Raw genomic sequence first — 144,179 nt, 5'->3', positions numbered from 1 at the left:
GTGTGCGAGCCAGTTTTGCCTGAAGAACTGTTTCGAATTTGGAAGTGAGTGAGGTTGTGGTAGCTTCCAGTTTGGCATCAAAGGATCAAGTAATAGTTGCGAGGTTGCTATCGAAGCGGGTTTCCATTGCGGTGATAGCAGCTTGGATATGCGCGTCGTTAGCATCGGAATTAATGGGACGGGGGATAGGCGGTACATGCGAGGAATGCGAGGAAGGGGAAGAAGAGCCGTCGTCAAGATGGGGTTGTTTGCGAGGAGGAGGATCGTACTCGTCCACATTTTCGTTGCTGGTAGGAAGGCTGCAGGGGCTGGGTCAATCGTAAGTGTACGGGATGCATTCGAGGGATAAAGTACAATATTTTTATGAGGCCCTGACGATAATCTTGTGTGTTTTGTTTGGCTAGGGTATGGAGAGAGATAGTTGGGAGAGGGTCGGTAGGGGTGCCTTACTTGACACGGTGAGTTCTTGAAGGCTGGGAGCGGAGTTGGGGGGGACTGTTGCGGCTGCGTTTAGGAGTGTGTCCTGTTGCTTTAGAGGGGTTACGTCCACGAGGGGGTTCCGCTTATTTCTTCGTTTTGGATGGTGGGGTCGAGTCCTTAAGGGGCTGTTGAGAATGCGGAGTGGAGTTGACGTTGTCAGTGGACGGACGGTAGATTAGTCATCACGTTGGCTGAGCCGTTTGAGGTAGGCGGCTTTGCGGATGGCAAGACCAGCCTTTTGACGTACCTCGCGCCAGGTGTCATCGGCGGCGTGACCTTTGCCGCAATTCGGACAGCCGGCTTGCACTCATGCGGTATTTGGGGATCTGGGATATCAGTGCCACAAATTTTGCAGCGGGGTAAATTATGGCGTGAACAAACACCTTGTCGGTGACCGTTGGTCAGGCATGTGTGACAGAACTGTGCCTTGGGGTAGTGAGGTGCGCATCGCGGCGCCCCCCCCCCCCCCGCAGGGGCGTCTGCGTCAGCAGGCGTTTGGTGTGTTGCGACACCACGTACCCGAGCACGCGAGGGTTGGACCCTCCCGCGCGTAGCCGTGCGCGGCTTAGCCGTGTGTGGGGAAAGGGGGATCCTGGGCGTTGAGCCGATGCTGGGTGTTTGTACCTTTAAGGCCCCCGGCGGAGGCAACACACCCCTTTGGCCTCTGCTTCACATAGACGGCACCTCCAGACTGACCCACCTGGAGGAAACGGGCAGTCGCCTTTTCCTTTCTCTCTCTATCCTCATCTTCGTCTTTCTCTTCCACTTTTGATCTTTCCTGTCTTCTCATCTTTTTCATTCACTTCGACTTTTCCTGGCGGCAAGTCTTAACCCGGTGTGGCTGTCCTACCTTGGGTATACCATATGGGGTTATAGTAACGGCATACTGCTGGCGCTGTGCAGACTTGTTTACGTGTTCTGCCACGTCCCCTTGTTGGGCTCCGTGGTGGGTGGCAGACGCCGTTGCCGAACAAACCACTTTTTTATGGCATCCTCGAAACCGTTTTCACCCGATCATGCCTCGAAAAGGGTAGGCACCGACGCAACCTCTCTATTAATTCTAAAAAACTAAGAAACTTTCCCGAAATTCCACGTCCTTCACTGCGAACAATTATCTACAAAAGCTAGAATAATTTCACCATTTGTTGTGGCCAAGTGCCTAAAGAGACCATTGGAGCTGGCTATAAGGTAACAAAGATGGCAAGTGGGGATTTGCTCCTCGAGCTAAAAGACAAGGAACAGTACAACAAACTCGCACACCTCGTAGCCTTTGGTAAAATCTGTTTCTGTGAGCGCACATCGAACCATGAACACAGTAAAAGGCGTAGAATCAGGTGAAGACCTAAGGACATTGAATGAAGAATAACTCCTGGATGGATGGAAGGACCAAGGCGTAATCCATGTGCAGCGCATCAAAATCAGACGAAATGACAATGAAATCCCCAACAAAGCATTTAATACTCACTTTCAGCTCAACTACTCTACCCGAGACTCTTGAAACCAGCTATGTAAAACTTCATGTTCGACCCTACATTCCGAACCCACGACGTTGCTTCAAGTGTCAGAGATTTGGTCACGCATCCCAGAGCTGCCGAGGACAACTTATGTGCGCAAAGTGAGCCACAACCGGTCACTCTGCTGATGACTGCAATAATGAGGTACATTGTGCGATCTGCGACGGCAGTCACCCTGCATACTCCAGAGCTTGTCCAGCCTGAATGAACAAAAAGGAAGTAATTACTATAAAATTTAAGGAGAACATAACATTCCATGAAGCACTACAAGCGGTTTCCTCGTTATTTTCACTGAAAACAACTTTCGCTGCAGTGGTGCCACGGGGGCGGCACAACAGCCTCTGGCGGCAGCCCGGACCGCGCCTAGCGTGCCGAGGCTAGCGCCACTTACCCCTACGGTGGGAGCAGCCAGCGCTGCCCTGCCAGCTCTCAAACTGTCCACATCAGTGGCCTCTTCAAGCTCCGGCCGCAGCCAAGGCACCGCAGAGGCCACAGGGGTCTTGTCGACCTCCGGCCCGGAGGGGACGAAGACTTCATCGCTTGAAATGAAGTCTACGCGACGCACACATCGCTCTCTGGAGCGGGTGTCCAGTGCCTCGCAAGACGCTACGGACACCAGTGCAAGCCAAACGGCGCAGGTAGGGTTGAAGGAGCGGCGAGGTTCTCTCGACCACTCCAAGAAAGACAAAAACCAATTACAGGGCCTAACAAAGGTTCTGTAAAGTAATGTCAGTTTTGAGACACACAGCACAATTTCTTTTTAAACATCGATGACGTCATACAGTGGAATGATAGAGGACTGGTAAGAAACCTAGATGACGTCCAAGAAATGCTCTGTAAGTTTAAACCTAAAGTGATGTGTGTTCAAGAGACCCACCTACCTTCCAAGCACACTAACTTCCTCCGGCAATACATGACTTTCAGGAAAGACCGCGACGATGCTGTCGCATCATCTAGTGGTGTAGCCATCAAGGGGCTGATAGAAGTGTAGCGTGTCAGCATCTGAAGCTTCAAACGGCGCTTGAGGCCGTGGCCGTTCGAGCCGTACGTTTAAATAAACTCATTACCATCTGCTCTTTGTACATACCACCAAATTATCAGCTTCACAGACGCAAATTAGAATCATTAATAGATGAGCTCCCAGAGTCCTATCTGATCCTCGGTGATTTTAATGCACACAGTAGTTCGTGGGGCGATTCACGCTGTGATGCGCGAGGTCGCGTCATTGAACAGGTGCTTTTTTCCTCTGGAACATGTCTCTTGAACACGAAGCAGCCCACATATTTTAACCTGGTCAACAAGTCATACTCTGCCATAGATCTTAGCATTTTATCGCTGACGCTTTTACCCTATTTTAAATGGAATGGACTTAACAACCCGTATGGGAGTGACCACTTCCCAATAATCCTAACTACGCCGAAACAAGATCAACTTCCCCCGCAGGTCCCTCGGTGGAAGGTTGACTCACCCGATTGGGAACAGTACCGAACTCTTACACACATGACTTGGACTGAGATGTCCGGTATAACCATAGATAACGCTGTGGCATATTTTACAGCTTTTATACTTGATGCCGCATGTAAATGTATTACTCAAGCGAGCGGCATGGGTTCCAAACGGCGTGTTCCCTGGTGGAACGATGCATGCAGGCAAGCACGGAGGAACCAGAACAAAGCGTGGGCGATGCTTCGCGATTTTCCAACAGCTGAAAACCTGGAAAATATTAAACATGTCAAATCCCAGGCAAGGAGAACGCGCCGACAAGCACGACGAGAGATTTGGGCGAAGTTTATATCAAGCATCAACTCGTACAAAGATGAGAGAAAAGTATGGAATAGAGTGAAAAAGTTAATGGGCAACAAACATATTCCCTGCCTTTAGTAAATAGCCACGGAGAAAGCCTGGAAGATCAAGCCAACTTTCTTGGCACACACTTTGAGCACATATCCAGCTCCTAACAATACTCCGAAACATTCCTAAAGTACAACACACGAATAGAGAAGCAAAAGTTAGAAAGAAAATGTGCAAAAAGCGCAGCGTACAACGAACCATTCTGCATAGCAGAACTGCAGGCAGTACTTAACTGTTGTAATACATCCGCTCCAGGTTCAGACCGCGTAATATATGAGATGTTCCGAAACACAGAAACCCCTCCTTTCCCTTTACAACGTTATATGGTCTTCCGGCGAGATCCGCTCTGCTTGGAAGGAGGCTATTATAATTCCAATATTGAAGCATGGAAAGGATCCTTCCTCTGTATCAAGTTACAGACCTATAGCATTAACAAGTTGCCTCTGCAAAGTATTCGAAAAAATAATTAACTGTCGCCTACTAAACTTCCTCGAATCAAACAAATTGCACGACCCATATCAGTGCGGGTTTCGGGAGGGTCGATATACCACTGACCATCTCATACGTATCGAGGCACGTATCCGTGAAGCTTTTGTCCATAAGCCGTTTTTCTTATCAGTATTCTTAGATATGGAGGAAGCCTATGATACTGCGTGACGGTTTGGGATATTGACAGCCCTCTAGCAGCTAGGTATACACGGAAATATGTTCAATGCTATCGAAAGTTATCTGTCGAATCGCACATTCCGTGTTGGAGTGGGCAATGTTCTGTCACGGATATTTGTACAGGAAACTGGAGTGCCGCAGGGCGGGGTGCTTAGCTGCACGCTCTTTATAGTAAAAATGAATTCTCTTCGACTACACATACCACATAATATCTTCTATTCAACATATATTGACGGTGTGCAAATAGGTTTTCAATCAAGTTCTCTTGCAATCTGTGAGCGACAGGTCCAGCTTGGTCTTAACAGAGTCTCCAAATGATGAGAACGGGTTCAGACTGAACCCGCAAAAAAGCTCCTGTGTCATTTTCTCTGGAAAAAGAGGCCTGCACCATGATCCTGAAATTGTGTTGCATGGTGAGCATCTGCCTGTAAATAGAAAACATAAATTTTTAGGCATAATCTTAGACGCGAAATTAACCTTTATACAGCACATAAATTATCTTAAAAACAAATGTATGAAAACAATGAATATCTTAAAGGTGCTCTCACGCACAACCTAGGGCAGTGATAGAAAATGTCTCATGAACCTGTACGAAAGCCTCATACGCACACGACTAGACTATGGAGCCATAGTTTACCAATCGGCTACTCCATCTGCTCTAGAGATGCTAGACCCTGTCCACCACTTAAGAATTCGCCTGTCCACAGGCGCCTTTAGGACAAGCCCCGTGGAAAGCCTGTACGTTGAATCGGATGAATGGTCCCTTCAACTGCAGAGAAGATATTCGTCTTTCATGTATTTTTTTAGAGTGAACGGAAACAGTCAGCACCCCGCGTATTACACCATAAACAATTTGTCCAGTTGTCAACTTTATCGCAACCGGCCCACAATGGCAAAGCCTTTCTCACTGCGTGTTATAAACATAGCCAAAGAAACAAGGGTTCGACTGCTTTAATACCACCTTATGTCCCCTGCTATACGGCCCCCGCCGTGACAGTGGCAACCAATAGACTGTGATACATCTTTCGTAGCCGTTACAAAGCGCGCGCCTATCACGCATATATGAATGTATTTTCTCGAATTACAGCACAAATACTCCTCTCCTGAATTTTTTACGGACGCATTAAAGTGTAATTCTGGCGTATCTTACGCAGCGGTTGGTCCATCCTTTCCGGATGCCGGTGTTCTGCACCATAACACAAGTATTTTCACGGCAGAGGCCTACGCGATATTGGCCGCCGTTAAGCACATTAAAGAATTTAATATCCCAAAGGCATTTATATACACAGACTCTTTGAGCGTCGTAAATGCTTTGAAAACTGTCAAGAAAAATCAAAACCCTTTAATCCTGTCTCTTTACTCAGCATTACTAAACACCTATGCGTCCAAGCAGCATATCGTCGTATGCTGGGTGCCGGGGCACCGAGAGATAGAGGGAAACGTGTTGGCTGACCAGCTAGCCACATCCGTCCACGCGAACGCTTCCAACACTTCCACGACGGTCCCTGTAATGAACCTCAAGCCCTCAATAAGAAAAAAGCTAAAGGCTTTCTGGCAGCGCTTGTGGGACAAAAGAAACAGAAAATAAACTACATGTTATCAAGCCGTATCTTGGCAACTGGCCGCCGGTATCAAAGAACCGCCATGCAGAAGTAACACTTTGCAGACTCAGGGTAGGACACACATACAGCACACACGCATACCCCTTGTCCGGTGGCGATCCACCCATGTGTGATAAATGTTGTGGGCCACTTACCGTGCTTCACATCCTGCCGCAATGTACTGAATTAGACGCTAATAGGAAAAAACATTTTCTATTACCACACCGGCAACAAATTCCACTTCATCCTCTAATGATCATAGGTACAGAACCGCTCTTTAAATATCAATCGTTGTTCAAATTTTTAAAAGATGTACACAGTTTTCATGTCGTATTACCAGGAAATCCGTAGCACGACCTCTTAACTTAGGTTTCTGCTGCGGTAACTGTATTAAAAGAAAGCACCTGCCTCCCAGCCTTTGAGCTCAAAGGCCTCCCGGAGGCATAGGTGCTTATTCCATATTCTTGCATTTTAGCTCCATGATCCCTTATCACGAGTACTATATCCATAGACTATATGTATCACTATCATAATTTTATACGATATATCATTTTACGCTTCTATGATACGGATTGATTTTAGGCCACTTTATAGCCATGTTACATCCCACCATCGCAACTCACAAATCAGCGCTTAACACAACATTATCAGTCATGACGCTCTTTGGCCATACCTGGCCCTTGCGCCACTAAACAATACACATTCATTCATTCATTCATCGCTGCGCCCCGTTCTTGTAGTGCACAGTGTATGGGACATGGCATCCAAGAAATGTAACGAGGACTGTGCTGGTCTTGCCCATCATTCGAGCAGACAAGGTGACGCAGGTGTCAGCCTTGATGTGTTTAAGGAGGTCTGTTGATGAAGTGTTGGGTTCAACTTGACGTATGACGCTTTTGTAGCAGTCGTGGGGTGGCAACTCGTATACCTTAATAGGGAATAATTGGTTAAGAATATTCACTCAGTCGATGAAAGACATCTTGGGGAGGATGTTTAAGTCCGTGACACAGTGGTTGGCAAGGTTGTTTGATGCATGAATTGTTGTAGTAACTTATAGGGTTTCAGAGTCCCTGAGGCGGGCTGCTCGACTCACGGCAAAGTGGAACACATGGGACCATAATGTGGCAAGTTGCAGACCGGGAGAGGGACGCGAAATTAGGAAAGTCTCCGTTGGCTTAAATCTTGGTCGTCGAGGAGCCGCCGTAGACCAGCCTTCGTTGGCTGTCACGTAGCGGGGAGGCATGGTGAACAAGCAGGAAGCTAGCGACTGCACCTTGGTACGCTCCGTCATCGTCAGCCAACGGCCTCCAAGTCCACGCAGAAACAGAACCGTATACATGTTAGGGGCATCCACACCGTTCAACAACCCGGTGAATGTTGAAAAAAATGCGACAGAGACTAACGAAAAAGAACTTTTTGAAGGGGAGTGGGGTGGTGGATACGGTGAGAGGAGGTACGCGCATAAACGATGTCAAAAACGGAGTTGGCAGATAATTATGGACAGACGGCGGGGACCTCGTCACTTCCTGATTGCTCAACACCACATGCGCCTAGCTGAGACTCACCTACCCCATCGTAACACGAGCTGCTTACTGCGGAGAGCCCATACTAAATAAATGTCTCGGCAATATTCAGAATAGATGGGTGTCAGAAGACACGATAATTGAAGATATCTTGCAGCTACTGGCGCTTATTTTACTGCGAACTCCGGATGCCCTAATTTTTACAAAGCTTCTCAACAGGAAGCAGCCCTGCTTCGGTTGTCTGCCTCATCAATTCGTGACTGGGATAAAAAGCAATATGCGTCGCATGATGACTACAATGCCATGATCGCAAGTTCTCTCCAAACATCTCTTCAAACAAGTCGGACAACAGGCCACTGAAGGTGAGTGAGACTTACATCACATGATACTACCGAAGTTCTAGCACAACGCTTCGTTCCTGTATTTTAATATCTACAATAATATAGCATGCCCACAACGCCGAAAGCACGATTGAGTCATAGGGGACCTGCATAATAGCGCCCCCCTCTTCCATATGTAGCCGAGGCCGTACCACTCACTAGAATATCTGGCTGGCAAACAATGGTAATCTCCACTGTTACCTCGAATACAAAAAATCTAGGCTGCAAACAAGAAGACACGCGATAGTGCGCTGTCTTGTTTTTGGTTGGCACCGTTTGTTCCAGCTAGGTGAACGACGTACATTATATAAGTCCATCAATTCGTAAACGACATTTTTTTAGTACCATCATTTGAAGAAAAATAGCATAAGGATGATAGTGCAATTTGATGGAAAGTGGCTGCACGCCTTAGCAATGAAAAACGTTCTCTGCAGAAGTGAAGCAAATTGTTGTTTTGACAACGCAAAATGCGTTTTCTACAACCTCCATATATATATATATATATATATATATATATATATATATATATATATATATATATATATATATATATATATATATATATATATATTTATATATATACGTGTCGAAATGTGTCCATATATATATATATATATATATTGACACATTTCGACACGTTTCACCGACTAACAAATGTTATCGCACAGCGCAGGACGCGCTTGCATCTGTGGGAAGGTTCTGGAATGTTATCGATGGTTCCATCCACTGTCTGACACCGAAACTTGTGCAGTCTGATTGCGTGTGTGCGCGACGCGAATAATGTAGAACTTTGTGGAAGGCGTGCGGGTCCCAGTGATTACTCTGGAACATTCGATGATTGATGTATAAAAGCCGACGCGCTTGACCCGTTGATCAGATTTTCTACGATCGCCGACTGTGTTCGCCGCTCTCGCTGTGCTTTAAGTGTAGCCTGTTTTGTGGGCACAGGCTCGCTCAATAAAAGCTAGTTTTGCATTTCACAGCATTGCTACAGTGTACTTTGACGTCAAGACCACGTGACATCTGGTGGAGGTGCTTTGCGTTCATGTACCGGACGCCCCTACAAAGCCGTGACCCAAGCCCTCACGCGGAAGACAACACCAACGTCGCCAAGAAGCAGCGAGGTAGCCGCACGCTGCAAGGACTGCCCCGGAGCACGGACTTTTGCCTGAGACGACCAGGAAGATCGCCACCAAGTCCATCCCAATGGCAGCCCCAGCGTCCCCCGTCGTGCTGCAGCAGCCCAGGGAGCCTCCGACGTTCCGCGGTTCACCGTTCGAGGACCTGGAAAGCTGGCTTGAGACGTATGAGAGATTTGCTACGTTTAACAACTGGAAAAGCGACGACAAACTGAGACATGTCTTCTTCGCGTTGGAAGGCGCGGCCAGGACGTGGTTCGAGAACCGAGAAGCCACCTTAACGACCTGGGAACAGTTCCGAAGCGTCTTCCTGCAGACATTCGCAAGCGTCGTGCGCCGAGAACGAGCCCAAGCGCTATTAGAAACCCGGGTGCAGCTACCTAATGAGACAACCGCGATCTTCACGGAGGAAATGGGCCGTCTATTCCGCCACGCCGACCCTGAAATGCCCGAGGAGAAAAAAGTCCGCCTACTCATGCGCGGAGTGAAGGAGGAACTTTTTGACGGAGTGCTACGAAGCCCACAGAAGACCATCGACGAGTTTCTTTGCGAGGCCACCAGCATCGAAAAGACACTCGAGATGCGAAACCGGCAATACGACCGCAGCACGAACTCGACAAACTACGCCGTAGTTCGGTCACTGGCCACCGACAAGCTTCGCCAGACTATCCGAGCGGTCGTGAGGGAGGAGCTACAGAAGCTGTTCCCATCATCACAGCTTCAAGTGGCTTCGATTGCCGACGCCGTACGTGAGCAGTTCCAACAACAACTCGGAGTAGCCCCTGAATCGCCGCAGCCTCAGCCGGAAGCGATAACCGCCCGCCGTCAAGGTCCCCTTCCACGACCGCGCCAGGGCCCCGTAACGCCGCAATTTCGTCGACCATCACCGCTGCCGCCAGCACGCCCACCCGTCGCCCAGCGCAGCTACCCGAGGAAGACAGACGTTTGGTGCGCTCCTGACCACCGCCCGCTCTGCTACCACTGCGGAGAAGCGGATCACGTCTACCGACGATGCCCATACCGGGAGATGGGACTGCGAGGTTTCGCCGTCAACGCTCCGCGATCGTAGCAAGGTGAACGCCCTCGCGATATCGCCGACTACCTCGCCGCTACTCAGTGGAGCTCTCGACGACCGCCGCGTTCGCCACCACCAGGCCGCTATCTGTTGCCGCAGCGCCGACCATACACTGGCCCAGCCCGGGGCCGTTCAGCGAGCCCATATCCGGAAAACTAAAAGCACCAACCGATGGAGGTGCGGTTGCTGTTCGTCGAACTGACGAAGATCCTCCGCCGCCGACGAAGACACTGAGGAAACTACCTCGACGACATAATGACACGCCGCCATCCCGACGAAGTCTTGAAGCAAAGAATACGACGACGAAGGATGACCTGACGACGCGACGTCCCAGCTTCAGTTCAACACGATGCAGCCGTGATCCGACGCCAAGACCTAGCTGCAACGCCAGAAAAAGAACCACCGACCTCGACGTGCTTCTCGACGGCCACGCAGTTACCGCCTTAGTGGACACAGGGGCTGATTACCCCGCCATGAGTGGACACCTCGCCGCACAGTTGAAGAAGGTTGAGACTGCATGGGAAGACCCTCAAATTCGAACCAGTGGAGGACACCTGATTACGCCGACTGGAATCTGCACGGCAAGAATAACCATTCATGATCTTACCCTGCCACCTTCGTTATCCTCCAACAGTGTTCACGAGACGGCATTCTCGGTATGGACTTCCTGAACGAACACTGCGCAATCATCGACCTAAAGTCGCAGTCAATAACGCTGTCGGAAGATAAAGCGATACCGCCGGAGAGCCCTCGTAGTCACGACGCCTTGAGTGTGCTCGAAGATCAAGTGAGCATCCCGCCTCGCTCCAGCATTGTTATTTCGGTCGGCAGCGAAATACCCGCAGACGTAGAAGGTGTCATCGAAGGCGAGCAACGTCTACTGCTAGACCGTGAAATTTGCGTCGCAAGAGGGATAGCTCGACTGCATGGAGGGAAAACTGAAGTGTTGCTGACAAACTTCAGCCAGGAGCTCAAGCACATCAACAAGGGCACGACGATCGCGTACATCGAGGAAATTCTGGAAACCAATAATGCGTTTGCCCTCTCGGATTCCGCCGCATCTACCCTGACGACCTTGCTTCCCGAACCAGACTACGACATTAATCTAAGTCTCCCCGTGATTAAGCAACAGCAGCTCAGAAGTCTGCTCCGACGATACAAAGGCTGCTTTTCGACGTCATCGAGGATTCGACAAACACCAGTCGCAAAGCATCGCATAATAACCGAAGAGTGTGATCGACCACTCCACCAGATCCGTTACCGAGTTTCTACACGAGAACGTGAGGCTATATGGCACCAAGTCGACCAAATGTGCGCGACGACATCATTCAGCCGTCTAAAAGCCTGTGGGCATCTCCTGTAGTCTTGGTGAAGGAAAAGGACGGAACCCTACGTTTCTGCGTCGATTATCGACGTCTGAACAAGATCACGAAGAAGGACGTATCCCCCCTCCCACGAATAGACGACGCATTGGGTCGGCTCTGCAAAGCTAAATACTTCTCGTCGATGGACCTCAAGTTGGCTATAGGCAAATAGAAGTCGACGAAAGAGATCGCGAAAAGACGGCCTTCATCACCCCAGACGCCCTCTACGAGTTCAAGGTTATGCCATTCGGATTGTGCTCGGCGCCTGCAACGTTCCAGCGCGTGATGGACACGGTTTTAGCAGGATTGAAGTGGCAGACCGGTCTCGTTTAGTTGGATGACGTAGTTATCTTCGCCGGAAATTTCAACGATCACCTTCGGCGGCTTCCAATAGTACTAGAGGCCATCAAGTCATGAGGGCTCGCTCTGAAGCCAGGAAAGTACCGCTTCGCTTACGATGAGCTTCCTTTCGCAGGCCACGTCATCAGCAAGTCTGGAGTCCGCCCCGACCCACAGAAGACAGCTGCCATCGCTAAGTTCCCGCAGCCCACCGACAAGAAGGCAGTGCGTAGATTTCTTGGCATGTGTGCCTACCACAGACGCTTTGTCAAGGCCTTTTCACGCAGCGCTGAGCCGTTGACACGTCTAACTAAATGTGATGTGGAGTTCAAGTGGGAAACGCCGCAGGCCGACGCATTTCAAGAACTCAAACGATGCATGCAGTCGCCGCCGGTACTTGCGCACTTCGACGAGTACGCCGATACAAAAATCCATACTGAAGCCAGTAGCCTAGGCCTCGGTGCCGTTCTATTCCAGAGGAGAAACGGAGTCGAACAGGTGATAGCTTACGCTAGCCGGTCCCTGTCAAAAGCGGAAGGCAACTTTTCTACGACCCAAAAGGAATGCCTCACCATCGTTTGGGCTACAGCTAAATTTCGCCCTTATCTTTATCGCAGGCCATTCAAAGTCGTCAGCGACGATCGCGCGTTCTGTTGGCTAGCGAATATAAAGCAACCTTCAGGACGACTGGCGCGGCGGAGCCTCAGACTACAACAATACGACATCACGGTAACCTTCAAGTCCGGACGAAAACACTCCGATGCCGATTGCCTATCACGCGCCCCCATTGACCCGCCGCCGCAAGATGACGAGAATGACAACGCCTTCCTTGGAATGATAAGCGCGGAAGACTTCGCTGAACAGCAACGAGCGGACCCGGAGCTAAAAGGCCTCGTCGATTATTTGGAAGGGCACACCGACGTTTTCGTCAGGGCATTTAAGCGTGGATTGTCTTCGTTCAGGCTTCAAAACAACCTACTCGTGAAGAAGAACTTGTCACCAGTCCGCGCCAACTGCCTTCTTGTTGTTCCGTCGGCGCTGCGTCCAGAAGTACTGCGCGCCCTACATGACGATCCGCCTGCGGACACCTCGGCTTTTCCCGGACGCTATCGAGGATACAAGAAAGGTATTACTGGCCACGCCTAACCGCCAACGTTGCCCGTTACGTCAGGACATGCGGAGACTGTCAGCGACGCAAGACACCACCCACAAGGCCAGCCGGATTACTACTGCAGATCAAGCCCCCTTGCCGACCTTTTCAGCAGATCGGGATGGACTTGTTGGGACCATTTCCGACGTCAACATCCGGAAATAAGTGGATCATCGTGGCGACGGACTACCTCACCCGCTTCACTGAAACTAAAGCTCTGCCGAAAGGCAGCGCAGCCGAAGTGGCAAAATTTTTTGTTGAAAGTATTCTGCTGCGACATGGCGCCCCAGAAGTCCTCATTACCGACAGAGGAACGGCCTTTACAGCGGAGCTCACCCAAGCCATTCTTCAGTACAGTCAGACAAGGCACAGGATGACAACTGCCTACCACCCACAGACGAATGGTCTTACGGAGCGCCTGAATAAAACCCTCGCCGACATGCTAGCAATGTGCGTCGACGTCGAACGCAGGACCTGCGAGGCCGTCCTGCCGTATGTAACCTTCGCTTACAACACTGCGGTGCAAGAAACAACACAGATCACGCCGTTTAAGCTGGTTTACGGCAGGAATCCGACGACGACGCTCGACGCCATGCTGCCGCACGTCACTGACGAGGAGAATCTTGACGTCGCTATCTCCAGCGCGCCGAAGAAGCCCGACAGCTCGCCCTCCTACGGATCAAGAACCAGCAGCGTACCGACTGCTGACACTACAACCTCCGACTACGATTGGTCGAGTACCAGCCCGGTGACCACGTATGGGTTTGGACCCCAATACGTCGACGAGGACTCACTGAGAAACTATTGCGACGTTATTTCGGACCCTACAAGATGATCCGACTTGTTGGTGAACTGGACTATGAGGTCGTGCCAGACGGCATTTCGCAGTCACAGCGGCGCCGGGCACGATCTGAAGTGGTCCACGTAGTGCGTCTGAAGCCTTTTTACGCACGCTGACGTACTTCCTCATTTTTGTTTTCCTTGCTACGAGTGCTTTTCCTTATTACTTTCGTTTGTTTGCAGCATCGGGTCGATGCTTTGTAAGAGGGGGCTATTGACACGTGTACTTGTCTTTATCGGGCGACACGTTTAACCCACTAACAGATGTTATCGCACAGCGCAGGACGCGCTTGCATGTGTGGGAAGATTCTGGAATGTTATCGATGGTTCCATCCACTGTCTGAGACGGAAAGTCGTGTAATCTGATTGCATGTGCGCGTGACGCGAATAATGTAGAACTTTGCGGAAGGCGCGCGGGTCCCAGTGATTAGTCTGGAACATTCGACAATTGATGTATGAAGGCCGACGCGCTTGACCCGTTGATCAGATTTTCGACGATCGCTGGCTGTGTTTGCCACTCTCGTTGTGCTTTAACGGTAGCCTATATTGTGGGCACAGGTTCGCCCAATAAAAGCTAGTTTTGCATTTCGCAGTATTGTTGTTACTGTGTTCTTTGACGTCACGACCATGTGACAATATATATATATATATATATATTTATATATATATATATATATATATTAACGAAAAATGGAGACGCTAGTGGGGTCGACCGCTCTTGCTCGTCAACGGTTCTCGTGCTTGGAAGCTATCACTGTCCTGAGCGCTGACGTTGTGCTGTTCCGAGCTCTGCCAAATAAACACCTTTAGAGCTGGTGGAGTGTGTGGGGTAACTTCAGACAATAATCCTTAGACTCCGGACTCGTGCCCTACCATTTACTAAGACCCACGACGCCTCCCAGCAAACGCCTCCACCCGCACCACCTGCGTGTCCTGGGGTGCATCTTCACCGCGACCGTCCTCTCTACATTGGAGCGTAAAACACTGACGTTACGAATGGATCACGGCACACGACAGGGTAAGCGCCCATAACAAGTGGGACGAAACGGCCAAACTGAGCCATGTTCTGTTGTACCTGACTGGTGTGGCCAGCCTGTGGTATAATAACCATGAAGCAGAGTTCCAGACGGGGTCCGAATTTAAGACTTTCCTCGGCGATGTATTTTGTTGCCCCTGTTTTTGCAAGATGCGTTCCGAGCAGCGTTTGCGAGAACGAGCACAACAACCAGGTGAAACATTTACCAGTTACACTGAAGATGTCCTGGACTTATGCCGGAAAGTCAATTTGAGCATGACGGAGTGTGATCGAATCCAAAACACCCTCAAGGGCATAGAGGACGACGCCTTTAACATGTTGCTGGCCAGATATACTCGCTTCGCCGAAATGATCACACGGTGCCAGAGCTACGAAGAACTCCGCAGGCAGCGGTCGCTGATCCGTTGATCTCTACCGCGTGATGAACACTTCGCTGGTTTGGCTGCCATGTCCAACCAAACAGCTTTGCTCGCAGAAATGAAGGCGTTCGTCCGCGAGGAAGTTGCCCGGCAACTCTCATTGCTGGATTTTGCACAGCCGCAGCGGGCACTCGCGCTAACGCCGAGTTTTGCGCCTCCACTTCGCCGCACCATAGCGCAAGAAATCAACGAGGTTTTGCCTGAGCACTACCAGCACGTTCCTGTGGCTGCGCCTCACAGCTACACAGAAGTCATGGCCAGGCGCCAACAGATCCCGACGGCTGCGCCACTCAGCTACGCGAAAGTCGTCACTCAGCCCCAACAACTCCCTCAATGGGGCCCTCTCATGTACGCCGAAGCCTTAGCTATGTCCCGACAACAGCCTGCCATGCAATCACTTCACCAGCCGCCCCTTCCAACGCGTCCTCCCACATGGATGGGCCCTTTCACAGCGACTCGGTGGCGTACAGCGGACAATCGGCCGATATCTTTTGCGTGCGGCTACGCAGTCTACGTCGTACGCCACTGCAGTCACGTGCAGTCGCCTAGCGCCACACCATATGCGCGAAGTTGTATGGTGGGTTCACCGCGCCCATATTACGACGACGAACCTCGGGCTGCGTCACCACCATTCCGCCGGTCTGTCAACATCCGCCGCTCACTTTCTCCGCGCCGATGCTCCCCAACACCGATGCGGCCTCGTCCCGTAGCTCGCGAAGAGGAAAACTAATCGTCGCAGTCTATGATGCAAGGGCTGCGACGCCGTCGAAACGCGAAAGTCCTCAACGTAGCCCGAGCAACGTGAGAGAGGTGTTATTTGACGGTGTGCATACATATGCCCTCTTGGACCTCGGAGCCGTTGTATCAATTATGGACGCAAAGCTTTGTCGCTTCCTGCGAAAGGTCACAAAGCCCCTTGCTGGATTCTCCTTCCGCACAGTAGGCGCACAGCGTATTCACCCCATAGCGGCCGGCACCACTCATGTTTCCATCGAGGACGTTGTATACGCCGTCGAATTTATTGTGATTCCATCATGCTTCCACGCAGTTGTCCTGGGGTGGGACGTCCTCGCCCGCCACAATGCCCTAATTCATTGCGCACGGGCCGAACTAGAACTGTCGCCGATCCCAGATATGACACTTGCCGATAATGCTTCGTTTGGGAACAAACTACTCGTTAGACACGACACCCCCGTGCCTCCCAACTCGTCAGTGATTGTCTCTATGCATTGCAGGAGCCCCTCGGACGCCGTCACATTACTTTCTCCATCTGGCCGCTTTTACACTCGAAAAGGTCTGCTGCTGCTTTTCGCGACAGTGAACGTCAAACGGGGCTCCACTGCTATTTTCGTCCGTAATCCCTTCTCATACCCTGTGATGCTGCGTCAAGGCGAATGTCTTGGCTATGTGAAAGCGATTAACGCTATACAAATTACGTATGTTCCAGTTCCAGTTCCAGAACTGCTCCAGTTACAGCACACTTGGTTCTCTCTCTTCGTCCGACCCTTTGCCCACAGATGTGTTCGATTCATCTATTGCTGATGGACTCACCCAGCTCAGCGTTCTCCGCTTCTGCGCAGCTTAGAAGAATTTCGTTTTTCTTTTAATGTTGGGCAACCTTCTCTGGGCCGGGAGTCTGTTGTCACGCACCATATTGACACTGCCTCCCAGTCGCCATTGCGGCAACGCCCATATCGCGTCTCTGCCGCGGAACGTCGTGTGATTAATGATAAGTGGACGAAATGCTTCGACGCGAAGTGATCCCACCCTCAAACAGTCCATGGACATCTCCTGTCGTCCTTGTTACGAAAAAAGACCGCTTTGTACGGTTCTTTGTAAACTATCGACAGCTGAACAAGGTCACTCGAAAGGTGTATACCCGCTACCGCGAATCGATGGCTCCATTGATAGCCTACAAGAGCTGAATTCTTTTCATCCCTAGATTTGCTCTCCGGCTATTCGCAAGTGCCCGTGGCTGACGTCGATAGGCCCAAGACAGCCTTTGTCACGCTCGACAGCTTATTTGAAGTTAACGTCATGCCGCTTGGCCTTTGCAATTCGTCAGCAACCTTTGAGCGCATGATGTACACAGTTCTGCGCGGTTTGAAGTGCCACACGTGCTTATGTTACCTAGACGACGTTGTTGTTTTTGCCTCTGACTTCACCACGCACCTTCAACGCCTCCGGCTTGTTTTGACGGGCCTAACAAACGCTGGCCTACAACTGAACCTAAAGAAGTGCCGATTTGCAGCGCGGCAGCTCACGATATTAGGTTACGTCGTCTCGAAGGATGGAATCCTCCCCGATCCAGCCAAACTTCATGCCATCTCCGAATTCCCTAAACCGACGTCCGTCAAAGAACTGCGCAGTTTTGTAGGCTTGTGTTCCTACTTCAGACGCTTCATTCGTAATTTCGCCGCCGTTATATCGCTCCTGACGAAGCTCATTGGAAGCAACGGACCCCTCCATTCGTGGTCGTACGAGTGCGACGAAGCGTTCGCAAAGCTCCGTAGTTTGCTGACGTCTCCTGCCATTTCGCGCCACTACGACCCAACGGCGCCTATTGAGGTACACACAGATGCCAGCGGTGTTGGCCTCGGCGCTCTCTTAGTGCAGCGCAAACAAGGTTTCCTAAACATGTTGTGGCATATGCAAGCCGTACGCTTACTAAAGCCGAGACCAATCACACCGTCAGAGAGAAAGAATGCCTGGCGATCATCTGAGCGCTTACTATGTACTGGCCCTATTTGTATGGTAGTCAATTTGATATCGTCATGAGCTACCATGTACAATGCTGGCTGTCGTCGTTGAAGGATCCCTCAGGCCGTCTCGCCCGCTGGGCACTTCGCTTGCAGGATTGCGATATCCGCGTACTGTACCGCAACACACGCCAGCATGCTGACGCTGACACCCTCTCACGTTCTCCCTCGCCTGACGACAATGTCTGCTGCTCACTATCCCAGCTTGACGTTTCTTCCATCCACATAGGGATCATCGCTTTCGAGCAGCACAAGGACCCCTGAATTGCCTCATCATAGACTTCCTTATTCGTCCGTCATCGCAGCCAACCACTCGTGCGTTGCGCCTTCAAGCTCGGCATTTCGCTATTCGCGACGACCTGCTTCACCGGCGCAATTACACCTCTGACGGCCGTCAGTGATTATTAGTAGTACCTCGAAGCCAGCGTTTTGAAATCTGCGCATCATTCCTCTATGATCCACAGTGTGCACACACGGAACTTTTCAAAACCTACCAGCGCCTCCGACGACACTACTACTGGCGAGGAATGTACAACAACGTTCATAAGTTCGTTCGCTCATGCCCGGACTGCCAGCGCTGGAAATCTTCACCCCAGCTCTCGCCAGCTGGTCTGCAGCCTCTACACTACCCTAACCGGCTGTTCGGCTGCGTTGGAATCGATCTGTATGGACCACTTCCTTCGACATCAGCGGGTAACCGCTGAGCCATTGTTGCAGTCGATCACCTCACACGATACGCCGAAATGGCCACCCTCCCGGCAGCTACAGCGGGTGACGTTCCCACATTCGTGCTTCGCCGATTCATTCTGCGGCATGGTCTACCTCATGAACTGCTCAGCGATCACGGACGCGTCTTCCTGTCGAAAGTACGTGAAGCCATCCTCAAAGAGTGCCACGTTGTTCATCGTACAACTACGGCGTACCACCCTCAAACGAATGACCTCACAGAACGCTTCAACCCTACGCTCGGTGACATGCTTTCAATGGCTCCGACCACACTAACTGGGACGCCATCCTGCCCTTTGTAACCTACGCGTATAACACCGCTACGCAGACCACCACTGGATTTTCACCCTATTTCCTACTATATGGTCGGCACCCTTCCCACACCATCGACACAATTTGCCGTACCGGCCGGATGTATCCGAGTGCATGTCTATTTCTGCCACGGTCATACATGCAGAAGAGTGCCGCGACCTCGCTCGCTCGGAAGCGCCAGAGGAGCATTTGCGGTGACGACATTCTCGCGGTCACCTTGGATCCGAGAGCACTCGTGTGGCTCTCAGTCTCTTTCACTACCCCTGGCCTTTCTTTAAAACTGGTTCCGAAGTATGAAGGCCCTTATCATGTCCTCGAACGCGCATCTCATGTAAACTATGTAATAGAACCAGCTGAGCCATCCTTAGACATGCGCCGTCGTGGACGAGACATTGTCCATGTCGACCATCTAAACCCTTACTACGACCCGCTGTTCGGTCACCGGTCGGCTCCCTTATCACTCCCAGGGGTGATTATAACGAATGAGAGAGACGCTAGTGGGTTGAGCGCCATCGGATAAAAACGCTAGTGGGTCGAGCGCTCTTGCTCGGCAACGGCTTTCGTGCTTGGAAGCTGGCACTGTCCTGACCGTTGACGTGGCGGTGCTCAAACACCTTTAGAATATATATATATATATATATATATATATATATATATATATATATATATATATATATATATATATATATATATATATATATATAGAGAGAGAGAGAGAGAGAGAGACGTAATAAATTTCTGACTACGCCACTGCTGAGCCCTTCAAACCCGCCGTGCGTCGACACTGGCAGCACCGCGCGCCTTCGTCTGCTTCACATGCAAGTGCTCTGACAGCTGCCGTTCGCGGCGCTGTTCGCCAGCACATCGCTGGCGCATTACGACGGCCGACCGGTGCCTACGAGCATGCTTAGGTCGCGACTCCTGCTTGGAGCAACGGTACATTCTCGTGCCGCAGAAAAAGCGCCACCTGCGCGCAGCTTTTGTGCGAACTTTCTGAATAGCTTTATTGTCTATGTGGGTGCCTCTTACTGCATGCGCTGTTTGTTTGCAGAAGTAACATCACTGCGTATATCAAAATTGTCACCCATCACCTGGAGCGGTATTCAAGGTGGTCATTCAGGATAATATTTCCAGCTTGTCACTAAAGCTTTATCAACCCCATCGCTACATAGTGTAAGATAGTTTCAGCCCATTGTAAACGGCTTAAACGTGTTGCGAAACGCTTGTGAGGTAAACTTATCGTAGTAAATCTGGTTTCTGCTTGCCGTTACACCTTGTTCGCTGCAAGAAAAGAAGAGGCTTGCAGTTCGAATTTTTTTCGCCATCATCGTTTTTTCCTCGTTGCAATCTTATTCGAACATATTTCAGCGGTGCGGCAAGTAATGCATGCTATGCGGTGTTCTGCGGTGTCAGCGCAGAACGCTTCTTCGCAGAATGTACAAAATTAGCTTTGCCCACTACCCCTACATAGCTTTATTTCAAGCGCGTTTATTGGCTTGTGACACCGAACTCTCTCATCTCAGCATCAAGCCCCCGCTGCGATTTATGGCGCAACATTGCCCCCTCGGCGCACATGACTGCAGACTCTCGTCGTGTCCTCTTCTTTCTTCTTTTCCTCGTAAGCATGTGCGTACGTGTCCCGCCGACGCCCGAGAGTACGCATCGGCTGGCGACCAGGCAATTAAGAAAGAGCCCGCTGCTTCTCCCCGTCTATCCGGTTTCCTGGCGGCTCGCCTTCCCTCGACTTTAAAAAGGCGACCGCAAACAAAGCCGCGCTCGTACCACGGCGCCTTTATTTCGCGCTTTCAACCGCGACTTGCGAGAGGCAACCGTCAACTCCGCGGCCCCTTCCACATCAAGCCTCGCCGCACCTGTGCCGTCGTCCACGCGCCAGGGCATATCCGCGCAAATCACCACCCCTGCGTGCGGTTCCTGCGTTCGAATCATCACGGTGAGATCCAGTCGGTCGCATTGTTTTCGAAATGAGACAGGCAGCAGCTTCAAAGACAGAGATTCTACTCAATTTGTCGTTCCCAAGTGCGCACCTGGGACGGCCCGAGACGCTGCATTTGCGTCGATGCTTATTGTCAGAAGGCAGCGCTTTGGGCAGTCGTACGAGCTGTCAGGGCCGATAAATTGAAGAGACCCAGTTTATGTCGTCGGTACTTCGGAGTACTTCCGCGCGCCCCACGGCCTCATATTTGAAATGCTTAAGGCTGTTGCGCGAGAACGGTCTTGGGATAGACGTTGCATTTTTCCCCAAAGTGCGAGACAGTGACCGCAATAGCGTATTACTGAGATTACATTTTCGCACAGTACCATGCACAGTGGTGCACGGATAATCTGTTCAGAAGTAGCACGGCCACTGCTTCCTTATATTTGCTATTCCGGTGCATCACTTCGTGCTGCTTCTTTCAACAAGAACTTTTTACTTATCCAGTGCTCCCGCTTTGCTCGCGCTCGCAGTTTCAATCCCTCCTAACCACACACAAAAGGGTCCGGGCAAATAATGTGCTCGATGCTGGTAACAATGACCTTCTTCTCACAAAGAAGCAAGTTGTGTAGCAACGCGCAGTAGTTTGAATGTTGATTATACATATACTCGGCGTCATATTGGCGCTCGGCATTCGTGATTTCAACGGTACAGTAATTTGTGCACCTTTTTTTCCCTCTAAGAGACATTGCAAAAAAAAAAAATAATGGTCTACAAGAAAGTTTACTTGCAAATGGAATCCTGCGACCCACCCGTAGACTGGTCACTGGAGTTACCTGAATTATCGTCTTGATAAAGCGTTGGAACAGAGATCTATGTAGTACAGAGGGCACTATGATGATCGACGCTTAACCGTGAAACCTCATGAAAAGAAACAGATGGCTTTGTTTTGTTTGCGCGGCATTGCGTGCTCAATTTCTATATTTATCAGCCATGCTGCTCTGCTTGCAGGAATTTTCACAACAAGAAACAAAAAGTTGAACATAGGACGCCTGCTTTTACTGTCGGGTTATAGACGTGAGTATATAAGGTAGCGTTTACAAGGCAGCAGTGGTTGGCCATCGTTGAGATACACGGTGGCGGATTTCAAGATTATATCCTGTAAGAGCTCAGGCGTCTGAAGAAATTTTCGTGGCATGGCCGATTTCATGAGTGCAGACGGCATTCAGCAAAATTAGAACTCATGCTGGAAGCACTGAAACCATGGGAAGGTACATGCGTGATGTCACGTTGAAACATGCTCGCCTGTGTTTGCTAAAGTGACGTAGCGAATCGGCCAGCACACAAAGGAATGACTGTGCAAACAAGATGGCACAACACTAAGGCTACATCATTTGCTCATGCCAAGGCTACTAATGATTATTTTTAAAATAACGTAACGGCTAATACCTGTTCTCAAAAGCAAATAATTTTTTTAGCTAAAATTACTTCACGTCTGCATGTTCGATGTTACTGGACAAAGCCTCAACTGTGGCCCATTTTGATTGGACAAACATACTGCAACAGTAGTTCATACTTGACACACACCAGCGCTAATACCGCAGAAACACGAAGAAATGCGACTCACAATACGGGCCCTGCTGCATGTTAAGCATAAACAAATGTGCTGCGTCAGAAATAGGATAGGATAGCATGGGATAGAATATGTACGGTTGATGATCAAAGGCACCCCGTTCCGTACCACAAAAGTATAACGGGAAGAAAAAAAAGCGAGGTTGGAAAAGTTAAAGAAGTTAAAGTTTGTGTGTGCAGATGTAGAGAAGAAAGTTTTAGATGTGAACGATGATGACCAGGAAAAGCTTTTAACAGAAGAAATAGAAGAGTTGAAAAGAAGACGGGAGATGATACGATTCACATCTTGGCGATCCATAATGTGGTATAGAGTCCCGGTTCCACCAGAAAGAGTTCAAAAGGTGTGCGGTTTCGCTTTCTTGTTGGGGATGGGCTGTCTTGAGCTCGCGAGGTACGATTTTAATAGTGCCGCCATCTTGAAGTCTTTATCTTGAAGCTGTTTGTCTCGGAGTTTGAAATGAATGCTCATTTGTAGGATTCTCTTGATATCCTCTTGGATTGATGTGTATGATCCTTAGTGTATGACGGTGTTGGTTGCTATTTTATTGTTAGTTCTGGTGGCGAAGCAGGATTTGCTGACCATAAAGCTGCTGGGCCTACTGCGCCGGAGAAAGTACACTGGCAAGTCTTCTGTCTGTTAGCTGCATTATAATTATATGGCCAAAGAGCACTGCGTGACAGTGCTCAACTGAAGCCGCCAACAAAAGGGATCGTGGACAGGAGCATTTACCTGGACTTGTGAAACGGACAGGCGGCTTAAAGAAGCCTCGTGTAGAGAATCAGGGAGCCAAACCAGTTTAGTTTATTAAGTTCATGCAGTTTGCGGCTCATCCAAATGAAAATAAAAGTAGAAAGAAAGCCACTCACAAATAGGGCTGCCTGAAATCACGCAGGCTTTCATATGTGTGCCTCTTATTCCTGCGTGATAGTACAGAATAATTGGTATAGATATTGCGGGCATTATTTACTTTTATCATAGACGGAGCGTGTTCAGTGACTCAGTTTGACAATGCTAATGTTCTTTCAGCGTCTTTCACGAATTCTTCTGGTGTGGTGAGTCACGTGATTATGAAACAGGAGTAGCTTGAGCAGGGAGGCGAAATCGTCTAATCTTTTGGATAATCTGAAATTCTGAAAATGTTCTTTTAGGCTTTTGTAAGTGAAATTACCAATCGTGTGGAATCTTTGGACACATAAAAATTTAATTTTTTGGATATTTCAGAAAATGACTAGTAGCACGTTCGTTCTGTCGAGGATAACGCATATAGCAATCTGGGACCCTGGCCCACGCAACGTTCTTACTTATGCTACCGCCCCTGACAGCCCCGAAGAAGGCGGTGACAAGGGATGGTCATTACACATGAAAACAATGTATTCTGTACATATCTACCACAGTAACGCCAGAATAAGGATACATAATAGTTACTGTGTTATACCAAGCCGAGGTTCTGAACGCGGAAAGTTAGAGTTCACTTTGTGTCCGAGGTAGTCATAATAGGCACGGGTGTGCTTGCACTAGACATTCGTATTGATACAAACTCTCTGCACGCAGATATGGTTACACAGCTGCCCAGAAACACATAGCTAGGTACTTGCCGTTGTTTCACTGAGTAGAAATCACTGTAAAAACCTCCCAAAAATTTCCCACGTATAACCACGAAAAAATAATTTCTCTAAATGATGGCGCCAATATTTTACGGCACCGTTCTTGTCCGTTTTCTAAATGACACCAAGAAAAAACGCGTCACAGTTCACAAAATTTTTCAAATGTTCTCTATCTGCTCCTTTCTCGCCCATAAACAACAAAAAAAATACCGACCATGTATCATTTTCAAAATTTTGTGCATTTTATTTCTGCCCTCACATTACTCGATTTGAGCACTACTAAGTTTTACTAAATTAATTTTAGTCTTTCCCAGCTGCTTCGATACATACATCAAAACTTGTCTTACTTATAGATCGACTGGTAAAGGTGTAGAACGAAACGATCTCATTAGATATGTTTTTGTTATTTTTATATTCAATACTGCCAGTCTATTTCCGAGACCATAGCAGGTCGACATACAGAGTGTACATGCAGGTAGAATAATGCATCAGCACCACACAGCAAAACAGAAACAAGAATCCAATCCAGTGACATTCATCACAAAACTATAAGAGCTAAAGGCATACAAAATAAGTTTCCTTATTACAATTAGGAATGAATGCCGAGCAGAAATTCTATGAACAACACATTTGTAACGCTTATAACTTATACGCACTTATAAGTAATATAAAAAGCAGACATTTTTAACCTCAGATAACACAAAGTAGCCAACGGCAAATGATAACAAAAATTATTACATGAAATTGAGTGGTACACAGGAAAATAACAGCAAACATGAAAACTCTCTGCAGTGAGCACTCCGCCAGTAATATGCTTCTAATGATGGCGAAATGCCTCTGGGGTTGAGAGCGTTACTGCCTTAACAGATGATATTTTATACTTTTGATGCAAAGTCCGATAATTAATTTGCATTAATAATCAAAGGATCTTAACAATTCCTTTCTCTGACAGCAAGTGAAAAAAAAATGCTTGACGGTGTCATTATGGTAAGAGTACTCTTTCAGTGTGTGTGAATGTTTGGGCCGGGTTACCGTGGTTCTTATGGGCGGATGCACAATGATGTGGCAATATTATAATAGCTGTGAAGTAGCTGAAAAATAAATTTCAGCCACACTTGTTTTGCTCTTATCGCCAGTGTTTGGAGGCCAGAGCTTCTTAACATATTTTTGGGAAAATCAGTGCGCTTATATTTGTTGCAGATACATCTTGCAGTCTTCCTCTGTACATTTTCTGCTTTTTTTAATTTTAGTGACTGGATAAAGAAACCATACTGTGTTAGCGTATTTTAATACTGGTATAACATAGGTTGCATAAGCCAAACGCTTGGTAGATTGAGGGCCCAGCCGGAATCATCTGCGAAGATGAAACAGCTTGCGCAGAGCGACTGAAATCATAACAGAAATGTACGCGTCCCATCTGAGGTTTGAAGCAATCGTGACACCTAAGTATTTTTGTTCGTTAACTTTCTGAAGACTAGTGCCTTTAATCCTGTAACCATGTATTTGGTAGCTTCTTCATTTCGCGTTATCATCATAGATACTGTTTTTCTTTTTTTTGGTGTGGAAGGATTAATTGACATTTGCCATGTGTCGCACCAGCTGGAGAAATGGGACCCTTTAATGGAAAACTATTCCAATATGTGTTTATTCCGATCTCCTGACGTCAAATTTACGTAACCGCCGACGCAAGTATCGGGCGGTGACCCGCAGCGTTGCCTGAATAGCCCAGTCAAACGCTCTGCTCTTTATAGGAGGTCACTTTTGTTTGCTTTTAAAGCGAATAACATTGCCTACATTGAATGGCTTTTCTTATCTGATTGGCTGACAAGAGTCGAGGAGCACGCTCAGGTGGAGCGGATTTGGATGGGGCTGAGCCCGCGCACTGAAAAAAGATAACCGGATGAATAGGGAGGTGCCGGCGTCTGCGATTGTTCCGCTTTCCCTTACATAGCTTGCAGTGGCTTGCCTAAAATCGCGGCGGCGTGCAACGGACAGTTAAACATACCGCTAAAACGGATCCTCAGCAAAGAAGAGTTGGCAGAGCGATGCCGTATACGTGCCAAAAGGCCTAGATAACGTTACACGGTCACGCAGAAAGTTTTGTCACACGCGAATATACCCATTCTCTCCGGCAGGCGCGAGTAGCCAGTGCCTGAACGATCGGCGGCAGCCATCTTCTATTCCTTTCGGAACGGAGCATGATATCTCCGGGTAGAAAAAAAGATCCAGTTTTGTTCGGCATATTGATGCATCTTTAACGCATACACGTCATTTCCCCTCAATGAGTTTTCGCGGTTTCGTGGCGTCATGTGACAGACAAGTGAAATGGGTGGAGCCTGAAATCTTTTGACCAATAGCAGAGGGTTAATGGCGAACAGGCGTCAAATCAGAAATATTTTTTTTTATTTTGTGCGGTTGAATCATGCATAATCAGTGTGTGCACGTTGTGTAAGATTGGGAGCTATCCCAGTGTTCGCGGCGTCGCGTGACAGACAGGCGAAGGACTGGTGGTCCAAAACAGTTTTTGACTAATCGCAGAGGGCTGATAGCAAAATTGGAATAGTGGAATTTGAAGTAGCTTTACGTATAGCGCCCATGGTTTAAGAAATCAGTTAGTGCAAGGTGATATGAATGACTGGTAACTTCTTTGTAAATAATGCAGTCGTCGGCGAAGAGCCTAATGTCGCAAGGGATATTGTCTGTGATATCACTGATAAAGATAAGAAATAACCAAGGCCCAGAACGGAGCCTTGTGGTACTCCGGACGTGACAAGCAGGGTTTTTGATAGTACTTGCTCAAACAAGACATATTGGGAACGGTCAGGTAAAAATTCTTCTATCTAACGTGTTAATAATCTATCTGCAACGATATTTCAGAGCTCTTCAAGTAATTTGTTGTGACATACGGAATCAAAGGCCTCAGAAAAGTCCAATAGTATAACATCTGTTTGCGCGCAGTTGTTTTGCAGTGGACACACGCTTTCGACACGCTTTCCACAGGCTGTGGCATTTTTTTTTTTGTTCCGAGTTGTCGCAAAAGTTTAGAAATAGTTATTTCCAGGTCTTTGACAGACCTTGAGAAAACTTTCTGGATTTATTGAACATAATGACGACGAGACACGAGGTCGCGTGCTTGAGACCATCTTGGGGCCAGCATTCACTCATTTCCTTCATCGCTTAGGGCACGCGCTCTCCTTGACCTTCAAGCCGCTGGCCGTATTTACCCCTTATGCACGAGGCAGCTCATGCTTTTCTATAGTGGGGAAACAGCTTTGCACGACTCGTGTCAAGGAAGCTGCACACGTGTGTGTACACTCGCGCTAAACCCACACTTGGCCTAATGGATTGCGCCGTTAGTGAAGAAACACTGCCGATGACTCGCCGCTAGATTACCCTTGTAGAGGGCGATATGGTAATATCAGCGGCTAGAGGTCGCCAATGCGGTATCGTTCGGGGACCGGTGTTGTGGGCGCCGACTGGTCGGTTCTCTGCGTTGGCGCAACAAGGTTACATTTATGAAGGTTTACATTGCCATTTTCGCTCAACAAATGTGGACAGAGAGACCTTGGCTTCTTTACATACAGCAGAAGGATATGCTTCAGTATTTTTTTTTACTCTAGGTTAATCTCATTATATTATGTTGTCCTAGTACCATAAGAATGATGATTGTTAACTTTATGCATCGTGTCTATTATTTGCGTCATTTTGTGACTGGTGTTTATGTTTACCATTTTGCATTCGCATAGTGTACTAAATATTTCCTGAATGTATGCGTTCATTGAATAATTTTACAGGTAGAATTTGTAATAGGTAGTCTTTTCTTTTATCCGCTATTCATTTTAATTGCCTTTCTTTATTACTGTATTGCGCTAGCGTGCACTTGTACACGTGTGGCCAGTAAAACTGTTGCAATGTGCATGAGCCTTCAGGCACTTTCAGGTGGTTTGCAACATCTATTTGCCCAAGGGAGCCCCAATCGCTCTTGGAAAATAAAGAATCAATTGATTGATCGATTATCGGTGATGGTATGCCGACGTAGTGGGCGCACCTCGCCCAGGAAAATGCAACTACACTCCCTGGTCACTTCACGCTTCACTGCCGGGTCTTACTGGACTTTATCTTGACTTCATCTCTCTGGCTGGTACTTGCTGGATACTGCGTGTTATTGACGAGGACAAACTCCGGAGGTTCAAAGCAATTTTAGACTGTGTCACTCGCAGTTGGCTACGTTGACGCCTGTCTTTTATTATCTTTTGTGGTGTTTTGCTTTTATCTTTTATAAGCGATAGCGTTGCCCGTGGAGTTGCGCTTTTGACTGTTGGCTCCTTTCGTAATTACACCCTTGGCATCTGTGCCGTTAGAGCTTTTGATAGAACAATCGCGGTGGCTTAGCGGCTATGGTGTTGGGCTGCTAAGCACGGGGTCCCGGGATCCAATCCCGGCCGCGGCGGCCGCATTTCGATGTGGACGAAATGCAAAAACGTCCACGTCCCGTGCAATGGGGGCACGTTAAAGACCCCCTGGTGGTCAGAATTCGGAGCCCCCCACTACGGCGTGCCTCATAATCGACTCGTGGATTTGGCACGCAATACCCTAGAACTCATTCAGAGGTTCTGACAGTTGATTTTCTGTCTAACGCTTCATTGACGACAGTTACCGGTCGTTAGTTCCTACGATGCCGTAGCAGCTTCGTCTATAATTGCTTCCTTCGAATCAGTCGCTCTTCATTTGCCTGGTAGCCCTTGATCTTTGCTTCAGGGATAGCTTTTATGAGGGATTACTTTCTTGATTTCAGCGGTCCTATACATTGTTGATAGTCATGCTTGTACTCAGCTTCGAAGAAAGTTTTTGTCGGTGGTTATTCCTGTTGACATCAGTGTTCTATTTTTGGTAGTGACTGCTTTCATTGCAGCGAATCTCGGCTACTTTGGTAGTAATTACTAAACCTTCACAGCATTGATTGTCAGCTTATTCTGTAGTAGCTTTGTTAACCAAGGCTCTTCAGTTAATTTTCCCATGAAATTGGGGATGCGAGATAGCCATACCTAACACATTTCCGTCACTGGAATCACTTCGGCAACGACAAACACTGTGTGCTAATCGTGGTTGTCTAAACGACAAATTTTTTTCACTCTACAATGTACAATGTAGCAGCCACCTCACACGCAGAACACGCGGAGGACCACCGGTGTGCGGCTGGCGTGTTTGAAAACACCCGTGTATTGTGCTCTGAGCGCTGCGGAATCATCGAACGGCAACTGGTATTTGGTTCGAAATACTTGCCGGCGCGTTTTCTGTTGTTTTCGCAAATTCGTGTGGCCCGTTCACTGTTTTGCCAATTACAGAATTGCAAAACCGCCGTAACTCTGTTAAAGTCGCTTTCCCTACTTTCTTTGATCTTTAGTTTTAGTTTATCATTCATTTGATCTATTTTAGATTCCAGGTAAATTTTTTTGTCTAAGCTTATATTTTTTCAGTAAGTTTTTAGCGAAAATTGCCGTAAGTGAAGTTTTCGTTCACCTAATTTACATAATGTGTGAGCAAATATTTACAGAGCATAACTGCTCCTGAGTCTGCGGTGAATGCCTGCCATCTATTTGGATGTCCCCTAGGACAAAGAAAGTTCGCCAAAGTGTACTTAAATGTGTGAAATTTAACAGCGATGAAACTAAAGACTATGAAAGGTTAAAAGTAAATCATAGGGTTTTACGGGCCAAAACCACGACCTCATTATGAGGCACGCCGCAGTGGGGGACTCCGCAATAATTTGGACCACCTGAGGTTCTCTCAGGTGCACCGTTAAAACGTGATTACCCTGGATCACTCATGAAGGCGGCGCAACGTCGCACAGTTTCTGCTTAACGTTAGCTGCAAAAAAAAAAAAAGCACCGGGGATTGTGAGCTGGTCTCGAAGGCAAGAATAGCACATCGTCTAAGAGAACGACCTGTCACGAGGAAAGAACACGGGACTGCGGTACGTGACTCGCGTGCCAAGCGGCTCAAAGGCTATTGTCGGCTTTGTCACGACACGAGTTTGCGTGCGATCGTGGCCCCAATAAAAAAAAAGAAGAAAGTGCAATCATGGTAGCCTAGTGGTTAAAAGCAATGGACCGCTGTACTCGACGGCAAATGCACGATTCCGCCATTGGTCGCACGCTTCTTTCTCATTACACAGGTTCGAAGTGCGGAAAAAAAGTGGAGAAGTGTCGGAGAGATGACAGAGATAAGAATGAAGGGTGTGTTCGGAGCTGACAGCTCGGCTCGAATAAGCTGCTCTGAAAACTATAAAAGCGTTCGGTATGAACGAGGAACGCGACAAATCCGGCTGCGCCAACACCTTGGCTACGCTCGCGGCCTCGCGCACCAAATCCCCCTGCTTCGCGAATACATTAGGCACGACGTCACTCCTGAACGATCCGTGAACTTGGCCAGGTCGTACGCGGGTGGATCTCTGCTGCCAGGAGGGGCATTCCATCACGTAGACAGAAGGACCGAGTGCGCGGTGCGCGAACGTTACACAAGAAATACTGCACTGGAAAAGTATATGTTAGCCCTCCGGAAGAGTGGCAAAAAAAGAAGAAAGAAATGACACGGCACGTAATGATAATGGTAATAAAGAAAAGAATGCAAGAGAATCATGATTGCGAAGTAGCGCACTAATCTGGGCTACTTTGAAATCGCGATTCTTCTGCACACTTTAAGTGCGAAAAGAAAGATAGTTCAGTAAGTGGAAAAATCATTGACATCACTGATTTATGCATATCAAAGAAGGAAATAATGAAAATTCGTTCATTTTACTTACAGCTTGCCTTTGTTTCCCGCACTGCAGGCTTTGCGCTGCTTTGCCCCCGTTCGCAGAACTAGACCACTCACACAAATGGCCGTCCTGGTGGAAGACGCGGATAGAGAAAACAGGAAGAAAGGCGTAAATAAATAAAAAAAGAACAATAACGGCCGTTAGGTGAAGCGATAGGAATGAAAAAGTGGCTTTATTGTGACTCTGTCTGGACTCTCATCTACAGATGCCACGTTTTCTTGTCATCTGTACAGCTCACGGCGCTGTTCTGCCATTTCTTTTTTGTCGTTAAGTTAATTTTGTTTTTGTTTCTCTCTCCGTCCCGAAAGACAGCATAGTGCCGGTGTCTCGCTGTGAGGACCGGCATTAAGCGAAGTCGGGTGTAACGTACCTTCACGTTCTCTGCAGCCAGCGACTTCGCGGTTCTCCCGAAAGCCATAAGCCATGGTTTCGCCAAGTGTCGCCGTAGTGCGTGCAGTCGCGGTTCTCCTGGTCGCCGCCTTCACCTGCCAGGCCCTCGGTCCCCCGGGTTCCTGGCAGAAGAAGCAGGTGGGCGAAGACCCTGCGTTCGAGGAGATGGCGCACTTCGCCATCTCGCAGCAGGTCGGCGGCAACAGGGAAAACTTCGACACTGTGCTTGAGATCCTCGATGTCGAGACTCAGGTATGCACGTGTATGCATTGGGGCGCCGAATTTACCGGATGTAGAGCGGAAAGGATACGGGGAACCGAGGGGCTAAATTTGTTTTGGTATTTACAACCAACAGGAAGCAAAGGGAAAACGAAACCAGACAAAGCATTGTGGATACTTCACTGATAGTTTTGTTTTAAATGTATTTAGCAATAAGGAAAAGGCAAAATGAAAGTTGGAGGCGATAACCCAGGTCTTACGCATTACTCGCGCCGTGCTCTACCATTAGGCTACCTTGGCGACCGTCCATCCGTAAACTTTTTTGGCCATGTGTTACGTCCACGAAAATAGCACGGGAGTTTTAGCCCGTGCCATTCACGGCCATGTTGGCAGATGTGAAGCACACTGCAAATAAAGCGCAAAAGAAAAAAAAGAAAGAAAACGACGTTCAGAGGGAGCACACGACATATGCGACACATGTACTCCCTCTGTCCACGTTTTCTTGCGCTTTGCTTGCACTTTGTCGCGCCGGCAAGGTCGAATGGCTACCCTTTTAGTGTGATACGTGCTTTCGGCACCAGGTGTCGCGTAGTACGTGAACAAAGTAGCAGACGACTGGCAAATACGCACTCACATATTACCTGAAGGCATGAAATGCGCTCGAGTTGAGGCGCTCACTGTGCAATGAGCGGGAACAATGAGGGGATCGAAAGAGCTCAACTGTTGTTAGCCACAGAAGCAAGAAGACAAGGAAGCCAGTTCGAGAGCAAGTGGGACCTTGCCCCTTCATCCTCTTCAGTCAAAAATTATGATGAACTGTCGGGAAGTGCGTATAAAATTACATAGTTTTATTACGAGGTTCTTTATTAGGAAGTCAAGGTGCATATAGTAAGAACATCCATCGTGCATTTTTCACCGTTGAACTAAGTACAGAATAATAAAATTTTAGTTTAGCCTACCCCTGTCACGTTTCCTAGTAAAAGAAATGGGACCTCCGACTCAAAGTTATTCATTGGCTGCACGCAATTTCAGAGGATAAATGCTCGGCAGTCATCGTTGTTGAAGAAACCCCGCCGAACATCCTGTCAGACATGGTAGTGTTTCCAAGTAAAATGGCCGTATCTTGCACTACCCTTAGGAAAATGTGAGATGAGTTTCACGTAATAGTCTCATCAGTTTTGACATTACAGTCATTTTACTTTCTGATGTGTTCCTTTGGAATTTCCTAATGTATTCCTAATGTCCTTCTAAAACATATTGGCCACCGTCTGTCTGTTGAATAATTGATCGGTGTTTTTCTTGTTAGCATGAAATATCTTCCCAATGTGCACTCCAGAGCACTTTTCTTGTGGCTGTCTCATGGCTCCCTAATGAACGTCTAATGAGCTATGCATTAGATTGGTGGCGTTGATAGCATTCCCATCACAAAATTAGCCAGCACGCGTGGTAACAGTTCCTGCTGTGTCCCGATGGAAGTGAGATTTTCTTTTACGATGTTGCCTGTGCTATATATATATATATATATATATATATTTATATATACCAAGCAAAGGTGCACCCCTTTTTACAACATGTACGCGGGCCCGTACATATGCTGTTAACAAAAGCATTTATTGCTTCCTTGTAAGCAGGAAGAGGTTAAATGTAAGGAAAACAGTATCCGTCTGGTTACTGGTGTGACTTTTCCTTTCATTTAATCTCGCTTCTTATCATTGAAGAGAGGCTGTTTTTGAGGTTTAGGGTCGTCGTCTTGAAGTAAGTGCACGTGTACTCTGTATGGTAGAAAGGGCAGGAAATTAATAAAACTTGGCAATCAACTACAGAAGTACGCACTGCATCACTTGCTGCACAACGATTTGGAGATGTTATAGCTAGTTCTGCGAAAAATTTATGCGATGTCGGTTCACACAAAGCTGCTGAGGAACCACTGTGTGGCCTTTAGGTGCAGCGGTAACTACAGTACGCAGAAATCGCTCTTGGCTGTACCAACATGCAAAGTGGATCAGCTGTGGTGTGTGTACATGCTGTGAAATACTTCGGCTGCATGCTTGGTCTGCTTTCTCCTCTTGACGGCCCTACAGAAAGCCGGAATCTAAAAATATCTTCTCCACGACAACAACAGGCCTCGAAACTAGTAGATATGATATGACGCTTTGTGTGCCTATTTCCCTATGAGTAGGGATCACGAAGCACAGCTGTCACCACCGTGGAGACTTTCCACAGTTTCCACAAATTTGCTGCAAATCCGATAAGTTTAGGAGAATTTTTATGAAAATTACTTTTCACACACAGCTGTTGTTACTTAACGTGTGCCTGAAAGCCAAGTCACATGTCATACTGAGAATCCATACACCTGTCGAGCAACTCTGAAATCGCGAATGAGCTACGTACCACCGCAGGAGGTGTGGTTTTGCAGCCCATGAGCGCGAAGGAGTGGCTCCAAGCTTTTAAAGTCCGATACGAAGCACTGGCTGCGTTTCTGCGACCCTATGCTAGCGCAGTAGGTGCTGTCTTCACTGATATGCCATTACTTAAACACATCCTTTACTAGGCCTGGAGACCTTATGCCGGCTAAACGTTATTTTATATTTTACCTGCTTTCTGATATGTTTCCCTCTTTTAAGGGACAGTTGGATGCTGTTGTACAAGATTGTCATATTGAATGACATTTTTATGTATCTTCCTCGCAGAAAGTATTGCCTATATAAAATAACGTTCACCGCCGTAACCAATACATTGGTAAGGCCAGAACAGGAGTGCAATGGAAAAATACAAAGGGAGGTCTTCAGAATTCGTGCAACAATTCTCGCAGGGACTATCGTTAGTCGCGCCGATAATCCAGATTGGCGATTGTTGTGATCCAAATCACAGGGACATCATAGGGACATCGAGGGTAATGTGCTAGCTGACAAAATGGCCACATCACTCACATCACTAAGCACTTTTCCCACGGCTGCTGTCCCTGTCACAGATCTGAGGCCTTTCTTAAGAAGGAAACTGCGACAACACTGGCAGCGCATGTGGAACGCAGAAACAAATAGTAAACTGCACGTTATAAAGCCACAGTTAGGTTTTTGGCCCTCCCCAACAAAATCTCTGCGAACAAATGTCTTATTCTCTCGCCTCAGAATAGAGCACAGATTTGGTACCTACAATTTTCTGCTTACTGGAAATGAATCGCCAACCTGTGGTCGATGTGTTGAGAGGCTGACCGTCCTCCACGTCCTCTTGGAGTGTCGGAAAGGCGAATCTGAAAGAAAGAAACATTTTCCACTTGCATATCGTTATTACATCCCTCTACACCCGGCTTTGTTTCTTGGCAAGGAACCGCTCTTTAACGTCAAGGCAGTACTCAACTTCTTAAATGATGTCGTTCTGCACTTTATAAGCCCATTAAATTTGTAGAGCATCCTCGCTCCAGAGGATGCCGCTGCGATAATTGTTTTGCATAGCACATGCCTCCAGGCCCTTGTGTTTCAAGGGCTCTAAGGAGGCATAGTGCTCTAGCATATCTTATAACCTGATATATTTTTACCTGCCGTATCATTCTTTTTAAATTCATCCTAATGTTCATAGTATACGTCATACCTCATCGGCATAATCTTATTATACAGATTTTACGCACTTTAGCGCGACCATCTTTAAGGGCCCTTTACAGCCACGTCACACCATCTTCATAGAACTCAAAATTACACTGCGAACTCATTACCACGGACATGGCGCTCTTTGGCGATACTTGGCCCTTGCGGCATAAAACATCAAACATCAATCATCATCACATCACCAGAGACCATTTGAGGCCAAAAGAGAAGATGAAGAGGAAAGCACGAATTAAGAATGCGATAAACAACAGTAAACTCAAGCATTTACCTCGTTTACGCAAGATCTTAATAGTGTTGTCTGTCACAAACAAGGCTTCTGATATAACAGCACTACACAGATTCCATTTGATATATGCGATATATGTAAAGTCGGCCACAAAAGTTTACGAGGTGGAGGATCTGTGAAAAAATTCATCATCTGCATTGAAGCCTGGGCACGTAGCCTCGGGTTGAAAGTTTCAATCTGGTGTAGGTCTTTGCGCCCGATACAGTGATCCATTATATCTATAATTTAGGAGAGCCGTGCCTTAGAACAGGGCATATACACAATTGTCGCGGAACTCCATTCTCGCGAAATTTCGTGGTCGACTGTACGGCACCGTAACTCGTTACGTGCAAAGCTAGGCGAGGTGACACGAACGTTAGTATTTCAATCAAAGGAATTCTAACCTGCATTTTCATTTGCTTCTCTTTTGCAGCTGGTGGCCGGAACGAACTACCGAATCAAGTTCAAGACAGCCGAGTCAACTTGCAAGTTGACAGAAACTTACAGCAAGGAGAACTGCCGCCCGAGGACAGGAGATGTAAGCATTTTGTGACAGTGATTACTGCAACTATAAAAACTGCTGGAACTAAGCACGTGCGATGCAGCACGAAAGGCAAAAGGAAAGAAGAGAAAGAAAGAGGCAAGACGGACACGCGTTGTCAGGGACACCTTGATGGTGCCTAGGCAGGAGCGCTGGCTGTAGAGATGAAGGTGTACAACAGAAACCGTTCGTAGAATGACACTATAGCTTCTGCGCAACAAAGATAATGCGGCACTTTGTATTTGCCTTTGTTGCACTGAAGCTAGCATATGAAACTGTCGAGAAGTATTTGGAAGTACAAAGTCCAGATGCGTACTTCTGGACTTTCCTGTATCCTGGTGTTTGTTCAGCGGGCAAACCAACACTTTGATCAGAATGAAAGTGGGCAAGGATGGTTAGCGTGGTTAGTACTGAAGTCCGTCGTTTCTGTATGCATGCGTCATCGTACAGTCTAGAATTCTTGGCGCTGCTCGCGTAGATTAGTAGTAATAGAGTATTAGTAATTAGATTATTGGCCGTGAGATCGAGCGGAGTAGCCGCCTGACGGACACTGTCTGAAAGAGAAAAGCGCGTGGTGGAAAGAGGAAAGTGAATATAATAAACTCTTTAGTGTGGTGTTGATAGCTTGTCGAATGATAAGTGCCACTGTTTTCAAATGTAAAGAAAGCAACGCTATGTAGTTGCCTCCTAAAATAATTAAAAATTTACCGCTACCAGTAATTACACTGACTCCTACCATAGAAAGAGAGAAAAACACGTGTGAAGCCACATGGCGACCCTGCCATACCACACTCGCTCACAGTGGCGTGCCTTGTTGAAGTAAACTTAGTAACTGTCTCGTATTTGATAGATAATTGAATAATAAGTAAAATATAGTTATGTGTGCGAAGTCGGGAAGCAGAGTCACCCGAAATAGCCACTTTAACTTCGTTGTACAGAAATGCAGGCATTTCGATAAGCAGTGCGAGAATAGCAGACAGTTCAGTTGCGCTACAGCAGGGCCAGCAGAATGGGCAGAACGGAAGCCGAACACGAACAAAAAGTGCAGTGGATGTTGCGGAAGGGAAACGGCGCTTTGTGCTCCGTTAACGTACAGCAGGAATGTTTGGTGACTTTCGCGTAAGAGCGTGGCGTTGAGGGCAATATATTATTGCTTCACTGCCGTGAGTACGCTTTAATACGAAACGATCGGTCGAAATCGTCCACAGGGACGCGCCATCATACACTCTTCAATGCGCGCCGCCGACCGCCCATCCACACTAAGGTACCGACGGTGCTGCCACCTATTGCGAAATCTCGCGGCCAATAGGACTGCAGTATTCAGGAAGCATGTACAGTTAGGCCTATCTAGCTATCGAATAGGGCAACAACGCCCCAAGCGAATTTCCGATACGCCGAGCGCATCTTCCGCGAGGGCGGTAGCGGGTTGGGGGGGCGGTGATAATTCTGTAGAACTGATGACCGGCAAAAAGTAACAAAACGTTCGCGAGACAGTGTTAGCGACTATCGCTCATTAGGGAGACGTACGCCTAGAAGAAATTGGAGCGACGTATGCTTGCGACATAGTGCAATAATTGTAGCCGAAATGGATGCGTGCTATAAATGGCATTGTCGCGAATGTACGAGTATGGCGGACGCCTTTTTTATGCTGCTAACGTGGTTGAGGACGCTTTATGGAGATATTATTTTACTTTTGTGTATGGGTGACAGATGGTTACGGGTGCTGTAGGATAATGCACGCTGTGCAATTGTGAATGGAGGGGCAGCGTAACGTGGAGGAGAGATCCGTAAGCGCTTTGGGTAATCGCGCATAGTTAAAATCCTTGGCTGCGGTAACAGATAGCAACATAGGTAAGCGCTGGCATTCACAGCCACAGCATTGCTCTGTCAGCCACTATATATATATATATATATATATATATATATATATATATATATATATATATATGAGAAGTGAGAAACAAGGTGAAAGTTTGACGAATTTTCGATATAATAAAGACGATGCACTGCGCAAACTTATGATTAGTTATTATTGATAATCAAGAACTAAAAACGCGCTGGAAGCACCCGCTGAGTGTTTCATAAAATTTCTTTTGTACTATTTTTCTCGCCGCAGGTAAAGGACACTTGCACCGCAGTCGTGTACCACGTGCCCTGGGAAAACAAGCGCTCCGTCACGTCTTTCACCTGTGATTCAGCGTAGACAGAAACGATGACGCAGGACCTTGGCCTCATTCCAGGACTTGCTTTCTGAAGCCTCGCATTTCGGTCGCATTTCGTGTAGTGTCGTAAATAAAATAGCTGGCAGTACGCGATGAAATGTACGTATTAGAAACAAATAAAGTGCCCCTTCATAAAAATATGGACGTTTGAGTTCAAATGGGCCGCGTGTCTCACAGCACCACAACTTACAATATTTATTTATTTATTTATTTATTTATTTTAGACATCGATGTCTGTCCGACAGTCAGGTTTCCATTGCGGAACTGTTTCTCGGTTGCGATAGTGAGACAGAAACACAAGGGTGGTGGTGGCACTACGTCGCTGGAGGCGCGGGCTGTATACGCCACCCACTGGTGCCGATACTCTGCTAACTATAAACTCGATGGGAGTTACCGCGCGAAACCGGCTTGACCAACAGGTTATGATCCGTATTCGTTTTGTTTTCTTTATTTATCGCCACATCACTAACATTACCCATGCTCAGGCATCGGATCCATCTTTGTGGTTAAAATCAATTCTTTTCCTGTCTTGACATACATCAAAAGTTACAATTTGAATCATTGATCGGAGCCCTTGCGTAAATATCCGGAGTTACCTTTACTGTACACTTAAAACTGTCACAACTGAAAAGCGGGCAAACAATTCGCTATCGAGTGCTTAGCGACGAACTAAAAGAAACACAGACGACGGTGTTAGATGTAGATGTGCATAAAGAGTAACAGATGTGTGGGCATCACTTATTGAAGTTCGTGCATCCCCGTTCCCCTTTTCCCTATTTAGAGTAGCAGGCTGGAGTGCGCGCTATCTAAGTCCGACCTCTATGCCTCGTTCCAAATAAATTCCCTCTCTTTGTTCTCTTTCTATCACGGAACATCGTTCCAGCGCGCAATGAACACGGACGAGAAGAGAAGGACAACACGAACGCCTGTGTCCTCCTCCTCTCGTCCGTGTTCATAGTGTGCTGGAACGATCTTCCATAATGCCAATCACAACCAACTAGCCCAGCTTTCCATACTTACTTCTCTTTCTAGCATCTTATGTGGTGGCCGTGAATAATGTAATAGTGTTGCGGCGTAGTTGGGCGCGGCGCCGAAGAAGTGTCTGACAGTCAACTGAGGAGACGATTTGGAGCGAAAAAGCGCGCAGCTGGTTTCCGCAGCCCTCTTGTTTATGCCCCGTATAGCCCGTGGCTTGCACATAATTTGTAAATACATGTTTTGTTTACGTAATCATTTCGTTATTTCCACCCCGTCACTAAATGTGTAATAGAACAGGGCACGTATTTTCACCATACTTCTATGTGAGAAGCAGGTAACATAACACAAGAAAACTTCCAGAATATTTTAGTTCCTTGAAGGTTTCATTATTTATGTTTGTAGTTAGTCATGGGTCTCGAGGTTTCTCTGATTCTTCTGGTCAGTGGCCGTTTCTTGCTCGGTGTGCGCCTTTCTGACTATGCCACTGCAGATGTGTTGTTGAAACTAGGCACTTTTCATACAGACCTGGATATTTAAACCACTTCGCCATGAAACACTTTTTTTTCCATGATATACCAAATAAAAAAAACGTAAAGTCAGCCGCGAAAGCTTGCGGGATCTGCAACGCGTGGCGGAGTGACGCAAAACTGCGTTGCTGCGCCATCTGCCGTCACACAACGTGGTGGCGAAGTTTCCGGCACTTCAGCGTCACGCGCGCTGTGTCCATGCGTGTCCTTTCTTCCCTATTTTTTTTCCGGACCAATGGATGAAATGTGAGAGTTGTTCGTAATTCCAGGTATTTCAAGCCTCACTAATGGTGTCCGTACTGTCCAGTGAGGTGTTTCGGGGGTTGTAGGGAGCCTGGAATCTTGCCTGCATATTGCTTGCATGACATGAAGTTGTTTTAGAGAACTCGCAGTGAGAAGTTCTGTAAAGGGACTGTCTACACCTCTGAACATGTCTTTCGATTCTTCTGGGAATGAGAAGATTGAGTGTCCTATTGACGGAGAAAAGCAAGTTTGTATGCTGTAAATGAGGAATTAAAGTTGTAGTTTGGCTCCGAAAGTGGCGCAGGAATCAGCCTTCAGAACTAGCCGTTCGACAGTGAAACAGTGCGACCAATTTGTGTACCAAATAGCCATGCAGGGGGAGTTATTATCTTTTGTTAAATTACTGTATTGCCTGAAATTTTAGAATATACGCTTATGAAAACTTTTCATCTTTTTGATAGACTAACTTCCTTACTTCCAGCTAGCGCGCGTTAAAATGTGGCGCCACTTTGTGCAAACGAACACATTCACAGTTAGTGGAGTGGTGCATGGATTCATAGCTTCGTAGTTTTCCATCGCGTCGAGTGATCATTGTTGTCATACCGTATGAACTTTTGAGACAGGACTATATGCAGATCGAAAACCCCGATTTTAAATATTCAAGAATGCTTACTCGGAATTTCAAAGAAATCACCGCACTCTTGACACTTCGAATGGTAGGCGCTCTACGGCATTACAAAATAGACGGTAGATAGCCTCCTTAAATTGGAGGCAAACATGCACTTTATCAACTGTGGATACCAGTGTGATCATCCTCGATCATAAAAATACTTTGGCTGTAAAATTATTTGAATGAAATGTCATTGCGATGATACAAGGGACTGTATATTTCAATTTAAAGGCAAGTTTCCCGTAGTCTCTGCTGGCCCGTAGCAGCATGTCAAAAGGCATGTAATCGCTTCTAGATGGTACCATGAGATATTGTATAGTGTTACTATTTGTCATGATTTTTTTAAAGGTCCCTCAGAGAACATCCCAAAATAACATGGCTTCCTTGTAGCTAATAAAACAGTGTTCTATAGCTACCGGTACATCACAGAGGCGACAATTATACCAAGATAAATGGCTAATAAGGTTTTCTTAGCTATTAAGGATTCAATGGGTGCAGTTTCAGTGTGCCACTGATAGAAGAGTGCCCCGGAATGTGGAAAAATAGACGTTTTAGTTAAACGCGAAATGCGCGAAGTGGTACATTTTATTAATTAAAATTTTCTGCTTGGGCCCCGCAATGTTAGATGCAAAGTCTGAGACAAAGCGCAGCCACATTTAAGGATTCTGTTCCTCTTGCGTCACAGCGGCGCTGACCCTTTCTGAAGGATTGGGCTAGAATAGACACGCGCCTAGTTGGCACGTAACATGTGAATACATAAAGAAAAAAAAGCTCTGTACTAAATAGCCACGCTACAAGGAGATGTCTCACAGTCATCCTACTCCATCGTCGGAACCAACGCGTCGTCGGTTATACAGCATATAAGAGGACATGTCTGGCTCGTTTTCGCTTGAAGAAGTGTCATACCAAATCGCTTTTGTTGCGATAGCAATTACATGGACACTCCAAGAGAATTTTCGCCTTCGTCGTGGCCGTGAGGTTCCGTGTATATTTACTTATATGCATGCTATATGCCATATGCTGAGCTATATGACACGAGTTATACGCGGGTCATATTGTCACGCTATTCTATCACTAAAATTGCTCGTACCAGGTCTTACAATCTTTACAAAATTATTCTTGAGTATTTTGAAATTGAGAGCCCACAAGCAAACGTCAATAAACGAAACGCCGACAGCGCAAACCTTTTGTCTTAAATCTCAGGTTTAAGTGTTAAAAGTGGGAAGCAATAACAGAGCTCAAACCTAAAAGTGATGTACTTTTCTTGACGAAACAGTGATATGTTTTAGTGGAAAACCATTATGGTTATTTTTTGTTTTAAATTTACAAAAACAAGCAGCTGAATGCGCAAGCCACGAAACGAAAGGGCCCTCTCGCATCGTATACCGTTGGGGTGCTTGGTGTTAATATTCAAAGATATGGTATGTTTCCATGCCTATTTGTGACAGTCTGTGGTGGAAAAAATATCTGCTTGTTGCTTTCCTGAATAATTAAATGGATCCTTCAAAAATTGATGATTGGAAGGTTATAACTTTGATACTTAAAAATTTTCAGTTCTTTTGGAAACCAATTCTTTTCTTCCCCAATATCAGAATCTTTTATAGTGAAATTTATTTTATTTATTGTGCACCCGAGCTACCCATCTACGGGTGACCTAAGCACACCTCATTCTTTCGGCCACTAATAAACTTCTCCATCCCAATAAAAAGAACATTTCACCTCGCCAAACTTTCAAACTGGATCACTTACAGCATCGCCAATTGAAACTGAAATGATTTTATTACATCCAAATTTGCTATCGTTTTCCTAAATCACACAATTCCCTCTAAGAACCCTAAACTTATTCTGTTTTAGTATTATTTGTGAAAATCAACATTACCATGCCTTACACTCGCTACTAGTTTAATATTCTCTCATCCGTTGACAAACAGGGTTCTGGGCTGACACCCTGTAGTGGGAAAGCCGCATGTTTCGAGGACCAAGCAAGCAAGAAAGGAAGGAAGTTGCAAGGTTTCAACTGGCCGGTAAGTATCGCGCTGTGGCTTAAGCGTGGGCTTTCGTAATTTTCCTGCCGTGGCACTGCCCTTTCGGTACTCCTGCGTATCGGTTTGGTTTCCTCGCTCGGGCTTCTTTCCCCCGTTGTGTCCGCCGCCACAGCGCTCTGAAATATCGCCAGTCACGAACACAACTGGTGAAAAGCGGCTGCACCAGGGAGTTCGTTAGCTTTGTTTATTTCATATCAATGATTATTTCACGATGCTACTTGGAGCACAAAACTAGGGACAAAAAAAAACATGATATGCAAAGGCAAGGAAAGGCAGTACACTTATCTTTCCTGTATATTTTGGTGACTGATTCTATGCGTTTTAATGGAACTGCAGCGTGCATAGCATTCTCGATAAAACGATGACGCGGATTAGATGATAATGTGAAAGGGCGATCCCGTGGTGACTAACATACGTTTGCTATTTGTCACCCCACCCATACGTACTTTTGTAAGAGATGGACGTCGCGCTTATCAAGTGCGTGATTTATCACACACGTGTAACAAAGATTGCTCATTTGTAAGAGTCTGTCCACAAGAATACTACGGTAGTTGTGGGATCGTTCCCCACCCGCGGCAAGTTGTTTTTTCATCCACTCTCATTTCCATCAATTTATCGCTTCTTTATTTCATTTTTTACGCACAATAATTTCCCATATGTTGTCCTTGGTGTCAGTGTTTATTGGCGTCTTCTGATATGACGAAATCAAAGCAGTGATTCTAAAGCGTGAACGAGGAATATAATCGAATTATTCGTGTTGTTTCCCAACCGTATCGCTTACCATTTTCATTTGAACATAGAAGTATCAGGAAACCATGAAAGGCCCGCTTCATATTACGGAAAGACCATGCGAACTATGGTTACCGATGGACGAATCTGTATGTTTTTTTAGATATGAAGCCGATCGTTTGACCGAAGTAAAAGAATAGAGTTGTGCCCTGTGCATTAATTTCATGATATTCATTTAATGGACAGGGCTGGAAGCGCCAGTGTGATACATTTTGCTAAAATTTCGGTTCACGCAAGTGCGAGATTTGCCTTTAACGTACAACATGTATATTATTTTGTGCTGAATATTTTATTTCAATAGAGACTGTCATATCATGACATCTGCCCTATTATAACTTAGGCTATGCTCCAGGCGGACAGAAGCAAGAAAAACTTCGACAATTTCGCTAAATATCGAATATGTGCCAGTTTACTTTTCAAATACTCGCTTTGAGGCATATGTTGTAATTGCGAAAATGAAGCCGAGGATTATGGAAATCGTGCTTGCTCAGCAGAAATACAAAATGTACGTCCACTTCCGACGTACCTCTCCCCAAAATCTGTTAAAGAATGTTCCTGGCACTCCAGCCAAACTAATCGCGAATTGGTAGAGGTACGCGTTGGGAAACTGTAACGGAACTGTAACGGACTGAAACTCTAACGTATCTTGTAGCACATTTTTAGTTCAAATAGCTCGAAAGTGGTGCTAGGATTAGGATTTCTGCTAAGCAGACAGGACTTCACCACTCCTGGACTTCAGTTTTGCAATCAAAACATGCGCCCTGAAGTGAGTAAATGGCCAAATTAATTTCGATAATTCGATAATTAGAAAAGTTGTTCGTGAGAGCTTTGTTGCTGCTAATGTCCGCATAACCACGTAGCCAGTCTATGAATTCGTACCTGACTTACAACTCAAGGATGAGCGCTCGTCCTGTCTGGCTCAAGTATTAATTCTTACAAACGAGCCCAAATTTCAGTTATTGTAGGCAATCTGTAAAAAGAGCAGCAGGAGCCTAGACGTGGCACTTTCTTTTGATAGAAAGTGTTGCGCACAAAAAAAAAACGCCTCGTATATCCTCTCCTGATGTCTTTTTCTCAAATACCAGACGGCGTGCAATCAGTGATTAAAGCGGACGGATAGTCCTCTACAGCGTATATGCACTGTCATTGCAGAGCCTCCGTAAACAAGGCAACCAGGCGCAGGCCCATCCAGCTCTTCGCTAAATCCGGAAAGGAGACGCCACGATGTGCAGCGTTTTCGCGCAGCAGACTTCACTTCCATGCGTCGCTGAAGCCGTGGTTCCTGTCGCGGTCGTTCCAGCGCCAGTTGCGGTCAAGATGCAGTGTCGACCGCCGGTACAAAAGTCCAGGGAGTCCCGGAGAGTCCGCACCAAATCGCTGGAAAGCGTCCTGGTGCACCTGGACGATCCCTGGCAGCCCGCGTCGAGCACTGTGATGAAAACAAGGCTGCTAACAAGCGTGTCGGAAGAAAGCCTTCGAGACGTGGGCATTGGACCTTCTAAGGTACTAGGATAGGTACAAGGATAGCACACCATTACGGAGGCATAAGAACATACTTGAAATTAATGAGTAACGCTTAATTTTGCACGGACGGTACACAGATAATCGAGACAGTGTCATAAATTAATTTGGTAATACAGTAATGGCAGCGGAGGAACTCTATATTGAACTGGGATGTACCAAGATGAGCCCCGTAACTGTGATTGGGCGCAGTGATGAATAGGATACAGAAGGTCTATGTTAATTGAACTAGCAATAAGGTTAGGAGGGGGCTTTGCAAGATATTTGCACTTCGTTTAATAGTCTAGCTGTACAAAAACAAAAAGAAGAGCGAAGGTTAACGGCCACACAACGAAGCATACAAATCGAAAATGCTTACGTAAAGTTATTAGGACCCTGGAACACCATTTGAACATGGTAATTACTTCACATGGGCCGCAGTATTAACAAACGGGGTGAGTTTCCTGGCATGAGCGATATAAAAACGTTTCTTAAACTCAGAAGACAAATAATATACCAGTGCGCAGAAGAAGGAGCTTGTAATTTCGCACAAATTACCGCCTACCATTTTTCCTTGAATTCTCAAAATACCGACTTGCTTATTCTCATGCGCCAGGCCACATGCAGGCTCTTGATCGAGCTTCTTTGAGCGTGGTCAAGCAGTGCCTCCGTCAATATGCCAAGTCCCGAGAAATATCACTCCTTATAAGGCACTTGTCAATCTGGTGGCCGTCATCAACGCTAATGTGCAATGATATGGTGCTCGAAAACCGGCGCTGCGATGGGCCCGTACCAGAGCTTAATGGTCTGGTAGCGTCTGGTACCAAGTCTGGCCATTATGAGCTTACAAGCGCTGACCATACATTGCGCGAAAACGATCGGGTCTGCAAAGTGTTACATCGCTACGCGCCGCGGAAAGACCTCAAATTTCAAACCGAACGCCGTTTTTCTTTGTCATTGCGGCCGCTGCGCTCCAAGCCGGAGGATGACGTACACGTGCCAGTGCACCTACGTACACGTGTTTGCACTGTGACGTCGCTCGCAGTGACACGTGAATTGGAGAATTATTCAATTCAAGAATATAGGCAACATCTGTTATTGTGCAGTGCGTTGCTTTAACAGGCGAATGAAAGCTAGGAGAAATAAGATACGCAAACCGAATGCCTGCATGTTGTTGTTTTACTCCGCACCGCAGCAAAAGAGATGCACTTCCGTTTCGTCTGTTTGTTCCCTCGTGGTGCGGTCGCGCGTGATGACACCGAAGCTATGTCATTTTCCACCATGTTCCAACGCGGGATCATGATCTGTGATCCGCTTGTGACTACCTCAGTATTGGTGTAGCACTGACTTATAGCGCTAGTCAGGTGTCCTCGTGAACATCGCGCAAAATCGTGCGCAGCGCGTAACGAGAAAATCACAGCTCGCGCACGACGCCATTAGCGGCAGTACGCCGCGCTGCAAGAAAGCGAGAAAAAAAAATGAAGGCGGGGCTTGTGACGTATGCGTCACGCGATCCTCGAGTTCCAGTATGGGAGAACGCAGGGAAGGAATTTCGCCTGCGGAGGCTAGACAGCGCAAGTGGAGAGATTGTCTCGCGGGGCAGTGGAGCTCGCCTTCTAATATCATGGGTTCGCGGCACTGAAATATTTCTATCTCGGCTAATAATAAGCCGATTCGAAAGCATTTTTGCAGCAGAATGCTCCCTAGAGGGCACGTAACAACTTACAGCGTATGACCAAAATTTGCTATGCGGCCTGGTGAGGGGCCCTTCAGCCAGTTCGTTGTCACTCTGTTATCCCCGCCGTGGGGGTCATGCCCCCTGTTCGAACTGAAGGGGCTATCGCGTCCCGGTTACCAATTGTTGGGAGCTTGGTTCCTAGGCGCTCTATGGGTCATAAATGCGGTTCCAGGCCAGTTTTCGGCCCCTAGCCAGGTACTCCACCAGCGACCGCGCCGCTCTTAGGCTACATTCTTGGCTCGACCAGCTTCGACCTAGACCCCTACGTGTGGCCCGCGGGCAGCCTGTGTTTAGTTTCCCGACAATGGACACCACAACGCACGCCTTTCTGCGGTGCCACTCTATCAAACTACCATTGACTCCTTCCTATGAAGGTCCCTTTCGTGTGGTTTCGCGTTCAGGGAAAACCTTGAAAATTGACGTTCGAGGCAAAGAAGAGACAGCGTCGTGCGACCGTGTGAAGCCAGCCTATAGTGAACATTAACTCTTGATTCCTTCCGCCATTCACACTTAAGCCTCCAGCATACTAGGGGAGGGGGGGGGGGGGCTTGTAGTGACCGTCCGTCACTTTGTTGTCCCCGCCGAGGGGTCATTGCCCCCTGCTCGAACTGAAGTGGTTGTCTGACAGGGGCACCATTACTAGCACTCCGCAAATCTGTTATTACTCTTAAAGTCAATCGAATCTCCGTTCTCAACCTGTCAACACGTGTATTACCTACCTCCGACAAACCGAACTACCAAGAATACTTACACAAGATCTACTAGAACGAAGAGAGCGCTGCCCTTCTGCTTGCGTGCCTTGAGGAGAAAGGGGGACGAGAGATTGGTTAAAAGCTGACAAAGCTCAGTCACACGGCTGTTTGCATGTTTGTGGTCCGGAGGACAACCGGAAAGCTTGGCGGCACTCAAGAACCAGGGGCGCTGACAGACCCGTTTGTATTCGTTTCGCGCCAAATTTTGATGCTGTCCTCTCCAGCTACTCTTCTAGACGCCTTAATAATTGGGAGAGGCTTTAGAACAGGAACTGACACAGAAATTAACATGGCTAATAACTACAGTTTATTTTTACACAAGCAAGTGAAGAATTGAGGTTGCTTATGTTGAACAACAAAATCTGGAACTCACACGCGCTGAAACATGGATAACTGAAGCTCCAGAACCGCTTCTGGAGACCGCGGAAACTTCTACTCGCTTGCGCTCTCCGCAGGGGGCACTCATCACTAGCGGCTCGCGTCGCATGTAGAGGGTGCATGGGAAACGAAGCCGCAATAAGCGGCCGCGACCGCCTCCGCGAAGTCGTTTCTATGTGAAACAGGCTTTACACAGTCTTATTATAATTGGTGCATTTTTATTACGAAAGTCTTAAGTGGTTTGCTGAGCAATGGCCTTGAAAGAACGCTGCGTCTGGTGTAGTGGCACAAAAAAAGAAAGCGCGTTACCTTCTCCGAGCGAGCGGTGGGTGGAAAGGGGAACGAGCGACGCGCGCAGACCGAAAAACAGGTGTTGCGTCGCTTACTTCCCGCGGCGGCGGTAGTCGACAGTCGACTGCGAAGCGAGGGAGACGGCGGTGGAGGACGCTCTCCCGGGGTCTACCGGATTGCGCCGTAGGCCTCGGAAGCACGCTACGGCCTCGGGTGTTCGGCAAGCGAGGAAGGAGGTGCGACGTGCGAAGCCGCGGGGGCAAAGCGTTCGACCGCGATTGCTGCTTTCCCCTGCTAAGAGAATGCAACATATTGTGTTCGGCTTGTGTTGCATATTTGTAACACTTACTGGTGACAGGCATTGATTGCTCGCATGTGTCGTTGAGGAGGTCGACCTAAGGCGCCACACGTGTACTTCATACAGCGGCTCGTTATGTCTTCCAAGAAGTCTGGCCCCTCCGATCGTATAACTTAATGCATTATCAAGTGTGCAAGAGGCTTTCACATTCATGTCTTACAGGAGTGTAACATGCCGAACTTTTACTGAGAACCTTGTTTCCATTGCGAGTTACGAGCTTCATTCCTTTCTACTGTAGTTTATTTCCTTAGTTGAAGAAAAAAATTTCAAAAGAACTCACTTCACACAAAGGTTAAGCACGCCATTGATAGGCGGTGCCCAAAATCTGACGTGTGTGACGTCTTACCATCACCCGCAAACGATTCCGCCGCATGCATCCAGAAAAAATACAGCCTTCAAGATCTGCATCTGTTATCCAGATGGCGCTACCACTGGGGCATAGATTTGTGCGCCGCCTACAGACCTTTTTCGCGGAGCAGTTGGCTCTAGAGGAACGAGATGGCGCTTTCAGAGACGCGCCGCAAGTTGACTCAGCGAAAGCGCACGAATGCAAAACCATTGCCACTTTAGCCCTGATACTGTGCGTTCAATTGTGGGAAATTAAAATGGCCGTTTGCGAAAGAACTGTGCTCTATTCATGTTGCAAGATATGTGATGGTAGGGGGAACACGTGTACAGTAGTTGGCTGCAAAAATAGTGCCCGGCATATTAGGAATGCAATGAATCTGTGGGACCAAGTTCATGTTCCGCTGGAACATAAGGATATGATGAGTTGCCGGCTGATTGGGATGCATGGCTTTCCCTCGAGGCTAAAAAAATTAACTCATCTGCCAACGTTGTACGATAACATCAAAAGAAAAACTTCAACCCCAGGACGTCGGCTCGAAGTACCACTCGTTACATAGTGACAAAAAGAGTAGCACTGCTTCTTGGCATATTAAAATTCTGTTAACTCTAATGACATCCAACACAATTCACGCGCAAAGTTACACCTTCTCTGTTCCCAACGTATCGAGAATAAGTAAGCAGGGACACGCTTGAATCAATGCGCAGAAGCATGGTGACAGTGCGACTATACCGACAGTACTAGAATGTTCGAAGCTGGAAGTTTAGTGATGGTATGAAAAGTAAGCGAGTGACTAACAATAACAGGTATTCGCTACAGGCTATTACCAAGCACAGAAGATCCACGTTCCAAGCCCTTGTGCGTAGCAAAAACAAATCTGTTGTAACTGAGCACACCTGCAAGCGATGAGGCAGGAAAAACTACGAGACAAAGACCACACCGAAGAGCTTTATTGGGTGAGAAACACTACAAGCAGCTCCTTGAAACGGTTTGTGAAATACATAACGGAGAACAAAACACACTCATTATTATTTAATTCATAAGCGGAAGGCTCGTATAGCTTGAAATACATTTATAGCACGGCTTCTAGTACAAGCACCGTATACGCTACTCGCGCAGTTGGCACAAGGCGATATGAGTTCCGGAAGCACTTGCATGTCCTCGAAAGCTGTAGCCAAAGCTTCACTTCGCACACCCACTCACCGTCTACGACATCCGCGGTAGCAGAGGTGTGCTGAGCCGCACCGGCGTCATGCACATACATTTCAAACACGGACGAGAGAGAGACAGCCGATGCATGCAACGGACGCGCCATCACGCGATCAAACATGGCGACACCCACGGGGTTACCGCGAAAAGGATCTATAGCACAGCTGGATGCAGCACCGTGTACATGTATATTGGTCCGCGATTCAAACGCGATAACTGGTCCGCATAGCTACCGGTATTTTTTTGCGGACCTGGTGAACGCCGAGATTTCTATGGGGAGGAGGAAGGGGGGGGGGACAAACGGAGTAACGACGAGTTACTAAGGTAATCAGTTTCATCCTATAGGAAAATGCAGCAGCTCGGTGCCCCCTGTGCCCACCATTGGGGCGATATGCGCCGGCTGCCGTGGGGGCCGATTATCGCGTTAGAATGGCTGAGCAGTGTACCTCACGTAACGATATACTGTCCGTCTTCCTCGCGCTGTAACACTACTCATGAATTAACCGTAGCAAGCTCACCCTTTGATCTCCTTGCAATACAGAAAATCCCTTCTGTTACATTTGTGATCAGGTTGTTTCTTCCCTGCTGTCCATGTCAGTGTTTTCTGGTGGCGAACTTCAACAACCTCAAGTAAAGACAATTCTCCCGGAACCCATCACTTCTTCGTTTATATTAAGCTATAAAGCTTTAAATGTAAACGCTGGTTTTATGCTGGAGCGTTCATTAGCAAAACATAGGCGCAGGGCCACACTTGATTAGTTATGAAATTGTAAACACACAACGGGCACACATACGTAAGGTTATACATGCGCGTGTATAATCTTACGAGCTATCAGCGAAATTCGCCCAGCAAGAAGTTTGCGCAGACATGGACGTTTATTTACAGAGCTGATTAGTTCCTATACTTGTACATCCATTAGAAGCATTAACGCGCACGTTGTAAAACTTCCGCTGCATAGATAACAGCCTTTTTTTGTGTTCTTATCAGGTTGTCGCCGCCTCCAGTCTCGAGAGGAGTTCCTCGCATCGACTCGCAGACCCCATAGTGATCCGGCTGTTTCCGGCCACAGGAAAGATCCGGCCCGCCACAACTGCAACTGAAAGCAAGACAACTGAAGGCGAGTGTTGTACAGCTATGCTCAAGAACGGCGTATTGCAACCACTTGCGTGCAAGCACATCTGAAAAAACAAGTATGCCGCATGCATATACATGCGGCATATTGCGGTATATACATGCGGCACATGCCGCACATACATGCGGCAATACTCAATGCTACTTGAGTATTACTCGTCTTATGTGTTCGCACGCCTGAGAAGCTGATGCCAAAATAGGAAGATGCTGATGTCAAGTTATAAAGGGTGTCCTATGTATCATGCATCACGTCTTTTTCTTTTTTTTTAAAGAAGACGGGCCATTCTACGCTATGATAAGCGAGCGCATATTTTTCACAGTCGAGTAGAATAGCCGGCAGTGATTTTGTTGCTGAAGACATTAAATTATTATTTATTGCAATCAGCTGATATTTTAAATAACTGCTCTTGAATGCAGTGCTGTCAGTCAACAATTTGCAGGAAATTGAAAGAAACTTCAAGCTGTCATTGTCCTCAGCCAGCTACTTCTCGCCCGTTTATTTTTTTCCGGCTGATGAAAAAAGCTTGAGAAAAATGAGACATCACGTGACTAAACATCCACCCACATCAGAAAGCAGCCTTGGGGATAAACAATTTAAAGAGCCAGCGAATAAGAAAATGCGTTGAGCTGTATTAGTAAATAACAACTTTGAAACGCACACACCAAGAAAAAAAAAAGCCGATCTTGCCAAGACGGGGCTCCGTAAGCTACTGAAGACGCAAAAACGAGTGACGACGCTGCCTTGAAATTTTACCTACCAGCTCACCGTAATTTCACAGTTTTTACGAAGTCTGGACGGGCCCATGTTTTTCTTAACCGATAAGGAGAGACTGCGTTGTATTCTAAAGAAAAGCCAACGAATAAACTTGTCAAGTTTCAGGAACATTTACTCAGCCACTGTGGCCGAAATGCGAGAAGATACTTTGAAATCGATGATGTGACACCTGCGTGCCCACGCTAGAGATTTGTTTCCCGCAATTAAATAAAAATTCACTGCGTTTTTTTTATTTAATAATGAGCTTATTAGTGCGAAATTGACGAAACTGGAGTTGGAAACTGTTGATGGGGTAAAACGTACTACTTATAGTATGTTTACACTATCGATAGTTTTATAAAAGGTATGGATGCTATAGATAGATAATTTATTAATATTTTGCTTCAATACTACGTGCTCATCATAGGGAGAGCTGCGCATATAGCAACCAGAGGGAACACGTGACGGTATCTGGAGAGTTCGTTTATTGTTTGTTGCTTGTATTTGGAATTGAAACCGAATCTTATTTCTTAGATTCAATACACTGTGAAATGTGTGAAAATTGCTCTTGAAGTCCCTAGCTCGAGGCTAATTGGCATCAGAACACAATTCCGCAGAAAACTGAGCAAAATGCAGGTAGTGCAAAATAAAGTAACAATAAGCAGGTAGTTTTAGATCTGGTAAAGTAATGAATGAAAAATAAATATTTAGAGCGCAGGGAGTATAGCAAGCGGAAGACAAATATTGTGCACTTAAAAGCAAATGGAGTGCACCCGAAAACGCAGGCTTCTAAAGTGCCAATAAACGGAAGCAATGAGATCATCGTAATAATGTTTTACTGATGTCCGATGGTTAAGTGCCTGTTCTACTTTCTGTGGGTAGACAGTTTAACTTGGACTACCCCAGCATTAAAATTCTTCGCTTATACCACACAGGTTGCGGACTTTCGGAACTAGAAAATTTCTTTGTAGCACATGGTGTGCAATGTATCCACAGTAAGGAATGTTGGTCGCAGAGACCGGTTTCACAATACTATCATTACCAATTACAAAAGCCTTGAAATCTACTTACCATGCAAATGGTAAAACGTGGTGACGGGGCGTCAAATAGATGAAAAGGGAAGCACGATTTATAAACAGACTGATTGCATAGATGGCTGAGATGGCCGAACATGCGCAACGTTCCTGTGATCGCCTTCTTCGTTAGACCAAGGAGGTGGCTCGTAAACCCTAACCCACCCCGCGGGCGGAGCGCCTTCTCGGCGCAGACTAATTACACGAGGAGGAGGCGGCGGAAAAGTACGGTTTGAACTGGGATAGGTGCACATCACGGGATGACATGGTAGAAGTCGAAGTCGAAGGTTCGCCCGTCGGAACACACGACAGAACTCACAGAAATCACCGCACCCACTGGCAGTGAGTGGGCGAGTGCCATCAGCGCCTTCGCAGCGGGAGGCGCAGTATGGTAACGCGGGCGTAGCGAATGCCATCGGAGCCAGCTGTGGAAGGCGACGACGAACGCGCGAGCAATGTCACGAGCGTGTATCTGTGACCACGTGACTTTTTGTGCCATGTCCGGCCACGGCGCCGCATTTCTACCTTCATGAGCCATATAATGATTTCGCGTTATTCATTGCGAGTCGGAGAGTCGCTCATGAGCGATCTGAGGGGTCAGATGGGCTCCAGCGTCAGCATCGCGTGCGTACTTTGTGCTATGTTATGCAACAGCGCGTAAGTAGCGTGTCGAAATGAAAGGCTTGGGGAAGCCAAACAGTAGGTAAAATGGCAAAAAAAAAAAAAAAAAATCGGCGCTGTCGTGATGGGATGAGTCATTATGATTGTCAGAAATGTACATCGCCCTCGGTGAACCCATTGGCTTGCGGGTGGTATCGCACAATCCAAAAGGCATAAACATGAGCTGGTATCTGAACTTGTTGAAAGAGTAGCGTTCTGTTGATATTAAAATGCGACTGAGTGATAAAACGGGCAATCCCATGTTCAAGTTTTTATGACTCAATGTATTAGCGGTAAGCACGGCCCCAGTGTGCAACAAAGTACAACAGGAAGATAGAAGAACGTCAAACAAATTATTCGAGTGTTTTTTTACGTATCAAAATAACTTCGGCACTTCAAAAGTCTATAACAGCCTCTGGTCAGATATTTGGGAATATTATTACTATGAGCCTTAACGTCATCTAAGTATAACTCTTAAAGAAGACAGCTGTTCGCAGGAACAAGGAAGCTTGATTTGAAAAACAGCGACCGAATAAGGAATATAACTTGCCGGTTAGACACTCCTCTCGACATCTATTGCTCGAACACTGTTATTCAACATAAACCCCAGGTATCTTACAGTGCTTATGAGCTGAATTGCCTTCCAATGTTCTCTAGTGGGAATGATACCTCCGTCTGTAGCTTACGAGAGGAATTGAAAACTCTGTATTGTGTGTTTCCCGCTCAGCGATTTCAACGCCAAACCATTTGCCACTTCTCTTGATGGCCCGTATTTGAAGTACAAGCATTCGCATTCCAAGTAGCACGTTCTTACTTGAGATCGGGACATCTGTTCTTTGTTAAAGTTCATGCCCGGTAAGTCCCCGCAGACATAGTGGTGCTTATTTCGCAGGCAGGACTGCCTTCTGCCGATGCGCTTGCGGGGAACGGCGAGTAAGGCCGACTACTTCCACCGGAACGGACACAGAGACGGACCAGGTGGAGGTGAAGCGCCAGGACTCACGCATCTGCATCGGCGGTGCTGGCCCAGTGGAGAACCAGGCGGCGACTCCTGCTGTATTTTCGGAGCCGCCTGTCGGTACGTGATGAGCAACCCGCCTAATCTTTCCACTTACCCAATGCAGGGCCACTCGTATCTCCAAATATAATAGGGGACCGAGGTAATTTTCATGTTTCGCGTAATATTGAGAGGGGACACACCACAACTGTGAAAACTGCGGAAGCATGAAAAAAATGTCATTTGAAATCAAAGAAATCTATTATGACAACGTTCCACTTTGTATCCCAGCTTCGTCAACCTTCCTCGACATGCTAACGAGGTTTTGTGCGCGAAAACGCGAGAAATGGTTACTATACGTTCTTCTAATGAACTAGTTCTTTCACCATGATAACAACGCAAGACAAACCGGAGACACAGAAAGGAAAAAAAAGAACATGTGACAGGCGCTGTCCGGCAACTCAAGTGTATTGGAAAGAGAAGGTGACATGCATATAATGAACAAGAAAAAAACGTGCCCCCTCAGTCGCGCCCTGCCCCCCTTAAAGAAATAGAAAAAAGAGAAAAAAAAGCCTCAGTGACACTGTATAATGCAGGTCAGTTAAACAGGCGAACAGACAAGTTACTTGCGACTGAGTCATGAAACGGGCAATCTGGTTTTTTACTCCTTTCAATTTGTACTGTGGCGGCGCCAATGTGCCGACTTTTCAGCGACGACGAAGTGCGTCAAGACCAGCGTGAGCAGAGAAATATAAGTAGTTGATTCTTGTATCTCGACGAGGCAACATCTTTTAACGCGATAGCGTTAAGGAGCTCGTGTCGCAGAAAAGCCGGTGTCGTCGGCGTCGGCGGCGTTGGCCGTGAGCGATAAATCACAGCAGGCACTTCATAAATAAAAAGCAACTTCCAAGATGGGCTGGGTGGGAATCGAACCAGGGTCTCCGGAGTGTGAGACGGAGACGTTACCACTGAGCCACGAGTTCGATGCTTCAAAGCCGTACAAAAGCGCCTCTAGTCAACGCGGTGTTACCTTACAAACGAGCTGTTTCTAAGGCTCAGGCGTGCGTCGCTTGCTGAGGCGCACATTTCGTTGTCGCGCCGAACGCTGCGTTGCTCGACGCTCACCGCGTCCGATGCGCGGCGCGTAGTCGCTGCGCCGTAGCCCAATACCCCTTGGCGGGTCGACAGGAACGCTGTCGCATTCCACTCTTGAAGGCGAAGCTTAAGCGTCCTCCAATTTTTTCCTTTACTGCCACAGTGCTATACCTTTTCTGTTTTTCTTGTTCCGGTGCCGCACACCATGTCTGCCGTTTTATCGGGCATCTGTGACTCAGCGCGCAAGACGAAAAGCGAATCAAATCAAAGAGAACTAGAAAGAAGGTTGGGCGAGTCCGTAAGGACATATTTGGGGGACGGAACAGTGATAGAGAAAGAGAAGCACACAATTAGAGTAAAAGAAATAGTACGAACGCTGTTTCCCGAACGAGATGTTTGCTGGACCAGAAGTGTGGCCTGTAAGCTTGGGTTTCAATGTGCCTCAGCAACTTCTCATCTACCCAACTTCTTCACCACACTGGTAAACCTGGTCATTGGATCGCTGTTTTTACTGGCAAATACAAAGAATGCCTCGGAAATATAGAAGTGAAATCAGTCGCTACGAATTGACACGTGCACACTGACATGACAGTGCCTTGCTTAACCTACTTTTCGTGGTGTAGTAACTTTAATGACCTAATTTTGCTGTCGTGGAGCGCGGCAATATTTCCTCGCAACTTCGCAACTTATTTGTTTCCCCTAGTGCAAAGGGAACGTTACAATTCTGCTACTGCTGTCGGCCCTAAAAACGTCGCAGAATGGCTCAAAATAATCAAAGCGTGACGTGCTCCTTGACAAGTGATTTAGCTATATTGAAGCGTAATGTCTACTCTGATTATGTCGAACATAGATATGCTGTGGGCTAAGCCTTATACTTAAAATTACAATTTAAGCAAGGGGAGCATAAGGCATATCCTATAGTAGGATTTATGATACGCTGTACCGAGTTTACTTATAGTTGAGCAAACCAATCGGTAAATATTTATTACGATGTTAGGTAAGTTTGAAGTCAAAGAAACTTTAATTGATTCATTTTGTACACATGTGCTCGTAATGGCCGGAAACATATGTGTAAAAATTGTTCAAACTTTTCTTTATATGGGACTGCATTCGGACATTACTCGGTAAAATGGGAATGGGCGACAAGCCACAAGGCAAGACGTCATAAAAGCACCACGGCAGCCAAAGCACATTGCGGTCCACTGTCAAAGAGAGAACGCGGGAGTATAGAGCACTTATTTATGTTCCAGTCTTGCCCTTTTGGCAAGTGAACAATCGGCTATGTATATGTATATATGCCTGTATATATCTACATATTCTTGGGTCCATATATATCACATCGTTCCGCTACACTTGATTCGAATTCGATACACGCTGCAGCATTCATCGCCGCTCTTCGCAGTGAGGACGCGTGTCGACGAGAAGCAGCGCGCCGTGATCGAGCCACCGGTGTCACGTGCCCAGAGCCGAGACAGCACCCGCGCGGCCTTCCATAAGGTTGCGAAGGCATGTAGCCGACCGCGTCAGCCAGAGGTCACGCGGTTCTGCAACAAAGACCGGCTGCTGACCTGGACGATTGGCGCGGGTCTCATGGTGGGCAGCCTCCTCATCGCCCTGCTGCTGCTGGTGGTAGTCGGGTATCGAGAAGAGAGGAATGACGCCAGTAAAGTGCCTGCGGCGCAGCCGAAGTGAGTCTGTGCTGCACTCGATGGCAAATATTTTTACGGAAGGGGGGTCACTGAAGCGAAAGCTACAAGGACGTAAATTCTGCACGTGTGCTTACTGTGACAAGCCCGGCAGAACTTAGCGTATCCGGTTTTGTGGAGCGCATGATGAGTTAGCGTGGCTTCTGTGTGCGACGGTGTCGCACTTGCCGAAACGCGAATGAGGATAGCGGCAAAATTAGTCAAATTTAAGAGTTACTGGTGTATATACATGGTGTTTTATTTTAACGATAAGAGAATATTTTTAATTTCCTGTGGAATACAGCACAAATGTATCGTTGACCTGGAGTATTCAATCGGATAATTATATAGGCTCAAGTTACGTGGATCACACGGTATTTTACTTACACTGCTATCAACAAAGCAGATATCAACAAAGCAGGTATCATCCTTACTGATAATGTAAAATGTGCTTTGGAGGCCTTCATTCCCTGCAAAGAGTTTCGTCCCGCTCGCTATCCTACGTGATTTTCCAAGGAATTACGTGGTCGACTCCGTAAAAAGCTAAGGTGGCATAGGAATTTGAAGAAAACAGTATCATCGGAGTGGTAAGAAAAATATAGTGTCTTGCGAAGCCAGGTGAAATGCGCCATGCGTGGAGAAAGTGATGCACACGTCAAGCCTGTTGAAGAGCGCATAACATGCGATCCAAAACGTTTCTGGTCCTACGTAAAAGATTACAGTTCTGAGCGGGCTCAGATTATTTCATAAATCATCCATCTCGTGGCATTCTTAGAAACTGCGATAATATCGCGAATGCATTCGCTGAACATTTTTCCTCAGTTTTCCTAAATACAGCTCACGCTTTTTCCTCTGGTGACTGTCGGGATAGCTTCAGTGACCCCTTCAACATTTCAAGTTTTACAGAACACGATATCGCGGCGGCCATAAATAAGTTGAAACCAAAGCATTCTCTTGCTTAAGAGCGCATACGAAATTTTGTTATCAAAGGCTGTTCTATTTTTGTTCCTCTTCTTATATACATCTTTTTTCTTGCTTTGCGTACAACTGTCTTTTCTTTTTGGAAGAAGGCAATAGTTTTGCCAGTTCGTAAAAGTGGCAGCATGAGTGACATCCAAAATTATCGTCCCTGCCACTCCCGTCTCTGTTTGAAAAAGTGTTTGAAATATCTATGTTTACACATCTCTCGTTTTTATTTAAGCAAAACATTATTGTATACCAACGTGGCTTTGTTCATGGTAGGTCTGGGGACACAAACCTTGTTTCTTTTCTTGGTGCTGCAGGAGCCGCCGTTGCTAACCGAAGACAATTAGGCACCGTATACTTCGACTTGTCACGAGCATATGATGTTGTGTCTCATTATATTCTCCCTCCATAAACTCTTGAGTTACGGCGTTGAGTTATGACTACCTGTCAACTCGGTTAAATTATGTTCGCTTTGGTGCTCAGTACTCTTTACGTTATGACTCAACTTCCGGTGTTCCGCAAGGGTCGATGTTACGTCCATTATTTTTCAATATCTTTGTTAACACTCTTGAAGAATGTTCGCGTTATTCACGTCTCCTTTTATACGCTGATGATATTAAACTTTACTGTGAAATAGAATCAGAGCAAGATTGTGCATTATTACAGGAAGATGTTCATTCTGTTGCGGAGTGGTGCGCTTCCAACATTTGGCGCATTAATCCAACTAAGACATTTGTTGTTTCCTTTAATCGCAAAATGTGCCCTTTACTATACGAGCACTTACTTGACAACATGTCTTTGAAAAGAGCGAATTGTACGTGCGACTTAGGAATATTGGTTGACTCCCGGCTAACCTTCGAAGAACATGTTTCAAGCATAGTTAATGTATCCTACAGGAAGTTAGGCCTCATATCAAGCACAACTAAAAGTTTACGAATGTGAACTGCGTTATTCTATTTTATTCTTATTTTGTCCGCTCGAAGTTAGAGTTGCGTTCTGTTGTATGGACGTGCATTAATTTGACTAATGTTGCAAAACTTGAATGTGTTCAGTGACGTTTCATTCATGTCCTGTACGATAGATTTCTCGGACGCCATGTATTTGGTACCTTTGAGCGAGTACTGCGCATGTTTAATATTAGACCCCTAGAATTAAGGCGAAAATTCAGTGATTACTTATATTTGTATAATCTAATCCACAACCACTTCTCCTGTCTGCAGTTACTGTAAGCTGTAACGTTCTGCGTTCCACGCCCTAACCTGCACAATCCTAGCATCTTCTACGTGTATTGTTCTTGCACCTCTAACGCTGTAACACGTCTTGTAACACAACAATATAACTTGCGTGATCTCGATATATTCAGTTCTAGTATTTGCCCATTATCTGACTTATGTCTCTAAATAATTCAGTTTTTTGTTGCACTTTGTACTACTGTTGTGTAAGATATTGTTTTCTTTTTTGGTTTTTGATCTTTATGCAACACAAGTGCACCAACGTTAAAGCGTAATGTTGTTCTTGGGTACCATAAAAATAAATAAATAAAAGATTAAGAAAAATTACGTATAATTGACAAATTAACGAAAATTCACTAATCACATTTTCAACTAATTACTTTAGCGCACGTGTTACAATGCACGAATTGACACCTGTGATTTCACAAAGAATGTCCCCTTGGAACAAGGTGGGAAACTAGCACCAATTTTGAGATAAGCGCAGTCAAACTTGCCGTAAAAATTCGGTTGTTGCACTTACTTTGTTACAGTATGCCGTTTTATACATCGAAGCTCAAAAGTTAATGGAACGCGAATGCATATTGCCGGAGCTTTCTGAGCGCATACTTCAGAACTGGTGTGATTCTCAGAATTCGTTCCAAGTGAACATGGATTTAATTGTATTGGATTCTGGGGTTTTACGTGCTAAAACCTGATTTGATTATGAGACACACCGTAGCGGTGGACTCCGGATTAATTTTCACTATGAGGGCATCTTTAACGCGTCCCAATTGCATGGGACACATGCGTTTTTGTATTTCACCCACACGGAAGTGCGGCCGCCGCGGCCGGGATTTGATCCCGCAGCCTCGTGCTTAGTAGCACATCAAGTGGATATCACTTTAAAGGTCACCGGCTGCAATTTGCAAACTGGAATATGTGGCGCAAAGTAATTAGTTTAAAAGGCAATTACCGAAAATTGGTTAATAGTAAAAATATTCTCTTCACTTTAATGTATGCGCCTTAGAGTAGTCTCGTTCGAGAAGTGGAAGTGCGCTATATGTCACGGTGATCTTTAAAGAAAGTTCTTAACGGTAAAATAAAACACCCTGTATTACGTTTCATTTTATTATAAGCGCAATAGTGAATAAAATATTTATGTTTTGTATTCCCCACGAATGAGAATAAGGAGTATTGTCTCAACTGTGGTTACGTGTGCGCGCAATGCCTCCGTAGCTTTCACTTCACTGTCAAAAAGAAGTAAAAATCTTAGCTTCGTGGGCCTAGCTCGTTCCTGTTGCCATGCTGTTATTCGATGAAACTTTCATAATAATGTGACCAGCATTCTTAGGGTACTTCACGCGCTTGCCAGTATCTGTCCATGCCGCTTTCCTTTCACGCCAACTTGGGTAACTTGGTATGTGGCACTGGGTATACAGGCCGGTATTTGATGAACCTCTTCGACGCGAACTTCGGTCACTGGACGTGCATCACTTGGCACGCGCTGCTCTCCAATGAGAGAAAAAAAAAAGCCTTCAATATTTCTTCAGTGCTGGGCAGAATGAAACCCGCATGATACAAGTTATTGTATATAAATATATAGACTTTTTTTTTTCATGGGCGCCGCCTTATTGCGGAAGCAGTGGCGCCATCTATGATCAGTCGGCCTGCTGGCTTGGGCCAGACCTCGTGCTGTACGCCAGGTACGCGCTCAACGGCAGTGTGTGGTGGTCTTTTTCGCGTCGGGCGATGTATTTAGTTTAACCTGGCATCTTCTGCGTGGCGAACGGTTTTTTTTTTGGCGTGCACTGAAGTGATTTAGGTCGGCATGCCCGGAAGTACGTACTCCGGCGTTGAGGTGGACGCAACGGCCAGCGCGATGTGTGCGGGGTGTTTGAGCCCACACTCAGCCTCGGGGATCAATTTTGTATTTCTGAATATTCGTACACTATTGTGACGTTACTGCTGTATAATCACTGCAGTTCTAAGTTGTGGTTTAACAGGAATGAGTAGTTTCGAAACATATGACGATCCCAACAGCGTGCGTACTGCTCTGCTGTACGGAATAAGTTCATGAGAGTGGCTTGTGGGGTTAGTTGGCACATGGTTAAACTAGCAGAACGCCAGGAAACTTGAAAGTAGAAAAATCGAGAAACAGACATAGACAAAGTGACATGAAGGTGGCAGCCACCTTCCTGTCGCTTTGTCTATGTCTGCTTCTCGATTTTTCTACTTTCGAGTTGGCTGGCATTCTCCTAGTATATGGAATAAGTAGCGCTGTTTACGTTGAAAGGCGTTCAAATTGTTATCTGTAGATGAATTGAATGGCTGTATGGTTTATTTATTTATTTATTTATTTATTTATTTATTTAAGATTTCCTTACAGACCTCGTATGATGCATTTGGTAAGGGGGGCGTCACAGATTGACTAAAAGAGTATATATAATGGGTATATAACAATACATGATATACGTACACCAATAATAGCCGTTATAAAAATGTATACAGAACGCAAAAAAGAAAAGGAAAGACTACTTACTGCAAGAAAAAACATGTTACACAGGAGCAGATTAACCAATGTTCCGTATTCTCAGAAGACAGATATATGGGAAAAAATGAAAAGGTAAATGAATCGAAGAAGATAGCATTGAACTGTGGCGGCTGCAAGAGGCAAATGTCAACGTATTTTTATGCTTGGGGCGCACTATTAGAATATTGCAATACAATGTTGAAAGCAATGGCTCAGAAAAATAAATTTTGAAGTGCCTGCAATTTCATTCGTGTCTAGAGGCACACGACATTCGGACGAGCTCGAGCAATTTCGCACGCATTCCTAAGGCTCACCTAGCACGTAGAAAAGATATAGTACAAATTTTAGCAGTGTACAACGATCATACAATAATGGGTAAGCAGAAGAGCACGAATGTCTGCTCATAATACAAACAGTTTTACTTGTAATCATGGTTTTTTTAAGATGACGCGCAAAAGTGATTAAGCCACCGAAATTTACGTAAGCAGTTGGTTTATTTCAATTCCGCTAGGGCCGACAAAACTTGGCACAAATAGTCAGTTTTCTTGAAGTGGATGACAAAGGCCTCCCCTTAGTGGATCGCAAAGGACTCCCTTAGAGATTTAAAGAATGAATATTTCGTAGTCCGTACACACCTCCCTTGATGTGACGAATTGGCACGTAGAAATAAAAAGATTTTATTTATTTTCGCACGTAATACCAACTATTCGATCTGTTACATTTTCTCTGCAGGAAAATCGCACCCACAAAAGAAAGTAAGTGGCATCCTCCGTTGCGGAAAGCCCACGCACAAGTCAATCCCTCGGCAAACGCCGGAATGAAGCAGAAGCACTTCAGTTGGGGCGAGGAAAACCGCACGGACTCGGAAAGCTCGCCGTTTTCAACAACAGGCGAGCGCGCCTAGTCAGACTCTACCGATTTTATTAATACTTGTATCTATTTCGAAGTATCTGCGATTATGCTGTAGCATCGCTAGCATGAAATAAATTGTCATTCGTGTACTCTATTTACAAATGGTCCCTCTGCAGCAGCGCTGATCATCATAATCATCATCATCATGATACCATTTCATGTCTACTGTAGGACGAAGACCTATCCTTTCGACCTCCAATTACACCTGTCCTGCGCCAACCGATTCCATCTGTCGCCAGCGAATTTCCTAATTTCATCGCCGCATCCAGTGTTCTGCCGTCCTCGATTGCGCCTCCCTGTTCTTGTTACCCATTCAGTAACCATAATATTGCAGTGGTTATCTAACCTGCGCATCATATGACCTGCCCAGCTCCATTTTTTTCTCTTAATGTCAATTAGAATGTCGGCTATATCCGTTTGCTCTCTGATCCAAACCGCTCTCGTTCTGTCTCTTAATGTTATGTCTAGCGTTAAGCTGAGCATAATGTGCGGGAACATAAGGAACATAACCTGCAGCCTCAATTCACAATCACGCTCGGTGTAAGCTGTAGAACGCGCGACCGTTTCGCCACGTGCTTTCGCGTTTCAGCTTATGCTGAGCACGATAGCACGTCAACACTAGCGGCAAAAACGTGCGCTGAAAATCACTCGCGGCAAAAATGCGCCAGCATTGACATGTCCATGCTAGCGGGCGTCTTTGCCGCCGCGACGTGCATGTGATAGACTATAGCTTTCAGCTAGAATCCCTGCGGCTATGACCAGCAATGTTGAGGGATTGGGGTATATTTTCTTGGGGATTTGTGCCCACGCGACTCAATTAGTTAGTCCTCATTGGTCTCCCCGATTGAGGGAGAGCGGGATGCCGCAGACCAACTCCTATGCAATTTTCTCCGCGCCAGAAAACTGTTGCCGCTGGCCTGTTTACGTGGCGTGCTTTCTGCCGCCCCCCCCCCCATGCCGCGCGCGTTTTTTCCTCTAGTCTGAACGTACCTTTAGAAATTCAAGACATTAGGAGTGCTGACACTATTGACGCACCGGTTAGCCGTGACGGCGGGGCGGCGAAACCATGTTTTTTACGACACTAACCGAAACGTACATTTCTGAGTTGCGTTCTCCGCAAAGTTGTCGCCGTATGCGCATGTGTACTGGAAGCATCGTGCCTTCAATCAATTGAGCGCAAAAAATGTTTTGTTTTTAGGTGCCGATCCTCGCGAACGGCGCAGTGGAGTCAGAGAAACCGGGACGAGAGCATAACGATAGACATATTCTCTCCTTTGACGGCGGGGACTTCCGCCGATCATTCGAAGGTCTCAGAGGCTACGTAAGGAAATTCAGAAAGGAGGCGGGTAAGTGGCGGGAGTAGCTATGACCCTCTTGTGACGCCGGACATGAGTCGCATTGCGCGAGACGCATACTTGAGGGGGGGGGGCAAAGTCAACTGTACAGGAGCCTCAAATGTTGCTTGAAGAATGGAGAGCTATATTGGAAAAGAGGGAACATGCTTTAGTAGACCCAAATGTGGCAAGACCACATGAGACAATCGACCTGCAACGGTTGATCACGACGGCAGAAATCAAGGAAGCACTTCCAAAGGAGAACTCGGCCTCTGGCCCGGATGGCTATACAGCCAATTGATTGAAAACTGTCCCTATGGCTGTGCTAAAGACACTGCTTAACTTACTAATGTTGCAGAAGTGTCTACCAATCTTTTTGAGTCAAGCTCGCACAATCTTTTTACCCAATAAACCCGAAGCATCAACTCCGTCACACCACCTGCCTATTACCATATCTCATGTATTGGTCCACCTGCTACATAAAATCTATTTCAATCGACTGATATCGGAACTCAAACTCGATGAAAGGCAAAAGGCCTTCATCCCAGTCGATGGCTGTGCTGAAGATATCATGCTTCTGGCTACTATTATCGACGAGGCAAGACATCCATATGTTCCGATCGCGATGGAATCCGTCGATATTGGTAAGGCTATTCATAACGCAGTACATCCTGCAATCCTTCGTGGATTAAGGCGGAAGGTGTGAGTGAGGATTTCATAACGTACAGTACGTACAGGACTTTCATACGTACAGGACTTCTATGCAACTTCCTCTACAATTCTTACTTACGGCGACAGTTATTTATTAGTCCATTCAGTCGCTGGGGCGCGACAGGGGGATCCCCTTTCGCCACTCTTCTTCAACCTTGGTATCGGCGAGTTTCTGGACGAATTTAATCTTGAACTCTCCTTTCGGTGTCAGGGATTGCAGATCTCAGCTATAGCCTTTGCCGATGACCTGATTGTAACTGCTAGTACACAGTCTGGGCTCAATGAGCACATACGGAAGCTTGAAAACTCTCTTTCGAAGAGGGGCCCTTAGGCAAACGCAGCCAAGTCCTCCAGGTTAGTCATTTTACCTTCTGGCAAAGACCACAAATTCAAGATTTATCTCTACATAAAATTTCGGATTCATGGGGAACAAATGTCCTCACAGCACTGCACCTCTGTGTCGCAGTATCTCGGTGTCACTTTCTATGCTACCTGGAAAATACAGGGACCAGTAAGGCATGAGATTGCTGCTTTATTACAGTGAGTTTTCAGTGCTCCTTTGAAGACCCTACAGAGATTGGTGATCCTGAGGTACTACCTTATGCAAAGATTAACACATCGTTGAACTCTCGGACCTATTTCGGCAAAGACACTAACAGCAGCAGATAGAGCAATAAGAGCCACCGCATGGAAATGGTTGGCACTGCCGCATGATGTGACTATCGGATTCTTTTATGCGTCAATTGAACAGGGGGGTTTGGGCATCACCGGCTTGAGGACAACAATTCCTGCTCTACGATTAAAACGCTTTTCGAAGATGATGCACTCGTCTTATTCAGCCTGCGTATTCAAAGCAACCAAGAAGACTGTAATCGATGCGACACACCAGGCGGAATGACTGTTTTTTCAAAGGAAGAACGATTTTAACGCCGAAAGGATAAGTCCACTCTTGGACTGCGCAATTACATATGTCGAGCGATGGAAGATCTCTTGAAGGTTGTAAGATGGCAAAGGGTTCCACCCATTGACTAAGAGAAGGCACATCCTTCCTGAAGGGCAAGGAATTCATTGACTTGACGAAATTCCACATTGGCGCCATGCCCAATCTGACTCGTCTGAAATGAAGAAGAGACGTTCCAAAAAGATGCAGGGCGGGTTTTGAGGCAGAAGAGTCCATGGGCCACATACAGCAGCGGTGTCACCGGACTCGCCACACGAGGATTGAACGACACAACAATATAGTCAAGTACCTTTCCAAGGGGCTGAAGGACTTTGGCTGCCAAGTTAAGGTTGAGCCGCACAATGGCACATCGCAGGACACGAGAATTCCTCACCTGGTTATCACGAGGGATTGTCAGGCACTGATTCTCGATGTTCAGGTGGGGGGGTCTAGGGTGGCTCTTTCACAGGCCCACGAAACAAATACCAATAAATACAAAATCGCGGACTTGCTACTTTCCACGGATCCGAGGCCGACAGTGTCTTCTGTAACATTGTCTTACAGAGAAGTTTGGGCTACGCAGTCTGTGTGGAAGTACTTAAAAATAGTGGAATGGGCACAAATGACTTTAAGGTTATGACAATCAGATGCTTGCAAGGCGGGCTTCGTTCATTTCGGACGCACCAGCAGATGACTTCCGTAAGAAGGGAATGAAGCTTGAGGGGCGTGTGCACGTTCCACTACATTTTAGTCGCAAGTTGGGCCTCGTTGGTCCATCAACCTTATTGGATGATAATGCTCCACGCCTGGACTCTTGGCTGTGTCCGAGGGTGAGGAAGTTTCCGTGCAACGGAACACGCCCAAAGGACGTACCACGGCCAGCAAAGACGCAGGTTGAAAGAAAAGCCAAATGCCTCGTCATTTATTTAGTGACGCGCACGAATAGATTACCGACATTACCACTACTTGGGGCAGGTTGGCTACACCCAACCTCTCTCACACTCTGTCCCTATATACTATCTAGCGAAACCACAGCCAAGGGAAAGGGCTTGGCAAAATCAGCGGAGGAAGATGACCCTGTTGAGCTTGACTCTGGTCTGACTCTGTGAAGAGACATGAGAGGTGTAGCGTAAGTGGGTGGTCATCAGGAGCACCAGATCATCAGGAGCACCAGGTCATCAAAGCAGAAATGGACTAGATGTTTGTGAAATATATAATGGAGCCGTCGTCAAGTCCCTGGGCATAACCTATCGTGTTAGTGAAAAAGAAAGACGGCACGCGGAGACCCTGCGTTGACTATGGTCAACTTAATCACATCACAAAGGAGGATACCTACCCACTACCTCTTATAGACGATGCCACTGTTTGTCTCTATGGGGAACCAGCGCTGGATAGGCGGCGCGTCGAAAAGAGTGCGTTGCACGCCGCCCTGGCGACGAAACGCGGCATATTCCAGCCTCTCGACCAGACGACACACACGTGCGCGGCCGTATTATATTTCGTGTGTTTCCGTTTTCCCGCCGCCTCAAGCCGACAGTTTTCGTAAAGAAGCTAGCGCCATCAAGTGAAGAGATCACGAAAGAAGCTTTTTAAGCTTTATATATTTTTCAGAGTGTGTCGCAGCGAGCACGCGTGTTTCTTCAACGGTTGCGCCATATGGTTGCGCCGTGTCCGGTGCCATGTTTGCGTGGCAGCCTGTCTCGCAAATCTAGCAGTTATGGCTCCGGTCGTGCTACGCATTGGTTTTGGAAGTATTAGTTGGCCTGAAGACATTCCATATTTCTCTGGCTAGCCATAAAAAATTCTGATGTTACTTCGCCACAGCAGTCAATGGAGAAGAAAGCTATATCGCATCAGCTGACTCGCGCAAGCAAAGGTTTGAGTGCTCCGCTGCTGGAACCGTAACAACGCTGGCTACATTGAGCACTAATTACATAAATTTACCGGATGCATCTCAGCGCCCAGTCCTCATCCGCATGCGCATTTTTAAAAAAACACATAGGCGGCTTAGTCGCGCGTGCGCCGGCAGTATGCGCACACAACTCGTATTACAAAGCAGCTTCCCTACCACATAGTTCTCGGCAATGAATGGATAATATTTACCTTTCGTATCGTTCGCTTGGTGCGGTGGCGTTGGAAGGGGCTTGGCGGTGGTATTGAGAAGGAAAAATGGTTGGTACATATGCCGGATCGTGCATGCTATTGCTCATTTTGTTTCCGACAAAATGCCGACTGCAGATTCTGCTGTTTGGCACTGTCTTCCATGGCTGGCCGTCTTCACTATCGAATAAACCAAGCACACACGCGAAATTCGATTTAGACACCAGCCCGACACCGCTTGACAGGGCGACAAGACGGGAACTTACTCCGCTCGCCTGACTGCTTGGATCCAACGCCGCCTCCATTCTTGTTTTTAGGGTTCAGATGGAAAGACGCAGAAGGATACATCCTCCCTCATCCCGACGTAGTTGTGGCACCTGTATAGGCAACAGTATCGTCGGGGGCCTTTTATTTTCCATCGATTTTCGGGGAACGCAACGCCACTACCAGTAGCAATTTTCTTTCGCGGGTGCAGCTGCATTGTGCACGTTCTGAACGCCAGGACGACGCTGCAGGCGTCGTCGAAACTCCAGCGCTGGTTCCCCATGGTGCCCATCGTTTTCACCCACCGAAATTCGGTCCGGCTGTTTGGAAATTGGTGGGGCTGATATCGATCGTGAAAAAACAGCCTTTATAATTCTGAACGAGCTTTATCAACCTTAAGTTATGCCCCCCGGCCACGGAGTAAGACATTTAGGAGGGGAAACTCCCGTCAACGCGAGCGAGCGCGGGCGACCAGATAAGGTCGCAATTGTTGCGTGCGCCGACGGCACCGTATACAGTGGCGGCGCCATGCGGCGCGTCGGAGAAGCCACCGCGAAAAAAAAAAATGCAGCGTGCGGGCAGGCGGCTCCGGCGCGCTCTCAACGGCGGTAATTTCTTTACAGGCCGCCAGGCGCCGCCAGCACGATAACGGATCCGCGGGCTTGTGACTTTTTCTGGTCGCCGCAAACAGCGGAGTTTCCACTCCTAAATGTTTCTTGCTCCGTGCCCCCGGCTTATGTAATGCTCCGTCCACCTTTGGGAGCATGATGCACTCTTCAAGGGTTTAAACGGCCGCCTTGTTTTTGCTATATCGATGACGTTATAGTGTTCTCGCTTACGTTCAGCACACAACTTGAGCAACTCTCAGCGATTCTCGGTATTTTCGCAAGGGTGATCCGCAGCTCGACTAAAAAAAATGACATTTTCACCACCATCAGATAACTTCTTGGACATCTCGTTGATGCTTCTGAAATCTGACCTGACTAGGAGAAAAATTCGCGCCGTCATAGACTTTCCTGTGTCGCACTTAGCAAAAGATGTCCGCAGCTTCGTAAGCCTTTGCTCTTACTTGTGCCTCTTCGTTAAAGATTTCGCCTCCATAGCACTCGCTCTCACATACCTCCTCAACAAAGATGTTCATTTTTCACGGAGTTTCTCCCAAGCCGCCGCCGCCTTTCGTATCACGACCTTACCACCCCACCTATACTCGGCCGCCCGAATGCTTCAACCCCGACACAGGTCCGTATACCTATACAAGTGGCCACAGAATTGGTACTGTCTTAGCGCTAGTTCAGGGTGGTCGTGACCGTGCTGTTGCAGACCGCAGCCGCCTTTTGCCGCCTTCGGAGCAAACTACTCCATTACCGAGAGAAAGTGTCTGGCTGTTCAGTGGGCGATCGCGAAATTCTGTACTTACTTTTATGGCCAGTCCTTTTGTGTTGTCACAGGCCACAGTACTCTGTCTTTCTTTTCGTCCATAAAAGACCCCACAGGGAGGCTTGCATGATGGGTTTCGCAGCTGCAGGAGTATTCCTGTTCGGTGACCTACAAATCTGGATGCCAGCACACCCACGCCGACTGCTTGTCTCGTTACCCCGTCGAGACGGCGAACGTTGACGACACGGACACCTCTGTCTGCATTCTCTCCATCTCTCAACTTTTGGACATGGTCATTGATCAACGCCGTGACGCCACCTTGTGGTTCCTCATTGAGCGACTTGAATCTACATCTAGGGAGCCATCAATATGGACCGGCTCGTACTCCAGTATGGCGTTTTGTAACGTCCTAATTTTCATGTTGACGGTTCTTCCTTTGTCTGTGTCGTCCCTTGACACCTTCGCTCAGCCGTTCTCTGGGAGCTTCATGACACACCAATTGCAGGCCATCTTGGTGTCATTCGCACCTTATGACTGTGTCCGCCGTCGCTTCTACTGGCCCGGCGGTGCTCGCTCCGTACGCCCATACGTTGCGGCGTGGGAGCTCTGTCAGCATCAAAAACAACTAGCGACGCCTCCTGCGGTATCTTCAACCCCTCGATATTCCAACTGAGCCATTCTTTCGAGTGTGCTTAGATCTTCTCAGTCCTTTTTCCGAGTTCAACTACGGCAACAGGTGGATCGCTGTGGCTACGGATTAGGCGATGCACTATACCATGGAGGAAGGAAACTCAGGAGAGGCCCTGACGTCACTCTTTGCGAAGCTAAAGTGAAGCCGGAAAATGGCGTTGGTCATGGCGTTGCTCCACCTATCGGGCCAGTTCTCCTCTCTTGTTTACATTTCTCGCGAAACCACGCCGCGCTGCTCGCAACCATGCTACTCGGACCCGCGCGCTCCGCAGCAATACTAAACACTCGTTAGCACGTTAGCATGATTCCGCCAAAGAGGGCAAAATTTCCCGCGGATATTCCTTCATCCGTTGCCATTGCCGCGGCGCGGTACATTACGCACAGCGTTGCATGCGTGTTCATTTCACGAGCTTTAGTTCCTCCTGTCCCACCTGGCCACAGCAACATCCGGTAGAGCACGGTCCAGATAACGCAGTGCAAGAAAACACGGAGACCAGCGCAAACCTGCCCGCACGGCGCCTTTGCCACGGTACGAAACCTACGGGGCAACACGTGTGAGCGCACAGAACCGAAACAAAGCCGCCATTCTGGCCCGAAAGGCGTGGCCGTTACGGCAAAGAAATAAAAAAAAATCAGCAAAAAAGAGGAGAAGCAACCACGTCACTTCCTCCACACTTTTCTCCTAGCGCGCGGAGGGGGTAGGGCCTCTCCTGAGTTTCCTTCCTCCAGGCACGATGCCATAACCCGAGCGCTTCTGACGAGCTGTGCAAGTGACGTCACGGATTTCCTCCTCCGTGACATCATCTCAGTTTACCCCAGACAACACAACGGCATCCTCTCAGGAAATCCACGGGACGCACAAGTTAGTACGTTTGGACGTCTTTAGGAGGTCCCCAAATCAGCCTCAAAACATCCCCATCCAGTCCATTTGTCCGGCCCCAGCACATCCTCAGGACGTCCTCAGTAGATCACTCGAGGATCTTTCAGTACGTGTTCAGGACATTTAAAGACCTAGGATGTGAAAATTCTTTAGTTTTTAAACTGAAGTGACCTGTTTTCGGTCCACAAAAAGAAAAATTCAGGCTTAGAACTACAGCTAGCCCTTACTGCTTGACGTACAGAGCATACTTTTGAGCACTGTTGCAGAGGGCTTAGTATGGGGCCATAAAAATGAAAACAAACAGATTGTGATACAGAAAAAAGCCATCTTTCATTGTTTACTTAGCAACGGCGCATGTCACAATGACAGGAAAGGTTAAAAGGAGCGTGATAAAGCCAGGAGACTTCATCACTCGAAAATTCTTCAACCGTAAACACTGACAAGCAAGAGCACATAGGAGACACCAAAAGAAATAATAAACAGCACATCGACAAAAAACCTCAAACTCAAACACCGAGAAATAACAAACGATACAATTTATGCCACATACTTGGAAGCATCGCAGCGCAAGATTATTGCATGAAGCACCAAAGCAATTTCTGGTGATTGAATGTTGTGCTATACGGCAAAATAATTCCACTGAAGATCTATTTTTTTTTTCGTAACGAATTATATTTTTCACTTAGCCGCGACATGAGACAGAAAAAATTAAACAGTACTACGCACAACTACACGTAGCTTTGAAGCCGTGATAACGCGAGATTTGTCGCCTGCTTTGGCGTTTGCAACAACGCTTTTGTCGGTAAAAACAGCGCAGAAAGGCACTTGTGGCAGCGGACAGATTGAGAGTGACGTTACAGCAGCGTTGAACCATCGAGAAGCGATGGCCAGAAACACTGAAATAACCACGTTGAAAGTGTCCCCTTCCGCGACCAGGCCAAAGATGTTAAGAAGCTGGGGAGAGCAGCTTTGGTGACATTAGTCTCCTGGCGAAGCGACGCTCTGGGTGCCAGCACCCGTTCCATCCGACACAGAGAGCTCCGCGCCAAAGTAGCGCTTAACCGTCTGATTCATTGTGTAATTAATGAAGGTTCTGTACACGCTGTTCGCTAAGTGAAAACATGAGCTACTGCATGCATTTCTTCCCTGTACAAATGGGCGTTCCACTTTCTGCCACCCCGAAAAAGCAAGATAGAAATTTACCCGCTGTCTGCTGCCATGTTTATGTTTCAATGCTGCATTTGGTTTGGACTGGCTTGGCTTGGCTTTTCAAATCAGAAGTGCCAATGTGTCAGCAAGAAAAGAAAATGGAGTCACTTGGTCCATTATAGAGTGTATAAGTGCGACTGAACGAGGACGTAGAAAGAAACAGATACACAGACACTGCCCCAGCTTGGTCATTGACATTGCGGCATACCTAGCTGTCCACTGTTTCATTGCCAACCACAACTGTTATCGCCCGGGTGTACACAAAACAAGTTGCAAGAAAGGGTAAATCAAACATAATAGGGCGGCATCAGGAGCAGCTCAGTAAAGCTTAACTCCACGTGTAAAAGAAGCATAATGAAGCAGCATGGCCTAGTGACAACGTTACATAAAGTATAGCAGTTCATGTTTCGCTTATCAACCGAAACAATCGTTAAAATATCGTTTTCAGTTTTTTTATCGTTAAAATTTCATTTTCATTTTCCTCAATATGTTTTGCAGTGGACATTCTTTAGAAAATCAGACATCCTTAAAAAGCCTCGTAAAAATGTTTTCAGGATGAACCAGTGAACGTCATCCTGAGGACGTACCGAGGACGTCGAATAAAGCTGTGAGAACGTTTGTACTATTTGAGAACGTCCTTAGGACGTCGAGCGTTCTCGGGGACACTACCCTATGACAACTACTCGCGAACCGTGGTCGACTTTCCCCTGCCAAGTCGTCGCAGACATCTTGCACATTTGCTCTACCAAGCACACGTTCTGAGCGCCACCATCCTCGGACCAATGGCTTCATTGCCTTAACCGGACCATCACCGACATGCTAAGTACGTTTCGCCAGAACACCGTGACTAGGACATTGCACTATCCTACGTCACGTTCGCTTACAATTACTTACGCCACGAAACTGCCGGTTATTCGCTGCTTTTCCTGCTCGACCGCGACCCGACGGTACCCTTGGACGTCTCACTTCGCTCTGCTGGTGCCTCGAGCAGCGAGTATGCCCGCTACACCACTGCTCATGCTGACCACGCCCGTGCTCGTTTGATGGAATCCTATTAAAATCAAAAGCGTGCCTACAATCACCAGCACCATGACGTGCCTTTTTAACCGGGCTTTCTTGTACTAATTCTTTCCCCTTCCCGCCAAGTGCTCTCGCAAAAACTCCTTCCTTGCTACAAGAGTCCCTACCGCGTCCTCCATCAAGTGGCTGATGTCTCTTAAGAGCTGTTCCCCGTCAACTCTACCATGTAATCAGGCATAGCCTCATATGAAGCCTTGCCACACTCTTCTTGATAGTCCCGTTTGACGAGCGGGATTATGCTTCTTCCACCGGAGGTCCTGTTACGTGGAGGTGAAGACAAGAACGACGACGGCTGTGACGAGGACAAATAGTTTACACAGCCTGGCTGGGCTCTTTTCAGTCTCCGCTAACGCTCTCTACTTGTAAATAGATCGGGTAAATAGTTTTACACGCGTAACAGTATTTTAGTGTGTAGAAGGCTCGCTCCACCTTAACTTCTGTAGCTGGCACTCCGAGAGCAACTTGAGGCTGTTTGTAGAGTTCTGGCTGTCGTTCTTTTTTCGGGGTTTAAGTAGAAGCATTTCAATGAGATATCTCATGTCAGAGGCCTTACGGCACTGCTTCTGTGAGCAACCATTCCTTTCTCCATTTCTTTATCATTTTCTAAGAATATCTAGGCCGTCGTTTAGAGTTTCTGCAGCTGGTAAATCCGCATACGCAGAACTGATTTGGGCGTTACTTCGAAGTGCCTACACTGGGCTCCATGTCTTTACCAGATGCGTCGTAGCTTTGCGCTTTTCACTGACAAAGAGAAGAACTCGATACCGAGGGTCCAGGTAAATTTCTGCGCAGAAAACGTCTATTTGACAAAGTAAATATATTTTTGATGTGTGCACCAAACACTGCAGCCAAGCGCCGTAGAAGTAGCCGATGTAACTTGTTCTTTTTGATGCACTTTGTCAGCCTCATCTGCTGGCCCTAAACATTATGCGGGCTCTACTACTTGGCCGCAAATGTTTTGTGTCTGAATGTAGATTTCCTCTCTAGAGACAATGCCTTCAACAAACTATTCCTGCTAAACTAATGTTGCCCCCATTAGTAAGGTCGGCATCAACTGCTTTCGAAACTATATGACTGGCATCTTTAGTCCCATTTTTCAAATTAGTGACATCACAGCCTGAGCTTCTTTACATGCGTGTGGCACTCTTGAATAATATGGGCAGAGCCCGACGTCTTGAGATCATCACTTAGAGCCAATTGCAACGTTTGAGCCACACAGTTGAATCCTCCCTGAAAGCCAGATTCATCAAGACATATGGTGCTTCTTTCAGGATCGTCCAACAGCTGGAAGGCACCGCATTGGGTGCTACTATATTCGGCTTGAACAGCTGTGAACACGCTTTGAACAGCATCGGAAGATACGATCTCTCCAATGCTATTCACAGCGTGCTTACAGGAGGTATTCAGAAACCTGGATTGGGAAGTATTGGGGATAAGAGTTAACGGAGAATAACTTAGTAACTTGCGATTCGCTGATGATATTGCCTTGCTCAGTAACTCAGCGGACCAATTGCAATGCATGCTCACTGACTTGGACAGGCAAAGCAGAAGGGTGGGTTTAAATATTAATCTGGAGAAAACTAAAGTAATGTTTAACAGTCTCGGAAGAGAACAGCAGTTTACGATAGTTAGAGAGGCACTGGAAGTGGTAAGGAAATACATCTACTTAGGGCAGGCAGTCACCGCGCATCCGGATCATGAGACTGAAATAACCAGCTGAATAAGGATGGGCTGGGGTGCGTTTCGCTGGCATCCTCAGATCATGAACAGTAGGTTGCCATTATCCCTCAAGAGAAAAGCGTATAACAGCTGTGTCTTACCAGTCCTCATCTACGGAGCAGAAACCTGGAGGCTTACGAAAAGGGTTCTACTTAAATTGAGGACAACGCAACCAGCTATGGAAAGAAGAATGATGGGTGTAACATTAAGGGATAAGAAGAGAGCAGATTGGATGAGGGAACAAACGCGAGTTAATGACATCTTAGTTAAAATCAATAAAAAGAAATGGGCATTGGCAGGGCATCTAATGAGGAGGGAAGGTAACCGGTGGTCATTAACGGTTACGGACTGAACCCCAAGACAATGGAAGCGCAGCAGGGGGAGGCAGAAAATTATGGACGGATGAAATTAACAAATTTGCAGGGCCAACATTGCCACAATTAGCACATTACCGCGGTAGTTGGAGAAGTATGGGAGAGGCCTTTGCCCTGCAGTGGGCGTAGCGAGGCTGATCATGATGATATTCGGCTTCCTCTTCATAATTGGACACGCAGTGTTCCTCGTCGTTTGCACCGCGAAGACGGACAGCTTTAGTGATAGTGATGCTAGCACCATTGTTATTTGTAACACTATGCAACTCGACTAGGCGAAATCGTAGCGAGACAGTGTGTTTATGACTTCTGCCTTTACGTTTTCAAGTGTGTACCACCTAAGCAGTTCTTTCAAAGCTAGCGGCTGAAGGATTCGTTTAGCGTCTTGTGAAGTCATAACGTTGGTTCTAAAGAGCACGCGGTGCAATATGGCTGGAGGCGCACTCAATCGTCAAGGAATATGTGAGGTTTTTAAGTGCTAAAAATATTTCTTGGGCCTCCATCCTGACTTCTTGTTCAAAGTATTTCTTGCATCTTCATCCTAACTTCTTTTTGCACTCTATTTTTCAATGTCGCAGCAGTAATGGCGTGCTTCGTTGCCAAGGAGTTGAGAAACAGGGTCGAATAATTGTCTAAATCTAGTCTTCAACATGTCGGAAAGGTTGCCTGTTCTTCGCAAGAAGCTCCACGCAACCCTTCATTATTGTTGCTTCCCTCATTTGAAAGGCGACTTGTTTATAGGCTATCGTTTGGAGTATGTCCAGTGCGTTGAGTAGCCTGGTCTTTGAAGCGGAAGGCTTATCTTGACTAGGTGTCAACGAACACTTCTTGGGTGCCGCTTTCGCAGTACGGATCCGCTCGTAGTATTCCTTGGAGTGTCGCAGCGGACGGGGCTTAAGGCTGAAACCGTAATCACCAGAAAATTACTGTTGGCAGTTTCCAACTTGCCAAACCAACTTGTTCGAAGCGATGTCAAAGTTGAACAGTTTCATGAAATGGTCTGTTCTGTCGTGCTCCGTCAAAGCATTCCCTTTTCGAGCCACTTGAAACTGCTTTAGATGGCGTTAATGTGTTAGTTATCTCTTGGCACGAAGGCAAACGCGAACAGCTTGATCTCAGCACGGCGAATAGTGATGACAAGTGAAAATAGAGTGATTAAGCATGTGAAAGCATCCAATGAGGAGTATTTCGAGTGTGACGCATCGCAACACTGATATTCTGTTTAATATGTCGGAGAAAGTAGTACTGTCTTTATTATTTCAAGAAACCTTTAGGTAAAATGATTAAAGATAGCTTGGAACATTGTTGGTTCAATTATTAAACGAACGCTTGCTCTCAGTTGACGTTATTGGCAAGAATAACATACTAGAAGCTTGGATGCCTATCATTGCTCACTTCCTTCGTACTCCTCCGTATATAAGGCGATGCCGCGATAGTCGTTCTACGTACAAATGCTGAGCGGAGATTTCTGAAGACACGTGTTTAATTACGGTGTGCGTTGGCAGCTCCCATAGGCTCCATCCAGTGATGTGGCCGCACTACTGAGTTGCAGCGGTGCAGCACTGCTGAGCGCCGCCTGTGGCGAGCGGCGCGATATTGGGAAGGCTGGAAGACCGTAAAATTTAGCCTTCGTGCACATATCGCCGAAAACCACGCATATATCTGTGATTCGTCGTTTTTTTTGTGTTCATGAAGGTGCAAACCTGACCATCGGTGATATCGCAAATAGATTTTGCAGGTTGGGGCTCATTAAAGGAATAGGATAGTATTTTGCTGTTGCTGATTTAACCGGCGGAGAGAAGCTGTACGCTACTTCACATGTTCTCTCCGCGAAAGAAGTGGCCGGCCTGCAAGTTCACGTGAAGTACCGTTCGCAGCATGGAAAACAACTGTACGAAGTCATGATGCACGTGAGTAAAGACTACTGTCACACTAATATGGAAATCACTAAACTGGCACGCTTTTTAAGCGTAACGCTTTTAAATTGGCACCCGGAAAACGCTGTGCTTCCAGTATAGGATGAGTGACCTTTAATCCACGCCTCGCTGTTGGGGATGCATGCCTCGTTTCGGTCCGCCGGGTTGTAAGGCGCGGCCTATCATTTAATGCCCATGTCACACTGTTACTTAAGATGGCGATTGTCACAGAGCGCATGCCCGCGCCCCTCTCAAGATGGCCGTCATTGCCGCAGCAACAGCAACGCCGCTTGCACAGCGATGGGGAAGAGAGCTTCCCATTGTCCCGAGCTCGCACGACCTGTCTGGTCACGTGGGTCGCCTGAGCGCGGCGGAGGGACGAGGCGGCTCGGCGAGCCGGCAGAGCGGCTTGGAAGACGGAGCAGGTTGGTCGGGCACCGGGGGACAGCTGAAGATGTGGTCGGCAGGCTGAGATCTCCAGGCCGAAGTCTTCGCCGGCCGAGTGACAGACGGTGCAAGTCCGTCAGGATCTTCGGCAGCGAGGTTGCAGCAGCCCGACGCTCTTCAGATCGGGACCTCGGCAAGCACGCCCCAGATAAGCCTCGTGTTCCAGCCCGCTCTCAGAACTTTCCGCCAGACTCTCTTTTCTAATCGCGTTTAATCTTTCATTTGTTTATCCATCGCGTGTTAATTTTTGTATGTTCTGGTAGTGTAGTGTTTGCTGTATTTATTGTCGCGTATATTTTTCATTTGTGTCGCGGATTTTTTGTTATTTCGCGAGTGTTAATGGTTCCCACGTGGTGGGCTTAGTGTCGCGCGAGTGGCGTCAGGGCGTGTGTTGTGTGACCCGCACGCCTTCCGCGAGCTAGGACTCACTACTGGAAGTTGTATGTTCTTTTTCTTTCATTATGTCTCGCGCATGATTTCATTTTATTAAATTGAATGTGTGTGTTGTACGTCGCCTCCCGTCTCATGCCTCTGGTTCACGGTCGATCAGGCGTGGACCTTATCGCCGGTCAGCAGTCGAACCTTCAATAACGCACGCGGGGTGGGTTTGTTGTCGCCCCATCCCCTCCTGTTCGGAGAGTGCGTATTACCCCACCATCAATCTTTGACAACTGGCGTCCGCGACAGGACTTGCTGACCACGATCTTCCGTGACCACGAGGTATAGCGGGCGGAACGGACGCGTATCGCGGAGAGCGGGAAAAGGCCAAGATATGGCTGATGGACTCCTCGAGGAGTTGGAGCGCATCGTGGCCGTCGGGAGGCAGATGGGCCTTGAGGGGCCAGCGCTCCGGGAGTTTGTGCGCGACATGCGCTCCAAAGAGGAGGCGGATCGTCGCGAGCGCAGGGAAGCGCGAGAGCTGCAACAACGCGAGGCGGAGGAGTGCGATGCGGCACGGTCTTCCCAGCGCATCCTCGAGTTAGAGAGGGAAATTGCGCTGTTGCGCGCGAGGGGGGGCCGTGTCGAGAGCATTCGGAACACAGAGTGCCTGCCGGGCTCGACCGTCGCCGCTGACCAACCTCATCCCTCTGGAGTGGGCCTTGCGCAAGTTCGTGTACAGCCCGTATCCTCCCTCGTGCCTAAGCCCTTCGGTGCCTGGGCCCTCGAAGCGAACGAGAGGCCGGTGCTTCGGGAATCAGGCGGTGTGGTGGGTGACGATGGTCAGAGGCTGGCCACGAAAAACGTCAGCCGCCGCGCAGGCAAATGGTGCCTACATCGCAAGCCGAGAGAGGCGGCGAAGTGTGTGGCGCGGCGGAGGCTGGCGAGTTACCACACACCGCGGGGGCGCGAGGTGCGGACCCCTGGCAGACACCAGAGGGTGAGGAAGAGGCCGCGCAAAATGGCGCAGAGGTCACGGAGGCGTCGACAGAGCTTGGCCGGCGCGGAGCGTTGCTCGTCGACGCGAAAGAGAGCGCGAGCGATATATTCGGCTCATCGACGGCAGGTACCACTGAGCCGCGCCCTTCGTGGCACCCAGTTGCTCATGCGCTGTGCATGGGTGAGGACTAGGCAGGGGTCAGTGTACCACAATCAACGAGGCAAAAGCAGGCAGCCGAGGCGCGAAGCGGCATGTCGCTGCGGGGCGCTTTTTGTGTCTCGCCACATTTGCGCCGGGAGTGCTTGGGGAATAGCAGCAATGCGACCTCAGCGAGTACGACTAAAGGGGAAGCGAGAATTTAGAAGGGCAGCCTGCCCTTAACTGATAGTCTCGTTTGTTGGTCCGGCCATGTTATTTTTATCTTGTACCGAGTTGTGTAATTCGTTCATTTTTCTGCCCTTCAATTCACCGATCTGTTATTTTTGGATGTTTTGTGTGTGTGTGATACGGGTTGCGTGTTGTTGCGTTTCGCCTGCGACACGTGGTTTTGCCGGCGCGACTGCGGCGGGGCGGCAGACATTTTGGCCCGATCGTCGTCGCCGCAACGCTCATCGGCAGGTGTTTCCAGGCGCGACTGCGGCGATGCGACCGCAAAGGATCACCCTCGCATTCCAGTCATTGTGCCAGAACCAGGCGCTGCGAAAGCAGGGATCATCCTCTCATTACAGTCATTGTGCCCGACCGGCAGCGCTACAACAGGGTGCTACGAGATCGTGCTCGACATGGTGCTACGGCATCGCTACAACAGGGTGCTACGAGATCGTGCTCGACATGGTGCTACGGCATCGCTACAACAGGGTGCTACGAGATCGTGCTCGACATGGTGCTACGGCAGCGCTACGACAGTGTGCGTCACCATTAGCCCATTGTACATTCACGTGCTCGTCTTTTGAGGGGTTCCTTCTTGCCCTCAACTGCGAGAGTATAAAAACAGCTGCCCCGGACGCCAAAAGGAGGGCTCCGATTTCTTCTGTTGAGTGAAGTGCTCTCCCGTCTCTCTACTTCGGTCAAACCTGACCGCCAACTCTTTGCGATGTTAAAATAAACAAGTTGTTTCGTTGTTACCAGTCGACTCATGCTTTGCCGGGACCTTCGGATGCTTCCAGTTGTACCCCAGGCCGCCAGGCCAACGCTACCCTTGGGGCTTGCGACCCAGGTACAACCACGGGCGTCAGCGCCGAGTTCCCAACAGATCGTACCAGCGGTGCGATCCCAAACATCTGGTTGGCAGCGGTGGGATCGCCTCCGACTTCAAACAACTGTCTGCCAGCGGTGAGATCGCGACAACGGAGGCCAGCAGCGAAGAGATGCAGTTGACTGTATGCTGAGCAGCTCAACGACGATCCGGGAGCAGTGCAACGAGCCCTGTGTGACGACTGGTTGCCTGCAGCGGAACGACTGCGCGGAATTCCTGCCTGCGAGGTTTGGTGAGTGCGGGACTTTCTTCTTCTGAGCTTTGCCAGGCTTTTGTTAGTGTCAGAAACAGAGCTGGTAATTGTGGTTGTCGTTGCTGCCGGGTTAGTTTGCGGCAAGACAATAGTAAGCAGTAGAGAAAGCAGCATTCAGAGCAGCCATGGATTTGAAGTCGTTGCGCAAACCGAAATTGTTGGAGCTTGCAAGAGAGTTGGGTCTGGATGTCTCAGACAAACTAAGAAAACCTGAACTGCTAAAGGCTATTCTTGAGTTAGAGGCTGAGGATGACGAGCTGTCGGAATGCCTTGAGACCATTGAAGAGAGGGAGACTGCAAAAAGACAGGAGCGCGAACTTAAAGAGCAAAAAGAAAAAGAAGAGCGCGAACTTAAAGAACAGAAAGAAAAACAAGAGCGTGACCGTCAACACGCTTTGGAAATGAAGCGTCTTGAGGTAGAGATGGAACGCGCTCGTAATGGAAGTCAGGCACACGGTGCAGGAGAACGCGTATTGTTCAAAATGACTGACCTGATGCGGCCGTTTAAGCTTGGAGAGGACATTGGTTTGTTCCTGGTTAACTTTGAGCGAACGTGCGAGAAGCAGGGGTTCTCTCGGGAAACATGGCCACAGCGCTTGCTCACTTTGTTACCCGGCGAGGCGGCCGACGTAGTCGCTCGCTTGGATAGAGAGGAGGCAGAGGACTTCGACACAGTGAAATCGAGTCTTCTAAAAAAGTACCGGCTGTCTGCGGAGGCGTTCCGTCGGAAGTTTCGGGAAAATGAGAAAGGCAAAAGTGAGTCATATACAGAGTTTGCGTATAGGCTTATGTCGAACATGCAGGAGTGGCTCAAAGAAGAGAAAGCGTTTGGTGACCACGATAAAGTTCTGCAGTGTTTCGGGCTAGAACAGTTTTATAGTCGGTTACCGGAGAACGTGCGATACTGGGTCTTGGATAGGCCAGACGTTTGTACGGTGGCTAAAGCCGCTGAGCTAGCCGAGGAGTTTGTGACGCGTCGGGCTCGCGGAGCTAAGGACGGTCAAAAGGGTGAATTTGGCTCGAAGTTTGAGAGGCCGAAGTTCACACCCATGAGAGCAAAGGGGAACACGCGTAGTGCGGATGCGAGTGGAAGCAGTGCGACCGAACCTAAGGAGACGGCGGCAGCCGAAGCCGAACGCAGAAAGCGGTTCGAGATGAGGCAAGCGCGCGTTTGTTATACGTGCCAGAAGCCGGGTCACTTTTCGGCGCAGTGTCCGGAAACAACACCAAAAGTTGTGTTTTTTTCAATAGGCAGCACTGACGAGAACATGAAGCTTCTCGAGCCTTACATGCGAGACCTCCTCGTGAACGGGAAAGAGTGCCGAGTGCTTCGCGATTCCGCAGCTACGATGGATGTAGTTCACCCGTCTTACGTAGAACCCCATATGTTCACGGGCGAGTGCGCATGGATCAAGCAAGCCGTGGAAGCTCATAGCGTGTGTCTGCCGGTAGCAAAAGTGCTTATTGAAGGACCTTTCGGAGCGCTTGAGACGGAGGCGGCAGTGTCATCTATGCTGCCACCCCAGTACCCGTACCTATTTTCAAACAGGTCCGATCACCTCCTGCGCGAGAAGGGGCTTTTGTTTGGTGAAGCTAGTGTTCTGGCCTTAACCAGATCGAAGGTTCGGGAGCTCGCTGCAAAGGCGGTAGTTGCGGGGCCGACGTTATCAAACAACGAAAAAGGGTCAGAGGCGCAGCAAGCTGATATTCAGAGCACGCCCGAACAGAATAAAATTGAGTCTGTAGCGTTGAAGGCGCCAGATACTGGAGAGGAAAATCCCGATTCGGGAAAGTTAGAAGAGCTATCTACTGATTTGCTCATCGCGCCTACGTCAGACGGACTTGATAGGTTGCTAAAAGTCAGCCGGTCGGCTTTGATAGCCGAGCAAAAAAAGGATGGCAGCCTAGAAAACATTCGCTGCAATGTCAAGGAAGGTATCGCCAGGAAAAATGCGCGTTTTGTGGAAAGAGGTGGAGTCCTGTACCGGAAGTATCTAGACCGCCGAGGAGTGGAGTTCGATCAGCTGATCGTGCCTCAATGCTATCGTCAGGATCTGTTGCGCTTGTCACACGGGGGTTCGTGGTCCGGACACCTAGGAGTTAAGAAAACTAAGGACCGTCTCTTGCAAGAGTACTATTGGCCAGGGTGTTTTCGGGACGCAGACCATTTCGTGAGGACATGTGACACTTGTCAGCGGGTGGGCAAACCAAGGGACAAATCAAGGGCGCCGTTGAAATTGGTACCTATCATTACGGAGCCTTTTAGACGGCTCGTTATTGATACAGTGGGACCTTTGCCGGTAACAGCCACGGGGTACAGACACATTTTGACTGTGATCTGCCCAGCGACAAAGTTCCCTGAAGCAGTGCCGCTTAAAGAACTCAGCTCAGTTGAGATAGTTAATGCACTACTGTCCATATTTGCGCGAGTTGGTTTTCCTGCAGAAATTCAATCAGATCAGGGCACAGTGTTTACTAGCGCTTTGACGACAACTTTTCTCGAAAGGTGTGGGGTAAAGCTGCTACACAGCTCAGTGTACCACCCACAGTCGAATTCCGTTGAGAAGCTCCACTCCGTCATGAAGCGCGTGTTGAGAGCCTTGTGTTTTGAACATCAAACTGACTGGGAGCTGTGTCTGCCTGGGGTGATGTTTGCGTTAAGAACCGCGCCGCATGCGGCTACGGGGTTTTCGCCAGCTGAACTGGTGTACGGTCGCTCGCTTCGATCTCCGCTTCGCATGCTTCGAGAATCGTGGGAAGGTAGGGGCGACGACCCAGTCGTGGTGGAGTACGTGCTTAAGCTCCTCGAACGCTTAAGAAGGGCACAGGAGTTGTCAGGTGAAGCAATGACAAAGGCCCAGCAGAGGGCCAAGGTTTATTATGATCGGACAGCCAGGGCCCGTCGTTTTGAGGTTGGCGATGAGGTCATGATATTGCGCACATCGCTAAACAACAAACTAGACGTGCAGTGGGAGGGCCCAGCACGAATTGTTCAGAAACTGTCGGACGTTAACTACGTGGTAAGTCTGCCAGGAAAGCGGAAAGCACAGCAAGTTTACCACTGTAATCTGCTCAAACCTTATAGACAAAGGGAAGCAGTGGTGTGCATGATGGTAAACGTTCCTGAAGAGCTTCCGGTCGAGCTTCCGGGACTAGGCTCAGTGACGAACAGGGAAGACACCGGTCAAGTCATTAGTGACCTTATCAGTAAAGCACCGCTGTCGCCTGAGCAGAAAACCGAACTACACCAGCTATTACAAGAGTTTCAAGGTCTGTTCTCTGAGAGGCCTGGTAGGACTTCGGTACTTACTCATGATATAGAACTTACCTCCCCAGAGCCAGTACGATCCAAGGCGTATCGGGTGTCACCCCGCCAGAGCGATATTATGGAGGCTGAGGTAAAGAAAATGCTACAGCTCGGTGTTATTGAGGCAGGTGAGAGTGATTATACCTCCCCTTTGATTTTAGTTGAGGTACCGGGCAAGGAACCTCGTCCTTGCGTCGACTACCGCAGGCTTAATTCCATCACTAAGGATCAAATTTATCCGATCCCTAACATCGAGGAGCGCCTTGAGAAAGTTAGTAGCGCTCAGTTTATTTCCACCCTAGATCTTGTCAGGGGTTATTGGCAGGTTCCACTTACAGAAGAGGCTAGTAGGTATGCGGCGTTCATTTCACCAATGGGAACATTCCGTCCTAAAGTGTTGAGTTTTGGTTTGAAGAACGCGCCATACTGTTTTTCAAGTCTCATGGATAAAGTGTTGCGGGGACAGCAAGAATTCGCTTTACCGTATCTAGACGACGTAGCGATATTCTCCGCATCCTGGTCTGAGCATATGACACACTTGCGGGCAGTGCTAACCCGCCTGCGCGAAGCAGGCTTGACAGTAAAGGCTCCTAAGTGCCAATTAGCACAGGCCGAGGTTGTCTACCTCGGTCACGTGATTGGTCAGGGTCGTCGCCGCCCCTCTGAAATAAAAGTGGCCGCTGTGCGAGACTTTCCGCAACCGCGCACCAAGACCGATATTCGGTCGTTCTTGGGTGTCGCCGGCTACTATCAGAGGTACATCCCTAGGTACTCTGATATCGCGGCTCCCCTGACGGATGCTCTAAGAAAGACAGAGCCTCAAACAGTCGTCTGGGACGAGACAAAGGAAAGAGCTTTTAGCGCCCTAAAGAGTGCCCTAACAAGCCAGCCTGTGCTACGATCGCCAGACTATACAAAAGGGTTCATTGTTCAGTGCGATGCTAGTGAGCGAGGCATGGGCGTTGTACTGTGCCAACGGGAAAATGGAGAAGTAGAACACCCCGTCCTGTATGCTAGTCGTAAGCTGACCAGTCGTGAGCAGGCGTATAGCGCCACCGAGAAAGAGTGTGCGTGTCTCGTGTGGGCCGTTCAGAAATTGTCATGCTATCTAGCCGGCTCGAGGTTTATCATTGAGACGGATCACTGCCCTCTCCAATGGCTGCAGACCATCTCTCCCAAAAATCGCCGCCTCCTGCGCTGGAGCCTCGCTTTACAACAATATTCCTTTGAGGTGCGTTACAAAAAGGGGAGTCTCAACGGTAACGCCGATGGCTTAAGTCGAAGCCCCTAACGTAGGAATCAGCCTCAAAATTGTTTGTTACTGATGTTTTTCTTCCTGAGGCAGGATTTTTTTTAACATATTGCTTTTGTTTAGTGTTTCAAAGTGATGATATGCTTTCTAGTGCAATTTTTCAATTTGTGGACGCGTTCTGAGTGATGCTAGACTACTGTAAGGAACTAGGCAGTGGTATAAAAAGGGGAAAGAGCCTGGCAGGGCTTAGTGAGGATTGTGCCGTGCTTGCTGACTGAGCGGTTGAGTTTCAGCGTAGTTCTAACGCTTGCCGGGAACGAGAACAAAAATGTGAACTCTCCCGAAGTCACTTTGCAGTGTCCCGTGCGAACCTGAACGAGAGAACGAGGCCTTCTCTGTGCGCTGCGCTCAAGAAACGTCGAGGGACGCCCGACTTCGGTTATGAGCATCATCGAGCGACATCCCTCCGGACAGCGGATGCAGTCCCCTGTCCATCGGGATCTCCTTCCCCCGGCGGGGCGGTCTGTTGCGTTTCGCCTGCGACACGTGGTTTTGCCGGCGCGACTGCGGCGGGGCGGCAGACATTTTGGCCCGATCGTCGTCGCCGCAACGCTCATCGGCAGGTGTTTCCAGGCGCGACTGCGGCGATGCGACCGCAAAGGATCACCCTCGCATTCCAGTCATTGTGCCAGAACCAGGCGCTGCGAAAGCAGGGATCATCCTCTCATTACAGTCATTGTGCCCGACCGGCAGCGCTACAACAGGGTGCTACGAGATCGTGCTCGACATGGTGCTACGGCATCGCTACAACAGGGTGCTACGAGATCGTGCTCGACATGGTGCTACGGCATCGCTACAACAGGGTGCTACGAGATCGTGCTCGACATGGTGCTACGGCAGCGCTACGACAGTGTGCGTCACCATTAGCCCATTGTACATTCACGTGCTCGTCTTTTGAGGGGTTCCTTCTTGCCCTCAACTGCGAGAGTATAAAAACAGCTGCCCCGGACGCCAAAAGGAGGGCTCCGATTTCTTCTGTTGAGTGAAGTGCTCTCCCGTCTCTCTACTTCGGTCAAACCTGACCGCCAACTCTTTGCGATGTTAAAATAAACAAGTTGTTTCGTTGTTACCAGTCGACTCATGCTTTGCCGGGACCTTCGGATGCTTCCAGTTGTACCCCAGGCCGCCAGGCCAACGCTACCCTTGGGGCTTGCGACCCAGGTACAACCACGGGCGTCAGCGCCGAGTTCCCAACAGATCGTACCAGCGGTGCGATCCCAAACAGTGTAGACTGCGCGTACCGGCTCTGCCGTGGTTTGCGCCAGTGGCACGACCCAAGGGGAACAATACAATATCACATCAATTTTTAGCAGCTGATTTTTAGTCATGTTGTTTTATCTGGCATTGTAGTTGTGTTGCGGAGTGCACTGACTGGCTAGAGCGAGGCGGCGATGTGCGCGGCGAAGTGCCTTGTGGGGAGGACTTCACGAACCGTGACCCACACGACGACGTGATTGTGCGCGTGACCTTTGAGTGCGTGGGGAGTGCGGTCTCCTTAAGGTGCGCGTGCATGACTATGTGTTAGTTTGAATGTTATTGGAATAACATTCTTGTCGTCGGGGTGGTGTCACAGAGTGGATGCCCGCGCCCCTCTCAAGATGGCCGTCATTGCCGCAGCAACAGCAACGCCGCTTGCACAGCGATGGGGAAGAGAGCTTCCCATTGTCCCGAGCTCGCACGACCTGTCTGGTCACGTGGGTCGCCTGAGCGCGGCGGAGGGACGAGGCGGCTCGGCGAGCCGGCAGAGCGGCTTGGAAGACGGAGCAGGTTGGTCGGGCACCGGGGGACAGCTGAAGATGTGGTCGGCAGGCTGAGATCTCCAGGCCGAAGTCTTCGCCGGCCGAGTGACAGACGGTGCAAGTCCGTCAGGATCTTCGGCAGCGAGGTTGCAGCAGCCCGACGCTCTTCAGATCGGGACCTCGGCAAGCACGCCCCAGATAAGCCTCGTGTTCCAGCCCGCTCTCAGAACTTCCCGCCGGACTCTCTTTTCTAATCGCGTTTAATCTTTCATTTGTTTATCCATCGCGTGTTAATTTTTGTATGTTCTGGTAGTGTAGTGTTTGCTGTATTTATTGTCGCGTATATTTTTCATTTGTGTCGCGGATTTTTTGTTATTTCGCGAGTGTTAATGGTTCCCACGTGGTGGGCTTAGTGTCGCGCGAGTGGCGTCAGGGCGTGTGTTGTGTGACCCGCACGCCTTCCGCGAGCTAGGACTCACTACTGGAAGTTGTATGTTCTTTTTCTTTCATTATGTCTCGCGCATGATTTCATTTTATTAAATTGAATGTGTGTGTTGTACGTCGCCTCCCGTCTCATGCCTCTGGTTCACGGTCGATCAGGCGTGGACCTTATCACCGGTCAGCAGTCGAACCTTCAATAACGCACGCGGGGTGGGTTTGTTGTCGCCCCATCCCCTCCTGTTCGGAGAGTGCGTATTACCCCACCATCAATCTTTGACAGCGATACAGCTCGATCTGGGCCGCGTCATGTGTGATCGCAATTTTGCTCGATGTGCGTTTAGTCCAACGCGATCCACGCATCGATTTTGAGCTTGACGATCGCGAATGTAGGTTGTAGTGAGCGCCCTCATGCCGAGTGAGCTAAACTCAATCGATTCTAATTGTTGAACCGTTTAGCAGGGACCATGCTTAATCAAAATTGAGAACTTTGATCCGTTCGGGCGCGATATTGATTGAAAGTGACTGCGTGACACCACGATACTTTAACGTTCGGTGTGCTTCGTCGTCGTGTGGCACGGTGCCAAAGGAAAGCTTTTGTGGTTTTGGAGCAGTTGTAAGCGGTTTGTCATGGCTCTCTTCTTAACATTGAACCAGGACATACTTGCCGACGTAATCGGCGCAAGAACGAGTCTCTTCGCGTGGGAAGTGAGACCAACGAGCCTTTACTCATCAGGTCTTTGTATTCGAGAGATTATTCTCGCCAGCCTGCCGCACTTTGTAAACGTCCGGAAAAAGCGTCGGATTGTTGTTAGGATGACTTTCGATTGTGCTTCTTTATTCATTGACAAAATGCTCAGGGCATATCCTGCACATCATGCATATCCTGGTTGACCTGGTTGATGCGTCGGGACCCGTTCGGATCCACCTGCAGCTGAAAAATTAGATTTATTAATAGTGAGATCTGAATTCATACGATGCGCGAATGTTCATTTTTCATCATGTGCAATGATCGAAGTTCATTATGCCCTTTTCACAAGGTCTGATATCGCCTGTGAGTTCGTTTGCTTGCATATGCGCTTTGCTTTTGCAAGGCGATTTCGGAAATGTAAAGTCGCAAGAAAAATCGCACTATGTGAAACTGTTCCACTGCCGGCCAGCAGCCGAAAGGAGTATCATCTATGAATGAGCGCTTGCCGCCACAAATTAGGCTTCCTCGGGATAAAATATTGCTCATGACACACACCCGTGTTATCCTGATCATACCAAATTCTAAGGCTACACTAAGCGTTCGTCAAATCAGCACAGTCGTGGCAAATATATTTTAAAAGTTGAGCAGCTGACCCGGCCATGACCGCTGGCGTCGCACAAGCTGCGACACGCACCTGTGTAGCACGATCTGCAAAGCAAACACTTCTCACAAATATGATGACAGAAGCTGACTTACCTAACTCCCCTCACAGCTTCCGTTTCTTTCGCTGTTCTAGTTCGTAAGGCGTGCCGGGAAACATGTACCGATTTATCCCAGGCTGGCCTTCGTATAAAAGTGGAAAGGTGGGCGAGTTGATACGCATTTAAAATGGTAACGGCGCCGACAAAACGACGGACGAGGTGAAAGAACACAGGACGAGCGCTGACCTGTGGTTGTGTGTCTATTACGCACCAGTATCGCCGGTTCCACTTTTTCATTTTCGCGCCTCCGTAAGTTCGACGGTTGCTCACGAAACGCATGCCATTTCACTGTCGCAAGGCGCATTCTAAAAAAAAAAAAAGGAGTGGAGTAGGGCTAATTAACAAAGCAAAACGGCCCCAACCGTCACCGACGCGAAGTGCAGTACGCGTGAAGTAATACGCTTTCAGTCGGCCATCTGCACAGGCACCTTCTCAGTGCTGTCGCATCGCTGCCGCAGAGGGCACCGAGAGCAGCCGCAAACTTAAAACATTGGGGTTTAACGTGGCAAAACCACTTTCTGATTATGAGGCACGCCGTAGTGGAGGACTCCGGAAATTTCGACTACCTGGGGTTCTTTAACGTGCACCTAAATCTAACTATACAGGTGTTTCCGCCCCCATCGAAATGCTGCCGCCGCGGCCGGGATTCGATCCCGCGACCTCGTGCTCAACAGCCCAACACCACAGCCACTTAGCAACCACGGCGGGTGAGCCGCAAATGCGACTGTGCGGAGCCTATAGGGAATAACGTCCATGAGTCGCGACCTTAGACGACGGAGGCTCGCCGAAGTCTTAATAACGCAGAGGAGTGGGTACTTGGTGGGTATTAGAGCAATGCGAGAAGTGGTTTCGTGATAGAGGAGTCCGTCAGAACGAATGGGTCTGCACTCGCTTGTGTGGACAAATCGCACGCGTTGGTTTCTTGCATATGGCCAGTGCAAACTCTCAGAACGCACAGACGTCGTTTGTGGACGCAGCGTTCTACGTGCTGCGCACGTGGCGTGTTTTTCGATAAGCGAATGCGTGGCTGTGACTACAGCTCGCCTTCAAAGGCACACGTCGCTGTACCTTACACGACAAAAGGTCGCAGATAGCGGCATTGACGTTAAGAACAAACGTGTACGGCATTCGCTTCCGATGGGCTTAGTCATCGGTAAAAAAATATATATGCACAAAGGTCACGTCCTTGCCTTTGTTATGTTGGTTTGTGGCTATTCTCAGCTCTCAAGAATAAGAACGCTTTGAACGTCAGTAAAATGTATGACCTATTTCGATGAAAAAATATATATTTTTTTCAACTGCATTGAAATAATCGTGGAGCAGAAGCAGCTGGTGCTGTTCAGGACGTACTCCCTTCACGAAACGAGCATATCATGAAAGATAGCGGGAAAAAATCGCCTATTTTATTCGCCTTCTTTTTATTACTGCCGGCGGCGGTGCGACTAAGAGGTGACGTGAGCACATTGAGCCAGCTCTTATGCACCACATGTGACATAAAAACAGTAAGTACGAATGCGCAGTCCATTTGCATCTCCAATGCCATAAAATGATATTTGGTGAAGACGCGTGCAATAACGGAACACTCGCATGTCTGTTTTGGGGCGGCCGGTTATTGGGTTCCTGATCTTTGGTGTAACGTGATATCATGTTATCTTTCGGCCACGAGTAAAATTTTCTCCTCGTTGTGCACTGCGCTAAGTTAACTGTTAATAGTTAGACGGCGAAAACGCTGGCAGTCTACGAAGTCTTTGGAACAGCAAGAGGGTTGCCTCCAATTTCACAGTGAGCATAACGTGGTACGGATCACCTCGGTGACAAGAGCGTTTCTTGGCGCTTCGGTTAACTGCTGGCACATAGAGGTCTGTGCATTTTAAACAAAACTGAGGAATGTAGGCTGCCGTGTAAATAAAGAAAACGAGGAAGGACTAAACAAACTCAGAATAAAAAGGCATTTTCAGTATCTTCAATGTGTTATGCAGCTTGCGTAAACCACGAAATAGACAAACAAGCGTCTTCCATGCTACGGGGTCTGTGTCCTGATCGCATAGGGAGGACGAATACGGGTGCGAACTGTAACCAGTATTGTTAAAAAAGAATTTGTTTTGAGTGTCCACGAGCGAGCGTGGGCGTCATGCTGCCCGCCGTCCCGATGCCGGTTTCACTTGTCTCAAATTATGTTGTACCGCACTGTGTACACTGGCGGCTCAAGCAGAAGAGACGGCGAATATCAGCTCTGATTGAATGGCTGAAGCTCGGCCCAATTCACGAAGCCTTTCATTTGTAAGTGAAGTTTGCCAGTGAACGACCACCCTCGATATAGAAGGTCGAATATGACCATTGCCTGGCATGGGCACTTGTCGAAAGGTTCTAGCGCACGATATTTTTTTTCTGAATACGTGCACTGGCCCTTGTGTTTCTTGTGTTCGGGAAAGGCTGTGGTGGCGCAGTGGCCATGAACTTGGACTGCCAAACACGAGGTCGCGGGTTCGATTCGCAACCGCGGTGGCCGCCTTTTTGACGGGAGTGAAATACAAAAACGCCCGTGTGGCGTGTATTGGGTACACGTCGAAGAACTCCAGATTGTCAAATTTAATGCGGAGTCACCCACTGCGGTGTTCCTCATAATTATAGCCTTGTTTTGGCACATGAAACACAGCAATTAGATTTTTAATAGAACGAGGGTGGGCCTTGTAGCAAGTGAATGTAACCACGTGGCGAAAACACATAATAGAACAAATGGGATAATTGTGCCACAGCATCCATAAAATCCTTAACATAATGCTACTTTCGTGATAACAATACAGGAATATCACCTAATGCGTGCTGGTGCTTGAATTGCACAGCGTAGGAGGGTGGCGTCGCCAGGAATTGAAATCGCTGCAGCAAGACATATCGCTCAAGAGGAGCTTGGTGCACTGCTACGGTTGCTTTAATTTCGAAGACTAAGGAAGACCTGCAGTGGGGGCACAGCTGTGAAGGCGTTTCGCTACTAAGCCCGAGGCTGAGGGATCGAACTTCGTTCGCGGCAGTCGCATTTCGATGGAGGCGAAATGCCAAAACGCCCGTGTTCTGTGCATTGAGTGAGCGTTGAATAACTCCAGGTGGCCGAAATTGTTCTGGAGTTTGTCACTACGGCGTGCCCTATAAGCAGATCGTCATTTGTGGCACGTAAAGCCCCAGTCTTTAACTTAACTTGAAACCCATTATAAAAGTGCGCAAATATTTATAAGCTACCGCAGAACCCACTTCTCCGTATATAGTATATTAGCAAGGTACCAAAACACTGCTGTAGCGTTTATTCCGTCCATTTCTTCATTTATGAACACGCGTCAGGCTTCTGATGATGATATCGGCTGCCCGTGAATCCGCTTCTGTTTCAGTGTACTTACAGAAGCCATCTTGGAGTCCTTAAGTGTTTGACTGAACCCTTTCGGAAGGATTAAATTGGTGTTCGGTAACGCCAGTCTCGATTAACTGGCATTTTTTGTGAGCCAGCAATCGCATGTGTCATCGAAAGAGAGCAAACCAGAGATAAATGACGAGATTGATGGCTGTAACATAATGATACTAGAAAATTTGCAAGTTTAACATGCGGCCAGCTGGCGCAAGGCTTGTGTAATTTGAGCTTGATGGGAGAGGCTTTCTTCGTGCAGTGACCGTAGACATATATAATGATACTGGTAATGGTGATGATGACTGTAAAAAATGTTTTATTGCATTCACTATAACTTTCATTGGTGATCCTCTGGTGGCAGCGTTTGTGTTAGCACAATTGTGTGAGAAGACTCGTACGCGCGCCGCTCGGCAAGCGGGAAACGACACTGCACGACTCCCAGATACTCGCACATTGCGTGGAGCTGTCCCTTGAATCGCGACGGCAATTATATGGACGCACCAGGCGAACTTTTGCCATCGGTGTGATGTTCCGTATGCAGTCCAAGTGCGATAACACCGCCGCAGACACCCGTATGCTGTAGGTGTGAGCGAAAGTTTGTGAGGGTCAGCCGAGAAGTACGGCGGTTTGATGCGTCGGTGTCTTCTCGCGCTCGTATGTTAAGAAGTTATGGAGGGTGCGCGCCGTCTTCTCAGGCGCGCAAAGGGGGGAGGGCCAGGTTAGTGGCGCAATTTCGCGTGCCTCCTATCTTGGAGGCAATCTTTCGAAGGCTAGCCGGCCAGGTAAAGCTCGGGGCTTTCGTGTGCGCTGCGTTCTCGCGCGCCTTGTTCGCGTTCAAGTGAGAGGCAGCACGAAAGGGAATCGACTCGCCGCTGGTGCCGCTCTTCATCACGCCAGTGTTCTGACAGCGAGCGTCGGCGGTCATCGAGCGAAATGTTTTCGCGCTTGTCTGTGCACTCGTGACAATGTGCTTGTGAATTTAGTTGGAAGCGAAAGGTTACCGCAGCTTATGCAGCTGATAAAACCACGAACGGTACTTCGCGTAACTGTCAGATAATTTCCTATCGCAAGCGATGCTTCGCCTGTCGGGTGAAACATACTTCTTGTCGTCAGACATTGCGCATGCGAATTCGTTATACTTTGAACTATGACGAATTTTTTCAACACTAAAAAAATAAATTATGGGGTTTTAGGTGCGAACACCACTTTCTGATTATGAGGCACGCCGTATATATAGTGGAGGACTCCGGAACTTTCGACCACCTGGGGCTTTTTAACCTGCACCTAAATCTAAGCACACGGGTGTTTTCGCACTTCGCCCCCATCTAAATGCGGCCGCCGTGGCCTTTTTCAACACTTATCGCCTACATTCGGTAAGATTATCGGTGACTGCGAGAGATAGAACAGAAGATAATCATTGTTCGCAGCACGCAGTCTTACACAATAACAGTACTAGCTACCTTCTAAAATAAATTTGATCCGGTGAACTATAGCTGGCGCAGAGAACCACAACCATTACTGTTAAAAAAAATTTAATTGTGGGGTTTCACGTGCCAAAACCAAACCGTTACTGTTCGTGTGCGTCGTTGTCATTATGAAACATCTATAGTTATGTGGAAATTTCCACATCGCACGCACGCACGCACGCACGCACGCACGCACGCACGCACGCACGCACACACACACACACACACACACACACACACACACACACACACACACACACACACACACACACACACACACACACACACACACACACACACACACACACAAACGCGCGCACGCAACAATTGATATTAATCACGCTTTGATTTGTCGCTGAAATAATGGCCATAAATACGTTGTGAATGGTAGACTGCTGTTTGAGTAATAATTGCCTACTATGTGGCTGACAATCTCGATAAGACACGCCTTTCTTCTTCGTTGCTCTGTTACAGTTTTTCAACACAAACGAAGCAATATGGACACTCAGGTCGACCGAGCGATTAAAACTCCAATGCAAAGTTGATGTGAAGCTCAATGAAACGGAGACTTTTGTTCTATTTAGAAGATATTTTTACCTAAAGGGCAACAGGTAAAATATCAAAATTTTACTGTTTGATAAACTCACAGATCAGAGGCAACACTTTTCGCCCAAACAGGATAAATGTGACCCTCAATGGAACATTTGCATCACTGAACACACAGAGGAACATATCTGGCAAATATGACACGATTTTGCTCGCTTATCCAGGTAAGCCAGTGGCCGCAGCTGCTGCTCGTGATTTCGGTATACGAATGTTCCATCGTTTCTTGGCTCGTTTATCTAATTATGTACGAAAAATTTCACAGGCAAATTATGCCGCTTATTCATGACGAAGACGTGGATGCATATGGATGTATTTCTTTAGCCGTAATATGCTGGATGGCAGACCATGCAATCAAAACGAAACCGCACCTCGGACTACTACAGTCGCATTTCTGCTCCTACGGCTGTAGCCACAAAGCAGTGAAACGTGAACTGGGGCACTGGATTTGGCTGCGCCCAATTTCACTTACTCACTCAGCGCTCAAATTGAGAGCGTTGATTGTTTCGGGTAGTCAAAGCCACGTACATATCCCGGCATTATTTTTTGCGTGCTAATGAAATGAGAGAGACAGAGAATGAGAGAGTAACAATGCAGAGAAATGGCGATAACAATGTTTTGTTTTGAATATTGAAATCAGCATGCTCTCTGCATATATATCAGGAATAAGTAAGGAAAAAGGTACGGACATCGTGATGTCGAGTGTGCAGGCAGCCCTAAACCTCAGTTTTTAAGTCCACGTTTCCTCCTTGACTTCTGTTATTAGTCATAAAATGACAGTGCACTTTTATTTCAGTTCCTTCCACGTGCTCAGGGTAGCAGTAGTTTTCGGAAATTATTTAAAACTGAACTTCATGGCTAAAATAATGTTTATTTATAACGGTTGAAGGCAAGGAACGACACGACGAGGTGGCGGTGGAGGAAGGAGGGGTGGGATTCTGGATTTAACTTAATCGCGTCGTTCTTATGCAATGTGTCTCCAATATGATGGCTGGTTGAAATAAAACAGCACGTGCTGGACAATTAATAGAATCTACTGTCGTAAAGGGCTTCATATAACGCGTGTTCAGGTTGCCATGTAAACGTTGTCCGCAAATTTCAGCCAGTTTCACCTGAATGGCGAATAACGGAAAAAAAAAGCAAGGTTTAGCATTGCACGCGAACTCATGGAATGATTTTATAGCTATGCGTGCTTGTGAAGTATTGGCACGACGCAGCATACATGGCTGAAGGAGCAGGACTCTGCAGGCTACGGGGCATTTGACAATGCTAATGTGATTAGGAGCACCCTCATTGGCGTTGCGGCTATCACAGATGGATGGTGCCAAATATGAGACCAACGGGAAGATGTCGGCGTTAGTACCTTGTACGTACTGTGAGTTTCGTTGCGACCAGTGCATGCAGACAGCAGAAACGATAGTGTGCCTGTGCACAACACTCATCAAAGCAACAAAACACAGAACACTTGTTTGGCTTCGCCAACGAGCTGATTACGCGGAGTTGACGGTGCGTCCCGTTCGCTTCGTCATTTCTGAAGCCATCAAGGCAGAAATCTGGGCTAGTTGGTGTGTCATCATTATTCAAAAGACTAGCGCAAAATAGCAGGGACAAAGACAGAGAAGACGACAGGACGAGCGCTAAACATCAACTGGTTTTTACTGCGAGCGAAGGTACATATATACAATTCGTTGGTGCATGCGCACACAGTGTTAAAACAGTACAATCACATTCTAATCAAAATTTGGCAGACTGTTCTGTAAGTACATTTTTTTCTTTTTTTGGACAAGGCAAGTGAAACCGTGCTGACAGAGTTATCACCTTCCATGTCAATGTGATAAGCCCCACAAATCTCGCGCCCCCACCTTGTGCCTCCCCTACCAAGCACACAAGTGGTGTCAAACGCCGGCACGCACCCGCATCGCTTACAGTGCATGGCCAAATGGCCGCCCCCCGCTAATGAATCTACCAGCGTTCGGTGCTCTCGTAGCCGTTCATTTAGGCAGTGGCCAGTCTGCCCCACGTGCGGTAGATGCTATAGAGAATTCGTGATATGTTCGATGTGCGCATGCCACGAAAGGTTACTGTTTAGCTGCATTCCAAGATATTTATAGGAAGTCACGTGCTCAAAGTTGGTTTCATTGATAGTATAGCCGAAAGGAGGTGGTGAGTTTGAGCGACGCGAGACAGACATAATTTTGCATTAAGTCGGATTTAAGAACATTAGCCATTGTGAGCACCACCTTCAAATGTTATCTAGATCTTTCTGAAGCATAAAGTTATCATGCGGATTAGTTATTTCACAGTATAGAACGCAATCGTCGGCAAAAAGTTTAATAGAACTATTAACTACAGCAGGTAAGTCGTTTATATAAATTAGGAGTAATAACCGCCCCAGACGGAGCCTTGAGGAACACCTGACTTCACGGCGCAGTGCGGGAATGCAGAATCGTTAGCTGTTACTAACTGGGTACGGTTGTTGAGAAAACATTCTATCTATTTCAGAATATTAGGTTCAATATTAAGAGTACTAAGTTTAAGAAGCAGTAAGTGATGAGATACCTTGTCAAACGCTTTCGCAAAATCTAGAAAGGTACAGTCAATGACTTGGCCTTTGTCTAAAGAGGCAGAAATGTTATGTATAAACGATATTAGTTATGTTTCTCAGGAGTAGCTTTTGCGAAACCCATGCTGAGATGAAGTGAAAAAAGAGTTGGATTCAAGAAATGAGACAAGATTAGAAAATATTACGCGTTCAAGAATTTTGCAAGGCACGCTGGTAAGTGAAATGGGTCTGTAATTGAGAGGAGAATGCGGGTTACCTGATTTTAACAGAGGGACCACCTTCTCCACCTTCCCATCTGCGGGCAAGGTTGAGCGCTCAATAGATTGGGTGAAAAGGTGCATAAAAGATATAGAGGAGTAGGCAGCAGTATTCCTCAAAAATTTCGAATTAATTTCGTCGGCACCACAGGAAGATGATATTTTTAAATCTTCAATGAACTTCAAAATCCCCGCGAAATCGACAACAAGTGGATCCATGGTAAAAAAAAATCTTCTTTGCGCATGTGCGGCACTGTATCAACACAGCAAACAGAAAATGATTTCGCGAAAGTGTCATTTAGGCCATTGCAACATTCTGCATTGCTCATGGTGTTGCCATCCGTATCTGTAAGAGATATGTTGTTTTTCTTTTTTATTTGAACAGTGCTCCAAAATTTTGACGGATTTGTAGAAAGAAGTGAAGGCAGATGGGTATTTAAAAAAATCTCCTTCGCTTCTTTTAATGCGGTACGATAAGCATGTAGCGCATTAGAATAATCATTCCAACGAGTAGATGTTCGACTGCGTTTTGCAACACGGAAAAGGCGTTTTTTCTTGTTTGACAGTCTTTTTAACGTTGTGGAAAACCAAGGAGAGCGTTTGTTTCCGGAAAGTCTGCGCAGTGGCACATATTTAGCGATAAGGGACGTGGCTTTGTTTTTAAACAAGTTAGAATTTTCTTCCACGGTACAGCTGAAAAAGCCTGGTATACAGTCATAAATGAATACTGCAAGCTTATTATTAATTGCAGTGTAGTCCCCGCTCGCATAATCTCTAATAAATTTTGCATTGTTCTTCTCACGTCTAACGGGGCCTGTTACAAAAAATGCAAAAAACAGTGATCGCTTAATCCTGGGAAACAAGTTAAAGAATGTACTAAGTTTGGCTCAGTGACAAGGATCAAGTCTAGAGTGTTAGATGAAGTAGTGCCAGCTCTAGTAGGCCTAGAAACAAGTTGCTTAAGATTAAAATTTAGGCAGAAGTTAAGGAAAGATTGACTTTCAGTGGATGTACCGACAACAAAGGGCGATACCGAAGTCCACCTTATTTTGGGAAAATTAAAATCGCCAAAAAGGAATAACCGTGAGTGTGGAAATTCTGAGACAGAAAAATTCAGAGTTTCATAAATTTCATCACAAAAAATAGACAGTGCACTTGGCGGCCGATAACACGCACAAAGTAATGTGTTTTGGTGGTTTATAACTACGAACACAAACAAATTCTAAAGACGACGCAAGTGGAATCCTATACGACACTATATTGTCGGCGACGTCAATTAGAACAGCACCGCCTGATTTTAGGACGCGGTCATGACGGTGAACAACGTAATTCTTGTCACAGTGTCACAGCTACGCATAATTTTAAAAGTTGCTTGTGGCAGAGAACACATTTCTAACTTTTGTTCTAAATTACTCGATGAGGGATTCAGAATAAAAAATTTCCATGGCCCCAAACAACAGGGAATATCTGGCGCTACCCATGCCTTTATAACCACATCGCACAGGGCCGCTCATTAGCATGATTTGTGCAGCTCGTGGAGCCACGAATTACTGAGGAAAATATCTGCAATGGCGACCCAGCACAACGTCAAGTTAACGACAAGAAAGGGGGTTAACCGAGGGACACGATTTTTATTAGTCATATCATAAGAAGCGAACTAACACTGACACCAAGGACAACATAGGGGAAATAGCTTGTGCTTTATAAATGAAATAAAGAAGCGATAAATTAATCGAAATGAAAGTGGATGAAAAAACAACTTGCCGCAGGTGGGGAAGGATCCCACAACCTTCGCATTTCGCGTGCGATGTTCTAACAATTGAGCTACCGCTGCGCCGTTTTTCCATCCACTTTCTTCGGTACTTACCTTTCCTAGTATAACCGTGAGAGCCTTAGCCAGCGCCACCACTCTTAGACCTTGGCGCCGGACGTGGCACATCCTTTCTGCCACAGGCGTCTCGAGAACGTGACACCAAGCCTCCCGAAAACTTTGCACAAACCACGGATTGGTGCGATATATTTACGAATTAAAATGTGTCTGTGTGGCACTATATATCGCGCGCGTGTCAAGATCACTCATAAAAACTTAAGAACGTGAGAAATAGCAGCTTACAATGTGTAAGAAGCATTGACCTGCGAAATTACATGGCTAAACGTTCCATTTGTCGTCACGGCAAGCTTACTGTATACCTGTCGAGCGCGTAGCGTAAACGTGACGTACCTGAAAGTCATTTCGAGGAAATAATTCTTAGAAATATGCCGATTTCATGGGGCACTCACTTTCTTTTCTTATATTTTCTTTTGTCGGAGAAACACAGGAATCGATGAGGCAGGACCCACCTGCCGAGTCAAAGAAGCGACGCCACGTAATGAAAGGGTCCACAAGGGTCATTGGTTAAAGCATAAAAACCTGACAGCGAATAGAGATAAAGAGTAAACTTTTATCGATGCCAGAAATAAGTAGGGCGGACGCACCCTCCATCCGCCTAGCAGACGGTCGAGATGCCCTGGGCCTTAGCGGCTGCTTCGGACAGCTGGATGGCCCAAACTTGGCCTCTCTGGACTGAGCTGACCGCCAGGGTCTACACTGCTGCCAGTTTTGAGTTTTGCGGCCCTAGAAGGGAGCCGCCTTCGAGCATGCCCATTTATATGTGGTAGACCCACCCTACCCATACATAACTCATACTGTTTATTGTATTGCCCCAGATAGAATCTGCGGCAGGCCACTGGATTAGGATACATGCTTGTTTGCGACGGAAAAGTACGCGACCTAATGTTGCACCAAATTACTTGACGCATAGCTATGTATGTATTTCATTGTGTGCTGCACTATTTTTTGGTCGAGAGAGCGAGCTGCGAGAGAAATCTCACTATTCTTTGTAGAGTTGCCTGCTATGTACAAAACAAACTTATAGTCGCGTCGACAGGAGGTGGGTGACTATCAAAAACCATATGGTACTTCTTGCACCCATCTTGGTTATTATTTTCTTTGTTCCGGCAGCACTTGTCAGGCTTACGCTTCTGCGGTTACTTAGCATGGTTCAAATCATACACAAATTTTTTTCGCTCGCCTTGAAAGCGTCCGGACAGGCCGCCATTGGAATATGAACGTGGCAACGTTTAACGCTAGAACGTTATCTAGTGAGGCGAGTCTAGCAGTGCTATTGGAGGAATTAGAGGGCAGTAAATGGGATGTAATAGGGCTCAGTAATGTTTGGAGGCGAAAAGAAGCATATAGAGTGCTAAAATCGGGCACATCCTGTGTTACCGGGGCTTAGCGGAGAGAGGAAAACTAGTTGTCGGATTCCTGATTGATAAGAATATGCTGGTAACATACAGGAATTCTATAGCATTAACGAGAGGATGGCAGGTATTGTTGTGAAATTTAATAAGAAGTACAAAATGAAGGTTGTACAGGTCTACACACCTACATCCAGTCATGATGATCAGGAAGTCGAAAGCTTCTGTGAAGACGTGGAATGGCGATGGGTAAAGTCAAAAGAAAATACACCATACTGATGGGCGACTTCAATGCGAAGGTAGGCAAGAAGCAGGGTGGAGACAAGGCAGTGGGGGAATATGGCATAGGCACTAGGAATAGCAGGGGAGAGTTATTAGTAGAGTTTGCGGAACAGAATAATATGCGGGTAATGAATGCCTTCTTCCGAAAGCGGCATAGCCGAAAGTGGACGTGGAGGAGCCTGAACTGCGAGACTAGAAAGGAAATAGACTTCATACTCTGCGCGAACCCTGGCATCATACAAGATGTAGACGTGCTCGGCAAGGTACGCTGCAGTGACCATAGGATGGTAAGAACTCGAATTAGCCTAGACTTGAGGAGGGAACGGAAGAAACTGGTACACAAGAAGCCAATCAATGAGTTAGTGGTAAGAGGGAAACTAGAGGAATTCCGGATCAAGCTACAGAACAGGTATTCGGCTTTAACTCAGGAAGAGGACCTTAGTCTTGAAGCAATGAACGACTATCTCATGGGCATCATTAAGGAGTGCGCAATAGAAGTCGGTGGTAACGCCGTTAGACAGGAAACCAGTAAGCTATCGCAGGAGACGAAAGATCTGATCAAGAAACGCCAATGTATGAAAGCCTCGAACCCTACAGCTAGAATATAACTGGCAGAACTTTCTAAGTTAATCAACAAGCGTAAGACAGCGGACATCAGGAACTATAATATGGATAGAATTGAACAGGCTCTCAGGAACGGAGGCAGCCTAAAAACAGTGAAGAAGAAACTAGGAATAGGCAAGAATCAGATGTATGCGTTAAGAGACAAAGCCGGCAATATCATTACTAATATGGACGAGATAGTTCAAGTGGCTGAGGAGTTCTATAGAGATTTATATAGTACCAGTGGCACCCACGACGATAATGGAAGAGAGAATAGTCTAGAGGAATTCGAAATCCCACAGGTAACGCCGGAAGAAGTAAAGAAAGCCTTTGGAGATATGCAAAGGGGGAAGGCAGCTAGGGAGGATCAGGTAACAGCAGATTTGTTGAAGGATGGTGGGCAGATTGTTCTACAGGAACCGGCCACCCTGTATACGCAATGCCTCATGACTTCGAGCGTACCGGAATCTTGGAAAAACGCTAACATATTCCTAATCCATAAGAAAGGGGACGCCAAAGGCTTGAAAAATTATAGACCGATCAGCTTACTGTCCGTTGCCTACAAAGTATTTACTAAGGTAATTGCAAATAGATTCAGGAACACCTTAGACTTCCGTCAACCAAAGGGCCTGGCAGTATTCCGTAAAGGCTACTAAACAATAGACCATATTCACACTATCAATCAGGTGATAGAAAAATGTGCGGAATATAACCAACCTTTATATATAACTTTCACTGATTAAGAGAAAGTGTTTGATTCAGGCGAAACCTCAGCCGTCATGGAGATATTGCGGAATCAGGGTGTAGACGAGCCGTATGTAAAAATACTGAGATATATATAGCGGCTCCACAGCCACCGTAGCCCTCCATAAAGAAAGCAACAAAATCCCAATAAAGAAAGTCGTCAGGTAGGGAGATACGATCTCTCCGATGCTATTCACAGCTTGTTTACAGGTGGTATTCAGGGACCTGGATTGGGAAGAATTGGGGATAAGAGTTAATGGAGAACACGCCGGCAATATCATTACTAATACTTGCGTAACTTGCGGTTCGCTGATGATATTGCCTCGCTTAGTAACTCAGGGGACCAACTGCAATGCATGCTCACTGACCTGGAGAGGCAAATCCGAAGGGTGGGTTTAAAAATTAATCTGCAGAAAACTAAAGTAATGTTTAACAGTCTCGGAAGAGAACAGCAGTTTACGATAGGTAGTGAGGCACTGGAAGTGCTAAGGGAATACGTCTACTTAGGACAGGTAGTGACTGCGGATCCGGATCATGAGACTGAAATAATCAGAAGAATAACAATGGGCTGGGGTGCGTTTGGCAGGCATTCTCAGATCATGAACAGCAGGTTGCCATTATCCTTCAAGAGGAAAGTTTATAACAGCTGTGTCTTACCAGTACTCACGTACGGGGCAAAAACCTGGAGGCTTACAAAAAGGGTTCTACTTAAATTGAGGACGACGCAACGAGCTATGGAACGAAGAATGGTAGGTGTAACGTTAAGGGATAAGAAAATGGCAGATTGGGTGAGGTAACAAACGCGAGTTAATGATATCTTAGTTGAAATCAAGAAAAAGAAATGGGGGGCATGGGCGGGACACGTAATGAGGAGGGAAGATAACCGATGGTCATTAAGAGTTACGGAATGGATTCCAAGAGAAGGGAAGCATAGCAGAGGGCGGCAGAAAGTTAGGTGGGCGGATGAGATTAAGAAGTTTGCAGGGACAACATGGCCACAATTAGTACATGGCCGGGGTAGTTGGAGAAGTATGGGAGAGGCCTTTGCCCTGCAGTGGGCGTAACTAGGCTGATGATGATGATGATGATGATGATGAGAACGTTTTTGTTACACGTCGCATAAAGTAATACCAATTCAGCAAATTTGTTTTATTCAGCTGAAGTGTAATTCATACTTACGGTTAAATGAGTTGAACAATCGGTGAATGACATAAAAGTTGGACAATGCTATCGCAGCACGCAGCAAACTTAGTGGTTCACAAAAGTGGCTTCTGGTTTTGTTCTGCTCGCAGGTCAACCGGAGTTTGCGTATGAGCGCCTTTTGTATCAAGCGGCGGACAGCAGCTGTGGTGTTTTTTCGGTTGCCCTGAACGAAGCTTGTACGTATTACCATGCGGTCTGTACTAGCAGCTACACACTTAGGAAAATGCCGCGATACCGCTGTAGGGCTGGGCGCAAATGGGGGATGGACAGTTTATAGACAAGTGTGTTTAGGAGACATTTTAAATGTCAAAAAGGATTTGAGTTAAACTGTCTATGAAAACTGATAAGTGATTAACAAATACAGATGGGACATTGAAACCAATGCACTAAACCATTTAGAAAACACTCGTGCGCACGTGAATAAATCTGTTTATTCGACTCCACAGTAATACTTATCCCGCCAGTATGTTGTCATTTTTTTCAAGCAAATCGTCAAGCTCAAATACAAACTGAACGATAACCTCAAAAACATATTGGGAACAAAGGATCCGTACGGTTCTTGAAACGTCATTTTGTTTTGACTTTGTGGTCAGTGACCAATTTCTTTCATGACAAATAATTTACTTGACGAAACGGTATTTTCAACAATGAAAAACCAATTCTAGCGTTTGTTGTGACTGTCACACTGAATAACCACAAGAAAAATAATACAAGCATTCTTATATTACCCGTACGCACTTCACATTTCACTTCCTTCCCACTGCAGTGACTATGGAACTCGGGCCAACAGTGGGATTTTGTGTACTAAGAGTTTCTAGAAGTAGCAATGTCACTTACTAGTCCAGTGTTTTTTCTTGCTTTCTGGTGCAACAAATCAGTAACAGTGTACGTTGTAATATATAAGTATCGTTTTTGCCTATACATTGTGCTTTGTTTAGCTTCACAAAAACATTTAAACATTACATATGGCAGATAGCACGAATGTAATCCTTGATCTGAATTACTCAATGAGGCGGCCATTACATCTAGAAGAAATAAAAATGTTCATTTGAATAATTATAATAATTACATTAATTAACTCTTATTTAGTCACATTACGCCACATATTTTGATGTATGAATTACAGCGGCTGAGTTCGCATGGGGCATCCACTTGGAATGAATTCTCTGGAAAGTACTCGTTCCCAGGTAATAATTTTCAAAGGGTACGACGAAGTGCATAGGCGTTCCAATTACTTTTCAAAGAAACCGCTGTTTTGTGCATTGAAGCACATAAGTAACTGGAACACCAATGCATTTCGACGGGCACTTTGACAAATAATATGTCAGAACTTGCGCTGTCCAGCGAATTCGTTCCAAGTGGATACGCCGTGCGAAATGAGCGGCTACAATTCGTAGATATAAATATGTGGCGCAAAGCAATTATTTAAAAATGTAATTAGCTTATCTACATTAATTATTTAGTTGAACACTTTGATTTCTCGGAGGTGTAATGGCCACCTCATCGAGTTATTTAGATCAAGGGTTACAATTGTGCTTTCAGCCATAGGCAATCTTTAAATATTTTCGCGCAGCTAAAAAAAACATCCTGTATAAGCTGTTCTGCTATGCTTCAAATATACCTGTGTAGATGATGACGGAGTTTCTGCGTCCATATTTGTTGATGTGTACTCAGATGGCTCTATTTATTTATTTTAAAAAATCTTGTATATGACTAGTGGTGTACTTAAGCGGTGCGGCCATTTGCCATATTTGCTGCTCCTTGTCCCGCATCCATTAATTTTCATTTTCATTTTGTCCCTGATAAATTTTTATACTGATATGCCGTGCTAATTCTTCACACTCTGTTAGTTCTTAAAGATATAGCCTTATTTGCAACCCATATTTCTTCTGATATGTATCATGCGTCTCAAATAAACTTTTGTTCTTTGTAAGATGAAGTCACTTTATTGCGATATCCATTATAGGGACACTCCAGGCGAATTTTCATTCTCGCCATCAGCGTCGCCGTGAGGTCCCCCATAAAGTCCAAGTACGATCAGATCCTATTACTCCCCCGCGCACCGTATCCGGTGGGTTTGAGGAAATCCGTGCGAGTGTCAACTGAGAAGGATGGTGGTTTGTTTCACACCGTCTTCTCGTGTCCCCATTGCTAGAGGTCACGTGACAAAGCGCGAGCAAGGCAGGCTCCGAAGGGCGATATGTGACGCGCGGTAACGTGACCAAGCACTCACTGAGGAGGGAGGAGGGGCAGGTGAGTGCGCATCCAATCATCTAGCAAGGCCGTGGAGTCACCTGGCTGTCCACGTGGTTGAGCGCGCACACCGCCCGCATGCCAGCGTGCAGAGACTAGGCGAGCCGAGACGGCCGGTGGCTCATAGTACGCTGTCTTCGCGCCCCCCTAGTGCTGGGAGTCGTGTGAACTCAAGTTTCTGAGACCCATGGAGTAGAGAGCCGGCAGAAGCGCTGCTCATCTCTGTTTGCCCTCTTCGTCAAGCCACTGGTGTAACAACGAGTGTTCGCGGTCATCGAATGAGGTGAGGTCATGTTTGCCGGTGCACGCGTGACACCACGGTTGTTAATTTGATTAGTAAGCGAACGTTTACGGCAATCTATGCAGCGAATAATTTACGAAGCTTACTTCGCGTTGTTGTCTAATACCTTGATACCAGTATGAATGTTTCACCTTCCTAGAAAAACTGCGACTTGTCTTGTCCACTCCATTTGTAAAATCTCATATATGGGGCGGCGATGTACTTTAGATAAATAAGTAAATTATGATTGTTTATAGTATTATATATTAAAATATTGAAGTTGACTAGAGTGTGAACACAGACATATTATATTCTGGTTCAGATAAAGAAGTGTAGGTCGCCCTATCCTTTGATGCATTGACATAATAAAAGGTGGTTTGCTCTACTAATCGAAGAAGGAGTGCACAGTGGCGGCATCGCAACTAGGGGTGGTAAGAAAATATTTGAAATTCGCAGACATAGGGCTGAGTCTAAAGCATAAGACACAGGTAATTCCAGATCGCAGGCCGACACCTTCGTCCGAGGGTGCACATACATAGGCTAACGATGAGTTTTGATAGGTTTCGTTCGCTGGCGTTCTCTTGTAGAATGGATTAAAATTAGTAGGTAACGCAATTTTAGATTACCAGTCCTTCATTCTTTCATATGGTTATCCGCGCGTGCAACCACCCGATTCCTGGCCCTTCTCCGATTAGGAGTGGGGGGCCATTTTTTGAACCACGAACGTGATTATTATTATTATTATTATTATTATTATTATTATTATTATTATTATTATTATTATTATTATTATTATTATTATTATTATTGTTATTATTATTATTATTGTTATTATTATTATTATTATTATTGTTGTTGTTGTCTCAACTGACAGTCCACAACAACATTAAGCACATGTTTGAGCTGCAGTGATAAAAGGTACTACAAGGCTATCGAGGGAGCCCTCTGTTCCAGTGCTCATAAAGCACCAGCCCAGACTTTAGCTATAGTAAGATATGCCATGTTGAAGAAATAGGTGTCACCTGATTTACAAGCTTCATACTGAACCGAGTGAGCTGCATAATACTTCTGCTTGATTGTGAAATGGAAATACGCTTGAAATAACTTATTACAATCACTAATATAAAAATGAGTGGACCTGCGGCGCATTCTGCATTGCCCTGTGAACGTTAAATTGTAGGGTCTTTTTTAAAATTTTGGTGGTAGAACGAAGGGCATTCGGCGATTAGGCTTGGGAAAGTTATCTTGGAAGGATAACAAAGATTCAGAATTTGTATGCAACAGCAGGTAGTTTCTATACTAACGTTGGTGAACTTTGAAGAAAACACTTGCTTTAACAGTAGTCATCAAACCGTCGGCAGTGTAAAGAAAAGATGCTCATTGTTGCATTGGCAAGGTTTCTTACGCTATCCACTTTCCCTTTAGTTTTGTACTTTGATGCTTTTTTACGCTTTTGTCCGATCTCCGTCCTCTCCCCGAGTAGTCGGTAAGTGACATATTTTGTGTTCATCTTTGTTGTCGGTTGTTAGTCGATTAGTTTGCTGCCAAGATCAGCGTTCTTTAGCAAGATTTGCTTTGAGCTTGAAAGGGCTGGAAACGAGACCATTAATTATCTAATGCCCCGGTTCATACCATAAAAACCTGCATATAATACGGACCCGCATATAACTGGAGGAGAGATTCGGGGATAGCGAAAAGAAAGAAAACAAACAAAAATGTTTCCTCTGCGTATAATGCAAGCATAGTACACGTAAAAGGAGCGGATTAATCGAGGGGCCCGATTTATTATATTAGTGATTTCATAAGAAGCCAACAAACACTGGCACCAAGGACAACACAGGGGAAATTACTTGTGCTTAATAAATGAAATGAACAAACCATAACTAATTGCAAATGAAAGTGGACAAAAAACAACTTTCCGCGGGTGGGGACCGAGCACACAAACTTCGCATTTCGCTTGCGATGCTCTACCAATTGAGCTACCGCGGCGCCGTTTCCCCATGTAGTTTCTTGGGTATTTGTGTTTCCCAGTAAAACCCTGAGGGTGTTAGCCAGCGCCACCACTCACAGACCTTGGCGGCGGACATGGAACGTCCTTTCTGCAGCAGGCGTCACGAGAACGTGATTTTTTTGAGGTGAAGGCGACTGGTCACTAAAACCACACATGCTACCTGAAGGCATCAATGTTGCCGGATTCGAGACCCTCGTTATGTAATAAACGAGAAAGTAGGAGATTAACCGAGGGGCCCAATTTTTTTTATTAGTGATATCATTAGAAGCCAACAAACACTGACACCAAGGACAATATAGGGGAAATTACTTGTGCTTAATAAATGAAATAAAAAAACGAGAAATTATTGCAAATGAAAGTGGATGAAAAAAACAACTCGAAATGCGAAGACTGTGGGTTCGGTCCCCACCTGAGGCAAGTTGTTTTTTCATCTGATGCGGCCTGTAGTCAGCCGCATAAAAAGCATCCTCTTTCTCGGCTCACCGTCGTGATCTTTTTCCCGCACCCACAGCGTGCGGAGTGCATCTGTGAAGAATGGCGAGGCCGTGGGCTCGATGGTGGGAAGCTTTTGTGAAGTTGCGCTTCCATGGTGGAAGCGAAAAGGGAATTGATATTTTCATTTTTTAGAAAGCATTGGTCCTTGCCCATGAAATGTTTCCAAGGAGCACCACCACAGCACAATGCCTTGCAAACAACGGTGGACACTATTTGTAGCCCCCTTGCTGAGATTAGTTGCTATTAACACTGGAGATGTCACTCAGCTTACTGCCACACTAGGCAATAGGCGGAGTGTTGAGCCCTACGCTATTCAACCTAGCGCTCGTTGGCCTAGTCAGATGCTTGCTCAATTAACACAGTTCGTGTATCAATATATGCCGACGACATTTGCATTTGGACTCTGCTATAACACGACTGCAGGTACGAGCACGGCTACAAAAGGCAGCTACGTTAACATCACAGTACTGGCGAAACAGAACTTAGAGCTGGCTTCAGAGAAATGCTGCCTTGTTACATTCACTCGGAAGGCAATGAAGCGTTACACTGTAAATTTCAATGGGCAGGCAGTTGCAAATGTACGGAAACACCGCTTTTTAGGGGTAATTATTGACCGCGACCTTTCATGGAGCCCGCATGTTTCATACCTTAAGAAGAGATTATTGTCAATTATACATCGCCTCAAATTTCTCGGCGGGAAGTCATGGGGCACTTCGGTGCGGCCAATTCTGCAGCTTTACAAGGCATTGTTTCTCGGTTTCGCAAGATACAGCCTGCCTGTGCTTGGTAGCACCTGCAAAAAAAAAACAACAACCTGCGTGTACTCCAGGGACTATAAGCTCAAGCCCTAAGGACGTGTCTCGGTCTTCCGAGGTGTGCGTCTACAGCGGCAACGATTGTCATAGCTCTAGATCACCAAATATCAACGTATTTGGCAACCGACGCTCTCAGGGCGAATATTCGGCACGTTGCCCGATTACCTTCTCACCATCTTGCCGCTCTACCCGCAGAAAGGCCACACACAACTTTCAGTCGTTTAATTGATGCCAATCGTACCTCACTGCCATCGAACTACATGCCTGCAGCAAGACCATCCTCAACTTTATGGTACCTGCACAGACCTGAAATATGCCTATCCCATGAATCATGAAGAAAACCAACATGCCGTCGTCTGCCTTTAAGCAGGCCACATTAGAAATTTTACATGAGGTGCACAGTGGCCGCGTACACGTTTACATTGATGGCTCAGTCACATCTGCAAGTGCAGCTGCCGCTGTGGTGGTGCCAAGACGATCCGTCAAAATACAACTAAAATCGTCACATGTATCATCAACGACAGCTGCTGAACTGGTAGCCCTGCGTGTGGCTCTTCATTTCATTCAGGAGGAACCACCCCACGCATAGTCAGTCTTCTGTGATTCCAAGGCAGCCCTACAGAGTATACTCTCACCACTGCTCCATGGATCACATGAACAGCTCGTCACAGAGATCAAAGAAGTCCACCATTGACTAGTTGATGAAGGACACGATATAATATATCAGTGGTTGCCTAGTCACTGTGGCATACATGGCAATGATCGAGCACACGCAACTGCCCGATCAGCCCATGACGGCGTCAACTGCATTGCCATTCATCTTTCGAGAGCCGACGCAGCGAAATAACTTTCCGCACTTCCGCGTGACCTAACGTTAGCTCAATAGAATTCATCCGATTTCACAAGTGCACGCCTTCATACCCTGGACCCTAATTTACAGCTCCGTATTCCACCTGAGCTTCCACGACGTGACTGCACCCTTCTAGTTCGTCTATGGCTTGGAGTAGCATTTTCAAATGCCTACTTCTTCCTTATCGGAATGGCCAGCAGCCCACTTTGTGACTTCTGCGGGTGCAATGAAACAATCGAGCATCTTCTTTGGCAGTGCTCTTGTTTTAACCCACAAAGAGCGGTCCTCTCCGCCACCCTAGACAAACTGAACAAGCGTCCAATGTCAAAAAACAAGATCCCTGGAAACTGGCCTACGCGAACATCAGCGCGATCTGCTATGAAGGCGCTGCTGCGATACTTGAAAAACACGGGACTTTCTGACAAATTGTGACTGTAAACTGTGAGACGTAGGACTGTACGGCGACACTGCGTAAGCCTAGAAACGCCTTTTCGGGCTGCGTTACAGTGCCCTTAGAAACAGTTCGTGTGCACGTGCGTGTGTGTGTTTAGGTTTTTCTTTTCCTTTTTTACCCTTTTCTCTCTCACCTATTGCATCACCTTGCCCCTCCCCCCGTACACGGTAGCCAACCGGAGATCATCTCGGGTTAACCTCCCTGTCTTTCCTTTGCCTTTCTCTCTCTCTCTCTCTCTCTCTCTATATATATATATATATATATATATATTGCCGGTAGCATACGTACTAAAATGCCTTAAAATTTATAGCGCAAAGCTTCTATAACGATTCTGATGCTATGGGAAAAGGTAGGGGTCAACATGCGAGAAAGCTAGCGTGCTTTTTTCTAACGCGCTGCAAGAAGACACGAGAACATAAATAGCTATAGGCGCAGTGGGAAATGCACAGCCAAAGGGGCAGGATCGTCTTACACGGTCACGAGCTTGGCAAACTCGCAGGTGTCCCAAAGTGGTGAAATCACACAGCTGCGCGACGAAAGCCAAGTGCGCACGAGCTGCAGCGGCTGGCAGCATGTGCAGCTGGACTGGAACGAATACACAAGGAGGAAGCGCATGGAGCCCGTATTTACAAGCTATGTGTAAAGTGCGAGGCATCAGAGAAGACGGAAGAGTGCCTTCCAATGCAATGAAGACTTCACCTTGAGAACAACGCGGGTATCTCTTTGTTACCACTACGTGCGTATGCGTCGGCATATCACCCTCCTTATTCTAAACATGACGCAAAAGAAAAAGTAGACACCGTGTCGTAGTAGCATGCATAGAGTTGTATGAGAAAATACAGAGAACCAATTTCTTTATAGAAGCAAGCAGTAATTTTTTCTTTTTTTTTTCATATCAATGTGGCGGTGACAGCGGTTTAAGATGTAGAGGGCTTCAATGACCAGATAAATATAAAAAGCGTTCACTGCTGGCAGTAAATTGCATTTCATGTCAAGTTTTTTAACAGCAGTCTGACGTTACAGCTGCTATTTACAGATTGCAGATCACAGCTGCTGCACGCCTGAAGTAAATAAAAGCTAGATAACGTTCGGATACTATCTCGACTTTGGTTTTAGTTCAAAGACTCGAATTCGCCATATTATAACCATTGTGTTTTCTCTCGTCTTCCCGGGGCAATCTTCTGCTGTCGCAGGGCTTTTAGGAAAGTTTCATACACCACAGACGATGTTGCACGAGTGTACACCATCGTATGCCAGTGTACACCAAAGATAGAAAGCACAGTAAACGAAAGAAAACAGCGCCCACATTCGTTGTTCCTTGACCTACAACTGCCTATCGCCTAGATTAGTAAGACGCGAGCAGGTCATGTTGTACCCTTTGTGGCTCGGAGTGGCATTTACTAACTGCTATGCTTTGATTGGAATAGAGCACAGCCCTAAATGCGACAACGTGTGCAGATGTGTCGAAAGATACACATACCTCCCTTGCGTTGCCCATGTTACCATGTAGAAAAGCTAGTACTGTGCGCTGCGATGAATAGGCTGGGCAGCCTTTCAGAATAAAAGCTAACATTTCTAGCTCGGTACTTCCAAAGTAACTCCGCACAGAACTCTGCTTTTCTCTCTCAATATCCCGTTTCTCTTTTGACACCACGCAGAGAAACCAATCTGAACGACCTCTGGTTAACCTGCCAGCCCTGATATACATCTTTTTTTTCTGTCTCTAACATTATATGTGTTAAATACAAGACAAATGTTTTTTGCTTGTAAACGCCTTTGCCTTTTTTGTGTCATTAACAGTGTAGGTGATTTCTTCAGCACATCACTAACAAAACTCCTGCCTCGTTTCTATTTGCAGATATGTGGCTCGAAATACGAGTGAGGAATTCTACTGTAGACAAGCCAGAAAAAACTTGCGCAGAAAGGTTCCGACACTACTTGCCAAAACTGAAGGGCAAGCGAAGGCTAGTATACAAGCATAAGTGTCAGCAAATCCTTCCCCAAATAAATGAATGATGTAAGAGGCACTGCAGGCGCGGGCTTCCAGTCAATTCACCTTTGCAGTAGTCATGTCGTCAGCAGGCGCTCTCTCGGCGACAAAATGCTACGAAATGCAATTTCTACTCGCTGATGTGTCGTGTTTTATTCAAGGTGCAGTGGGAGACTGACTGTGCTTTGACTCTATGAATGTTTTGAAGTATTCACTCTACGTCACGAATCTGCATCGCACCAAAAGTATATGTAAATTGATATTGCTCATAACTGCGCGAATTGGTGTGCCGCAATGTGGAAGAGAGGGACATACAGTCAAGTACTCATGACACAAACCGTTGGCATTGTCTTTCGTGAGCAGACCTCTTGATCGCCGTTCATTACTCGTTACGGTAGAATTTTCGGTCTCTTTACTGCGGCGCTTGCGTTAAGAGTGTTTCAAGGCTCTTACTGTCACGCGTATCCAACTGCCTGCCGGTGCGAACAACTTATCGGAACTCAGTAACCATGAGGACGCGATGGTTGCGGCTGTCGCGGAACGATGTGAATGACTGTCGCTGAGCGAAAATTGCACCATGTTTGGGAAGTTTGCCAAGCAGAACGTATATAAAGCAGAAGGAATTTTGATACCAGGCAAAGCAGTTCCTGTCGTCGCTTATGCGGTTGCCTTATGACATGGCCTAGAAAATTGTTCCGTAGCCTATGTGCGCTGGACATGCTTGTAACTAAATGTAACGGGAAATAACCGCTATCACAAAGGACGGATACCTCATTTAAGTTTATGGTTATGTTGCGATGATTTCAATTGCAAGTACATTAGAATGTGCTGTCGACTGGTCGCAGACCTATAGGCTGTTAAAGAAACAATTCTTAAAAGAATACAAGGTGACAGAATTGACAAAAAAGGATTTCTTACAATTTGAGGGCCCACAGTGGTTCAGAAAACAAACCAAACAATCATGACTCACATCTTCAGGATCTGTTACGTATTTAGTTCTGGAGCCAGCTGTCACATGCTAGAACAGCTGTCCACTTGAGTATATGAGGGTGAATTTATTCTAAAAGCCCGCACACTGCAAGGCCTAGAATTTACGGAAATGTTTACTACGTGTGCAAGAAGCTAGCACTGTGCATGTACCTCCGAAAAGTAGACGGGACATTTAAGCCGCAAAGCATGAGAGGTCGGCTATAACTATCACACACAAAATGCAACAATTGTATGTACTACGTTTCTAAGCACTACGTTTTGAAGAACTTATCGTTGATTAAAGGTATATGACGTCTCAATGTGTCATTGGTGCCATGAGAGAAGGTGAAGGGCCAAGCATGAAATTGCTTTACAGCAATCAGGTCCTTTTCTGCTGAAATCACTGAATGGAGGACGTGTCATCTGGTTTTGAGGTAAATTTATATTATATAGATAAATAAATAACAGCGATGTACGTGAGGTGGTCAAAGCGGTTAATCTTACCGGCCTCCCCGCGAAAGACTTGTTTACTGAGCAAAAAGGCTCAAAACATCGAGAATTAAGATTGTTTGAGTAATCTTACGATACATGTTGCTGTCTTTTGTTGAGTGTATACCCAAACAACCAGATATTGTTGCGGCATTTTAATGGGCAATGTTTGTGCCCTGGCTAGTTGGGAATCTATTTAGGAACAGCGGACGGAGGACGGAATGAACGAAAGAACGAAGTCAAACGCTGACTTCCAACTGAGAGAGTTTTTAGAAAAAAGTTAATTATAGGGTTGTGCGTGATAAAGCCATACTGTCCGAAAAGGCTGTTACTTTAAAGAAAATTTACAGAAATTTTCTGTACCGCAAAGGAAGTTTTCTGTGAGTGCTTTATTACAGAAACCTCTTAAAAGAAAATGCAGAAATTTTGGCTTCTTGATCTCTAGCCTCTAAATCGAGTTAAAACTAAAATCTAACCGTTTTATATTATTGGAACTGCATAAGGAAATATAAAACAAAAGTTTAAAATTCCTTTTCTTTTTATACACGCCGTTTTTTTTTTTTGCATATACCACGCAAGAAGCGCTGTTCGCTGTACCGATTTGGTGCCCCATATCATAATCAATATGGCTGATCTTAGAGTGACCGCATGTCGGCACTGCTCCGTTTCTGTTTTCCAAAATCGTAAGAGGTGAGCGGTTTTCTTTTCAAGTACATTACAAACAGTACACGATGTATTCTTTTTGTCAATACTTTCCGTGTGTTGATGACATAGAACAGGACTACAATGTAGGCCGAAAAGAAAGTTCAGGTGGACAGTGACAAAATTGAGCAACTACGTGTTCCGACATTTGAGGGTACGTTGTGCTTTGTGAGGTAACGTGGAATTCGCGTAATAAATTTAGCTTTAGTTTTTCGTTAGAACACACGTAAAGGTTGGCCAGTTGGCTTGCAAAAGTAATACTGTCTATTCCTGCCTTTTCAAAACGTACTTGTTCTTGCAGTAGTTGCGAGAAAAAAAAAGCATGCGTGAGCTCTCAACAAAGCTCACTTAGCGACCTTAGTTCTTAGCTATAATCAAGTGTTTAGTTCATTGAAGTGACCGAGAGTGAGACTTTTTTGTGTTGTGCAATATTTTATTTGCTTTGATGATGGCATATGAACCCGCCGCATGTGAGGGCACATGGTATGCGGTATTGATTTCGTTGCTTCGCTAGCTGCGGTTCGAGCGTATTAGTGCTTTACCATCGCGAAATGCGTTTGCCTCGACACTGACTAAATCGCTTCATTTCGAAAATAGTTAGCGGGAACACTGGACTGCGTGGCTTTGTGTACTATCTGAGTGTTTTAAAAGCACAGCGCGGAAGGGGTTAGTACTCGAGCCGTGAAGATATGCTTTCGCCATGCTCGTGGCCAAGCAGAATTGCTCGCTGGTGTCTGGTAACCTCACTTGCCGACTCAGACAAATAATAACAAAATGTACGAATGGTGGACTGCAAAAATCAGAAACAAATGGTCGAAATTTGCGTAAATTGAACTGGCAGCAACACATTTCGGAAAGAGGTAATAAAGTAACATCTGCCATTGTTTCGCGTATATGATACTGTACAGTTAACGTAATGTGTCGACCACTTTCAATTATCACGACTATTTTCTACCTGGTGCCATTCTGCTAGACATTGTTACGAGAACAGCTGACGTGTGACTTGTTTGCGACTGCGCATTTCGCGACCTGGCGCAAGGGCAACTGACGGTGGCAGCGCGGGAGGGACTTGCACTCGGCCAACAAGTGCGTACATTGCGCGCGCGACCGCACGCCGTATTTTGAAATATATCTGCACACGGCCGATGCCTTTGTGCGCGCTGTGTTCTCGCCAATCTTGCGCTGAACCGATAGATCGCACGAAGATCGCTTCGCTCGCTGCTGCTGCTGCGCTTGCTCATACCAGTCTTTTGACAGCGAGTGTCCGCGCTCATCGAGTGTGATGTGTTCACGTTTGCTTGTGCGCGCTGACACCATGGTTGACAATTCGGTTGGTAAGCGAATGTTTCTGAGTCGATACTGCCGATAAAACTAGTATCCTTATACCCCTGTCGCACGGGAAGATTTAATGTCATTCGAATCGAATGGCATTCGCACATAATCCTACTAATCGAGATTTACAAGGGAAAAGTTGATGTCCTTCGAATGGAATGAAATTTGCCGTCGTATGAGTTAGGGGAATTCATTGGCATTCGATTTTGAACCGAATGTATACTCTTTACCGCAGATAGACAACAGTGACACGCAATGCGAAAAAATAATACCTGCATCAGCAAAGTTAGAAGATATTATTTTAGAATTATACAGAGGAATAATTATTTTTGCCGCAATGATATTTTCACCACGGGCTGTGCTCAAACGCCATTACTCTTTGCATCAGGAGTCTGTTGCGGCGGTCGGCCATATTGGATGTGTTCATCGAAGTGCTTTTAGTTGTGAAGAATTGGCGTCAAAACGTTATCGCCTGTTTTAAAAGTACTCGCAAAAGTTTTTAAACGCGTTTAACAGGCACAAAATTTCTTTGAATTCCACAAATCTTGTTCCAGATCGTCATTGCTATAATTTGCGAATGCCATTATATTTTACTGTATAGCACCGCAAGAGACCGAATGGCATTCGATGCATCGAATGTCATTAAATCTTCCCGTGTGACAGGGGTATTACTTCTTATAGCTGTATACTAATTTTCTATCGCAATCTATGTTTCGCCTTTTGCGCGAAAGTGCGATTATTTTTTAGTTCCAAAAATGAAAATAAAACGCATGGAGCATATAATAATAATAATAATAATAATAATAATAATAATAATAATAATAATAATAATAATAATAATAATAATAATAATATACCTTTATTCATGAACACAAGTGGTACAATGTACCAAGGCATAAGGAAGAAAGTTGATAAAGAGAGCAACTTGAATGGTCCTAAAACCAGAAGATCAAAAAGGCAGCAGACAACAAGGAGCGATAAAAAAACAGGAAAAAAGAAAAAGAGAGGAAAGAGGAAGAAAGTAAAGAGAGAGTAACTTCATATAGCGTATAGGAACTCACCTAAACAAACTTGCTTCGCACATCACACAGCTTAGGAAAAACAAATATAGATATATAGAGACACACAACTCTTAAAAAAGTAAGATTAGGTAAATAGTCAAACCCAATTCTTGGGGCAATAGAAATTATACAGTTCTCTGCCAGAACAATTACGTACATCGATGGACGCAAATCTGAGATTATTCAGCAAAGTGGGGAGAGGGAAACAAGCCATCTGGTTACCATAAGTTGAACGCACATGCGGCACATGCCAGTATTGCGGGGACCTGGTGTTATAATATGGGATGTTGTTTTCTTATCTAGCCAGAGATGAAACGAGGCTTATGTTTTGTTTGGTTTCTTTTAGGTATCCAAGAGCAGGGCAGTAGTTAAAAATGTCACTGACTTTAATTACCTGAAGTTTCTTAAATAGGGGCTCAAATGGGTAGTCGTAGGGCATACCACTAATTACGCGAACAGTTTTCTTTTGTATTACAAGCAAACGGTTAATATTTGCGACAGATGTGGTGCCCCAAATAAGGCAGCAATAATGAAGTTGGCTCGCAAACAAAGCATTATAAATTAACATTTTAATCTTCCGAGGCACGTAGCGAATAGACATAACGTGTCCAGTAATGTAGGCGAGTTGGCCTGCAAGAAAATCAATGTGATCGCTCCAGCTGATATTTTCATCAAAAAAGACCCCGAGTGTTTTCACAGAAGGGAAGAGTTCAATTTTAGAAGGCCCTAACACCACTTCCCTACAGATACAGATATTCTTATTCTTCGCTTGAAATAAAACTGGCTTTGTTTTATCAGCGTTAATCTTGACACCATTTTCTAGAGACCATAAATATATTTTTTTCCAAACAAGAGTTACCCACTGATACTAGCTCCGGGGCATTATACGAAAACAGGACAGTAGCATCGTCGGCAGAGATTATAAATTTGGCATCGGGATCAATATTCACGAGATCATTGACGTAAGATTAAACAGAAGAGGCCCAAGGATACCGCCCCGGGGAACACCAGCCGTAACACAAGAAATTTTGGACGATTTGTTGTTAATGAACACATATTGGCATTTGTGCTGCAAGTACGACTGAAATAATTTTAAGGCGACACCGCGGATACCGTAGTAGGTAAGTTTATTTAATAATAGTTCATGACTGACTTAGTCGAATGTCCCACTAAAGTAAATAAATACTCCTGAAGTAAGCTAGCGGTACTCGAAATCTTGTGAAATATATTCTTTCTGCTAAAGAAGTCGATCTGCGTTTGCGAAAAGCATATTGCGAATCAGGAGGTTTTTAGTTTCAAGGAAGTTAGAAACACGGCTAAAAATTATTTTTTTCTAAAGCTTTCCAAAAGATCGGGAGTATAGATATTGGCTTGTAGTTGGCCATCGCTATTTTATCACCTTTCTTCAGTAAAGCTAAGACTTTTGCAGTTTGCATTTTACGTGGAAAGACACCACTAGCGAGTGATAGATTATAAATATGCGTTAACACTGGGGCAATTACATCGAGAACATATTTAACATGTTTCATCTGCAAGTTACCTATATCGCCCGTGCTACTGTCCTGTAAACTTGAAAAAATACAGATAAGTTCACTTTCATCAGTCGGCTGGAGAAAAACGGTGTCATGAGGCGTAGCTTTAATATGACGGCAAGCACTGATATTTGTGGGTAACCTACTAATTTTGGTGAAAAAATAATTGAAAACATCAGGTAATATTTCAGCGCTAATATCAACCCCGTCTTTCTTAATAATAACAGGGACTCGGGCATCAGGTGAACGACCGAGTGGCAAATTGACCTTCTTCCATACTTTCCTACTATCGCTCGAACAGGACTCGATATATTCATTATTATAGCGAATCTTAGCAAGTCGCAACTGCTTATTAAGTTTATTACGGTATCTGTTAAACGTGTTTAGATCTGCCAGGTCACGGGACAAGATAAACTTGTTATATAGCCTATTTTTCTCTTTGATTTCTTGAAATAGTTCTGCCGTAATCCACGGTTTTCTTATCTTTGAGGAGCGCTTTGTTTTAGTGCGAGTTGGAAAATGGCGGTCGTGGAGCACACAAAAAATGCCCAAGAAAGCTTCATACGCGAAGTTAGCACAGTTTGAAAAATGAAACTCCAGTCAATATGTCGCAGTTCATCACGAAACTTCTGCATTCGCAATGGTGTAATTAGCCGGGTGGAAAATTCTTACAAGATTTCAATTTCACGGTTCACACTGAAAAGAATTGGCATGTGATCACTGAAAACAGAACAGACACCAGCTTTTGTACTACGCTGAGAGAAATTTGTAATAAATAAATCAATACAGGTGGCTGTGTGGCCAGTCACTCTTGTCAACGCCGAGATAACATTTGAAAAACTGTAGGAATGTAACAAGAGCTTAAAGTCACGACACAAGGGGGTTAATGCAAGTAGGTCAGTATTAAAGGCGCCACCCCAAAATAACTTCATAGGGATTATTAGAGATATAAGTAAAGAAGTTTTCAAGGAACAGAAAAAAACGCTGAATCTTACCATCAGGCGGCCTATACCGTACAGTAACCAATAGATTTGAGCATGTAACTGAAAGGACCTCATAATCTCAGGTCACAGTACAGAAATCTTCTACACGCTGCACTACTAATTCGTTTCGAACCAGAATACTAACTCCACCGTCACGTGTAATCGTCCTCGACTGCATGAAGCATCTGTAGTTCGGAGTTTGCCAAACGGCCGAGTTTTGGTGCTACCACGTTTCTGACGACATGATAAAGTCGAAAGAGAGGCTTAGACTGCCAATAAATGCGTCGAGTCCCTCCTGCTTATTGCAAGCAGACTGAAAATTGAAATGAATGCATTTTATACCATTTCTGTGTGTAGGCCCAAAGAAGTTAAACAAGTCAGAATAACACACGCAGTCAGCACAAGACCTGGTTGACGCATACAAATACAGTCACTGGGAATTCAGCAAACAAGTTTGGCAAAGTCACTGGGGCATTTTATCAAGTGTGCGCGACCGCTCTCTTCTTTTCGGACGAAAATTTTGACACTTCGGTGCCACGCATGCGTAGCAAAAATCGTGCTCATGCGCCCACGCTTTAGCCAACTTCAGCAGGGCCTTGTTTTGCATAATTAGGTTTTCCATCATGTGCGCGCCGTTCTTAACAGTTGGCAAATCCTTACGTTTATCGAGCCATTGATCCCTAGTCGATTGATTCGAGAAGCGGACGAGGATTACGGAATCTTATCTGAGCTAGAGGGCAGCCGGTGGATTGCAGATACGCTTTGCTCAGTTGATGGTGAGAGCTGAAGTTTGGACGCAATAGCGTTAACCCCAGACTATAAACATTCCCTGTGTTTCTTGTGGATGCCGTGAAGTTCAATGTTCAGTTTCCTGCTGTTGTATTCCAGGTCATTAACCGCACAAAACCTTTTTTAGTTCCGCACAGGCACCGATTTCCTCAAGTGTGGATACTCCGCTTTTAAGGTTCTTAATTGCACCATTGTGCCTCGTAACGCCAGAAAAAATGGTGTCGTATTTCTTGGCCATCATGCTCAGGGATTCTTCCATGTCTTGAACGGCTTTCTTGAGAGAAATCAGTTCATCAAGTTTTTGGTTGACGTGAAGTAGCACGGTGGCAATAGTAGAATCACCGCTCTCTTTGCGAGTTGAGCCGCCTGCTTTGCATTGTGTACGGCAATCCTGACACTTCCACTGCTCTTTTTTTCTCTGCTCCCTTTGACTTGAACGTGGATTCGGAAATCCCTGAACATGAGCCTAAGTCATAGGTCCCAAGACATTCGCAACAAGACATTGAGCGTTCATCAGCAGTGAAGTTCACGTTACATGTAGTGCATATGGTATCTTGCAACGATGCCATGGTGTCACAAGCGTACGCAAAAAAAAAGCCGGAATAACACGAATATCACGAACACAGAGTAACAAATGCATGATGGCAGCAGCAGCAGCAGCGAAAGCGCTCTTCAGAAAATAGAGCTCGGGTTTACGGAATAGGGTTGTGGCACCAACCTGAAAAATGGAAGCGGCGTCCGTGAGAGACGAGTTCACGTCCAGCTGCTGCTGCTGCCAAATGACTCGTTTCACTGTGAGGCCGCCGATTTTATGGCCCAAGGTGGCGCCGAGATCCTGGTGACGTCGTAGGCCAGTCAATTTCACGCCTGGCGTGGATGCGTCTGGGCTTGCGCAGAGCAGCAGAATACTGGCTGGTGGGGATGGAGGCACGATGATCAGGAAATCATGACAAGCCCCAGGAAAGCCAGGACAACAGGCGCTGAAATAGCAGCAGGTAGCTGCTGGAATGTAAAGAAGCGGAGTTCGTGAGAGACGAGTTCCCGTCCAGTTGCTGCTGCTGCCAGATAGCATAATTCGCCCTGTTGATATGAATTACACGAACAAGTGGACTTTACTTCAGCGAAAGATTGCAATGTTTAGTTTGCTAATTAAACGATTCACTCAATAACTTCCTAAGTCTTCTATTTGAAGCTTATCTACAGATTCCGAAAATCAGGCCAAGAAGTAATCAAGTCGTCGCATCACTTCTGCACTGATAGGCTTAAATTCCGCAATTTCAACATATGCCTTCAAGTGAATAGTAAGATTAGTTTGTAAGAGTTATAAAAGAGGAAGTCGTGAGAAATGTGCATATTCTTTTTTGATATCACGCTCTAACTGTCTGCATGGTTTAAAAATGTTTCAACCATAGTTTTACAAACGGTATGTTAATGTTGTTCTGAATAGGTGATATGCATAAAAAAGCAACAAAACGAAAGATATAGTGGTAGGGGGGTAGGAAGGAAGGGAGGAAAAAGTGGAGAAGGAAAGGTAGGGAGGTTAACCAGTTTAGCTTAACCGGTTTGCTACCCTACACATGGGAGAGGGATGGGGGAGATTAAAGATGGGGAAGGGGGAGAGGGAGAGAGAGCACATAGCACAGCACACACACATCGACCGTTGGAGTCCAACAATCTGGCTTGGTACGTGACATCACTCTCACAGCCGCTTGTCTAATCCAGTCTCTTTCAAAAACCGAAGTAGTCCCTTTGTCGCCTTCACCTGCGATGTCTTCTGTCGGCGGCATGTGAAAATCGTGTCGAGGGACAATGGTCTACTGTCAAGGTGAGCTAGAACAGATTCCAGGGACTGTCGCTGAACATTATATTCAGGACAGTCGCACAGAATATGTTCCAGCGTCTCCTCGCAAAGACAGGCAGTACAGAGAGCGTTGTCGGCCATTCCAATGCGGAAGGAGTAAGATTTCGTGAAAGCCCCCCTAGCCATAAGCGATAAAGCAGAGTCGCCTCTCTTCGGCGGAGTCCAGTTGGCATATAGAGATGCACCAACGAGGGCAGATGGTATTGACGGTTGCTCTGGTTGGTCTGGCTGTTTGGTGTGCACCATAGAGATAGCGTGATCTCCTGTGCAAGCACTCGAAGTCTGCTAGCTGCGTCGGATCGTGAAAGCGGTATGACCTCTTCTTGTGCGTCTTCAAGAGCTGCCCGAGCGGCATTATCGACATCTTCGTTTCCAGTGACGCCGCAGTGACTTAGCAGCCACTGAAACGTCACGTGGTGTCCTTTCTCTTGTGATGTATGGAGTAGGCACCTAATATCGAATACGAGCTGTTCGAATGGCCCGCGACGCAGAGCTGATTGTACAGATTGTAGGGCTGCCCTTGAGTCGCTGAAGATTGACCATTGTCGAGGTGGCTCCCGATTGACGAAACGAAGTGCAGCGCGAAGAGCAGCTAGTTCAGCAGATGTCGATGATGTTGGGTGGTCAGTCCTAAAGCTGATGGTAATAGCTTTTGCTGGGACAACCACAGCACCGGACGAACACTGCATGTTTGTGGAACCATCAGTATAAATGTGTTCACTGTCCGCGTACCTCTCGTGCAGAAGAAGCAGAGACAGTTGTTTCAGCACAGGCGACGACAGTTCAGACTTTTTCCCGATCCCTGGTACACTGAGATGGACTGTGGGGCTGATAAGACACCAAGGGAGTATCGATGGTTTAGATGCAGCGGTGAAGCCCGATGGAAGTTTGTCGTTGTATTTGATGATAGTTGTAGAGAATGATGATTGGTGCCTGTCTGAAGGTAGTGCTGCAAGGTGGTGATAGGTGGCACGTGCAAAATGTCTGATGTGCGTCCTCAGGGCTTCCACCGTAATGTGAGTTCGCATTGGGTGGTCCCGAGCAATCGCAAGCGTTGCCTCTGTTGACGTGCATCTGGGCAAACCAAGGCAGACTCTGAGTGCTTGAGCTTGTGTTGCCTGCAGAACACGAATATTTGTCTTGCAGGTGTTGGTCAGTACAGGTAGACTATATCTTAGAAAACCGAGAAAGAGAGCTCTGTAGAGTTTAAGCATTGCGTCTACTGACATCCCCCACGTCTTTCCTGTCAAGTATTTAAACACCTGGGAAGTTGCTGTCAGGCGCCGTTTCATGTAGGCCACGTGCGGGCTCCAACAGAGGTCTCGGTCAATAATTACGCCAAGGAATCTGTGGGTTCGGATATAGGAAATGGTCCGCCCATTGATTGAGATGATATAAGGCGTCATCGGTTTGCGAGTAAATGCTACTAGTGCGCATTTTTCTGGTGATATGCTGAGACCCTGTTTACACAAGTAGTTCGCTGTCAAAGTGGCCGCTCGTTGAAGTCGCACACGTATCTGAGGACGTGTGACTGCCGAAGTCCAGACACAGATGTCGTCAGCGTATATTGAAATTTTGATGGTAGTTGGCAAGTATTCAGCAAGTCCAACAAGAGCGAGGTTGAATAGCGTCGGGCTGAGAGCACCGCCTTGAGGTAATTATACTTGTAGCTTACCCGCTGCGCGCTAGGGCGCGCCCTAAAGAACCCTAATAAAGTTTTTCATCCGTTAACCCGGTGGAGACCAATCTGAGATCTTTCTTTGTCTTCACTGACTGCTGTTCCTTTAAGATGAAGCAATCGTCATTCTGTATGTGTCGCCTTTTGTATGTTTAACTGTACTTAATTAAGGAAACCACAGACGCCTCAATTAACCCGAAGTTCACACATCCTCTAATTTAATGCATATTGGCAATATTAAACTGAAGCTTGTCAGTTCGATATTCTGGATAGACTTCTACATTTTTGAAACAAACAGCAGCCACCAACATGGAGTTGTGTATGCACTGTGTGTATGTTGCGTGTATGTGTATCGTGTGCGTGCTCATGTGTGCGTTGCGTTCGTGTTGTGTGTGTGTGTGTGTGTGTGTGTGTGTGTGTGTGTGTGTGTGTGTGTTGCGTGTGGGGGAAAGAGCAAGTGCATTTTGTCCCATGGTGAGGGCTGCTTGCTTCAAAGTGGATACGGTGCTACTGACTGGCCACGTACTAATAATTAGCAATTACATGAAACGAAATAGTCGTTTGGCTGAAATAAACATTATTTATACGTGGCCGCCCACACGGTACTCACATACGCACACACTGCAGGACTTTGTTGACCACTCTACCAAAAAAAAAACGTCTTTTGCTAAATCGCTTGACTATAGTCAGTACAATAATGCTACTGCCATATATATCTGCCATATCTGCCATATCTGCCAATGCTACTGCCATATATGCGCTAATAATGCTACTGCCATATAAGCACCACTGTTGTTTTCAGGTCAGTCGCAGCATGACACCCTGAGCGAGGAACCAAGGTCCCGCGCCCAAGCAAGCAGCACGGCCTTGCACCAAATGTCTCCATAATCAGGTGTCTTCACGCTGGGATTCAAATCAAGTCTTTATCTACGTAATGCCAAGGCCACCTTGAATTTTTTTCAGGCACATAATGGTTTAATATTTAACTTGGTTCTCTTGCACTGTAGTAAGAAGCTCGCGTTTTCAGTGCTGTTTTCATGTGGCTTACTTAGCCATCAGTCTTTCTTGTTTTAAAATAAAACACTTCTCTATTTTTGTACGAAACAAACTGTAGCCAGGCTCTTTTTAGGATCACTTACCTTAGTGTTAGCGCTGCATGCTCTTTGTCACGCGTGACTCCATAAAATATTTGGTTCCTTGGTTTATCGAAAAAAAGAAACACCCGCCGCTTTGGCTAAGTAGCTATAGTGTTGCGCTGCTAAGCATGGAGGTCGCGGGATCGAATCACGGCCACGGCGGCCGCATTTCGATGGGGGCGAAATGCAAAAACACTCGTTTACTCAGATTTCGGTGCGCGTTAAAGAACACCAGATGGTCCAAATTTCCGGAGTCCCCCACTACTGCGTGCCTCATAACCCGATCGTGGGTTTGGCAAGTAAAACCCCATCAATTTCTTAAAGCGAAGCTTGTATTGGGCTTACAAGTGGCGTTGTAGTCAAGCAAAAAAAAAAAAAGCCGGTTGCTTCCAGAGTAGAGCGGCTATGGTAAAGGGCAGCTTGATGAGATTTCTGCGCCGGCTTCGTTTCCGTTAAGTTGAATCTCGGAAAACGGGAAGACGCCCACGCGTTGTGCGTTCCTCCAAGTAACAGGCAGCGTTCGACGAGCGGCGGTGAAAACTCACCCATGAAAGGGCTCGCCGTCGGCGGACCGGTCCAGGCATTAGAGTTGCCTTCTCTTTAACTACCCTTAATTACCCTTAAGCTTCCTTCTTGTTGTGCATGCAGCATTGCGGCCACAAGTCTTGCACAGCCTACATGATGATCAGAGAGCCAGGCACCTCGGGTTTTCCCGTGCGCTCACAAGGATTCATGACAGGTACTATCGGCCACGCCCAACGGCCGACATCGCCCATGACGTCAAGGCATTCTGAGAATGTCCGCGTCGCAAGACACCACGAACAAGGCGAGCAGCTTTGCTACAGCCCATCGACCCTCTTTCGAGGATTCTAACAAATCGAAATTGAAAAATTGGGGCTATTTACCACGTCGGCATCTGGGAATAGGTGGATCGTTGTGGCTCCCGACTACCTCACTCGTTACGGTGAAACGAAAGCCCTGCCTAAAGGCAGTGCGGCAGAAGGGCGACTTTGATCGGCGACAATATCCTGCAACGACAAGGTGCCCCGGAAGCGCTCATCACCGACAGAGGAACGGCTTTTACAGCGGAGCTTACCCGAGCGATTCTGCAAACTCAGCAGAACAAGCCACAGGATGATAACTGCCTTCCACCCGTAGACAAATGGCCTTACGAACCGGCGGAACCAGGCTCTCGCCAGCATGTTGGCAGTATACGCCGACGCCGAACACAAAACGTTGGATGCCGCCCTTCCATACGTAAACTTCGCTTATAACATGGGGGTGCAAGAAACAACGCACATGGTGCCGTTCAACCTGGTTTACGGAAGGAACCCGGTGACGAGGCTAAACGCCATGCTACCGCTCGTCACCGACGATGAAAATCGCGACGTCGCCACCTATCCTCAGCGCACCGATGAAGCTCGGCAGCTTTCCCACCTGCGTGCCAGTACCCAGCAGAGGGCGGACAGCCAGCACTACTATCTTCGACGAAGCTATGTGTAGTACGAGCCCGGCTACCGTTTCCGGGTTTTGACCCAAGCACACCGAGAAGAACTTAGTGAGAATCTTTTGCGGCACTATTGTGGACCCTACAAGATCATCCGACGAATTTGCGCGCTGGACTATATGAGGCCGTGTGCGAGGGCATTACGCAATCACAGCTCGCGACCTGAAGTAGTTTATGTTGTGCGCCTGAAGTCCTTTTAGCAACGCTAAGAAACAAATTTTGTTTCTTTGTTAACTTTCGTTAGTCGGCGTCCTACATCGTTACCGAGCGAACGAGCACAGCGAAAGAGGAGAGCGAACGCGGAGCCCAGCGGGGGATGAAAAAGGTGCGAAATCGAAAAGAGTGCGGGGAGGAAAAAGGAGAACGAGCGTACGGCGAAAGCGCGAGTAAAAACGCGCAGTGACGTGCACAAGTGGCTTTCTGGCAATCATGGCTACGAGATGGCGCCATATTTGCGCGCGTCTTCCGTACGGAAACAAAGCGCTGCATAAGCGGAGGTTGACTGTGGCGGCTATTGTGAATCGCCCCCGCGCCTCGCCTACGCGCTTCCTCTCGCGATCTACCGATTAGTGAGGCAGTCGCACCACGATTCGCTTCGTTTGCAACGTAGCGCACGAGATGGACTGTCCGCGCTAGCCAATATATTTGGGAATAAAAATACGTAAAGAGCTGCGCTGAAATTTTGCATTAGAGAGTATCGTAAACGTCGGTGAATTTTTCCTTTTCTGGGAACCGCAGTTAACCCACTAACAGTTTCGCAAGACGCGCCTGCACGATTTAGAACTTAATCGAATTTTATCGTTGTTTCTATCTGTTGTGTGTGTTCTGTCTGAACGCTGTGTGATGAGATTGCGCACGCGACGCGAATAGTGCTTTGCTTTCTGGAAGGTGTGCGGACGTCCGCGGTTGCGCTGGAGCCTTCGACGAGTAAGGTATAGGGGCCGTTGGGTAGGGGATGCTGCCGTTGCGTTTCACCACTGGAACTATGAGCGCAGTCCATTCGGAGTGTGGCGCCGGTTTGAGAATGCTGCTTTTATACTACCCGATTAATTTCCTCATCTACTTGGGAATGTAACGCGTACGGCACTTGAGCTTTGCCAAACCTTGGAACGGCGGTTTCTTTTAGGCGAAGGCGGGCAGGAGAACCCTTGATAAGGTCCACACCTGGTTCAAGCACTTTAGGAAATGTTTTTAACAGGTCCTGGACATCAACCTTTTTTTGTTGAATCTATGATGAATGGCTTTGGCCTTCATCATAGGTTCAACCTTCATCATCAACCTTTGGCCGACGCGCTGAAAACAGTTACATTCAGTAGGTCGCAAGCTTTGAAGAGGTCTCGGCCGCACAGGTAAAGCCCTTTGCATTGAAGGAGGGTCAAGGTGCCTGCCACGGAACGCCCTCTTGTGGAAACGTTGAGCTGCAACTGTCCGCGCACCGGAAGTTTTCCGCGGAAACAAGTTCAACTGAGAGTCTTGGAGCTTAGGCCAGGCCGCCCGATGTTTTATATACCTTGTCCACGTGATTATTGAAGCGGGGACCCCTTGTCTAGCTGCAGGATGACCGGAACTCTATCCTACTCCAACGTACGCACCATCGAATTGACTGTCCCGAGTGAGTGACCCGACGTCGTCTTTAGCAGCTCACAGCATGAATAGGCCATCAGCCTCGCTGGCATCATCCCTCGGCCCCAGCATACTGACGCCCTGATGTGACGCTCTTCGCGCGGTAGGCGATAAATATGTGTGACGGAAGCACACCCTCCCCAGGTGCCCACGTTGACGGCACCTTTAGCATGCAGCTGAGCGGAAACGGCATGTTTCTGCGCTTTGTCCCGGACCTTCACACCTGAAGCATGATATTCGGCGTCCCTTCCACGGTGCGCCTTTCACCGCATACACGTCTTCGTCCGACTTGGTCGCGCCTATTCCTTTTCCGTTCTGATCTACCAGCTCAGCTCCCAGCGCCATTTTTTCAGCCTCGCTTCTGGTCAGGCCTGTTTTCGCTAAAAGTTGCCAACGTACACTGGAGCATTGCAACCCCCATACAATCCTGTCACGTAGCATTCTGTCCAGACTGTCCCAAAAATTGCATGGGTTTGCAATCTGACGAATGACCAGAAGAAATTCGTTGACCGGCTCGCCTGGCAATTGGCTGGGCGTGAAGAAATTGTACGACTGGGCTGTCTCGCTGGGCTCCGGCAAAAAGTATTGTTGCAGAAGGGCAACGACCTTGCTGTACGAAAGTTCGTTTAACTTGGCGGGCGCGCAGCATTCGGCAATTACGCCCACCGTGCTGGTGCTCAGCGATGCGTCGAGTAGAGAGAGAGAGAGAGGAAAGGGGAAAGGCAGGGAGGTTAACCAGAGAAAAAGATCCGGTTGGCTACCCTACTCTGGGGAGAGAGGGGAGGGGGAGGTAAAGTGGTAACAAAGTAGAGATAAGGAAAGGAAGGAGCGTAGACACACAATCACAATCGGTCACTGGCACCGAATACTGTCATCGCACAGCACAGTGACACTTGCCACACTATCAACATTTGTTCAGGCTACAGCCGCCTGTCCAATTCTGTCGCCCTCAAAAACCGCAACAGTGCCCTCGTCGCCCTCTGCTGCGATGACTTGTGATGGCGGTATTTTAAAATAAGTTCCTCTGTGAGAGGTCTTTGGTCAAAGCGCGCTATCGCGATTGCGAGTGATTGTCTCTGCAAATTATATCGAGGACAGTCACAAAGAAGGTGTTGAAAAGTCTCCTCGTTACCACAGTCCTCACACGTGGCGTCGTCGGCCCATCCAATTCGGTAAGCGAAAGACTTGGTGAAAGCCACCCCTAGCCATAGTCGACAAAGCAAGGTAGCTTCGCGACGGCAGAGTCCAGCTGGAATACAAAGGCGTAGAGGGTAGTCAAGATTGTGGAGTCGGTAGTCGTAAAAACTTCCAGCGTTCCACAAGGAGAACGTGATGTCACGGCTGATCATTCGAAGTTTTCGAGCGGCATCTGTCCTTGATAACGGTATCGGCTCCTCTTCGTCCCCTTGAAGAGCCGACTGAGCAGCGTTGTGAGCGTGTTCGTTCCCTATGACTCCGCAGTGACTTGGAAGCCACTGAAATGTCACGTGGTGTCCTTTCTCAGTTAAGGTATGAATGAGTTCTCTAATCTCAAATACCAGTTGTTCGTGTGGTCCGCGCCGCAGGGCCGATAGCAAAGATTGCAGTGCAGCCTTCGAGTCACTGAATATTGACCATGTTCGAGGTTGCTCTTGGCTGACGAGACGCGCTGCAAGTTCCGCGGCCATCGGTGTCGTTGGGTGACATGTCTTGAAACTGATGGTGGTGGCTTTCGCTGGGAAGACTACGGCTCCAGAGGAACACTGGAGAGTTGCCGATCCATCAGCATAAATATGTACGTGTTCGGCGTACCTCTCGTGCAAAAGGAGCAGAGTTAGTTGTTTAAGAGCAGGTGATGACAGCTCAGATTTTTTCCTGATTCCTGTTACGGTGAGGTGCACTGCGGGTCGAGCCAAACACCATGGAGGAATCGATGGCTTAGTTGCGGGGGTGAAGCCTGACGGGAGGCAGGTGGAATACTCCGAAATCGTAGTACAAAATGCTGCCTGCGGCCTTTCTGACGGTAGTGTTGCCAGATGGTGGGAACAGGCACGGGCAACGTGCCTAATGTGCACTCTCAACACTTCTACCGCAACGTGTGTTTGTATAGGTTGGTCCCGAGCAATCGTAATAGTCGCTGCTATCGATGTGCATTTTGGCAAACCAAGACAAACCCTGAGAACCCAAGCTTGAATAGCCTGTAGAGCACGAAGATTTGTCTGGCAGGTGTTGGTCAGTACGGGCAAACTGTATCTCAAGAAGCCCAGAAAAAGAGCCCTGTACAATTCCAACATTGCATGCACTGACATTCCCCAAGTCTTTCCTCCCAGAAACATGAAAAGTTGGGAGATTGCTGTCAGACGCTTTTTCAAGTAGGTCACGTGCGGGCTCCATGAGAGATCTCTATAAATGATTATGCCAAGAAATTTGTGAGCCTTCTCATAAGAAATTAACTGTCCATTTATTGATATGGCGTAGGGTGTCATTGGTTTGTGAGTGAACGCCATCAGTGCACATTTGTCTGACGAGATTTCAAGACCTTGGTTGCGGAGGTATAGAGCTATTAGAGTAGCAGCTTTTTGAAGTCTTGCACGTATCTGAGGACGTGTCACACCTGAGGTCCATATACATATGTCGTCGGCGTACATTGATATCTTGATCGCTGCTGGCAGATGATCAACGAGACCAATAAGTGTGAGGTTGAATAGGGTAGGGCTTAGTACACCGCCTTGAGGAACACCTCGGTACGTGTAGTGTAGTGTGGTTTTACCATCACCGGTACAGACAAAGAACGATCTCATAAAAAGGTAATGAGAGATCCATTGGAAAACTTGACCACCTAGACCAACCATCTCAAGAGCATCGAGGATAGCCTCGTGAGATACGTTATCGTATGTCCCCTTGACATCCAAGAACAAAGCTGCACATAATCTTTCGCGTGACTTTTGAAGCTGGACGTACGTAGCGAGATCAACAACACTGTCTGCTGAAGAGCGATCTCGACGAAAACCAGCCATGCAATTGGGTAACATGTTGTAGTGCTCCAGGTACCACTCCAAGCGGGCAAGGATCATCTTTTCCATTATCTTTCCCACGCAGCTGGCCAGCGCTATTCGGCGGTATGAGGTGGGTTCAAGCGGGGACTTGCCTTGCTTCAGGAGAGGGACCAAGCGGCTTATCTTCCTTTCTTCGGGAACCATGCCATCCTGCCAAGATAAGTTGTAGAGATGTAACAGTTCTCTCCGTGCGCCATTACTCAGGTTGTCCAAGGCGCGGTAGGATATTCCATCTGGTCCCGCGGATGAAGAACGCCTGCATAGAGCAAGAGCCGCTTCTAGTTCCTCCATTATGAAAGGAAGATCCATGCGGCCTTCACGTGAAACAGGGATGCGACTGGGGGCTCGAAAGCCTGGACCGGTTGCTTGGCCAGCGATCCTTGCACAAAAGCCTTCTGCAACATCAGCCTCTAGCCGCCCCTGGAAGAGCGCCAGCGCTTTGAATGGGAAGCGTTGTTCAGAGAAGGAACGTAGACCACGTATGGTTCTCCAGATGTGGGAAAGTGGCTTTCGGGGGTCTAGTGACTGGCAAAATCTTGCCCAACGTCGAGATGCCAATCTATCCATGCGACGTTGAAGTTTCTTTTGTAGTCGTCTGGCTGTCCTAAGGTCTTCGATGGATTTTGTACGCCGGTAACGCCGCTCCGCACGACGACGGAGTGCACGAAGTCGCTCCAACTCTATATCCAATTCCGTGTGCTCCGACGAAACCGTGACCGTGTGCGCGGCGTGTAGCATTGCAGACTTGATTGCTTCCTCTAATCCAGAGGACAAGCCCTCTCGACAAGCATCCTCCATGGTGGAAGTAAAAGTGGTCCAGTCAATTAATCGAATGGTGTTCCGTGGGGTGGGACTGGACATTCCTTTGATGACAAGGTATGTGGGAATATGATCACTCCCGTGTGTCTCGATATCCGAAAACCATTTAACATATCTTGTGAAACAGCTGCAGACGAAAGCTAGGTCAAGACAGCTGCCATAATTCACGCCTCGTATAAACGTTGGGCTGCCGTCATTCAGGAGTGAAAGGCCGTGGTTACAGGCGAAGTTTGCAAGTCTTTGCCCTCTTGCATTTGTTCTTGCGCTTCCCCATGCTATATGGTGCGCATTAAAATCTCCGATGATGACATCTGGGGCAGGGAACACAGACAAGATGTTCGTTAATCGTTTGGGATCAAAAATACTTGAAGGCGATATATAAACGCCAACAAGTGTAAACATGAGTTTGCCCTTTTTAATTGTTAGGCAAACGTATTGATTTTTATCATGAGGCGGAATCGGATGGCGAACATATGTCAGTTCTTGACGAAGAAAAACGATGACTTCGCTGCATGCAATAGTTGTTGCGGATATAACAGCTTCGTATCCCGATAATCTGACTGGTTTTTACACATTAGGCTCACATATGACAATGACTGGGAACAAATGAGTATATATATACTGACGAAAATCCGAAAGGCGTGATTTTAGTCCTCTTGCGTTCCATTGTATGATTGATGCTGCCTTGACTTCCTCTCGAAACGATGGGCGATGGCTGGCCATGTCTTTATTCGAGGCACTCAAGCACTGGGTTTAAGGCGTCCAGTACTTTCAGTGCATTTTGAGCAGACGTAGTTCCAAGGTTCGACAGAATCACTCGAATGGCATCTATGAGGGGACGCAGCATTGAAAGGACTTGACGATCTGCTTTGGGCGTGGCATCAGCGGCAGGAGCAGGCTCCCGAGCGGGCTTGACAATCTGTAGTTCTGTGGGAGATTGCTGGCTTGGAAGCGCAGGCCATTCTTCTTGAGACAAATTCCTTTCAGGTTACTTCCTTGTGCTGTTCAGCCCCCTTTTGGCCTGATTGGAGAAAGTGGGTGCTACAATGGAAGCGGCCCTCTCCTTTCGCGGCTCTGCCTTTTTTGAGGCGGTTCGGTGACGCGGACGCCGACGCCGGATCGTTGCAGCAGCCTCCTTGTGTGTCGAATTGTCCCGAACCATTTGCTTGAGAACAGCGACCTCTTTCTTGATGCGAGGGCAGTCCCTGGACGAGGCAGCATGGGAACCATTACAGTTGCCGCACTTTAGGACAGTAGCCCGGCACGTCTCCTCCGGCAGACACCCTTGACATGTCCAAGCCTGAAGCACTGATGGCATTGAAGAGGCTTTTGTATGAAGGGCCGAACAGGGTGTCGGAAGTGACCGACTTTGACGTGTGTTGGTAAGCAATCTCCTTTGAAGATCAGTTTGACGCAGCGCGATGTTCCAAGGCGGCTCACACGCGTGATGACACGACCCTCACTTGCTGGTTTGACGAGGATAGGCAAGTCCGCGTTGGGAGTGGCGACATCGATGTCATAAATGACACCTGCTGTGGATGCCTCATCCATCGGGATATATGAACGCACTTTGATGCGCCCTAGCACCGAGATTTGCTTCAGTTTTTCGAGCGCACTCCCGTCGGTAACATTGATTGCGAGGACATTTTTGCGTGCATTTATCCGAATATCCTTAATTTCATTCGGCACGACCCCTTCCAAGAAAACAGATAGTTCTTGCCTGTTTAGCAGTCGGAGGTTGTTTGAGGGCTCTTCGGGTACGAACACGATGGCGTGAGGCCAGCGTTCAGGCCTTGACTTCAACGTCACCGTGCTCGCTTGCGCTGATGGGTTCGCGTTGACAGTCCTCCTTTTGGCCCTCTTTCTGCGGACAGTGATGAAGCTATCATCCGATGAGTCTTCATCCGACATCGAGTATAGCTCAGTGTCCTCGGTGTCACTGAGCACGCTTCTTCTCTTCCTCGTGAGGGACGGCCTTGATGACCTCTGGCCTGGAGGGCCTCTGGAAGGCTCCGCGTCCATGGCCACAAAACCGGGAGCCGAGGCACCAGGAAATTCCGAAGAATTCGTCGAAAACCAGAGAACACAGATAGAAGATAGATAGACGCGTCGAGTAAAGCCAGTTTCTTCCTCTCGTCCGTAACGCCACGGCCCTCGAAGAATGCCTCCAGACAAACTTGGTACGCTGGCCATTTAGCGGTGGCCTCATCGAACGGTGGTGTGCCTGTATATTTGGCCATCCCGTTTTTCTGATGTTGTTGGTCCTATCATCCCATCCTCGTCGCCCCTGAAGTGACAAGACGTCGGCACTCCTAATGCCAACAAAGAAAAAGCTTTGTCTTGCGTCGTTGTTTTTATGCCCCTCAGATGACAGGGAAAGAGAAGGGAAAACGGGGATAAAGTGATAATCACCAGATACTCCGTGATAGCTGCCGTGCGCTGCGTGCGCGCTGACGGCAGAACAGGTTTGGTTGCCAATACTATATTTCATGGCCAGCTTGCAACAGTGCCACTCGAATGAAAAGAATGCGCGTCTACTTAGACTTCAATGGTGCTATCGTGTGGCAATCGCTGACCAGCCGGCGCCAGGCGAATCGTTTGAGAAAGTAGGTTCATATATTGCAAAGTGCAACATCTCCTAGCAAGGTTCTTTCTTTGGTAGAAACAAAACTTGTGAGCTTTGTGAAGCAGAGGTGTTGAATAACGAAATCATAGAGTATGGGATCCGCGATAAGGGCATGTCGAGCGATGAGGGCTCACCGATCAAATATTCAGTTATGCATCTATGAGTGCAGATGTAAGTTGTAGGTTTAAAGGTGTTATGAGAACGTCACGAGTGAGCCCGTGTGACGACAGGCCCACGCAACAGAACAAAAATTTGTTTTTCAGTACGTGGAGTACACCCGCACGTACAGTCGCTATCATTAATACGCGGCCCACGTCTCCGGGCACAGGAGCGGCGGCAGGGTCCCACCGCAGCTCTGCTATCTCGATCGGGCGCCTGCTTTGAGGGTGCACCGAGGGACGCAAATGTTCGCGCTCACTCTCGTACGGCCAAGTCTCACGCTTGATAAATTTCAAGTGTGGCGTTCGGCTGTTTCGCAGCTGATGGTCAGTGCACAGGAGGGCGCTTCCATTTTGCTTCGTTTGCCGTGCTGCCGAACTTCTTGGCACGGCGGCGGCGGACGGTTTCCGGGCACGGCTGGCAGGTTCGGACGGTTTCTGCAATGTGAGCCTAGTAATGCTTTCGCCTTAAACGAGAATGGAACATTAGTCAGCACGGGCGTTGACACCAACAAAGTGGTGGCTCCTTGATTGCTACTTCTATGCACCAATGCCTCGTCATGGCGGCTTTCGTTGAGACCCTGCATGCACGTGCGGCGTCCGTTCAAACACCAAGCACGGAAGCACGGCACACACGGGCGCGAGGCGCACGTAAACATGAAACGGGAAACCAAATCGGACACTGCCAGGCATACGTTCCGTGCTCTTAGCCGAACGGCCGAACGCGAGCTGGCGCGGGGAGGCAGGCAAGCGCGCACTGACGAACCCTGTCTCCAATTTACCGTCAGCTGCGAAACAGCCGAACGCTGCACTTGAAATTTATCAAGCGCGTGACTTGGCCGCATGAGAGTGAGGGCGAAGATTGGCCTCACTCGGGGCACCCTCAAAGCAGGCGTTCGATGTAAAGCCCCTTAAATTTCGTAAAGTAGTGCCACTCTCCTCCTCTGCCTTCACTCCTCCTCGTTTCTCCTCTCTTTCGCGCTCCCTCCTCGACCGTGGCGCCACCTACATTGCTCGAGCGTAGCAACGGCCCCAACATGCACTCCTCGCCACTCCGTAGACGCTTCTCGAGCAAAAATGGCGCTGAAACAAGGTACGTAGGCCCACGTGATGCTATTAGGCCAATAGCGACGCAGCGGCGGCCTCGGCCAGAGCGGGCGAGGACGAGGCGGCATTTTTCAAAGCGTGGCACTACTTTACGAAGTTTAAGGGGTTTTAGTTCGATGGAGATAGCAGCGCCGCCGTGTGGCCCCGCAGTCGCTCCTGCGCCCGAACATAAAGACATTCAACAAGCGAGGACACTCGGCAAAAACTGGCGACAGGAAACAGGTCACGCCTAGTTTCAACTCCATCCGTTAGTTGACACGAGCACCTGAAAAAAAAAAAGAATGCGAAATGAACGTACAGACAACGTTGTATTCTTTTATTCTTTCTCGCTGAAACTAAAAAAAAAAGTTTTCCGTGTAAATGAACTTATACATTGCGACTTATTTTTCTTGCGTTGCCTAGCAACAAGCTAGCTGCACGCCAGACGCACGTGCATACGTCATGCGCCAGACAATTCGCAGGAGCAGGCGAGGCCAGCTGCGCATGTGAAGATCGCGTGCTCGGCCACCCGTCTGCTATGGATGTAGCCCGTTTTATTGGGCTCCCGGTGTTCTCTTGCGTTTCGTCTGCATTACGACACAGCACCGCGTACTACTGGACTAGAGCAAGGTGACGAATCTTGTTTGACTGCCTGGGACGTACATCAAGCCCACTTACGCATACTGCACAAAACTGAACCTGTATACTGACGCAGTTATTGAAAAACAGCTCCGCCGTCCAGGCCTAGTTAATTTGAGTTAATTACTCGTACTGGGAGATGCTTGTGACGCTTTCTATGAGCCCAAGCATTATTATAACTTATTTCGGTGGCATTTGGGCACGCTCGCCGCACCTGGCTTTCTGACGAAAAGCACCTCGGCCGTGTGACGCAGTTTCGCGTGTACTGAATCTTACCGGGACGAGTTTTGGCGCTTTCTCTGACCTCAGACATTATCGTAACTAATTTTGCTACATTTTGCGGTACTTTTCAAGCACACTGGCCGCGCTCGGCGTAATGGCGCAGTTATGGAAAAGCAGCCCGGCTGTGTGCCGCAGTTACTTTCGCGCGTACTGAATTCTAGTGGGACATGATTGTGACGCTTTTTATGACGCTTTTTATGACCCTGCCACAACGTAACCTTACTTCGGTACTCACGCTTTTCGAAAAAGCGACGAGTGATTGCCGAGAGTGATAACACGCGAGTGTGTTGCTTGCGTCGGCAGGACGCGTAAAAGAAGACACCGAGGAGCTCAAGCACTTGACATTTCTGTCTTCTGAGCGACTGCAAACAGGCTTTCACCCACGAATCCGTCTTGAGTGCGACTAGAAGGCATTCTGCGAACGTGTAACGTGGTCTGGCTGAGAGCCTGTGTTGTAGCAACCTCTTTGTACTGGCGTACCATCGCCTCCACTGAGGCCAAGTTGTTTTGTAAAGGCGCAGTCACCAGTGTATTTGTGCTCTTAAAGTGCAGGAAATAATGCTCGGGAAGGGAGGGATGCTTGAAAATCGGATGTTATCTTCAGATTTTATGCCATTGTTTGGGAGCAGTCTATTTACTACGAAATGTATGCAAAAGTGAACTTATCTGTAAAGCCGCTCATTCACAACTTACGCATGTTTCGCCTCTACGCGCAATATTCCTGTTAGGTCTATATACCATATTGTTACATGCTTGTACTTTACTTTTTTTCAGCTGATGGTATCCTGTGGAGCTTCGTACGGCAACAGTTGCTGCTTACCTGGTGGGACAGCTTTGAATAAGTGCACAAGAAGCCCGGAACGAGCATTTATATAGAGCAAAATAAACATTTCATCATTTCAGAAGACGTCTTGCGTTTTGTATATGAAATTGTGCATGACACAGACTCGGTGGAGGCCTCTAAATATCGTTCGTAGGTCGCGCGATCGAATTCCGGCCACGGCTGCCGCATTTCGCTGGGGGCGAAATGCGAAAACGCCCGTGTGCTTAGATTTAGGTGCACGTTAAAGAACCCCAGGTGGTCAAAATTTCCGGAGTCCTCCACCACAGCCTCTTAATCAGAAAGTGGTTTTGGCACGTAAAATCCCAAATATTATTCTTGTTAATATCGTTCGCAATCATTTTTGCTAAATAAAACGAATCCCCGCCAAGGCCGGGCGTGGTTCAGCAGTAGAAGCGAGAGAGAGAGAGAGTAAACTTTAATGACGACCAGCAGTTCAGTCGGCTGCGCCTAGGCCTCCCACGATGGGACGTCGAGGTCTTGCCTCTTCGCCGCTTCGTAGGCCTGCTGGGTCGCCCAGAGTTGGTCGTCGAGATGGGAGCTGCGCAGGGCGGCGTGCCATCTCGACGAGAGGGTCACGGGATTAAGGTCTTGGTATTGATATTTGCACTCCCATAGCATGTGGGGGAGTGTTGACGATTCAGTTTTACAGACCTTGCACGTCTGGCTCGGGTAGATGTCGGGGTATATAGTGTGATAGCGTGTGAGGGAGGGGTATGTACTCGTCTGTAACAGGCAAAGGGTCGTTGCCTGTGCCCTGTTTAACTTGCGGTGAGGGGTGGGGAAGGTTCTTCTTGCGAGGTAAAACGACGAAAAAAAAAAAGTAGCCGCGCCGATCAGCGGAGCCGGTCTGGCGTGTACCAACTGGCGTTCGAAACGCGCGCGCCCAAAACCGAAACCGGAAGGTGTTAATACCATCCGCTTGATGTCCTACAGCCAATTCGGCCGCTGGGCTCAATGGGAGTGTCCGCTCTCGTTGAAATTGTTTTGTGGAAGCCGTGGGCTGCGTATTTTTTTATTGCGATTGTACGTTCCTTGCAGTTGAGAAGGGCGCATGCTGGTGACGCGCATGTTGCGTCCTCGTCATGGGCACACATGAATTTCTGAAGCGCGCACCCTTCATGCCCCCCGCCACTGAAAGATGCCGCTAGAAGCGAATGTTTGGCTCTTGCTGCAGCTCGTCGGTGAGGCGAGTTGCTGTCGTGTCTCACGGCCCAATGCTGTCACAAAAGCGACATCAGAGTTAAGAACAATAGCACTTGCTTTGTGCGGAGGGACGCGCACCTTGGACAACTGATTCACATTGAAAATGCACAAAGGATATGTTTATGAACTGCATACATTTCTTATTATCGGGTCAAAAAAAAAAGAAAGACAGGTGGTGGCAGGTAATATCGATGGAACGTTAGAAGCTTGCTTTGATTTTGTTGCGTAGGCAACAGATGCTCTGAGGGAATTGTGGTGATATCTAAACATATCTATCAAATTGAGACAGTGTTTTTCTGCTCATCGTAAAAGATTCGAACTTGCTAAGTGTACGCAGCATTTTCATCGCATGGAAGATAGTTGCAGTTATGATCTCAAGAAAAAAGATGGGAGAATTATTATCTCTGTTCTTCGCGTTCTTTCTACTGCTGCCGGCGGCGGTGCGACTCAGAGGCGATCTCGGAACATTAAGGGAGCGACGAGGCTCTAAGATTGACATAAAGGACGTAAGTAGGAACATATATTACCCCTATTTTTTCAGTGAGACGCAAGTGTTTCGAAATTGCAGCTAGACTATTTGAAAGGGTGCTGATGCTTCTTTTTGGCCGGCTTGTGTCTTGTCGATGTTATTATTTATTGATACTGCCTTTGTTCGCGAGTAAACACTTTTGCTTGTAAATTAAAATTGTGAATCTGACGTTTCGAAACAGCAGAGCGCGTACTGCGGTTGTCCCTAATGAAGAGCTCCTGACAAATTTCGACCAGCTGACGGTTTTAACGTGTGACGAAAAGCACGCGGGTGTTTTGGCATCTGGGTCTATCAAACCAACGACCTCGCGTTCTACCTCGATAGCGCTGTGCCATATCCACTGAAGTCTCTGCGGCGGAGTTATTTTTTTGTGTACTTGCCTTCGCTGTGTCGATAGCGTTTCGCGTAGGATAAACGCTCGCCATGAGTGAAAGTTTATGCCGCAGGTGAACAAAGCATGCATCCACGCCACAAGAAACATTCACCGTCATGCCTATAATGCATACCGAAGAGAAAAACGGCCCAGTGACGGAAAATTACTCTAACAGCAAAATTTAGCATATTGTGGTAGAAGAGTGGTAAAAGCATCGAAGAACAGGTTTTCTGCAGTATAGTTTGCTACAAGCAAGCTCTGGTATAAAAAATATACCGCCTGCTCATGTCAATGATTATGGACGAATATTTGTCTGAATACCTTCGAAGAAAAAATTCTGTTTTCGCAGAACTAAGCGCATGTTCAGCTTTTAAGAAAATAAAAAAAAAGTTGCCGACGATTACGTTACTTCCAAATGCGAAATTTGAGCGCAGCAAATAAGCTGTTTCACCTTTTCGATAGACTGAGGCAAAGAAATCGAGCAACACATGTATGCGCTATCACAGAATTTTTTTTTATTTTTCACACGTATTCCTTTAAGAAAGACTCCACTAACAGTTCTTGATAGTCATGAAGGAAGCTTTGTGGTCGGAAAAATAGACTGATATATGTTCGACTTGGTACACCAATGCTTGATTCTCAAAGACGACATCTATACAAGTGCCTCGCGAGGTTGTCACAGCCGTGGGACGCGTTACGAGCGAGAGGAATGGGATGTTCTCCCGCATAAGTGTTAGGAAATTGCTGTTTGTCTTTATGTCAAGCCGCCACCGATCTGGCTCTCTGATTGCCACCGCACAGGGCGAACGGCAGCGGCAATTTCGGCTCGGGCGGTGCACATATACAGATCCGCCGCCACCGATCTGGCTCTCTGATTGCCACCGCACAGGGGTTGCATTGGAGGATGAGCGAAGAAAGGAATTAAGTTCGAGCCGGCGCTTTGACAACCGGAGACTCGCAGGAAGAGGGGGGAGGGGGGCGGCGTGTACACCCAGCGGCAAACGATGGGGGCAGAAGCGCGCGCAGCAAGCGGACAACACGATAAAGGGAGGAGGGAAGAGATAGCAGCGACTCACTGATGCCGCTGACGCCGATAGTGAGTCAACCCCAGCTGCGGAGTTGGTTTCAGGGACAACGAATAACCGGCGCGTCGGCAACTGAAGAGCACCCTATCCGCCACACAAGAACAGGGGGGGGGGACCCTTTCCTCCTCTTTCTGCATGGCGGCGACGGTGTTCTATGCAGTCACGTTATCTTGACTCTCTAGCGGCGTCAGCGGCATCCAGCGGTATCAGTCGGTCGCTGCTAGCGCTGGGGGGATGAAAGGGGGGCGGAGCTGGTTACGAGGCCGACGACGACGCCGACGCGAAACCCAGGAACGGACGCCAAAGAGCTGCGCTCTAAAATATTCGCATATTAACGTTATCGTTAAGATTATTATAGTATTGGCAGGCTTTGTGCCTTTAGCTCTTGCATCACTTTCTTTAGTATTTCGAAAGAAAGAAGGAAAGAAAGAAATGAGGAAGGAATAATAATAGAACGATGTATACACATGTAGTAATATGTCCAAACGTGAAAATATTTTTTCATGAAAATCTCTCGCCCGGAAATGCCTGGCCGATCCTCATTTTTCATATCGAGCTACCTATCCTCTTCAGTCACTAATTACGGGGGGAGGGGCTGTTAATTCCTGTATCCAAGTCACAAAATTTGATTGTGAGGCATTGCAGGGGCTACATTGAAATAAATGCAAGGTGGCAAGATGGAACATATGGGCATTTATGTTCGGAGCATTTACAATTTTTGAGTAAGTGTCATTGCTGGCAAAACACAACACATTCCAAATCCTGCAGAGTAGTCACGTGTAGCAATAGGTAGTGTTTAAAACATGGAGGCCGTGATGTTTTTTTTTTCGGCTCCACGACCACTTCCTGCACATGCATCTCATAAAATAATAGCCTTCGAGATCTGATTTCTTTATTGAGAGGCAGCTGGCGGCGGGGCGTATTATTTGAAAACCACCTATATTTTCCACACCATAGGTATAGGGAACTTCACGGGGTTGGCAGAGCGTTCAATGATGATGATGATGAAGCCTCAATCAATGGCAGAAACACACTATGGAGGATAGTCCACGAATCGGGTGGTAGTATGATTGAATAAATAAAATAATTTGATTAATAAATAACTAACACAAAAAGTAAAATAAATATACAATCCAAGATGAAAAATAAACTGTGAATACATGAGCAAAACTAGTGATCAATACTATAGTAAGCCTTGTGTTGACAGAAATAATAAAAAAAGAAATAATAATAATGATAATAATAATAATAAAACATATACTCAAAGAGCGTTCAACTTAACCACAGCCTAAGTAGGTCTTCGTTATTCTTTCCTTGCCACTTCTGCAAATTTAGAACTGACAAAGTCACAGAAACAAACATGCGCACAGTGTCATTTTATTCAGTGACTGAATAAAATGTAGTAGATTTCTTAATTAACTTGTAACGATGTTATCAAAACAACGCTATTTATTAAGGGCGAACTGGTGCCCGCAAGTAAAAGTCACTGCGGTCGAGAAGGAATCCCCGGCAGCCGTGTTCTCAAAACTGGCCTCGAACCGTCTTCCTCTTTCCCCTCGCGTGATACCTCGTGCGCATGGCGCATGCGAGCCGCGTCCAACTGGCTGCCCGTGGCACGAAGATCGCTGCCTGTTGTTGCTGAACAACGCCACAGTTCTTTGGATTGAGAAAGTAAATAGTCGGGCGCATTGGTTGTAGTCCTCCGTTGTCGTGAACCCGCCGTGGTTGCTCAGTGGCTATGGTGTTGGGCTGCTGAGCACGAGGTCGGGGGATCGAATCCCGGCCACGGCGGCCGCATTTCGATTGGGACGAAATGCAAAGATACCCGTGTACTTAGATTTAGGTGCACGTTCAAGAACCCCAGGTGGTCAAAATTTCTGGTGTCCTCCACTACGGCGTGCCTCATAATCAGAAAGGGGTTTTGGCACGTAAAATCCCGTAATTTAATTTTAATTTTTCCGTTGTCGAGGCATTGCGCGCCAAGATAGACAATAGAAAATTCATAGTCCGATTGTGTCCTTTCACGCACATTTTTATGCTTTTGCGGAGAACCACTGATATTGGTCTAGAACGTAAGCTATTGTCTACAAGCTTGAGTAATATTAACATACACTGTGTGGATCAAGTCACGATGCGAGGTATGTATCGTTCTTTCATTGCAGTTCTTCAACACAAGCGAACCAATGTGGACGTTCTTGTCATCTGAGAAAGTTACCGTCGACTGTAAAGTAGAAGTGATGAATAGTATAACTGACACTTCCGTCAGCTTTCAAAGTTCTTTCCTCGTGAAAAACTTCAGGTAACGTTAATGGCCACGTTTCACGGCGAGATGTGGTCATAATTACTGGCGTTCTTGTCACAGGGCAAATTTGACAATTCTGGGGACATTTAAGATGATGGACGCCGAGAAGAAGAACAATAAGTTTGACGCTATTCTGCTTTCCAACCCAGGTAAGCTCGTAGCCCGGGCTGCGTGTCATGTGTTGTACAGAAAATTAATATTGTGTGCGTGATGATCATTGATTATTTTGTGACAGAGGCTGTTGATCAAAATAGAAACACAAACAAAAAGAGCGATAAAACGCAAAGGACAAACACAAAGTAGAAACACTCAAAGGCCAGTGACTTAAACTGGGCCTTGTAGGTGTGGTTAGGAAAAATTGCGACCCATTATTGCTACTCGTTTTCCTTGCGCTATTTTTTTACAGAAAGAGCCTACGTGATGAAAGCACAAGGAACAACGAAGGAATTTCAAAATGTTAGGTTTTTTTTTTGTAAGAGCAAGCAGCTAGATGTAGGTGTTGCTGTTTATTCTAAAATATGTGGCAGAAAGAGCCGTGATATTATAAGCTCTGGAATATCTGCAGTAGCTGCATTTTGTCCCACTAGCTTTGTAGATTCTGGAATATCTAGTCCGCTCTCGT

The 144,179-nt window shown here is 47.1% G+C and overlaps 3 protein-coding genes across 3 annotated transcripts in view; all 3 read left to right on the top strand.

Moving 5' to 3' along the window:
• The first annotated feature begins 20,896 nt into the window (after positions 1–20,896).
• On the top strand, positions 20,897–38,540 carry LOC142587561 (cystatin-2-like). Its single transcript, XM_075698668.1, has 4 exons — positions 20,897–21,125; positions 31,549–31,803; positions 36,071–36,175; positions 38,295–38,540. The coding sequence occupies exons 2-4, from the start codon at positions 31,585–31,587 to the stop codon at positions 38,379–38,381; spliced, it is 411 nt and encodes a 136-aa protein (XP_075554783.1). The 5' UTR covers positions 20,897–21,125; positions 31,549–31,584; the 3' UTR covers positions 38,382–38,540.
• A 6,429-nt stretch (positions 38,541–44,969) lies between these two features.
• LOC142588718 (uncharacterized) lies at positions 44,970–113,051 on the top strand. Its single transcript, XM_075700533.1, has 12 exons — positions 44,970–45,155; positions 48,425–48,547; positions 51,213–51,342; positions 54,736–54,921; positions 57,338–57,623; positions 63,060–63,082; positions 89,447–89,513; positions 94,746–94,882; positions 94,950–95,041; positions 103,856–103,942; positions 111,424–111,660; positions 112,783–113,051. The coding sequence occupies exons 1-8, from the start codon at positions 44,970–44,972 to the stop codon at positions 94,795–94,797; spliced, it is 1,053 nt and encodes a 350-aa protein (XP_075556648.1). The 3' UTR covers positions 94,798–94,882; positions 94,950–95,041; positions 103,856–103,942; positions 111,424–111,660; positions 112,783–113,051.
• Positions 113,052–143,226: 30,175 nt separating this feature from the next.
• The window catches only part of LOC142586864 (uncharacterized), an 11,591-nt gene continuing 10,638 nt past the window's right edge, over positions 143,227–144,179 (top strand). The window contains exons 1-2 of the mRNA XM_075697736.1: positions 143,227–143,554; positions 143,618–143,706. Of these exons, the coding sequence (XP_075553851.1) occupies positions 143,439–143,554; positions 143,618–143,706 (205 nt within the window). The 5' untranslated portion in view covers positions 143,227–143,438. The remainder of the gene's footprint in view (positions 143,555–143,617; positions 143,707–144,179) is intronic.

Source organism: Dermacentor variabilis, chromosome 7 (assembly GCF_050947875.1).
Source record: "Dermacentor variabilis isolate Ectoservices chromosome 7, ASM5094787v1, whole genome shotgun sequence".
Lineage (NCBI taxonomy): Eukaryota > Metazoa > Arthropoda > Arachnida > Ixodida > Ixodidae > Dermacentor > Dermacentor variabilis.
The sequence above is the reverse complement of the archived record's forward strand: the minus strand, read 5'-3'. Positions and strand labels throughout refer to the sequence as shown.

Bases quoted from the DNA above. Each gene is read 5' to 3' on its own strand.
- LOC142587561 (XM_075698668.1), top strand. From the start codon at position 31,585: ATGGTTTCGCCAAGTGTCGCCGTAGTGCGTGCAGTCGCGGTTCTCCTG. The intron at 31,804-36,070 runs GTATGCACGTGT...TCTCTTTTGCAG, and splicing joins TCCTCGATGTCGAGACTCAG to CTGGTGGCCGGAACGAACTA. The intron at 36,176-38,294 runs GTAAGCATTTTG...TTCTCGCCGCAG, and splicing joins GCCGCCCGAGGACAGGAGAT to GTAAAGGACACTTGCACCGC.
- LOC142588718 (XM_075700533.1), top strand. From the start codon at position 44,970: ATGCAGTGTCGACCGCCGGTACAAAAGTCCAGGGAGTCCCGGAGAGTC. The intron at 57,624-63,059 runs GTGAGTCTGTGC...TTTTCTCTGCAG, and splicing joins GTGCCTGCGGCGCAGCCGAA to GAAAATCGCACCCACAAAAG. The intron at 89,514-94,745 runs GTGGGCGAGTTG...GCTCTGTTACAG, and splicing joins CTTCGTATAAAAGTGGAAAG to TTTTTCAACACAAACGAAGC.